The following is a 133,587-nucleotide window of genomic DNA, read 5'->3' as shown; positions in this document are numbered from 1 at the left end:
TCCATCCGTCCATCTACGCATCCATCCGTCCATCCATTCATCCATCCATCCACCAACCTATTCATCCATCCATCCATTTTTCCACCCATCCATCCATCCATCCATCCATCCATATGTACATACATATGTACGTACGTCCATCCATCCATCCATCCATCCATCCACCCAGCCAGCCCCAATACATTCATCCGCCCATTAGTTATTTACAACATACAACATGCCAAGTCCCGTGCTTGGTGGGTAGGAGATAAAGACAATACAGTCCTGGTCCTTCCCTTCATGGAGATAACTGTCAGGTGGAAGAGAAATGCCGGCAGAATGTACGTACAGCATCTGAGCTTTGACAGATCGTGTGCAGAGCACATGGTTCAGACACATGGCTTGCAGAAACGGGGCATCTAAGTTGACACCCAAAAGTTACAGGCAGGTGAACATGGGGCAGGGAGGGAAGAGGACCTTCCCATGAAGGGTAGAAGGTGAGAAGGTAGGGGGAGAGGAGTGCGGGCCTGGAGAGGTAATAAAGGACCTTGTGGGCCATTTTAAGAAATTTGAACTTTGTCCCGAGAGCAGGCTTAGAGGGCTTCAAGCAAGGAAGGGCATGACAGGCTCTGGTTTTGGAGAGGTCGGTGTGGCTGCAGTGTGGACAGTGGGTTGGAGTGGATGGGAGGTGGGGGTGAGCGGGAATCATCCGAGGAGTCAGCTGGAAAGCTGGAGCAGCGACGGCCCTGCCAGCAGCAGGTGGCAGGAGTCTGGAGCAGGGCACGGGCAGTGGGGTCAGGAGAGTGGACCGAGCTCCCCGCTCCGCTTCTGACCTAGATTTCACTCCGCGGCACGATGAAGGGGCCACAGACAAACGGCGTCTCCACTTAGCTTCTGCAATCATTGACGTGTTTCCTGTTCTTTTGCTTTCTCTGTAGGCAAATAGCAAGACAGGCAGATTTCCCTTTTCTGAACATTTGAAATAAGTTGTGGTGTGATGATGCTCTGTCCCCAGGCCCTTTGGCTACAGCTCCCAGAGTAAGGGCACCTTCCTCCTTAACCACAGAGTAGTGCCACCGTGGAAATTCAACACCAGCAGCGTCTACTGTCCCGTCCGTGTTCAGACTTTCCCAGTGACTTCAGGGGCGTCGTTCACAGTTGGGTTTTGTTTTGAAAGCTGAGGATCATCAAGTTGCCCGGGTTGCATTTGGTCACGTCTCTCTGGTCTCCAAGAAAGACACGGGAGAGGGATGCACGGGCTTGAGGAGTCACTGCGGGTCAGGTGGAGGGCAGGGCGGGATCCGGTGACGGCTGGGCTCTGGCCTGGGCTGCCAGGGTGCAGTCCCCCAGGTGAGGTGTTCCAGAGAGGGAGAAGATCTCGAGAGAGAGGAATTGTCGGGCCGGTGGAAATGCAGGTGTGATGGTCAGGAGACCGGTCTCGGCGGAATACAGACCGCAGGCTGCCTTGGTGTCCCGGGGCGGCCGTAACGAGTGACCATAAACGATGTGCCTTAAGACAACGTCTGGAGACCAGAAGTCCTAAATCAGAGTGAAGGCAGGGCCAAGCTCCCCACAAAGGCTCCAGGGAGGAATCCTTCCCTGCGTCTTCCGGCTCCCGGTGGCTTTCAACAACTGTGGGTGTCCTGGCTTGCCGCCGCGTCCCTCCGGTCTGCCTCTGCAGGGACACGTGGCCTTCCTCCCTGCGTGTCTTCACAGGGTCCTCTTATGAGGATATCAGTCGCCGGATTTAAGGCATGCCCAACTTCAGTGTGACCTCATCTTAACTAATTACATCTGTAAACACCTAACTCTAAATAAGCTCATATCCTGAGTTTCCAGGTAGCTGTGAACTTGGCGGCGCCAGGGACCACCAGGATCTACATGATAATCGGAGCCCCGAATGCCTGAGGTGGAGAGGAAGGAGAGGCGGCTTGGGACACGGAGCAGATACGGAGTGCGAGCGTGTGAACAGGCAGGTGACTCGGGCCTGGTCTCCCGGCGGGTGCTAAACCATCATCTGTCCCAGGTCCCCCTCGTGGGAGAGGGCACCCCTGCTCACCGCTCACCCCATTACCCAACACCATCCCTCTCCGTCCCGGGGACAGGGCCACACGTGCGGAGCACGGAATAAGGAGTCCTAACGACAGTGGACCTGCCCCTCGGGATCACTTGTATGCAAGGACACGGCCGCGTGATGCCGCCCCAGGGAGTGCTGCCTACTCCCATCCGCTCCTGTCCCCAAGGCCTCCCTTTGACTTCTGCAGCTCCCAGGCTGGGCCTGCGGGCCGCCCAGCCTCCTGAGAGTGTCTGCACTCTGGGCCCCGTCACCCTGGGAGCCCCAGCCACCCCTTGCTGCAGGGGGGTGGGCAGGGTGCCCTGGGCGCACTTCCCTTGCGTGGACCGGCTCATCGGATCCCACGGGGGCCTGTGGGAGTGTCAGTGCCGTGGGAACGTTGTCGCGAGTCCTGCACAGTGGCTGAACCGAAGCACAGAGTCGCCCACCCACGGTCACACAGGAAGGCAGACGAGCTGCCACCCACATGCAGACCCAGGGCTTCACGGAGCCCCAGAGAGCGCGGCTGTGGACGGACCCCAGCCCCTCGTCCTCATCTAACGGGCCGGAATGTCATTGGCCTATTTCAGGGGGACCGTGGAAGCCGTCTTGCCCCAGCCCAAGGATCTGCTCTGATGCTCCCAGGGGCTGTCTGGGGTCTGGCCTGACCTGGGGCTCTGCCCTGTGCCCCTGCACCCGACGGGGCAAGACAGGGGCCTGGGTGCTGGGGTCCGAAGGGCAGGTGCGACCCTGAAGCCAGGGGCCTCCAGGCCTCCGTGGGGCTGTGGTCCCTCGGAGCTGGGGCTTCAGCCCTGCCGCTCCACCAGCTTTTCTCTTCCATTCTCCACCTGCGGCCCCAGATGGGCTTCGTCCAGGGAATGCCCTGCAGAAACCGCTCCTGGCTTCTCCCGGTTCTCACCCGTGCCGTAGCGGGGAGGGTTTCTGGTCTGGTCTGGTTTTCTCAGTCTTTATTAGAGGCCTTCGGGATCTTTCCCACGAGGGACGGGAGCCTGTTATCCCTGGCAAGCTGCTGCACGGCCAGTGGGAGGGAGCCCTCCCACACCCCCCGGGGCCGAGCTGGCAGCTGGGGTGGGGTGGAGCCTGCTGTGGGCCGTGGGAAAGGGGGCCCCAGAGAGGGGTTGGCAGGGAGGAGCCCCTTCTCCCTCTGATGGAATTTCTCTTCACCAGATCTTTGGGGAGAGGGGATGAAGGGTGGAGTAGACTCCCCAGGCTGGAAGGACGCTCGCCTCCCAGCCTCCGGGCTGGCTTGTCTCTCTGCCCGGACCCCCTGCCCCACTCTCCTCACAGCACTAGCTCTTACTGATCCATTTTGTCCTGCCTTCAGTGCTGCTTCTTCCAGGAAGACCGCCCTGCTTCCCCTGGACCTGAGGTAGTGACTTTCCCTGTGCTCCTAGAATACCCTCTACCCCTGTCTCTGCCAATGGAATTTAGGTTCCTTGAGGGCTGAGGCCATGCCTTCTTGCCCACCTGGTGTCCTCAGCACCCGGCCTCACACATCACAGGCTTGCAACAGCTGGGACAGGAGCCAGCCTGTTATCTCTCGCTCCCCTTTCCCTCTGGGGTCGAAGCTCACCGCCTCACCGCCTGAGGCTCCCAGCTTCTCCCTCCTCCACTGGGACCACATCCAGCCAGGAATGACGCAAAGGTCTCCTGTGTCACACAGAACAGAAGCAGAGGCAAGGTGGACAAAGGGGGCTATGGGGTAGGGGAACTCCTGGAAGAGGTGACTCGGTCGTGTGGGAAATCAGAGACTGGGAGAGGTCTGTCACGTGAAGGGCCTACTCAGAGTGCTCTGGGTGGAGAGGAGGAGCGAGTGCAAAGGCCCTGGGGCAGGAACCAGCTTGGCAGGTTTGTGGGCCACACAGGTCCAGAGCAGTGGAGCTGGGTGAGCTGTGGGTCTTATTCTAAGTGTGTCGGAAGCCAGGGAAGGACGTGCCATGACTCGGCCATAGGCCGGCCTTCCTGGCGCCAGGGTGGCTCGCTGAGCCGAGGCTGAGCGGCAAGGCTCGGGGGATTCCCAGGGGTCCTACGGCCTCCCCGGCCCCAGATGCCCGGGCAGTCCTGCACGTGCTGGCCGTGATCTGGAAATGTTGGTGGAAGGCACGGCAAGGAGCAACGCGTCCCGTGGGGGCGGCGGGGGGCCGCGGGAGCACACTCACCTTCCGGTTCCCAGAGTTGATATGACCTGGCGAGAAGTAGGCTAGGGGCAGAGAGAACCTGTTTTTCAGCCACCCACAGGGATGCAGACATGGCTCAGTGAGCATTTTCGCCTTTGAGCAAAAACAGCAAGGCCCGCCTCTGTCTGAGTTCCCGGTACTTACACAAAGGTATGAGTTATATGGTAAAAAGGCATTAAGTTCTATGACAAAAAGGGGCCATTCTTGTTCCCTCCCATTAGAAAGGGCCTGACCTGCTGTAAGGGTGCCGCCCTCTGCATGGGGTCTCACCCCATCCCTGGGGGACCCACAAGGCACACCTACCTCTCCACTTCCTCCCACATGACTGGTGAGGAAGGAAACTGAGGCTCGGAGGGCCCTAAACACCTCCCCAAGGCCCAGGCCACAACGAGCAGGAGAGGAGCTTCGCACCCGCTCCTCGTCCTGCGCTGCTGAAAATGATCCCTTCTCGCGAAGTAGTTCATTCGCACAAGAGGACAGAGGGGGACGCTAAGGTGACACGGACACCACATGCCGCCTCCGGCCTAAGACAGAGAAGCAAGACATGCCAGGACCCAGCAGCCCGGCCCCCGCGCTGGCCGGCGACCCTCTGCCCCCCAGGTAACCACCCCGACTTCCCGTCAGTCTCCCCCGCTCCCGGGCCCCTCCCGCTGCGCGCCGCTGCTCTCCGGGTCCACCGTGCACAGGTAGTAATAAGGATTGTTTACGTTTCATGGATAAAGGCATAAATAGACCTGTGTTTGGGCGTTTTAGGTTCCTCTAATAAGCCAGCACACACAGGACAGCTTGAAACAGCAGAAATGTACTCTCAGATTTCTGTGAGGCCGGGGGCCCGCAATGCAGGTGTGGGCACGGCTCGTTCCCTGGGGAGACACTGGGAGGCAGCCCGTGTCCCCGCCTCCTCCCGGCTTCCCGGGCTGGCCAGCTGCCCCCCTACCCCCCGGGCTGTAGCCTCATGGCGCCGGCCTCTGCCTCCATCCTCACGTGGCCTTTTTCCCGGCGTGTCTGGTTTCTCTCCTTTTTTTTTTCTTTTTAAAGATTCATTTATTTATTTGAGAGAGCAGGGGGAGGGGCAGAGAGAGAGACACAGAGTCTCCTGCAGACTCTGCGCTGAGCACAGAGCCCGACGCAGGACTTGACCTGAGCGGAAATCAAGAGTCGGTTGCTCAGCCGACTCAGCCCCCAGGCGCCCCCCTTCTCTCTCTAAGGACACAGCCGTTCCACGTGGGACCCACCGTAAATCCAATATGGTCTCCCCCTGACATCCTTTTTTTTTTTTAAATTTTTTTTAAAGATTTTATTTATTTATTTGACAGACAGAGATCAGAGAGGCAGGCAGAGAGAGAGGAGGAAGCAGGGTCCCTGCTGAGCAGAGAGCCCGATGCAGGGCTCGATCCCAGGACCCTGGATCACGACCTGAGCCGAAGGCAGAGGCTTTAACCCACTGAGCCACCCAGGCGCCCCATCCCCCCGACATCCTTAACTTGATCACCTCTGCAAAGACCTGTGTTCCCAATAAGATTGTGTTCTCAGGGAGTTGGGTTTCAGATATGGACGTATCTTTCCAGGGCGTCTGTCCCCCCACCACATAGAGGAATGTGCTCCAAAATTTACTTAGTTGTAGGGGTGTTTGATCAAACAGTTTAGGTCCCCGCGGGAGTGAGGATGTCCCTGATACCTCCTGTCCTGGTGGGGGGGGGGGGGTCACGCCTTGTGCCTTTCGGCGCCCTAGCTGCTCAGCGGGGTGCGGGAGGAGACCAGCCATCCAGGCTGCTGGAGGTTCCCCGGGAGCTGGCGTGGGTGTAGGGTGTGGACAGCCGTGGAGAGGGGCGGCCAGTGCTTCCCGTCTGCGCCTGCCAGACACAGCTCCCTGCTCTTGCCCACCACCCTCCTCCCTCAGACTAGCCTGGACAATCCAGGGCCATCTGCCACGGCCATCGGTCCTCCTTGCATCCTGTCCCGTCCTCTGGGGCGTGTCTCCCCTTGTCATTTAGAGAAACGAGTTGGGTAATGACTTGTTCAGGGCTTGTCTCCCCTGGGATCTTGCCTCTTCCATTCCTTCCTGCCTTGCAGGCCCTCCAGAGGTCACTGTGGACCGAATGTATGAGATTGAGCCTGGGTGACCCACACCCTTCTTAGCCTGGTCCACAGGAGACTGCGTGGTGGGCAGGGTCACCGTGGGGCGCCCGAGCACCCGGGAGGAAGGGATTCCTGCAGACTGTCTTGCTGGGACCCCTCCTACGGCAGCTGCGAGCACCAGGCAAGCCACGGTCGCGGTCACTGGCCCTGCCCCCTTGACTGGGTGGCTGGGAGGCTTCCCCGGGCAGGGACAGTTCCCCAGATGAGCCCTGCTTCATACTGGAGATCAAGACGGAGGGACAGACTGCCGCCCGGCCCAGCCCGGCCCATAGGTGGGGTTGAGGACCCTGCTCCTCGGGCCCCTGGCCTGCCAGCTCTAACCTCCTCTTTGCTCAGACTTGGGGAAGGGCTCCTCCTCCTCCACTCGGCGACCTCCCACCTTGGGAAAACTCTTGCAAATCCTCGGAGAGATCCCACACATTCTCCTGCCTAATGCAGAAAAGCCAAGCCTCACAGCAAAAAGCTATGAATTCTCGTGAACAGGACCTCGGCAGTGAAGCTGCTGTACCCGTGGGGACCCTCACTTCTCCCAGGCGCTCGGAAGCCCCTTTGCTCAGCCCTGCCTCCCACAGCTGCTGCTTGTGCCTGGCCTGGGGCCTCGGGCCTCTGGGGCTTCATCAGGAGCCAGGGACGCGGCCACCTTCTCTGGCGCAGGAGAGGAACTCCCCACAGGTGGAGATTTCCATCCTAATAATAATAATAATAATAATAAATTCCCACCCCATTGTCCCCCACTGTGCAAGGATCAGGCCTCTTGCCCTTCCTGTGTTCTAAATCCCACACGCAGGTTCTGAGAATGTCCTCCCTCAGTCTCGGCCAAGCTGGAAGCCCTCGTTCCCTCCCCTTGGGGCCAGAAGGTGCACAGGCCTCGGGCACCAGGCAAGGCTGGAACGGAAGGCAGGGGCGGGGGAGGAGGGCGGCCTGGGGGCAGGTGCCCGCCAGGGGGGCTGCAGCCAGCTGTCCAGGCTCCATTGGTGGGAAACACGTTTGCTTCACACGCGGGGACACGTTTCTCCTCCCGTCGGATCCGACCCACGCAGCCGTTAGGATCTCAAGTCGTCGCGCGCTACCTAAGCAGGCAGCCTGGAGCAAGCCTCGGTGTGAGAAAGCAGAGGCAGCCCCCGGAAATCACAGGATTGCCCTGGAGACGCTGGGAAGGCCCGGTCACAGGAAGGCGACAGCCTGTGGGGACACCGGCGCGAGCTTCACGGGCCGGGCCGGCAAGTCGTCCCTAACTCATCCCTCCGCAGTGTTATGTGAAGAGCATGGGGGGCGCTGCCCACCGGCTGGTCCTGATCTCAGAGTCACGGGATTGAGCCCCGCATTGGCCTCCGTGCTCGGCATGGAGACTGCTGGGGGTTCCCCTCGCCCTTGCCGGCTGCCCCTCCACTGCTCACTCTCTCTCTCTCTCACTAGAATAAATAAATTAATTCATTTTTTTCTGAAGATTTTATTGATTTGTTAGAGACAGCACACAGAGCAAGAAAGAGAGCATGGTGGGGGGAGGGGGAGGGAGAGGCAGACGCCCCGCTGAGCAGGGAGCCCGACACCGGGCTCCATCCTGGGACCCTGGGATCATGACCAGAGCCGAAGGCAGATGTGTCACCGACTGAGCCCCGCAGGTGCCCCCTTAAATCTAACTTAAAATAGAAATGACTAGATCCTCTTCGGGTGTGAGAGTGAAAAACAGAATTTACTAATGTGGATTGGAGAACCTGCTCGCAGCTGGAGTGTTTCCAGATCCTTGATACCAGTCTCTTGAGGTGGCAGAGAGCATCCCGCCGCCCTCGAACGCCACCCTGCCCGGTTGGGTCCACACCAGTCGGCCGTCACCCTGCGACACTGGGCGTGTGGGGGAGGGGCAAGAAGGCAACACTGCAGGCAGGGGAGGGACTGTCGATGGCTGAGGGTCCTATGGAAGCAGGCCGTCGGGGGCTGCTCTGTGTCCCCCAAGTTCCAGGGTTGGAGTCCTATCCTCCAGCACCTCCGAGTGTGACTGTATTTAGAGTGGGGTCTTTAAAGAGATAATTTAAGGTAAGATGATCTAAGGTCACCAGGGCAGACCCTATCCAACATGACCTGGGTCCTTACGAGAAGAGGGGATCAGGACACAGATGCAAGGAGGGACCACTCCATAAGGACACAGGCTGTCCACACAGGAGGAGCGAGGCCTCGGGGGACCCCGCCCTGCCCGTGCCTGCATCTCAGGCTTTGGCCCCCAAGCCTGGGGGACGGTACGTGTCTGTTGTTTAAAGTGCCCAGACTAAGGGACTTGGCGAGAGCAGCCCTAGCAAACTAATACACAGGTGCCAATCACAAGCAAAAAGTGTTTTCAGCTTTTCCCATTTGTTGTTACATAAAATGCTAAGGTTTTGGTTCTAAATTAACTTGGTATTAGCCGTGAAGAGTGACCGCTGGGCTCTCCAAGACAAAGATCCAAAACGCACGTAGGAGCTCTTCGCTTGACAGATGGACTCATCGGTAACCGACCCTGAGCTCACATCCGTCTGCCACTCTGGCTTCTCCCAGAAAACTCATTTCCTCCTCCACGTCACGGGAGTCGCAGAAGGCTGGGGAGGGGCCTGGGGACCCACAGCCACCTCCCCTCCTCTTCTTGACTCCGGGAATCGGCTGATGCGAGTCCGTCTCAAAGTCAGTCACCGGCCCCAACACACACTATTTTCAAAGCAGAGGCAAGTTTTTTGCTCTTTCATCTCTTTCTCCACCTAGACCCTGAGCCCTGACGTCTTGACTCATTGACGTACTTCCAGTGCGTGGCCCACTACCGGCCTAACGTAGCTCCACACGAGCGTGTCTGCCGGACAAATAAGCGAAATGTCTAAAAACGGCACCGCCTAATGCTTGTCGTGGCAGCTATAAAAGTTAACGTGATTTTCTAAAAAGATTTTATTTTTAAGGACTCTCTGCGCCCAATGTGGGGCTTGAACTCACAACCCTCACATCGAGAATCATGCACTCCACCGGCCAAGCCGGCCAGGCTCCCCGAAAGTTAAAAGCGAGCTTAAGGAAGTGTCAGGAAGGAGGAGAAGAGCTTTCCCGGTTGGACAGCCGCTGCCTGCAGGCACCAGATGGAGCACCGAAGGTGCTCGAAGGTGATGCTGGGTCAGTGCTCCTCTTCCCCGGTGTGGCAGCAATCATGGTCTCCCAGTTCCCAACACATACTCAACTTTAAGGCTCAGGAATCTTAATTATTCTGCAGCTTTCAGAACACTGTATTTATGTGCTTTTAAATGATGAGTGACCGGAATGCACAGGTTCACAGGTTTTCTGTAAAAAAAAAAAAAAAAAAAAATCACAAACACGTGGCTTCTTTACCTTTTTTTTTTTCCCCCTTAAAATTTTATTTATTTATTTGGTGGAGAGCAAGAGTGCACAAGCAGTGGGAGGGTCAGAGGGCGAGAGAGAGAATCAGGCTTCCCACTGAGCAGGGAGCCCAATGCAGGACTCCATCCCAAGACCCTGAGATCATGACCCAAGCCGAAGGCAGAGGCTTAACTCGCTGAGCCACCCAGGCGCCCCCCACATGGCTTCTTCTCATTATAAACTATCATTCTGACAATACACATATTTTAATAACATGAAAAGGACCTCCATCTGTTACAGACGTTGGATAATAGCAAACATTTAAAGAAGGAATTAACAAAAAATAATTGCCAAATACAAACCATTAAAAACACTTAAAGATAATTCCACAAATGTCTACCATTAAAGGTTCGTTGTCCTGTCTGATAATCTTGATCCTTTGTTTCATGATAAATATTTAAATCGTGGAAAAATTTCTTTCAGGGCATTGATACTGGCAAATCTTTAGGCATCTGTACAAAGCATCATCAAGTTGGGCAAGAGGAGGAGTACGGGCTGCTTTTTTTTTTATTGTGGTAAAAACATATGACACGAAGTTTACCATCTCAGCTATTTTTAACTGCGGAGCTCAGTGGTTTGAAGCACAATCACATTGCACAGCCATCCCCGCCATCTGCCTCCAGGACTTTCCATCTTCCCAAACTGGACCTTTGCCGCCCTCCCCCGGCCCCGGCGCCCACCGTCCACCCTCTGTCCCCCTGAGACACCGACCCCCTTCCTTCCCCATCCCCCCGCCACTCTCCGTCCCCATGAAGCTAACCACTGCAGGGACCTCTTCCAGGTGAAATGTGTCCTTTGGTGACAGGTGTATTTCACTCAACATAATGTCCTCAAGTCTCACCCATGAGGCAACTTTTGGGTGGTGAAACTCTTTCATGGGCTTGACGGGAAACTGTAGCGCACGGTGACTACTCGAACTCGGGGAAACGCCCGCCAGCGCTATTGGGGGTGCAGCTCCCACACCCTTCGGATCCCTCAGGAGGCTCCGTAGTCCCCGCAGGGAAGCAGCCGCCACTGCCAGCCTAAGTACTTGATCTACTTACCCCTTAAAACACCACTCATCGGCTCTGTCTGAAGTAGGCTGTGTGTATAAACTCATTAATATTTATTTTCCTTGCAAGAATGAGTCACCCCTGGCAGAGGCTGGCTGGGTACAGGCACCCCCCACCCCCATCATGCAGCAGCCCCGAGCCAGCAAGGCTGCCGCCGTCTCACGCCCCACGTGCCAGAAACGCCACTTGTCTGTGGCTCCCAGCTGTCAACCTCGCCCTCCTAGGTGACTCCACGTGACAGCATTTCCTGTCCTTGCTCTGACTGGACCAACCAGTAGCAGCCCTTCCTGGTGATCAAGTTTAACTTTACAAAGACAGTTGACGACACTTTTTCCTTTTTCCAGCTTCCTTTTCCCTTATCTCTTTTCTTTTTTCTTTTTCTTTTTTTTTCTTCCTTTCCTTCCCTTTTCCTTTTCTCTCTCCTTCCTTCCTTCCTTCCTTCCTTCCTTCCTTCCTTCCTTCCTTTTTCTTGTAGGCTCTGGCCTGATGCAGGGCTTGAACTCACGACCCTGAGGTCCAGACCTGAGCTGAGTTGAAGAGCCCAATGCCCAGCTGACTGAGCCAGCCAGACGCCCCCTTCTTTCCGGATTCCTGGACGGATCTTTCTGACTATTTGAAGTTGGGAAACATATAACATGCCTGAGAGATGGTGGGAAGAAATTCCTGTCTGGAAGCCTGCTGGGTAGTGTGTCAGGACGTCCCGTGGCTGTCACAGATGCCAGCCACACATCTCCCGGGGCAGGCTGCAAACGGGAGAGGGCAGTGGCCTCGGGACTTTCTCGGTTTGAAGAAAGACCCTGCAGGCTATCCCTTATGTGGCACTGATGAGAACAGGGGCCCAGGCCTTCTCTCAGCCTATCAGGGACAAAGGGGAATGAGACGCCAGTGGACTGGGACCATCCCTGCTTCCCTCCAGGGGGGTGGGCAAGGCCCAGATACAAGGGACTTCTGCTGTGTGACGATCCCCCATATGGCCTTTCCCGACTCCCTGAGCCCTCACAGCCCCCCTCCGAGGTGGCACAATCATCTTCACTTCAGGAATGAGGAAACTGAGCCCAGAGAGGTCAAGCAACTTGCCTACGAGTACACAGCCATGGCCAAAAGAAGCAGAGCCAAGGTTGGAACCAGAGCTCCTGGCTCCAGAGTCTATGATGATGGTCTGAAAGCACCACTCACAGAGGGAAAAGGTAACCAGCCAGGGAGGTCACCCCTGATGGGGGCCCAGGGCCCTCGGTCACCTCTTATTTCCAGCCTTGAGTCTCCCAAAGTCCCATCGTGGTGTTTCATGTGGCTGTTAATATCCCTGATAGGTGACAATAATGAGGCTTTAGTGCAGGTTGCAGCATACCTTGCCCGAGGTCAAGGTAAAGGTAAGGGCCGGGGCTCCAGCCTAGCCTTGGGAGAGCTTGAACTACCTCTCTGGGCCCTTCTCCCTACCATAGCTGGGCATTGTTAAGAATGTGATGAACACAATGAAGTTGTCAACACACAAATTGCAAGCAGTTTATGACTTGCTTTTAAAATATAATTATATAGAAGAAAGGGACCGAAGTCTTCATGCCCATGTGGGAAGCCTGGGCTGCTCCAGGAGCTGGGGACTCCCTGTGCCTGGCACTGTGCTGGGACCAGATGGCCGAGAGGCCCACAGACCCTTGGTGAGCATCGGGGTCAGTATCTTTGTGGTCCAGCACTGGTCCAGGGGGTTTGTCCCCAGCTTTGGGGGCCTAGGGATGTCTTTGGATGCTTTCAAAACCATCAAGAAAACTGTCTTTGGAGCCAGGCTTCAGTGCAAGCCCAACTTCCACGGAATCATCAACTGGGCGGGTGAGTTCATCTGTGGGGTCTCAGTGTCCTCATTGTACACCCGGGAGGGTTGAGTGAGGTTATATGGGGGAAGGGATCTCCATAAATGTTTTGCAAATGTGATGTTTCCGTCTGTGGCCTCGGGGATGGACACACACTCAACCAACCTCCCAACTGGCCCACGTGAGATCAGAATTCCAGGCCCGGTTAACAATGGGCAGTAGAACTTCCGCGGCAACTAGAACACTGTGGCTGGTGATCTCCCCAGCTTGCTGGCCACTTGGATTATTGTTTCCTCCTCCGTGGAGTAGGAAAGATACAGGACAGATTGTGAATTACTTCGAGAATGGCAGAAAAAAAGCAAGTACGAGTGTTCTCTTTCTCTCCCTCTCTCCTCCTTTACTGCCTCCCACCTCAGCGGGGACACACAGGAAACCCAAGCAGGGCTGACACTAGCAGCTGAAGTCACCAAGCCCAGGCCCCCCACCTCTTCTGCAGGGGACTGGACTACTTGGGCAGCACTGGAGACCCACTGATAGAAAGCTCTTCGGGGGTCCCTTAAAGAGACCACTCCTTGGTCACAATAGCATAGCGGCTGGACCAGGAATCCAAAGTCCCCTGTTCACTTGCGGCTCTGGTTCCAGGTCTGCTGTGAACTAAGCAGGTGCCCGAGGGCGAATCCTTTCTGGGATTCAAAAGGAAACAGGACAGCAGTTTCCTCCTCTAGAACAGAGGGCCACATCGAACACCTCCCCCCAGCTTGACACTTCACCGAATTGTATCGTCACCCACCCCCCCACCCCCTGCCTGTCGTTAGGTTCTTTTCCATACTTTATTTATCTTTTTAAGATTTTATTTATTTATTTGACAGAGAGAGATCACAAGTAGGCAGAGAGGCAGACAGAGAGAGGGGGAAGCGGGCTCCCTGCTGAGCAAAGATCCTGATGTGGGGCTCGATCCCAGGACCCTGAGATCATGACCCAAGCCAAAAGCAGAGGCTTAACCCACTGAGCCACCCAGGCGCCCCTTTTCCATACTTCAGATAGATTTGGAACACACCCAGACCTCTAGGACACAGGCTAGGCTATACACTCTGATCTTACAGTAACACTTCTGAGCTGCTTAAGTCTCTAGAGAGGAGAGGTGGCCCAGGTCAGGTTCAAGGCTGACAACTACATCATCCAGAGAGCTGAGCTGGTGGGCACGTTTGTAAAAAACACAACTGTGGGCGTAATACTGAACTATCTATCCCCTCCCCTCCCGTGTTACTGGGTTTTCTTTTTCTTTTTCTTTCTTCTTCTTCTTTTTTTTTTTTTTTTTTAGATTTTATTTATTTGAGAGAGAGAGAGAGCACAAGCAAGGGGAGTGGCAGGCAGAGGGAGAGGGAGAATCAGGCTTCCCACAGGGCGGAGGGAGTCCGACACAGGACTCGATCCCAGGACCCAGGACCTATGACCCAAGCCAAAGGCAGTCGCTTAACCAACTGAGCCACCCAGGTGCCCAGGTTTTCTTTATCAAACCTTCAACAGGAGTGTTAGAAATAATGTGCAAAATATTTCCCTTGCTCATTGTTTTCCTGATTGAACCTTACAAGGATACCACCCATTCTCCAAAGTATTTTTGGATAGTTACTTTGGGGAAAGAGTTTAGTTGGGTGGTATAGACGGATACATAGAAAAGGCATTTTTGCTTCCCAAAAGCCAGTTTTCATGATTCATGCTTGGCTAGGTTTTACTAAAAGAACATTTCGCGGCAGGGGGAGGTCTTGCCTAATGATAGAACTAATGCACATTTATGATGAAGCATCTGGAAAGCACAAACTAGCACAAAGAAGGAAATGAGAAATGCCCACAGTTCCCCGCAAAGACCACTGCCCACATTCTGACAGATCTCTTTCCGGGAATATATAAGCGTACGTGTACACATAGAAATGTGGAGGACTGATTGACTACGGTCAAATAGAAACATAGATGTTTGTCTCTTGTAACTCTGAGACTTAAAATTTACTTTTGCTTTTCAGAAATATTTTATTTCATGTAAAACTCGTTTTTGTAAAGTTTTATCACTTTGGTTAATAACGTTCTAGAGTTTTTCAGATACAAGGTAAGAAATTTTACATGATATGTTCTTCATCTAAAGACAGACGTTTTCTTCTTTGAACTTGGACTCACAGTTTGTAACTTGCTTTTATTTAAAAAGTTTTTTTCCTCCATTTTAAATATGAGAGCATACTTCCCATACTAATGGACAGTTCTGTGAGTTCTGACAAAAGTACACGGTTCCATGACTGCTGCCACCATTGAGATGTGGAATTATGCCGGTTATGAGCTAGTTACTGAAAACACGACAGAGTGAATGCCACCAGGCTTTCTGTCATTTGAAAGTGCAAAGATTTAATCAATCTTTTCTTCAGGCCATTTCGGTTTACAATCTTCCTCTTAAGGATTTTTGCAGTCTGGGAGGGAATGGAATGAATGAAGGAAAATGAGTGAAATCTGGGATTTCATTTTCCTGGAGTTGTACCAAACGGGCTTCTCCCTTCTCTGCTTGGGGAACTGCTCATCCTTCGAGATCCAGCTGAGATGTTATGTCCTCTGTGGTCCCACAGCGCTAAGCTACACACTTGTTAACTTGACATTGTAATAGTCTTTCTCCTCTCCCCTCCAGGCTGTGAACTGGGCCAAGGGATATCTTAGACAGCTCTGTGTTCCCGAAACCTAGGCCATGCCTGGCTCATAATGCTCTCTACACATGTTCATGAAATGAATGAACATTCCACACCGTTGAACTAAATGTTGGCACTGGGCTGATTTCTTAGGAGACAAATACTTTATGGGTGTGGTGTGAATCTGGGCTGGTTGGATTAAGCTGGTACACTTGAGGAGAGTTGGAAATTTTCCTCTGTTCCAGTCCCTGGGCCAGGGGCACAAATTCTTACTTTTGTGCATCATTATTTATTGGATGAACTGACCCATGAATGAAAGAGGTCCTGGGCCCTAGGAGAGAAAGCCAGTTAGACCAGCGCCTGTTGCTGGGGAGCTCTCAGTGGGAATCAGGAATCCACCCACTCCCCACACGACCTTCACTTAGGCTTGGGTGACTTCGGGGACTCCTGGCTCCCTCACCACCAACACAGGAGCCAGTGGCCCTGGCAGCAAGGCCCTGGCCCTTTGGCCTGTGGAGAGTTTGTGCTGCAGGTGTGAAACCGTGAGGGGCCAGCATCTGCTTTAATTTATTAAAGGCGTGTTTATCATCTCTGGTCTGCAAGAGCCAGCCCGGAACTTGGCCCAGAACAGGCGTTTTTAAAAGTTAAGTGCAAAATATAAGTATGAATAAGGACGAAGACCCTAACCACGGTAGGATCCCTCCCGTTATAACATCCCCGGGGTAGGTCTTTGTCACTTCCGCATCCTGCAGATGGGGCACAGGGGCCCGCGGGCTCCCCGAGTTGCCCAGCCCCACACTCGGCGACAAGCATGTGCTGGGAGTCGAACCAGCCGTTCCTGGTTCCCAAGCCTGCTCTCCCCACACAGCGCCCACGGGCCTCCACAGCAAACGCTGCCCACCTGGGCCTCCGCAGGTACGGCAGGTAAGCCTCGGTGAGCGGGCCCCGCGCAGAACCGCGTCCTTCGGAGTCCTGTAAGGTTTGGTCCCGAGGAAGCTCCGGTCCCCGAGGAGGCAGCCCGCAGGTGACCCGCAGGTGACCCGTAGGTGACCCGCACCTGGGCGCGCCCTCCTGTAAGGTGTGCGGACGTGCGTCTGGTAAGGGTCTGGCTCAGAACCTGATGCACAGTAGACGTTCGATAACGGCCTTTGGCTTGCCCGGCGGCTGGAAGGGGAGATCCGGGGTCAGATGCCTTCGGGAAGCTGCGGCAACACCGAGACGACCCCCACCTGGGCGGGGCGGGGCCGGGGGCGGGGCCGGGGGCGCGGGAGTGGGCGTGGCTCCTCTCGCACCTAGCCAATCGTCGCCCGAGAGGCCCGGCCCGCCCACCTGAGAGGGCGGCGCTTGCGCACTCGGCCTCCGCGGCCCTCCTCCCAGGGGGGCGGGGCCGGTTGGCGGCGCTCGGCGCTGACGCTACGCCGACGCGCCCGACGTCGGGCACGTTGACGCCGGCGACGCGCAGCCGGGCCCGCTCCTGCTGCGCTCAGCCAGTGTCCGGCCGCGGGCCGGCCTTAGTGACTAGGGGGCTGCGGGCCCGGGGCCGGCGGGCGCGGGCGCGGGCTGCCTTCGTCGGGCCCCGAGCTCGCCCGGAGCGAGCAGCCGCCCGCGAGCCGCCGCGGAGCCTCCTCGCCCGCTCCCGCCGGCGAGCAAGGTAAAGGAGCGGGAGACCGAGGCAGGCTCGGGGCGGAGCGGGGCCGAGGTCGCCCCGGGCGCCGGCCCCCTCCCCGCGGCGGGTGCACGGCGCTCGCTGTCAGCCCCCGGGCGCGGGGGCGGGAGCCCGGCGGGACCCCTGGCCGACGCGCCCCGAGGGACTGGCTCCTGGGGCCGCGCGCCGCCCCCTCCGCTGACCGCGGCGTCCCGGTCACCCGGGTGGCCGGGTCAGCCCCGGTCAGCCCGGCGCCGGGCGCGGGGGCCGAGGACCTGTGCCCGAGAGAAGCCGCGACCTGGGCTGCGCTCCAGTTGTCAGCGGTCCTCCCCGCCTCGGGGTCCGGGGACTGTGCGGCACTCGGCGCGGGTGCCCGAGGTCGTTGTGTCGCCGCCCGGCGCGCAGCCCTCGGCATCGGCTCCTCGGGGGTCCAGCCTCCGGGTCCGGCCCTCCTTCCCCTCATGCCGGCCTTATGTGGGGGACACTTCACAGCGTCTCCGTTCTCCCCTTTCACTTTTCCTTCCTTCCTGGCCGTCCGCAGCGGTAGCGACCAGCTCCGTGTCCGTTGTGAAAGTTTCCTTTTCTTTCCTTTTTTTGGGCTGCAAACTTACGTAAGTTCGGGTGCGGGACCGCCGCACCTTGCAGCCATTGGAAGACACCTTTCCCGGCGCTGAACGAGTCCAGTTCCTTTTAGCGCTCAGCAGATGCAGCCCCAGAGTTGAGGGAGCCGTCAGTCCTCCTCGGGAGCTGACTGCACACATTCCTGTAAGATGCCTGGTGGATTTTGTACTGGTCAGTTTCACAGGCTGTATGCTCCTTCTGTGCTTTTCCCGAAAAAGGATTGGGTGGCATGTGTTTTGCCTTTCTCTCTCCCCCACCGGGAAATAGGGGGGAAAAAAAAGGGTTACAGAAGCACACTCGGTTGCAACAACTAGAAAGTAGGGCTTCGCAAACAGCATGCCCCAGGGTTTGTTCTTCATGGGAGGGGTAGTCTCTGGGGTCTTTACTCCTCCCCCGGATTATTGCGCGCCTGATGTGTTCCTCTTGTGGGTTGCGGACTTGGCACTCCTGTGTGTATTTTCCCGCACTTACTTATATTCAGAGTAAAGTCAGAGCTGGGAATAATGAGGTTTGGTGTGTTAGTCACACACAGCAATAACGTTGCAGGTTTGCGGGAGCCCCTGTTTGCCCTTAATGACTCGAGTCTGGGTCTTCTATTTCAAGATGATGTGCGAGGTGATGCCGACCATCAGTGAAGCCGAAGGCCCCCCGGGAGGAAGTGGGAGTCATGGGTCCGGCTCTCCATCGCAGCCAGACGCAGATTCACACTTCGAACAGCTGATGGTGTCCATGCTGGAAGAGCGGGACCGTCTTCTGGACACGCTGAGAGAGACTCAGGAAACGCTGGCCTTGACCCAGGGGAAGTTACACGAGGTTGGTCACGAGCGAGACTCCTTGCAGAGGCAGCTCAGCACGGCGCTCCCACAGGTATGGATGCTTTGCACCTGGAACTCTACAGACTCTGCTTTTCGTCTCTCGGTGTGTTTTTACGGTATCTCTCACGGTGTTCACGTTTTAGGCGAGTTTGTGAAACGGTTCTGGTTTTTGTAAGTCATGTGCAGAGAGTTTCTGGCGGTTAAACGTACCGAGCAAGGATGAACTCCATGGTGTGCTTCGCTGTAAACACCTCGTAACTCTTGTTCCCTTCCTCGGGCAGCAGAAGGAGCTGTCTGGATCTGGGACAGTGCTCTGAAGATTTTGGACGGGGGCCACGAGGCGTCCCAAGCTTGTGGTGCCTTCCGTTCTGTTGTCTCGGGCCTTTCCTGCTGAACGTGTGCTTCTCGTGGATTTTATCACATAGCTCCCATTTTCTAAAGAAATCTAATGGGCAGATAGGATTGATCTCACGGGAAGGATGTTTTCACAGCCCACCTTTAGAAGAACGCCTGTGCTTTGTGAGTGCAGTTTGTCTGGGGGGACATGAGACGGAGATTAATTCCTTCGGAACTGTCTCTTCGCTGATGAGAACCGTCAGCTTGAAGTGACACCAGATCGTTCGTCTGAGCCTGTGACGTTTCACTGCTGTTTCAAAGCCGCTTCTCCTTGGGGAGCCGAGCCAGGACGTAATGATAGGTGAGGGGAGAACGTCACCCACGAAAGTGTAAGGCGGGTGGCACCTGGTGCTTGGGTGCTCGCAGCTGCCTGGGTGCCCCTTGACTCAGCCGTAGTAGGCGCCTTTGTGGTCCTTTCAGGTGGGCCTGCCTAAGCACACGTTTGTGCTCCCGCCATCGGGCTCCCGTGCTCCATTAGCGAATGAGTAATTGCGCGCCCACATGCGTTTCTTGCCTGCACTCGGTTCTCCGGAAAGATGGAGAAGCCAAACGTTTGCATTTCCCTTTTAGCAGTAATAAGCTCGCGGTGGTGCTGTAGTGCGCCCTCTCCGTGGGCTCGGAGGGCCAGCGCGGTTCTTCTCCGGCAAGCCTCACCAGTTCTGTAGTTTGCGCGGGTCGGGTTTTATTACTGCGAGCTGGAAAGCATGGGCCCAGTGATGCGCCACCGCATTTTAGTGTCCTTGTCCATTTTTCAGTAGATTTTGCTTTCTTGTTTTGTTTTGTGGTTGTTACGTGTCTTAGTGTAATTGGAGGCCGTGCACTGAAGTGCATATCAAATACTTTGATCAGGTCGATTTTTGAAAGAAGGAGCACACACGACCTGACAGAAGGGACAGGAGTTCCGTGCAGTGGCGGGGTTGTCGCCAGGTGCCACGATTGCTCCGTGATTTGTTTTTAGCTACTGCTCAGTGTGCTGTAGCCTAGAAGCTCTCCGTTGAGTGGAGAGTGCAACACTGGCCACACCCGCTAAGCACCTCCCCGGCTGCCCACCTGCCCACCTCCCTACCTCCCTGGCCTCCCCTCCTCCCTGCCTCCCCTCCCCCCTGCCTGCCTCAAGGCCTGAGCACCTGAGAGCACCTGGGGCTGCCCATGCCCAGCAGGAAGAATAAACTGTGGTACGTTCACGCCAGGGAACCAGGTGCTGGTCACAAGCACGTGTTTGCTAAGTGAAAACAAGTTTTCTGAAACCAACACTCCCCACTGTGAATTTCTCTGAGTATGTTATAGTTGAAACCTGGTAACGTGTGTAATTACTTGCTCACAGACTGTGCCGGCAGTGCAGGTGCCTTTACTCACATACCTGCCCGCCGCACTCCGCCGCCAAACTCGCGTCAAACGCGGCAGCAAGCACAGTCCCCCAGACGCTTTACTGAATGCTGCTCTCAGGGGCTCAGGCCTTGAGGCAGGCAGCACCTGCACGAAGAGATAGACGTTTCCAAGTTTCCTGCAAACCCCTCCGACCCCTCGCAGCACTTGTGCCCCAGAGCTTACCCGTGGTCTTGACTCTCACCATCGACGGCGTTGCTGCGCTCTGATCTCGTGTAAATGAGACCGTCATTGAGCCTTATGCTTGTGCGACGTGTCTGTCTGGCCCCTCGGAGCTCTGCTCATTCTCGGGGCGGTCTAGCCCCTGGCGTGAACGAGCCACAGTTACTCTTCCTGCTGGGCGTGGGCAGCCCCAGGTGCGGCCCCGCGGTCTCTCTTGCTTCTTGGTGCCGGTGCGTGTGCGTTTCTCCTGCGCGACCGCGTGGTCGTCCCTCCACGCACGGTGTGTGCGCGCTCAGCGGCCCACCGGCCCTTGGTGCTGTCGGTTCCTGCATTTTAGCTGTCTGGGTGGGCGTGAAGGGGCGGGAGGCTGAGGGCGCTGTGGGCTGTGCGCCGGCTGCTGCCCGACGTGGGGGGACTAAGCAGGGCAGGTCTCTGTGTGCGTGTGTTGGCCCCTTGGGTATCTTCTGTGAAATGATTCCCTCTTGCCCATTTGTCGATGGGGTTGTCTGCTTTGTTCTTTGCTGATTTGAAGGAGTTCTTTGTATTATTTTGAATATATATATGAATGGCAGATTTTTTTTTTTTTAAAGATTTTATTTATTCATTTGACAGAGAGATCACAAGTAGGCAGGGAGGCAGGCAGAGAGAGAGGAGGAAGCAGGCCCTCCGCGGAGCAGAGAGCCCGATGCGGGGCTCGATCCCAGGACCCTGGGATCATGACCCGAGCCGAAGGCAGCGGCTTTAACCCACTGAGCCACCCAGGCGCCCCATGAATGGCAGATTTTTTTAATAGTCTTGTGGGTTTGCCTTTCATTCCCTCAGAGGTGTCCTTTGATAAGTTTTTTTCCCTTTCCAGTGCAACAACCGTTTCTCTTTTTCTGGCTTCTTGCACTGGCTCGGGTCTGCAGTGCAGTGTTCGATAGAAGCGATGAGAATAGGTGTCCTTGTGTCACTCCCAGTACCAGAGAGAGCTTTCAGGAGTTGACCATCGCATGTGATACCGGCTGTGGCTTTACTGGGATGTTTGTTATCAAAATATGAAAGTTCTCCTCTATTTTTAGTTTGCTAAGGTTTTCTTTTAAATCATGAATTAAATTACATTAAGTTTTCTTAAATGTGTTTTCTGCATCTTTGGGATAAGTGATTTTTTTTGTTGTTGTTGTTAGTGTGGTGACTTAATTTAATTTTTTTTTTTGCCACACAACGATAATCCCGACTTGATCTCTGTGTATTCTCTCTTGCTGGATTTTATTTGTTAATATTTTGCTTAGGATTTATTCATGAGGGAGGTTGGTCTGTAGTTGTACTTTCTTGTACTGTCCTTGTTAGGTTTCGGTGTTGAGGTTCCTGCTGGTCTCATAAAACAAGGCAGGAAGTGTTCCTTGTGTGTTCCCAGAAGGGTTTGTGTGGGCCTGATGTTTTCTTCCTTCAGTATTTGGAAGAATTGTTTGGCAAAACCAGCTGGTATAGGGCTTTCCTTGTGAGAAGGTTTTCAATCTCAGATTCATTTTTTTATGCGGAAATAGGATTTTTCTGACTTTATATTCCTTCTTGTGTCTATTTAGAGAAGGCCTTTTTTTCCCTAAGAACGCTCAGGTCAGGACGCCTGGGTGGCTCACTGGGTTAAGCCTCTGCCTTCGGCTCAGGTCATGATCTCAGGGTCCTGGTTTCGAGCCCCGCATCAGGCTCTCTGCTCAGCAGGGAGCCTGCTTCCCCCTCTCTCTCTGTCTGCCTCTCTGCCTACTTATGATCTCTGCCTGTCAAATAAATAAAATTAAAAAAAAAAAAAAAAAAAGAATTTGCTCAGGTCACCCAAACTTTCCAAGTAATGATGTAAAATGCTTCATAACACCCTTATCATCTGCAGAATCTGTTGTGATTATTTCCTTTTAAAAATTCTTAATACTGGGGCGCCTGGGTGGCTCAGTTGTTAAGCGTCTGCCTTCGGCTCAGGTCATGATCCCAGTGTCCTGGGATCAAGCCCCGCATCAGGCTCCCTGCTCAGCAGGAGTCTGCTTCAAAAGGAAAAAAAAAGAAAAAAGAAAAAAAAATTCTCAATACTGGTAATTTGTGCTTTGTCTCTTTTTCTTAAATTATTTTTTTAAGAAAAATTTTTTTTGTTCATCTTTTGCAGCCCCTAAATACGCCCTGCGTTGTTTCAGTCCTTTGAAACGAGTCAAGCTTTTCTGACGGCTCAGCGCGCGCTCGTTTTCATCGAGTGTTCCTTGGGCGCTTGAAAATTATGCGTGTCGGTGGGAATGCAGTGTTCTGTGTTTACTGCTGAGAAGACGTTTGTTACGTAATTCAGATTCTAGTAGCCACGTTCAATAAGATAAGAAAGAGGTGAAACTCATTTTAAGAATATGGTTTATCTAACACCCCTATCCAGAATATCATTTCAATGGATAATCAACAGGAAGAAAACCTAATGGAATATTTTACATTGTTTTATCATATGAAGCCTTTAAAAGCTGGTGTGTGTTTTACATTTGAGAGCACGTCTCCGTGGAGTAGCCCCGTGTGACAACAGACCGGACAGCCCAGCCCTGCATCCACAGCTTCATTGCCGCTGTCGTGGCTTCTGTCAGTGACTGAGGGCACATCCGAGGTCGCCCTCCATGCTCGTGGGTTTGGCTCGTTCTCCTTTTCTGTTTTCATCAATTTTTATGTATCTTGAGATTGTGTTATTAGGTCTGTTCAAATTTGAACTCTTGTTTTCTTGGTCGATGGAACTGTAATCATGAAACGTTCCTGCTCGTCTCCAGTGATGGCTTTGGCTCTGGAGGTCACTTTACTTGGGAGTCGTATCTGCCCTGTCAGTTCTCTGTGGTTTCGGCTCACCTGCGGGTCATTTGCTGTCACCTCTCTGCGAGCTCACGTTTTACAGTGTACCTGTGTGAAAAGGACACGCTTGGCTTTATTTTAATGAATTTGACAGTCTTTATCTTGTGGTTGGCGTATTTGCTCTGTTTAAATAGACTGACTGATACGTTGGTTTACAGGTACCGTATTACTGCGTGTTCTTTGTTTGTCCCAGCTGCTCTGTGTTCTTTTCTCTCTGGCTTTCGTTTCGAAGTAGGAAGTGTTTTTTAATTGTATACTTCTCTGTTAGGTTGTTGGAATATACGTATTCCTAGGTGCGGGGTGCAGTTTAAACTTGGGCCTAATTTAGTACTTTTACTACTTCCCTGATACTACTGTTGCCTTTGACACTTGAAGGCATTGAACTCCCCTCCACCATTTTTGTCATCATAATATTTTTAAATTTTAGGTCGATTTTGGCCCTGTCATCATTGCTTTGTGCATTTAATACTTTTTAAGATTTGAGGCACCTGGGTGGCTCAGTCGGTTAAGCAGCTGCTTTCAGCTTGGTCGTGATCTCAGGGCGCTGGGACTGAGTCTCCCATCGGGCTCTGCCCAGTGGGGGGCCTGCTTTCCCTCTCTCTGCCTGCTCGTGATCTCTGTCAAATAAATACATAAAAACTTTTTAAAAATACTGATGAAGATTTATTTTCCTAGTTAAACTTTTTGTCATGAAGTTGTTCTTTACTCCTTGTTTTTTTTTCATATTTCTGTCAAAGACTACTTTTCTTTTCCCCAAAGAGCTGCTTTAATATTTCTTTTAGTTCATGTCCGTCGTTGAGGAGTTGTCTTTTTTTTTTTTTTTTTTTTTGTCTGAAACATCTTTACTTTGCCTTTAGTTTTGAAGAATGTTTCTGTTGGACATAGATTTCCAGGTTGGTGGTTATTTCTGTTCAACATTTTATAGATGCCATTCCATGGTCTTCTGGCTTCCTTTTTTTTTTTTCCTTGAAAAGTCAGCTCGCAGTGTTACTGTTATCCCATTGAACGCAGTATCTTTTTTCTTCTTGTTACTTTTAACATTTCTTTCTGCCTCAGACATTCTTTGTTGAGTCAGTGGCTTGGTTCTTTAATCAGTTTTGGAAAAGTTTTGACTGTTATTTCTGTAGATATTCAAAATTCCCCATTCTGTCTTTCCTCTACTTTGAGGGTCCCCATTGGACCCTTTTACCATATCCCATGTGTCTTTTGAGCTCTTCTGTTTTCTAGACTTTTTCCTCTGACTTCTGTCTAAATATATTTTTTTACAGACCTGTCTTCCAGTTCACTAATTCTCTCTTCACCTATGTCTATTCTGATGTTAAGCCCACAGATTGAGTTCTTAATTTTAACTGCTATATTTTTCAGTTTAGAATTTGTTTTGATTCTCTGAAAATTTCCCCTCTGCCAAGTATGTATTTGAAAAGTTGATGTGTGCATCCAGTAATTCTGGTATATGGGTCATATCTTTTGATCTGTTTCTGTTCTTTTTTCTTTTGGTCTATATACTGTTATATCCATTCGTTCGTTCATTCTTTCTCTCTTTCTTTCCCTCTTTTTCTTTCTTTTTAATTGAATGTTGGATATTGTGTATGAAGAGCTGTAGAGGCTCTGGGTGAAGCTGTCTTCCTTTAGCATCTCCCTTCACACACCCCAGGTGGGGAACTGGGGACCCCCAGACACTGGGGTTCAAGCTTTGTAAGCTGCCATCTTCCCTGTCTCCCCTCCTTCCCACCACGTAGCCCTCCAGGGCGTCCATCTGGAGGCCTGGAGTGTTTCCCAGGGCCCCTCCTTCTTGGCAGGTCCTGAAGCCCAGTTCTTGTCTCCTGAGCACAGGAGATCGTTGAAGGCTCAGCTCCTGGAGTGCTTGCAGAGTGCTGGGCTCGCTGTCTGTGTGTCCTGCTCTCAGGCATCTTGGCTTTTAGCCCCGGCGGACTTGTCAGGCCCGCACTTCAGTCTGGTCTTCCCGTACCCGTGGCGCTGTGCAGGCTCCATTAGCCAAGGCTTTCTTCTTGGCTTTCTACTGTGTTTTCTTTCCGGCTTATTGGAATATTGCCCCCCCCCCCAATCCCTGAGTAAAATCAGAATCATCAAATGCCTTGAGGGAGAGAGCGGCACGCTATAAATATTAGAGTTGCCTCAGAGGGCTCCCTTTTGTCTGGAATCTCCCTCCGTTGTGGTTGCCTCAATATCTTTGATATCTTCAAATAGACTTAAAAATGTGCTCAGTTTTTCTAGTTCTTGGTGGGTTGACTTAGAGACTATCTGTGCGTATAACTGGAAGTGGGAGACTGGCATGCTCTGTGTATCTGACATGTCAAAGTCATGGTAAATATGTCAGTTGTCGTTATTTGGTACAGGGGGAAAAAAAAACCACTAGTCCTTGTGTAGTGCCCATTGTCCTTTTCCTAATTTGAGTCTCTGGTTTGCCCATGCTCAGCCACTGTGCATGGAAGGGCGATTGGGGCGGCAGCCCGGCTCACCAGGTGCCCTCCTCCTCCCTTGCTGGGTATCCACCCAGGGTGGGCTCTGTGGTGACAGGCTGGCTGTGGCAGGGAAACCCCGGGGGCAGGGGTGTGGTGAGATGGCCTAAGTGACACTTATTCTGTGACTTGATCACAGTGATGAGTGTTTTTAAAAATTACTGCTCATTTAGTCTTCCCTCCAATTTTATTTAAAGTTGAAAATGCAGATTTTATTCTTCCAAGTGGAGTGCAGTGATTTCACAGTCTTTTCGTAACCAGCAAATGAGTTTCTCAAAAGACATCTCACCCAGAGGATTCCAAGAAAAGAGAATATGTTTGGCTTGAATTGTGGGTGGGACCCCAGGTTTTGTCCATGTCTCGCCCAGAGTCTGCGAAAATCCCTGGGAAAGCATCCACGTAGGACTCAGAGCGCCCTGAAGAGTGAGGTTTTAAAAGCACAACTTAGTGGCGGGTAAGGCCACCTGTGCAGGTGCGTTGTCGCCACAGAGGTATCGGCTGGCAGCCGGGCAGATCGTCAAGGGAGGAAGGTGGAAGCAGAGCCTGGCCGGGAGGATGAGGGCCAGGGGCGGATGAGTCAGGGCCAGGCTCTGTGGCTGGGGAGACCGCGGAGGATGCTAACGCTGGCCGTCATGCTGCAGGGGGTCACCCCCACATACTCAGCCCCGCAGCCTCCTATTGGGTGGAGAACTGCAGGCTTTTCTCAGGCCCTGCTGTAATGCTTGCTGGGGTGCGGCACTCCTCCGTAGTTCCATTGTTAGTGCTCTTCTCGAGGTTTGATCCCTTGCCAAGCTTGAGTTAGTGAGTACGTTAGGGAGGCTTGACCTCATAGTCCGAAGGAGGTGAGATGAGCTAAAAGGCTCCACGGCAAGGATAACGTCTAGTGATACCCTTGAGTTTTGGTAGTCCCCCCTACGGACCACCCTTCAGCGGGAGTGGTTGGCAGAGCGCCTCTTGGAGCCCGTGCTTGCTTCTGCTGTTTGGGGTTATGAAGCAGTTCTGCGGATCCTTCAGCGCACTTGACCGCTCGCCGCTGGCCAGTGGCACACACTCGTTTGCCTCTTTCCGCGAGCAGCCCTGTCTGCTCGTCCTCTGTTGCTGCGCCTGTAATCATCTGTGCAAGACAGAGCCTCCACTCCTCTTGGGCACCTACATGACTCTACCCCGCTCTGCGCTCTGGGTTCTGTGCTCCTGGGACGTAGGGTCCCTGTCCTCAGCGAGCCAGCATGCCCGACCCTTCTCAAGACAAGTACTGGCTGTGAGATGCACCCAAAACCATGAAGGTGTCGACAGGAAGGGCTGTCTGCTGGCACACTGGTCCAGGAAGGGCCCCGCGGAGGGTCACGCTTGAGCTAAGGCTGAGCGAGTACTCTTCTCGGCGCTGCGACTGCAGGGACAAAGGCCAAGGGCAGGGATGAACCTGGCCTTGATTTAAGCCGTGGGAAGCAAGGTGAGGTGCCAGGTGTCAGCTGGTGGTCGGACAGAACCCGGCCATGCTAAGAGTCGGGCTTTCTGTTTTATTTTTCAAGTCCTGCTGAGGGCCCGGGGTATTGCGGCAGTGGCGGGAGGGACCGGCATGGTTTCCTTGAATTTTTTAAGTAGGCTCCACGTCCAGCAAAGAGCCCAGTGCAGTGCTTGAACTCAAGACCCTGAGATCAAGACCTGTGCGGAGGTCAAGGGTCGGACACTTAACCCGCTGAGCCACCCAGATGCCCCCTGCTTGAATTTTTTAAAATCTCGTGCTGATGCCGCGTGGGTAACAGGCTCGGGGTGGAGACGAGTGGACACAGGGCGGACACTATGGGTTCGAGTAGTCCTTGCTAGTGCATGGGCTGAGCCGTAACATTAGTGTGTCAGGCACAATTTAAAACCGCTTAATGTCACGGGTCTCAGAAAGCTCAGAGCCGTGGTGTTTCGTGTTTGTGCAGGGATCGGGAGCGTTGAAGTGCAGCGGGGGTCTGCGTGCCGTGCGCAGCACCAGTGCGCTCAGGTGTGTGTGGGGTACGGGCCAGGCGCTGCTCTGGGCGCTGACGGTGTCGTTCACGGTGACAGTCACCAAGCCCGGGTGTGTTGTGGCTGCACAGAGAAAATAGACGAGAAGGAAGTGTGCAGCTCTGTGTGAACAGATGAAACGCGCGGACGGTGCGGCTTCTCATGCACTCGTGCGGGCCGGGCTCGGGCAGGCGACTTCCTTGGGGGTTCAGCTGTCCTCTGCTCCTCACGTTCCCCGCTTGGGGTCACAGGTGCCGCGCTTGCGCGCCTGTGGGGTTCCTCGTTTGGACAGACTTTGGGCTCCTTAAATTCAGCATCAACTGAAACCACCTCTTCCCACCTGTGCCTCTTCTGTGAATGAAGCCGTTTTCTACCCAGGCGGGTGGTCCGGAGCCAGGGGGTGGCTTTGCTCCTTTCCTGCGACTCCCTCCCCTCCCGGCCCCCAGGTCCCGTGACGTGTACCTTTCCTGTCTCAGAGGCCGTCTCTGAGGACCCTGGGGATCTGGATCCCGGTTGCCATCAGGTGGAGTCGAGGAGGGGCCAACTCCTGCGGCTTCCCTGGCTCCCGGCCCCCTGGCCCCGCGGCGGTCACGCTGTGTCGTGGGCAGCCGACACGCGCAACTCTGTCGTTCTCCTGCGCCTTCTCTGTGAATATGCTGTTCTCTCCGAGAGCAAGGCCTTTCTTCCTGGCCCTGTCTCCTGCTCGCTGGCAGTGCTGGGGACCGCTCTGTCACTGGGCGCCCGACTCTTCGGGGGAACCAGTGTCTCCGTGTGTGTGAGGACCCCCAAGAACGCTCGAATTCTGACCAAGCGGCTTTCCTTGTGCTCAGCGGAGTGTGCGCCGCGGGAGCAGCGTCTGTGACGCTTCCACGTCTGACTGGCCACGACATCGTAAGAGGGACACGTGCCAGTTACCACGTGAAGGCGCGAGCTCTGCTTACCCCCTTCCGCGGGGCTTGACGCATCTCACTCTTGCCCCAAGCCTTCCCTCATCCCCTCCGTGCTTGGCGCTGCTCAGGGCTTCCGGCGGCGCGTTCCTGCGGTCGGAGGTAGGAATGGGCTGCGGGGTGGCAGCAGACCCCTCTGACCGCGGGGAGCCACGGGGCGCCCCTGGGGGCGCACACGTGTCCCGGTTCGTGTGCTGCAGACGGAATTGGGCAGCCCTGGGTCCTTCTTCCCGGACTGACGGACCCGCTTCCGTGAAGAGCACCCCTGGCCGTCCTTCTCCCCGTGTAATCGCCGCGCACGCTAGCGTCTGTCCGCTCAGTGATCGCGCTCAGTTATCATCACCCTCAGACGCCCTGTTGTCCCCTCAGATGGGCTCCTGTGTCCTCTTGCCAAGGCCCTATTTTCTTTGAACATTTCACTGTTTTCTGGTACCAGAATTTGTCCCAGCCTCACTTCGTGTTTTTCCTGCCTCAGATCTGAAATCACTCCTCTGAGGAACCCTGGTTCCTTTTAGTGGGGAAATGATGTTCAGAATCTAAGTGAGCGAGGTGTGCTCGTTGTCGCTGGGTTTGCATCGTTTAGGTCCTTTTTGGAGACAGAGCTAGACAGAAATACTCATTGAAAGAGAAACCTGGATTTCACGTTGCTGTTCATTCGCAAATTAAAACTTAGTTTCCCCTTGAATTGTTTTCTGTTTCTGTCTGTTGTCCTATCATTTCTAACGATGTCAGCATTATTTTCCTTATCTTGTGATGTACGTAAAGTAGTTTCAGCCTTCTAATACCGTATTGGCATAATAATCCTACTGAGTGAAGTTTTAGAATGTCTTTGCAGTTCTTCTGGGTCTTAGAATAAATATGGCTTAAGACTATACAGTTAGAGGGGCGCCTCGGTGGCTCAGTTGGTTAAGTGACTGCCTTCGGCTCGGGTCATGATCCCAGGGTCCCGGGATCGGGTCCCACATTGGGCTCCTTGCTTGGCAGGGACCCTGCTTCTCTCTCTCGCTCTGCCTGCCTCTCTGCCTGCTTGTGCTCTCTCTGTCTGACAAATAAATAAATAAAATCTTAAAAAAGAAAGAAAGAAAGAAAGTTGAGGTCTCCTTGAGGCTCATCCGTATTTCTGAGGCATTGATTTCTCTTGAAATCTTAAGGTGCTGTTAAGAAGCTGGGGCACACTCTTCGCACACCTGCAAGAAGTTTATGGGGAAACATGGGTGGCAGGTCAGGTCCGGGTGTCCTGTGTGCCCTGAAGTAAACAGAGAAGCGGCGGGGAAGATGGTTTTGACGAGTCTGAGTGTTCATTTGAATGGTGCGGTATGGTGGAGGGCTCCGCCGGTGACACCCGTGGACACTAATGGTCCAGAAGTGCTGTGCGGCTTCCCGTGCTCGCTCCGTCCCCTCACCGCCACCGCCCACACGCGCTGCAGGGAGGCCGCGGGCAAGCCGGCGCTCCCGTCCTCCTGCTGTCGGGTGGCATTTTCCCAGAGCAAGTGCATCTCCCTCCTCGAGCAGACGCACAGCTGAAAGTGGGCACGCAGGTGCACACCAGCGCATCTCTTCTGCCTCCGCCCCAGTCTGCGGGCCGGTCCCACCCGCTCCCCCTCGCGCCCGAGCTCAGGGCAGCCCCACAGTCTGTTCAGCTGAGCCCAGGGCTTGCGTGCAGTCTCTCTCTCGTGACCTCATCCCTGCCGTCCATCCCTGTGCTCGTCCGTCCGAGGGGTGGGGGGCACCAGCGTCGTTTTCATTTAGCAGACGTTTGCGCGCGTCTGCCATGTGCAGGGCGCCGCCCGAGAGCCGGGGAGCCGGTGTCTGGGAGACGCCGTAAGACGATAGCTGCGCTGACGGCCTGCAGCCTCTGGGTAGGGATCGCCTCCCCGAAGCCTCGTCTCCGTCCTGTAAGGTATCCTTCAGACTGTAAACCATCCCGGAGAGCTGATGCCCTGGGTTACAGATGAAGAAACGGGGGCGCAGAGAGGTCTGGGCGCTTTAGGGCCTTTGCCCCTTGCTTTGCCCGGGCCGTGAGGTGGTCCTGCGCTGGGATGTCCGCCGGGGTCCTCCCTTCTAGCGCCGTCTGCACGTGGGGTCACGGCGTTGCTAATGCACACAGAAGGGCTTTCTCGTGCGCTGTGACCCGCAGGTCGTGCTCAGAGCCTGGGCTCTGGCCGCCCGCCATCAGAGCAGCCTCACGGGCTGTGGGGACGGTGACGTGAGCATCCCTGTGATGGTGTCGCAGCAGTGACCGCCAGCCACTGCTCTGCTGGTCACCACTGAGCCGCATCACGGAGTTTGCTCGTGGGGAAGGGTGCTTCTCTTCCTGGTTCCCTGTGGTGGCTGCAGCCAGTAGGAAGAGGGTCCCAGCGATGGGGATGCTTACGATGCACGTGGTCCTCGGCGTCCCCAGTGCCCACCGTGTGCGGCACCGCCCCAGAGGTGGTGTGCTGCGATGCGCTTGTGGGCGACACCACGCTGCAGGCGTAGACGGCGTAGCATAACGAGCGAGCCTCGCCGCGCGCTGCCCGGCTGTCGTGCGCAGGAGGGTAGAGTGGGGATGGGGCAGCGGGCAGTGTTTCTGGGAAGGCGGGGAGCCCAGCCTGCCTGTGGGAGGCTCTGGGGAAGCTTCCTGTGCACCTGGCATGTGTTCCTTCCCGTTCACAGTCAGGCTCCGAGCGTGTAACTGGGCCCAGGGCTGCCCCGCGCCGTCCCGACCTCCAGGAGAGGCTTGGGGGGCCAGCGCCGGCTGCTCTCGGCCTCCCCGGGCCACGTGCTGCTCCTGAGAGGCGGGAAGGGGGCCCAGAGGCTGGGTGGCCAAACTCGGTGACATGGCAACAGCAGGACTAAGAGGAGTGACAGTTGTGCCTGTAAAACTGAAGGGTGCAGTGTCGTTTAGAGCCGCGGCCGGTGTTGGCACTGCCTGACTGGGTGATCAGGGAGAATTGTCACGGCCGTCTGCCCTCTGCCCCGACTCCCCCTGGGCAGAAAGAAAGGACACTTAGCAAATAAGGACTGAAACGGGTGGCTTGGGGTGTTTTCCTCCCCTCACCCCCCCTGCTGCGTCACTGGCCTTTCTTACCCTTACTCGCATTCCTGATGACCTTCGCCGCGTGTCGAGGCGCAGGAACGAGAAAGGTGCGTGGACCCAAGTGCTGTCTCTGGTGTGCACCGTCGCCTGCAGCGGGGAGGCCCGGGGAGGACGGGGTGTGCGGGGCTCCGGGCGGCGCGGGCAGGTGGCAAGGAATGTGCAGTCCGAGGTGGTTTTCCTGCACCGACTACAGAAATACTTGCTCGCCCCAAGGTTCAGTGGCGGACTGAGAGACTGCTTGACGCGCGTTCCCGTGGACCGGCTCCGTGCGTGTCGCCTGAACCCTGGGCGACCAGCGCCGTCCTGTGTGTCACTGCACGGGACTGCCCCAGGGGCCAGTACTCGGAGGAAGTGAGGTTCTCTCCAGAGAAGCTGTAGTTGTTAGGAAGGCGGCCTGTTTGTGAAGCAGCCCCCGGCCGCCCCAGTCCGTGGAGCTGGCCTAGAAGCTCAGGGAGCACTCTGCTCCGACTCCTCGCTGGAACGCAGTCGCCTCTGCACCAGAACCCTCCCCGTGTTGCGTCCTTGTCCATTCCTCTTGAGGTTAGGGTTATCCTGCAAGGCCCGCAGGATACTACAGAAAGCCATAGGACACACAAAATGCGAGCTTAAAGTAACTTCGCAGACTGTCGGTCTCGGGGCGCCTGGGTGGCCCCGTCGGTCAAGTGGCCGACTCCTGGTTTGGGCTCAGGTCATGACCTCAGGGTCCCACAATCGAGCCCCACATCGGGCTCTGTGCTCAGAGCAGAGTCTGCTTGAGATTCTCTCTCCCTCTCCCCCTGCTCGTGTGCCACTCTCTCTCAAATAAATAAATAAAATCTTTAAAAAGCAAAAACCTGTCAGGCATTTAGAGGACGCTCAGGCTCCCTGGTGCTTGTGTCCGCTCTTTGTGGGGTCCCTGCGCCCGCACGGTTTTCATGTTAGGGGGCCTCTGTGGAGGGACTCGAGGGAAAGGAAGCACTTGCTGTGCAGACGCATTTGGGGAATTGTTTTCATTCGACAAGGGTGTCACACCCAGGACTAGGAACTGTATTACCCCTTCCGCTCTTTACTGTGGCCATTACCTTGAAGATGCACCTGCCTCGTGGGTCAGCCTCCGCTTTGGAAGAGGAAACTACGTCTGTGTCCTCAGCCCCGTGTTTGTGATGTTCCTTCCACGTCCCGGCCCAGCCGTTCCACACCTGAGATGCCCCACCGGGTGTTGAGTGCAGAACTGTGATCGTCCTTCCTCTCTCAACCCCCACGCCCCCAGCTTCACCCCCTGCTCCTCCTCTCCCAGCCCCTGTCCCACAGTGCAGTTTCTGTCCCTGTTTTCTCTTCCGGTGTCATTTTTAATTCCTTTTGTACTCCAGCATCCTAGGTTGGGCCCTTTGTGCCTCAGGCCAGGATGGTGAGGGCTCCGCTCACACCTCTTCCAGTCCAGCCAGCACACTTTCTGACACCCTCGACTGAACCCAGACCTCATGCGGCCAGGTTTCCTGCCATGGCCGTCCATGCTAGCCGCAGGGGCAGGATCCACACTCTCTCAGCTCGGCACTCACAGCTCCACGTTCTGCTGCAGCTCAACTTTCCCACCCCATCTCCTCTCCAGACCCCCTCGTTGTGGCCAAACCCGTCTATTGACTGTGCTCCCCTCCCTGGGCCTGCACAGCTCCCTTGTCGGGAAGGGCCTCCCCACTTTCCCTGTGTCACACCCCACCTGTCTCTCCAGGCTTGCTGTGAGCGCCTGATGCCCGCTGACATTCAGGGCCTGTCCCACGTCTCAAAGAGGATGGGGTCTGATGTCTGGGGCTGCCTTTATTTTCTATTCTTTTATCTTTTCTCCACTGTTTAAAAAGGCCATCAGGGGGTGCCTGGGTGGCTCAGTGGGTTAAGCGTCTGCCTTTGGCTCAGATCATGACCCTAGGATCGAGCCCTACATTGAACTCCCTGCTCAGTGGGGAGCCTGCTTCTCCCTCCCTCTACTGCTTGTGATCTCTCATTCTCTCTGTCAAATAAATAAAAATCTTTTAAAAAATTTTTTTTTAAAGATTTTTATTTATTATTTGACAGAGATCACAAGTAGGCAGAGAGGCAGGCAGAGAGAGAGAGGAGGAAGCAGGCTTCCTGCTGAGCAGAGAGCCTGATGCGGGGCTCAATCCCAGAACCCTGGGATCATGACCTGAGCCAAAGGCAGAGGCTTTAACCCACTGAGCCGCCCAGGCGCCCCTAAAAAAATTTTTTTTAAATAAATAATGCCATCAGTTTTAAGAAAAACAGAGATGAAATAGTATTGGATGTGGGGAGCCTGGTAGGGGGGGCTAAGTGTCTGCCTTTGGCCTGGGTCATGATCCCAGGTTCTTGGGATCGAGCCCCACGTCAGGCTTCCTGCTCAGCGGGGAGTCTGCTTCTCCCTCTCCCCCCAGCTCCTGCTCTCTCTCTTGCTCTCTCTCTCTCTCTCTCTCTCTCTCCCTCTCAAATAAATAAAATCTTCAAAAAAAATTGTATTGACTGTGTATCAAGGTCACCCTTGGTTGACAGAAAGAGCCGTGGAGAGAGCTCTCGGGGCTCCATGGGCCTGTGTGACGATGGTGGTGGGTCCTAGTGGTGGGTCACGACCAGCCCCTCTGTACCCTCACTGCTGAGCATGCTTCCCTCCTGCCCCCCACATCAAGCCTTGGGGCCCTGCAGAATGGCCTCTCGGCCAGGGGCCTTCACTCCTGAGACTGTCTGGTCGTGCATGAACTCGGGGTGCCGTTGCTGTGTCAGTAGCACGTGCTGATCTGTGAGCGCCGCGGCGGCCCCGGCCAGCGGCCCGCAGCGAGTGGGGGCTCCGGAGGCGCGAGGCATCTGTGCAAGCCGCTTTGCAGCCCGCGCACGCTTGGGGCTCGGGTGCCTCGGCCGGCGGGGGGCTTGCCCTGGGGGCTCGCTATCCTCTCGTGCCCTGAAGAGAACATCCATGCTGAGTTCTGAACGCCGGGCCACCTGGTAAGCCGGTGACCTCTGCCCACCCCTGACCTGCCTGAGCCTGTGTTCTGTTTTGTAAACTGAGGTAGTGTGTGGGCCTGGCGGGGCGGCCGAGCAGAACATGTGGGAAAAGGTAGGAAACAGTTTTGAAAACCATAAAACAGGAAGCAGATCTAACGTGACTGAAACGAGCATTCGTGTCTACCAAGCACCCAGTGTAGCGTCTCAGGCATCTTGATCTTGCTCGGGACGTTACTTGTCCACGCTCAAAGGCTGCTCCTTCTCAAGTCTGTGTATTTCTATCGACGAAGCGTAACAGAGCCACAGAGAAGTTCCCCAGTGAGGTCCCTTCGATCAGAGTCTCGTGCCGAGACCTCGGATTTATTCTCAGATACCGTCTGTGCCCGAGGCTCGCGGGACGGGAACCTCAGAGCCGTGAGAGTCTGAGCAGAGTCACGAAGCAGTACCAGCTGCTGGCGGTGGCATGTCCCTGACTCCGTGCCCGCGCGCCGGCTGGTGGGACACCCTCACTCTGCCCGCCGCTTTGCCAGGGCGTGGGGAGCAGTTCCTTCCCCCGAGCAGACGCGGGGGGGGGGCGCCGCGAGGGGCGGGGGGGTAAACCGAGTGTGCTGTGCGTGGAGGGATCGCAGGCTGGGAGAGCCCGCCGTGGAGGGAGGGTGACTGAGCTCAGGGGGAGACCTCGCGGTCAGTGTCTGGGGCCGCAGATGCGGGAGGCGTGCGGTTGTGGAGCCGCGTGGCCGACAGTCTTGGCGTTGAGGGTGGGAGCTCACCGGACGGAGGCTACCAAGGGCTGGAGTCAGTGCACCCATGACACTGGCAGAGGGCAGTCGTGGTGGGACAGGGGCACTCAGGACAGGGACAGGTGTGGAGGGGCGGGCACTGTGTAGGCGGAAGAGATGCTTCCTTGGACAGCAGATGCTTTATTTGGGTCATTTCCAGCAGCCCAGCTCTGTGGTTTTCTCAGAGGCCGGGTCGTTCCTGTTCTGAGAAGTACATGACAGAGAATCAGAAGGTGTTTTCAAGTTCCCTGTCCTTGATGCCAGCAGCCTTCGCTCCACGGCCCTGCACCGCACAGTGCTTTTGTGCTGGCCGGGCCGCCGGGCACAGGGTGCTGCTGCCTGTGTGGCCGTGGGGCTCGCCGCGGACTCGTCCTCCCACTGGCAGCTCTGCTGAGCCCCAGACGTCCCTGGTAAAGCACTGGCCATTACAGCTTGGTGTCTGGGCCTCGCCCCGTCCACAGAGGGGAGCAGGCGGCCTGCTAGCCGCCTCGGCCTCCCATGCATTGTCCTTGGGCTTTCTGCCGTCGCCTCTGGCTCCTGGGAGATGCTGGCCAACGCTCTCCATCACTGTCTCGTGGATTCTGTCCTCAGGGCCCCCGTGGTCACAGGCAGGGTGAGGGGATCCTGTTGCATGCAGCACACCTGCCTGAAGTGGGTCAGAATTTCTCATCTGTCAGTTGAGCAGCCTCGTGGCGCTGCTGACGGGGTCCTGTCTCACAGCCCTGGCCGTGCACTTGTGCCTGCTGATTGCTGTGAGGGCCTGTGTCCGAACATTGCCCCTCATCTAGAACCTAACTTAATGAAGGACCCCAAAGCATCTCAGTGCCTGATCACATGTGGAAGAGTCGATCGAAGCTTTCTTTGCACAGCTGAAGTGCTTTCAGGGAGCGAGGACATGGCTGCCTTGTGCTGGAGGCATAGCCAGCTCAGGGCACCCCGGCCCACCCTCACTCACAGCAGCACCGTGAGCCTGTGAACCACAGGGCGGTGCCTGGGTGCAGTGGGGGCCAGCGGGACAGCAGGCGACTGGAGGAGCAGGGCCATTTGTGGGGTAAGGACACTTGCTGTCACTTCCATGTTTATTTGGTCCAGGTTTTGGTGGTGTCGCTGCAGCGGGGAGGGAGACGACCAACATCCTGGGGCAGGCCCCCCAGTGGTTCTAGAGCCTGGCGGCGTGAGACAAGGGAGCTGCCATCTGCCTGGTGTCCTGCAGTGAGGGCACTCGGGAGGCACGAGGGGACACCCGCATGGTGGTTGGTGCCCTGGGGTTCCCAGATGGCTCCGCACAGGTGAGCAGCTGTCACAGCAAAGAAGGGTGGAGAACATAGTCGAAGAATCTCCTGGGGATGTTTTACATCTGTGTGATGTAACCGGACGTAGAAGAGAAGCATGTTAGAGTGTAGCCTCCAGCCGGAATAACGTTTAGTTTAATAAACAGAGCGGCCGGAGCTGGAGTCAGAGCAGCCTGTGCGATCTGTACCCCTGGTGGTTTACAAGCTGCTGAGACTCGCAGCGTTGTTCTTCTTGAGATTTATGTATCCCCTTTGCCCGGGGGTGGGGGGAGCGGGCCCCAGGAGGCCGCTTCGAGGGTCTGTCCCGCAGGTGGAGCAGCCGCAGGTCAGAACGGGCAGGTGGCGGGTAGCGTTCCCATAGCCGCGTGGTTGGCAAGAGCAGAGCGCGGGCAGCACGGACGCCGCTGGCCCACGGCGGGTGGCCTTTGCGCTCACAGGCACGCGCGTCCGAGCGGCTGCAGACAGGACGGCGTCCCCAGAACCGGCTCGGAGCCCTCTGCACTCCTGTCCTTAATCGAGGGAAGCGAGGGGCAAAGGAACGTGCGTCCGAAATCCCTGAGTAGGCGAGGAGCCCGTACCTCCGTCCCCACCAGCGAAGCCCAGGACGCAGCGCGGGCGAGAAGCGGGAGCCGGGGGTCGGCAGGTGCTCTGTGCTGCTCGGCTTTGGGGTCCCCGAGAGCCCGTGGGGTGCTGTGAGGAGAGGGGGCGCAGGCTCCAAGAACTTGTGGGCGAGATACGCAGGAAGTGCGGGTGGAGGGCGGACGCTGTTCGGTGAAAAGTCTGTCTGGGGGGTGGGGGGAGCCCAGGAGCCCAGGGCGTCCTCTAGACGGACACGCTGAGCGCCCTGTGCTCCTCTCCCGACTCACGCGTGCGGGTGCTGTCAGGACCCGGATTCACGTTTGAATGTGTCTCGGGGACTTCTTTCGGCTCTGTGGCCGATTGAGGGAGTCGGAGCCCTGAAGCCCGTCCCGCCCGTGTCTGTGGAGCAGCTGGCTTCCGCCGAGAGCGGGGCGCACCCTCAGGGACAGCACGGGGACGGGGTGCTCATTCGATCGTCTGGCCTGTGCGCTGGGGTGGGGTGCCGGTGCTGCCCCCACATCGGAGACGGAGGACACAGAGACCAGTGTGCGGTCGGAGAGGTGAGTTGCTGCCCAGCACGGAATCATGGCGACTGACCCGAGGATGCTCCTCTGAGCACGTGTCCTCGTGCGCGCTGCGGGGGGCCCTTCCCCGCAGGCCCCTTGGAGTGGCCCCGCGCCGGCGAACCGTCGCCCGGCCTCCTCACTGCTGGGCGCCGAGCACTGAAGGGGCCTGTGCAGGGGGAGAAACAAACAAAAAACAAAGTAAATATTCTTCCCCCAACCCCTGCTGGAAAGTAAACCTCCAGGGCGGACGGGTGTTCGGCCCGGCGGCGGGAGCAGGTCAGGGGGAGACTGGCTGGTTGACAGGTGTGCGGCAGGGGCGACCGTGGGTCCAGAAGCAGCACAGGAACAAAAGTGTTCAGGGAACCACGGGTGCGTTGGGACCATATGCTGTGCCTGAGGCACAGAGTGGTAAGCAAGGAGGCTGGAGAGAGAAGCCGGCGGAGCCTGCAGAGTGGGCCTCGGGAGCCGCCCCCCAGAACAAGGACACATTCCAGAAGACGCTTGTGTGGAGTAGCGTCAGAGCGGCCAGCCGTCAGTTAACATGGGGGCGAGGAAGGAGGTGATGTGCCCAGGTGTCTGGCCTGGACGGCTGGAGGGATGCAGTCCTGCACTGCGCCAGGGCGGACAGTCCGCTAGGGACAGGAGCACGGACGACACTGACGGACTCAGTTTGAGGAAGATAGTTTGAGCCTCCTGGAAGACATGGACATGCGTCGTGGGCAGGTGGACAGTTGCCCAGATAGTGGGGCGGGGGGTGGCAGCAGTGGTGGCAGCCTCGGACACCGGTCGGGCAGGCATGGTGTGTCGGATGGGCAGGGGACCTAGGATGGAGCCGTGGGAGCACCAACAAGTATGCGATGAGCAGAGAACATGGGAACAGGATGAGGCAGGAGAGTGGGAGGGAGGAGGTCGGGGCTCCCCCATCGGGCAGGTGGCAGGATTACTGAAACCTGCCTGGGACCAGCCAAGATGAGGCCATCGCTGGGGTCTCAGCCAGAGCTCTTGCTGTGAAGTGACGGGGTCGGAAGCCACGGTGCAGGTAGGAGAGCGAGAGAAAGAACCAGCGACTCCAGGGAGAGCCGTGCGTCTGCATGGGCTGTGAGCACCATGCTTGTGTCCTGTAGCTCTCCCAAGTTTAGGAAGAAGAACACGGAAGGGAGGCTTGGTATTTCTTTTTTTTAAAATACGATGAAAATGCATACTTAAAATTGAATAAAAAGGAGTCTAAGTTGAAAGTCTCATTTCCAACCCCCTTTCCCAGCCACATTGGTAACCTTCATTAGGTGGGTGTCTGTAGTTTGTCTTATGTGCGTACAGAAAATACTGATACGTGTTTGCTTTTACCCAGATCGAGATCACCGTGAAATACTGTTCTGCACCATGTTTTTTTTGATTCAAAGTATATAATCTTGATTATTTCATCGCTAAATACTCAGTATGAGCATAAGTTTTGTCAGTGTTTGTTGCTTAAAGAAACTGACAAGGAAACATAAATTATATATATTGGAATTTTTTAACTGCTTGTGAATTTTATTTTGATGCTTGCAAGTACTAGTCAGTGTTTGAAAATCCAGTGCTGCTGCACTGATAAGTGGCTCCCAGTAAGTCTAGTGAGCCCGTGAGCCCCGTTCTACAATTCTGCTTTCTCTCTCGGTGTTCCCTGCTTCCTCACACGCATGGATAGGCAACTGTATATAACCTTCCTTTAAAGGGGGGAGGGGCGTGCCTGGGTGGCTCAGTTGGTTGAGTGTCTGCCTTCAGCTTGGGTCATGATCCCAGGGTTCTGGGATTGAGCCCCATGTTGGGTTCCCTGCTCAGCAGGGAGTCTGCTTCTCCCTCTCCCACTCCCCCTGCTTGAGCGCACTCTCTCCCCCTTTCAAAAATACAAGTAAGATGTTAAAAAAAAAAAAGATTTACTTATTTTAGAGAGTGAGTGAGTGAGAGAAGGGGCAGAGGGAGAGAAGCAGACTCCCTACTGAGCGCAGAGCCTGGTGTGGGGCTCGATCTCATGACCCTGAGATCATGACCTGAGCCGAAATCAAGAGTTGGACACAACCGACAGAGCCACCCCGGCACCCCCTCTGTGACCTTTCTGAGCATACCTTTAATAAGACACTGGGGCTTCAGAACTTATGATTTGCTCATTCATTTTGGTATATAAATTTCCAGTTTTCTTTTCAAAGTTTGGCATGCTTTTAGCTTCTACAGACAGAAAATAATCCAAGCCTGCCCGGCAAGTCCGTTTTTCAGGTATTCCTTTCTGATTACTAAAAATCAGAGCCCGTTTCTGTGTGTCATGCGCTCTGCTCCCGCATGGGAAGGACATGGTGTTATCTGCCTTCCGTGAAGCTTTACTCTTGTCTCAGCAGGTTAGCAGAATAGTGAAAAGTCCGGAAGAAATAAAATGGAGCCAGTGATGGAGACTATCAAAACCAAAGGCTGGAAACGTAACTCGTAACTCGGGATGACCAGGGGACCAGGGCAGGAGAAGGGGATGGGTCAGGACCTTGGGGGGCGGGGTGAGGCTTCACAGCTGCTTTCTACCCAGAGTCCTCCTCCTGCAACCACTGGGACGACCATGTTCGTCACTTTGGGAGCTGAGTGTCGCATCTGAGCCAGGGGACTTAATTTAAAATTGGACCGAGTGTGGATTTTGATCAGTAGCGTCTGGCTTGTATGACCTGAACCTGTTACCCAGGTCTGAACCTCTTGTCCAGGAAGGACAAATACCAACATTTCCAAGCACTGTGTGAAACCAGGTTCTTAACCTGATTCTGATGGTTCAGTGTTGCTTTTCTGGTTCTCAGTCCGAGGAACGTCAAACAGAAGCACGAATCTGTTTTGCTCGGACTTCTGTTTTATGACCATGAGAGTACTCCAGGGATGGGTGTATCTGTTCCCTTCCAAGAAATACTTCAGACTTCGATCCTCGTAACTAGAATGTCACTTTCCTATGTTCGGCTTGCCGTGTTTCTTAAATAAACCTCTTTTCTAAAGAGGAGAAAGTGGTCGGTGCTGACCGGGCGGGTCACTCGTGGACTGCGTTTGGGGCCGGTTCTGCTGCCTTTGGTGCTGCCTGCAGTGGGAACACAAACACGGTCGCATATGAACATGCTTTTGGAATCTTACACTTTGGAATTTCCTGTCGAATGTTTATCCGAACTCCTCAGTTTAAATTTGGTTGATGCTTTTTCACTTGAATTCTTTTGTCCGAAGAGAAAGGTTTTTCTTTGAGTAAGCATAATTGTCAAATCTTAGAAATTGATTTTCTACCATCGCCAAGGCAGTGTATCATGGAGTGGTTTGGGCTGTTGAATTTATTGGAAGAAACACTTACATTTAACCAAAATGATGGGAAATAAATACATTCTCTTCATAGGTGAACAGAAGACAGTTTGGGATCTATGAAAAACGTCAGGGACTTCAGACTCAGACTTGCTTTGATGAAGGAGGAGTTACAGGAAAAGTGAGCCAGTGGGGGTCTGCAGTGAGGGGCTTGTAGCTGAGTGCAGGTGGGGCAAGGCGGTGATCCCTCCACTGCCAGGAGCCCACTGCCAAGATCCAGGAGGCTCTCCGGTGACCGGCTCCTCCTAACTGGGGACTCGGGAGCGACCAGCTCCTCCTAACTCGCGGGCATGGGAATGGTGGGCTCCTCTTGGCCAGGGGGTGCGGGAGTGATGGGCCCCTCCTAGCTAGGCGGGGACACAGGACTCACCCAGGAGGCTCTGCGGTGGTCAGTTCCTTGTGGCTAGAGCATGTCAGAATTTTGGAGCACCGTTTCACTCCTTCTGAGTATCCCGTGTCCGCTTGCTGTGATTTGACTAGGTATTTCATTCAAAGCCAGTGAGATTTGTTTGTAATAGAAAGGCTTTTAAAAATAAAACACTGATATTCAACTCTCCTGGACCCATAGTCCGGGACCCTACCAGGGCGTCTGCGTAGTGGCTCTCTGCCCTTCTCGTGGCTCCCCTTTCTTCCTCCCCTGCCTGAAATCCCACCACAGCCTGGCTAGGCCCTGGCTGCTTTCACTTTATTGTCCTCAGTGGGCGGGACGCCGCACCCAGTGGTGCCTTCTCTGTGCGCATTCATGGCCAGTGGTCCCGGGCCCCGCTCCTCCAGGCAGTTCTCCCGCCAGTATTCCTTGGCCGTCCTGTCTGCATTTCACTTCCAGTGAGGCTGCGACAGATCCGAGGAGGACTCCCATAAACGCCCACTGCACGTCTCCCGACTGGTCTGGGTCTCTGCTGGGCAGCCTTTCCTCTCCCCGTGGAGGAGCCGTGCACTCCCAGGATGGGCCGCCCTCTGCGCCACCCCCGTGCTCTGCTCCCAGCTGCTCAGAGTGGCCACCCGGTCAGTCCTCCTCTCCCCTGGGTTCTTACCACAGAGGGCCTTTCTCGACCCGGATCTTCCTCTTTCTCTCACCAACCCCCCCACTCCCTACTCAAGGCTTTGCTGCTCCTCCCATGCTCTGCTGACTCCTGTGCAAGTCAGGCCTCCAGCCCCGCTGCTGCTCCGGGACGGCTGTGCCCACGGCCCCCGCTGCCCTCCACCTCAGCGGGCCCGCCTCTCCGTGAGCATCAGCTGGCCTGGGTGACTGTCCTCCTGGAAGCATTTGACTCCTGACACGGTCCCTTCCTGGTTTCCTCCTGCTCGCCGGCTGCTCCCACTCTGTGCCTCATGTCCCGCATGTTCGGTGTCAGACACCTGCCTGAGCCTCACCTCTGTGTGCCCACGCTCAGTGCCACGTGGTTTGCCCGCAGTGAGACTGCCCTCCTGCCTCCGCCGCCGTCCCCAGGAACCCCAGCAGCTACACTGTCTACCTGATGCTGCCACGGCCTGTCTTTAATACCCCGCACAGGACACAACCTGGACTGGACTGTCCGAGCTCCCTTCCACACACGCCCTGCCCAGAACCCTGCCATCCTCAGGAAATGCTGCCTGCCCGTCCTTTGCTCCGGCCGGAGCTCTCGGGCCCTCCTGGGCCTTGCTCGCTCGTGGGCCCATCGGCTGTCCTGTGCGGCCTGTCCAGAACCGGCCGGCTCCTGCGCCCTGGCTGTGTTAGGGCAGTGCCTGACGCCCCCCCCCACTTCCCCCGTACAGGGAATCCTTTAAACTGATGAAGGACACGGCAAGTGGTGTGTTGGTTACTTGTGTTCCATTTTGAAAACTCTCTCTTGGCCTCAGGTTCTCTAACACGGGTCTTGATTCAGACCCTCGTGTCTCCCAGGGCCGTGGCAGCTCTCCAGCTGTGGGCCTGGAGCTGGCTTCCCACTGTTCTCCTCCTCCTCCAGCCCCGCTCCAGCGCGGCTCTCAGGGCTTTCTCCGACCCTCCTGAGCCCGCCCTCTGTGTCGAGCACCGCCTGGGCTCCCTGTTCAGGGCCCTCAAAGTCTGTAGATGGACGACTCCCAGCGCCGTCGGGGTAAAATCGGACTCCTCATGTGGTGCGCGGGGGTCTTCCGTCCCAGCTCTGCCCCCGCCCAGCCTCCCTCACCCCGTCCTGCACAGCACCCGGGTCGCAGCCCACTGACGCCCTTTTCCACTCCCAGACACCTTTGTGCTTCTGTGAAGAGGCTTTCCCCTGCCAGACAGCGGGTTCCTGTCCGGATTCAGCCATGCCACCCTCTCCTCCGGCAGACCTCTGGGGCCCCATGGCCACCTCCCGTTACAGATGACCTCGACGCCGCTCCCGTGGTAGCCGGGGCGTTTCCTGCTTGGAGCGCTGACCACACGGGGGTCACTGCTAGGAGCACCCTGAAGGGGCCGGGCACGCCCGTCCGGTGTGGAGCTGGAGCGGACGAGCGGCCAGCTCTGGAATGGACAGTGGCTGCCTGTCCGTGTGCAGCCTAAACTCACTCTTTGACTGGGCTCATCCGCAAACAGCAGCGCAAAGGTAAGATTTAAATATAGAAAGAAATCAGCCCAAATATATAGCCAGGCCCCCACGAGAGAAAAATACCCTTCAGTACAGAAACAGAAGAGAAACCCAGTGTGTGGTCAGCGTGAGTTGGCCTGGTTCCCTGGCCTGTGGTGCTCCAAGCACCAAGCTTGCAGGGACAGTGGGAAACTTGGCTCCTGCACTGGGGGGTAGCAGGGACTAATGTGTCCAGAGGAACTAGAACTAAAATCAGACTCGCTGTTTGGAGCTGGGTTCAGATGAGGCTCCCCACGGAAGGTCTCTGTCCCCGGTGCACTGGGGCTTTATAGGAAGTCGTGGGCCTTGGGAGGGTAGGAAGCACTGCCTGGGCTGGGCCACTCATGGGATTCACATCGTCTGTAAGGAACAGGCAGCAGGAACCCTCAGTCACCGTGGAAACCTAGCTCTGGCCTCAGGCCTTGGGACACTCGGAGGGGCAGCCGCTAGACACCAGGCAGGGAGGGACGCGCCAGCAAGAAAAGCTGCTCAGGCTGAGCTGGAAACCAGGCCCGACGCTCCGAGTGCGCACCTACACAAGTATGCGTTTACTCCGTCTGCAGTCCAGCAGCGGTCAGCATGAGTCTGCTTAAATGCTTAAACAGATACATGAACATCGTGAAGAGAAACAGGAAGTGGTAAAACAGGAGCAGAAGGGAAGCAAGGGAAGGAGGGCACGAGAAAGCGTCCTACAGTTCAGTTTCTGAGGACGGTATCGGCTAGCACGATAAACTTTGCACCCCACATAATCGGAGAGCAAAGCGGTGAACTGACCCAGATCGCGGCACCAGGCCCTGGCCCGGCGAGCCCCCCCCGACCCCCCCGCTGCCCCCATTGGACTTGCCCGCCACGTGAGCGATCGCAGATCTCACCAAGACTGGTTTGGATCAGGTTCTCTTTCACCTAAACACGAGCGGTATTTTCTGATAGGAGATCTCGGTGACTAGATGCAGATCTCTCGGTGTTAGGCATTGAAGGTCGCTGGTTATTTACAGCAGGAGATGAAAATCAGAGTATTTGGCCTAATTCACTTTGGCACATAGGAAAGGAGTGTCTGCAGCTCGTGAAAGAGCGGGAGCCGGTGGGAGAGCAGGGCCCCCTCGGCACCGCTTCCCGGCCGCGGCGGGCCTCCTCCCCCCGCTGCCCGCTGGCTCTCTGGGACGGCGTGGCTGTCCACGCCACCTGGGCAGGTCTGAGGACACGTTTGGATTATTCTCATTTAGTTTTACTGTCCTTTCTTTGTGGCTCTGCCTTGACACACTGAAGTAAAGAGTTGTCAGGGTTCTGGAGTGGGAGCAGCCTCGTCTGTAGAGAGCTGTGTGTGTGTGTGTGTGTGTGTGTGTGTGTGTGTGTCAGGGAATCGTGGTGAAATATATATAAAATAAAGGAAATGTTGCAACCAGTTGATTGACATCTGGATGATTTCAGTGAAGGCCCCCTCGCCCCTAGCCAGGCCCCCCTGGGTGGCCCCGCTCAGCTATGAGGACCCCCCCCCCCCATTGCCAGCCAGTTGCTCTGTTGTTTTCAGTGATGCTCTGGGGTATACATGTCTCTACAAACTAAACTGATCCAGTTCTGGCTCCTTCTTAGGAATGGTACAAAGTCGGTGTCCGTGTGTGTCCTGATCCTGGGAGGGCTCCTCCCGCGGCCGTCACAACCTCGTCGTCCTGCGCACACAGCAGCCTGCCGCCTCGGTTGCTCTCCACCCTCTTGACGTTCAGCACAGCCCCCCTGCTCTCTGGAGCACCTGGGTTTAAACCTGGCCTGTGAAGTCGTTGTCTTTGGGAGGAGAGTAGGAGTTATCTCTTGTGCTGCCCCCCGCCCCTCCCAGTCTCTGCACAGGCCTAGGGACAGCTGCAGGCTTGGAATGACACCCCTGGTCCAGGAGCTGAGCACTTGGAAGGCGGGTGGCAGCCAGGGGTCCTCTCCAGCCTTGCAACCACCGTCTCCGAGACCAGGGGCAAAGATGACCAGGACCCAGGCTTCTCAGCCTTCCTGTTCCACCAGGGTGCCAGCCTCTGTTTCCTGAGCAGGCTGAGCAGAACCTGGGAGCCTTGCTTTCTAGCACTCATGCCCCGCATGTGGCCTCTATACCTGACGGGCATCTGGGGCACGGCGAGGACACTGGTGTCCTGCTCCCACCTCCGGAAAGCCCTAGGGCTTGGGGGCTGGGGGACATGAGAACCCCATGCTCTTGCTCCTGGGGGATGGGGCAGACCCATGCTCTTGGCTACAGCCCCTGGAGGGGAATGTCCACCTCCCTGAGATGGGAGGAAGTTGCAGGGGAGGGGCGGTCAGATTGGGTTCAGATATTACAGACTCACCTTTCTTACTGAATTTTGTAGGTGTTTTCGAGTAGATGTTCCTTCCTTTGTTGTGTGCCATTGGATGGTTTTGGAGGCTTTGAGTATTTGCTCTTATGTATGATTCTCCCCAGGTTTCCGGAGAGGCAGGTGTACAGGCCTTTTCATGCTGTGATCCTGGAAGCTGATCACCCACAACTGTGGGTTTTTGAAGAAGCAGGTCTGACTTAGAAGGCAGATTAGATATAATGACCGTTAGCGTATTGTATCCATGAAAATGCTCAGGGTCTGTAAATTACCTGCCTCCCCACCCCCTTCAGTCTGTCCCCTGAAGTAACTGCATTCAAGAGAAAACACTCCAATTTTACTCTTTTCTGTCGTTGATTGTAGCAGTACTGCCTGTTCTTTTCATTCTCCCTGGACGAGTACAGTTGCCCCTTGAATATCTTGGGGTTCGGGGTGCTGATTTGCCCCCAAACATCTGAGTCTAACTCTGGGCTCCCCCAGACTGAACAGCTGATATCCTCCTGTTGACCAGCGGCCTTACTGGCGACGTGAGCACCCGGGTCACACGGACCTTCTGTGCTGTATTATATACACCATCGTCTTAAAGCAAAGTGCTCTAGAGAAGAAATTTTAGGAAAATTACAAGGAAAACGCACTGACAGCGCTGAGCCGCAGGGACGGCTGCGTGTGTCCGTCCACAAGGCGGCGTGTCAGCGCCTGCAGCTGCGCTGTCTCCTGGGACACGCGGGTGTGACGGTGTCGCCGTCAGACATCGGAAACGAGAAGGTAACGGGAAAGGTTCCTGTCTAGGTCGAGATCGTGCGTTACTGCGTGGGACTGCTTTGGCGAGGCCCGGTGTCCTTGGGACAACTGCTTCATCATAGCCTCGCCTGTCCACTACCGAGTGAATGGTTATAAAGCGTTCACAGCCTGCCGCCTTACAGACGTCCTCGTGTAGTATTGGAAACACCACCTTCTTTAAAAAAAACTGTGATAATAGGCTGATACATGTTTTCTCCAATGGGGAGAGTGGCATTCGGTGAGGTAATGTAATTCTTCGAAAGCAAAGTTCTAAAACAACCGGCACATGATTGGTTCATGGTATGATGTGTTCATTGTATAATATGTTTGTTTGTGTGCATACGCATGTTAGTATCACATAATATGATGATACGTTAAATCTCACTCACCTTGCCCGTGCACACTTTCTAGATTTGCACGCACAGCAGGTAAGAGTATGTATGCCATGGTGGTTCTCCCCTGTCCGTTAGGTGGACGTGGGTCATTGTAAAGGTCCTCATCCTTGTGGTCCTCCCGTGGAGTAGGCTGAGAAGGGGGAGGAGGCCGGGGGGGGGGGGCGGTGGTCTCGCCGTCTCAGGGGAGCAGGCGCACCTGGTGTCGCTTTCTGGAAGTACAGTCTGTCTCAGGTTTTGCCCTTTCCTTTCTCTACAAATGTCTGTATATGCGTTGCCGGTTCTTCCGCCGCGGGCTTTGGCTTTGGTGCCCGCACCACAGACGGGTCTGCGTGCTACAGGAAGCCAGGAGTGGTCTTGAGCAAGCAGAGCCCTCTCCAGGGTACGTGATGACACCATGGTTTCTGGACAGGGTCTTTGAGTCTCCTTCCTCACGCCCAGCGCTGGCTCAGAAGCTCTCGTCTCCGTCCCATCATCCCCTGTTAGCCCCTCTGGGGTGGCGTCTGTGAGCCCTTGCATTTCTCCAAGATCCACATCTCAGAACCCTTCATCCCCCAGCTTTTCTGCCATGTCCACAATCGGTTTCATGATTTGCTACACTAGCTGTGTCGTAATCCTGGGAGATCATGCCTAACATTTGGGCCGTTTTCTCCAGCAAGAATTTATTGTTTTGGGTTTGAAGGCTTTCACGACGTTAACTGTCCCATCGATGGCGTCTTCAGTGGTATAATCCTTCCAGACTTCCAAGGCGTTCTCTCTGTCATGCTTCACTTTTAGAACGTTGGTCGTCCTTTTTGTAAAGGATCCTGGTAATGAGCCTTGCAGGTCCTCATGGCCCCCGACCCACAGACTGCATTAGAGATGTGCTTCAGGGCACGTGGGCCACCAGGACACATTCCATGTCAAGCTTGCAGGGTTGGGAGTGACCAGGATATTGTCCAGTATCAGAAGAACGTTAAGAGGCAGCCCCTTCCTGTCAGGTTACCTCCCAAGTTAAGGGACAAAGCATCAGTGGACCTGACCCGGAGAAAGTGTTCTGGTTGTCCAGGCCTCCTTGTTGCACAACCGGAGGACTGGCTGCTGGTGTCAAGGGCCGGGGGTCCGCTCCGGATACGGCCGGCCTGATCACAAAACCCACTGCCTCCCCACAACGTGCTCGCTCATTCTGCCCTCCCTGCCTTCGGTCTCGGATTCAGTTCTCTTCCGCAGGAATAAATGTCCTTTGTGGCATTCCCCCCCCAAAGTAGGGCACTTAACATCTGCATGAAAAACCTGGGCAGGCAGACGCCCCGTACTCACGGATTTCCCCTCCCTCTCCTACGCTGGAGCACATTCGGCGCCGTGTCTCGCCGTTCCAGCGTCTCGTCGTTCCAGCGTCTCGGCGATTCTCATAGTGGTGTCCGGGGAGGGTCCGCTTCCTCTGGATGGCGGAAGCTACTTCTCCTGTTACCTTGACCTGTGTTAAAGCCACACCTCTTTCTAAATAAACTGCCTGCCAGCAGTTGTGAGAGGTCCGTTTCACTGGGTTGATTTTGAGCCAGTTGAGGCTAACGGACCAGCTTTGGGGCTGCCAGCCTCTTCCCGGGGCTGCCCCAAGCCCGTGGTCTTCACAGGCTCCAGGAGCTGGCTAAGGCAGGACAGGAGGCTGGAGACGAGCGGTGGCCTCCTCGGCGTTCTCCCCTCAGCCGAGGTTCTGAGCCGCGTATCTGCGAGGTGCCAGAAAACCTCCCTGGCCCCTTGGGTGTCAGGCCCCACGCTCGGAAACACACGTGGGACTCGGGTGGGTCACGAGGAGAGCCTGTGTGCCTGCGGGGCTCTGGGGTGGCGGGCGGGTGCGGAGGCTAACGACCCGCTGCCCCCCTCCGATTTTGTTGCCACCCCCCAGGAGTTCGCAGCACTTACCAAGGAGCTCAACGTCTGCAGGGAGCAGCTCCTGGAGAGAGAGGAAGAGATCGCAGAGCTGAAGGCGGAAAGGAACAACACCAGGGTCAGTAGGCACGTTCTCGCCGTTCGCAGGCTGGCGGGGATCACCTGGGAAGCACGGCTGCTGCCTGTAGACTCGGCGCTCCTGCTCAACCTGCTTTGAACACTCTGTCGACATTTCCCCGTGGAGTCGACCCTGACTGATGAGCTCAGCATGCTCAGACCATGTTTGGGTCGTGATGAGAGCTAACACTGTTTTAACTCATTCTGGGGGTTGGGGGGGGGCTCTCTCATTTTAGACTGAATTGAAGGGATTCGTGTTTGGCCTGGCTTGCGATTGAAAGGGGTTTTTGCCCCCAAGGGAAGTGTGAAATCACAAGTGCTCTTTCAACATGCTTTTTACCTTGGCCTGTCCCACCAGCTGCTGCTGGAGCACTTGGAGTGCCTCGTGTCCAGGCACGAGCGGTCCCTGCGCATGACGGTGGTGAAGCGGCAGGCGCAGTCCCCGGCGGGCGTGTCCAGCGAGGTGGAGGTGCTCAAAGCGCTCAAGTCCTTGTTCGAGCACCACAAAGCCCTGGACGAAAAGGTGCCCGAGCCCCTGCGGCTCCCGGTGTGCACGTGCCCTGCGTCAGGGACACGCTTCGTGCGTGTGTGGCTGCAGTTCACTTTTAACCTTCTCCAGCTCCTGTACACACCTTTTCTGTGAGAGGACAGACTTCTGTATGGTTAAAATGTGGCGGTTGGTATAAATGTCTTAAGACTTACCATATGCTCTATATTGATTTGTCATGAAGAGTTGGGTTATGTAACTTATTTAGGGGAAGATTTCTCTCAAATGTAAAATTTAAAGCTGTTACAAAGTAAGTTGTTTTTCTTTTTTCCCCTAAAGATCTTATTTATTAGAGAGAACAGACGAGCTGGGCGGGGTAGCGGGAGAGGGAGGAACAGGCTTCCCGCTGAGCGGAGAGCCTGATGCAGGACTCGATCCCAGGACCCAGGGATCATGACCTGAGCCGAAGGCAGACGCTTCACCGGCTGAGCCACCCAGGCGCCCCAGCAAGCCAGTTTTCTTGACATTAACATCAGTGGAAGACATTGAAGCCATTCTGTCATGTTACCTTACGCAGATGGGTCCCGAGGGTGACTTTACGTTAAGAAGCAATTAAACAAAAACACATACACACTCAACCCCTCTGTTTCCAGGTGAGGGAGCGGCTACGAGTAGCACTTGAAAGGTGTAGTTTGTTAGAAGAAGAACTAGGGGCCACACACAAAGAGGTAAGCTGCGTCAATCACCATGGAATTTGATTAGAGGGACTGTAATTTTTATCCCTTGTTTTCATAAGAAGCATGAAGCCTGCAGTGCCGGCCATCAGGCATCACTGGTCTTTCTGACCAGCGAGCAAGCCTCCCGGGCCACTGCAGTGACCAGCACTAGGCTCTTAGCGCCGGGTTGCACGGTCCCTTATGTCCCCATCGTCCAGTCGAGAGCACTGACCTAGTTGCTGACCTAGTTGTGTTCAGGCTAGACAACATCACCGTGTGTGCTCCCCAGTCCCGTGTTTAGTTTGTAGTTGCATCTTTCCGAGAGGAATTTCTCTTTATCTCCTCACCCCGTGTTTAATTCTTTGCTTTTAGCTAATGATTCTTAAAGAACAGAATAATCAGAAAAAAACGTTAACCGATGGAGTGCTTGACATGAACCACGAGCAAGAAAATACTCCGAGCACAAACGGACAGGCAAGTCCTTAGTGTCTCTGTGTCTTTCCCCGATGTCCTCTGTGTGCTCCCGAGGGCTGTGGGAGCCAACCCTGGTGTAGATCGCGGCACTTGACTCTTTCTGGGAAGGGCTCTATCCCTTAACTCACCAAACAAGGCTATTCAAGGATTTTTCCCCCCCAGAGATCTTCCGACGGTTCTTTAAGCCACGAGGAAGACCTTGCCAAAGTCATCGAGCTCCAGGAAATCATAGACAAGCAGTCAGAGGAGCAGAGCCAGATGAAGGAGCGCCTGGCCGCACTCTCCAGTCACGTGGCAGAGCTGGAGGAGGACCTGGACACCGCCAGGAAGGACCTCATCAAGTCTGAGGAGGTGAACACGAAGCTGCAGCGCGATGTCCGTGAAGTGAGTGACGGGGGCGTTGCCGTGCCGTCGTTGAGCTGAATGGGGGTGCTCGGGGGGGACCCTGGTGTGTAGACGTCTCCCCTCAGCAGAGTCCAGCCATCTGGATCTCTTCTCCGTCACGCTCGTGTTTCACTCTGGTGCACGCGTCCGTGTCTGTTGTGCTGCTAGCCCGTGCACTGATGTGCAGGGGCATGCACTGGCCGCCGTCCGAGCTTTCTGCCCTGCCGCGCCAGAGGGCTCATGTGCTCTCAGACGTCGGCGGTCAGACCCACTGGGCAGTGGACCTTGCTCACACTTGGGTCACCAGGATCATGCTGTCAGGCCCGGTAGACAGGTACTCGTTTCTGGCAGTCGTTCCGTGTGAGCAGTGATTTATGGGAATCGAGTCATGTTTACAAAACAGGTAAAGGGCAGGGGGCTTTCTCTGGCGCCCCCACCTGTCGCTCCCTGTACGCTGTCCCTGTAGACAGAGTCGTCCCCACCCCCGGGCTGCGGGAGGACCTGTCACCCCTCGAACGTGGATGCACAGGCTTCCTTTCTGCACAGCAGCGTAGCGGGCCTAATTTCACCCAAGAGTTTAAAACAAAGGAAAACATTTGTAGGGATTATTTAGCCTCCTTAGTTATATTTTTCTTCGGCAAGGGTAGGAGATTGTGTAGCTGAGTTTAGTGTGCAGAGAATTGTGAAATTCTCTTTTTAAGACTCATCACTTGAAATACTAAGACTTCGCTGACGTAAGTTCCTCAGTAAACAGGAGGGACCTAAGATGAATCTTTAGGTGGGGGACAGGAAGGCGGGGCGGAAGGTTCTGGGCCCACTTTCTGCGTCAGACTCCCCTGGGGTGGACTTCGCTGCGAGATGGGGCTGCGGACGGTGGCTTCCAGTCACAGCAGATGTGGCGTTTCGCTTCCGTTTGTCGACAGCAGTGCCCCAGTTCTGTGGTGATCGACTGCGGTTTCATCCAGCCTTTATGCAGGGAAACGACGGCTGCGCCCCCTGATCTGTCTGGGAGAGGCCACCGCCTGCTCCGTGGAAAGCCCGCCAGTGTCGGGGCCCGTAGAGGCCGTGCCTCGTTGCTCGCACCTTCAGCTCCTGGCATTCTTGCCGTGTGGGGATATTTGATTCCGCGTTTCTTTTGTAGCGTCATGTAGGAAAGAGTAAGCTTGGTACACTTAGTGGCCAGATGTAGTATTAAGACAGCTGAGTCTTCTTTGGTTGTGTAGGGGCTTGGGATGTTTGAGGTAAGTATATTTTCATTCGTATTGGAGGCATTGGCACCTCTCAATTTTGAAGACACTGGTTTTATATTTGACTTTGAAAATCAAGATTTAGTCCGGTTTTTGTGTGTGGAGTGTATTAATGTGCATACGTTAATTATTTGCCTTTTTTCCCTTTGAAATACTTGATGTAGGCCATGGCCCAGAAGGAGGACATGGAGGAGAGGATCACTACTCTTGAAAAACGCTACCTCGCGGCACAGCGCGAAGCCACCTCTGTGCACGACCTCAACGATAAACTTGAAAACGAGATCGCAAATAAAGACTCTATGCACCGGCAGGTAGTGGCTTTCGTCGAACTTCATTTGACTTTCGTCTATTACTGATGAAGTTAAAGACCTTTTTCCTGTGACTTTTGTGTTGGAAATCAAGTCTCAGTGTAAAGTTTTTATGATCTTAGAAAATTATGTTCAAGAACTTGGTTACCTCAACTTGTAAGTTTTTACTTATTTAGGATTTTGTGCAACCTCCATTCTTTGCTCTGCTTTGTTTTCATTGCACATTAATCTGGTGCATGTTAGCATTTCTACCAGAGGAGGAGGGAATGGCCGAGAGCGTGGAGGCAGTTGGCCCCTTTTGTTGGTACTTGGGATGGGGGTGAATGGCAGGTGCAGAAATGGGCCCCTCCTGTGGTTGGGAAGCCACGCCGGCTTCTCTGCCCTGCTCGTCTCAGGTCGTCCGGAGTTAGCAGGAGAGCCAAAGCCAGCCTCTTGGAAACAAAGTGAGCTTGTCTGATATATTGTAAAGTATATTGTTAGGTCCAAGATAATAATAAAAAGTAAGATACTAGGAAACCACTCAGGATTACATTGTGTGATGCTCTTCCAGAGCACGTAAGATGTTCCAAATAATGACCGTAAAAGGTAGGCGACAAAACACTGCGTATAGCGTGCTGTGTCTTCCAAGGGTGTGTACAGATAAACACGGACACAGGTGCACAGGAGAAAGAAGAAGCCCGCACGTGAGCAGGTGTTGGCCTCTCAGGAACCTCGGCTTATCCGTGATTTTTTAAAATTTTTTTAAAAGATTTTATTTATTTGACAGACGGAGAGCACAAGTAGGCAAAGAGGGAGGTAGAGAGAGGGAGGGGGAAGCAGGCTCCTCACTGAGCAGAGCGCCCGGCGCGGGGCTTGATCCCAAGACCCTGGGACCATGACCTGAGCCGAAGGCAGAGGCTTTAACCCACTGAGCCACCCAGGAGCCTCTTAAAATTTCTTTAAAGAAACAGTCTTGTTTGAATTTTCTTCATTAAAAAAATGTTTCTTAGAACGAGAGTGTTTTTAAGGAACAATTACTCAGTTACGAAAATAACGTGACTAGCATTTCACTAGGTGAACTCTTAGAAGGCCTGCACTTCCGAGGCTGTTTGAGCTGCGTGTGGCTTACACGCCCACGGTCAGTGAAAGGCGAGGCGTCTGGTCATTTTTTAAGCAGGGTTAGGACCGAACCCTTCTTTCCTTAAGTTGTCAGGAAGAATGAGCCAGCTTCTACAGATCGCGGGTTTTCCTTAACGCCTGGGAGCTTTTTTTCTACTTAGAGACTTGGTTGAAGATGCTTAGGAGGAGCAGCGCTTTGGCAGCAGGTGTTTTGCATGTTGAAATCAGGCCCAAGAAAGTGGGTGTATGTTCCTCGCAAGAAGGAACATTGTACTCGGAAGCAGCTACCAAAACAGTGGGCTCTGTCAGAGCCCGTTCAGTAGCTCCCGCGCTTAGGGCTCGTTTCATGTCATCAAACGTGGGAGTGGCCGGCCGACGGGCTGCGTTGTGACGCTTTGCCTTCCTTCCTAGACCGAGGACAGGAACCGGCAGCTGCAGGAGCGCCTGGAGCTCGCCGAGCAGAAGCTACAGCAGACGCTGCGGAAGGCCGAGACTCTCCCCGAGGTGGAGGCCGAGCTGGCGCAGAGGGTGGCCGCGCTCTCCAAGGTGGGCTGCCTGTCCCTCGGGGCCCGGGCCGGGACTTGGAGTTGGATGGTGCTGGGTTCGCGAGCCCTAGTTACCGTTGTTCCTCGTGTCGGCGCGTCCGAGCCCAAGAAGGAGCTCGGGGCTGTGTCCCGCGCGCTTCTGTCTGAGGTCCCCAGCTTTTTTAGCGTGAGGAGTCGTCCCCGTTTTCGTTCTCCCTACGTTGATTAACCCCAGTTTTGTCAGCTGTGTACTGCCCTGTTTCCGGAGGGCTTGTTCTGACGCCCACTGCTGCTCAGGGGGATTCAGGTCAACACCTCAAAGCTCGAGACACGAGCTTTGGCTAAAGCAAGGGTCGGGGCGCCTGGCGGGCTCGGCCGCTGGAGCGTGCGCCTCTCGGTCTTGCTGCTGTCAGGAGAAGCCCCACGTGGGGCGGAGAGATTACTTTAAAAGAAAGGTTCGATTTTTCCCAGAAAAATGAAAATCCTATTCTCTTTTGAAGGTGATCCAAATAAGTATGTAATACCAAAATCTTTAACTCATTCACGGGTTTGAGAGATACGGGCTAGCATGTGTGCGACACAGCCTTGCCCTCCCAGTCCTCGGCATCCACGGGGTGGTGGGGGCGGGCGCCAGCAGGCGAGGACGCAGTGTCCAGCTGTGATGTGGCTGCTGAGGTCGGGGGGGTCCGCGTGGGAAGAGGAAGCACAAATCCCAGAGAACAGTCCAGCCTTCCGGGGCGCGGGCACCCAGCAGGCAGAGCGCCCTGCGAGGGAGCCCGTAGGGAGGCGCCCGCCAGTCCTCACGCCTCACCTGGCTCCGGTTTGTGAGGGCCCCAGGGAGAAGGGGACAGGACGGTCCCAGGTGCTGTTCTCGAAGGCTGCCCTTAGCTCGGGCAGACGGTATCGGGGGCTCACAGGACTGTTCCCGAGAGCAGGCTCGTGGCTACCAGCTTGTAACAGCCTCTCCTCTCCTCTCCTCTCCTCTCCTCTCCTCTCCTCTCCTCTCCTCTCCTCTCCTCTCCTCTCCTCTGTGATCTGCGTGTAAAGTCTCCGTTTCTTTTCTCCCCCTGTCATCGCTTCTGTCCCCGGTCGGCCTTGTAGCCTGACCTCTTGTCTTCGGGAAGCTGTGCTGCTAAGGAAGCTAGGCTGTTCGAACTCACTTCCCAGCTTAGGAAGGTAGCGCACGCGCGGCTCCTTGCTCCTTGCCGCTTCCTGCTGTCTGTGCTGAGCGAGCCCGGGAGACAGCCCCCGGCCGGGCCGGGTAGAGGCCTGCGGGGAGGCCCCTCTGCGCGGGCAGAGGCCGGCACCGGCCCGGCTGGGCCTCGGTGGCCTGGTGCTTGGCGCTGCGGCGCGTGTGGCTGCACGGGGTGCGATCCGGGCAGGAGGAGAGGCTGCCCCGCCCGGCGGTATGTGAGCCCCGCACAGAGCATGTTGCGCTTGTGGCTGTCCCGCGCTGGCGCACAGCATGCTGGCACGGACGGGGCCGCCTGTGGGGTGACAGTGTCTTTGCCGACAGGCCGAGGAGAGGCACGGCAACATCGAGGAGAGGCTCCGGCAGATGGAGGCACAGTTGGAAGAGAAGAACCAGGAGCTGCAGCGGGTACGTGTCCGGGCACACAGGCTGCGCACCGGGCGCTGCTGGGGGAGGCGGTGCCTCGTTTCCCGCTTCTCCCCACCCAGGCACTGGTCCCCTTCTTGACTCCGTCGGGTGTAGAGTTAGTGGCCTCCTCTGCCAGCTGTGTGCTGGTGGGTGCAGCCACCACACAGATCATGTCAGGTCAGCACTGGTGGCGTGGGACGAGAGCGGTGCCCCGGGGCAGTGCTGCTGGGATACAGAGAGCCCATGTCCCGTCGCTCTGACTGGCTCATCAGCAGAGCTGCTCCGCGTGCAGGTGGGATCTCACAGGTGCCCTCAGCCAAACTGCTGGTGCTGGCTGGGGTCCGAGAGGATTAGTCCGCTCGCCTAGGCCATGACATTGAGGTCCCGAAGTCAGGTCACGGGCTGACCTTGATCCTCAAGTCCTGAAGTCTCGCTCAAGATGTAAAGGCACCAGCCAGGATAGCTTTTCCCGAGAAAAGCACGACCGTCCTTGAGCTGTGGAAGGGAGGGGGTGCGCGTCTGTTGAATCCCCAGTCTTCACTGGAGGAGTTGCTCACGTGTCCGTGTGGAGAAACTCAAGCCAACCGGGCCATGGCCCCAGTCAGCTGGCCCCTAGCCGTAGGCCGGCAGCTCACGGCCATCAGATTGTGTTTTCACCAGAAGCATATGTGCCTGGCCAGGGGCTGCGGAGGATCACACACGGGAAGGGAGGGGTCTTTTTTTTTTTTTTTTTAAGATTTTGTTTATTTATTTGACAGAGATCACAAGTTGGCACAGAAACAGGCAGAGAGAGAGGAGGAAGCAGGCTCCCTGTTGAGCAGAGAGCCTGATGTGGGGCTCGATCTAGGACCCTGAGATCATGACCTGAGCCGAAGGCAGAGGCTTAACCCGCTGTGCCCCCCAGGTGCCCCCGGAAGTGAGAATTCTGTCCCTGGCCACAGGACTGCAGCTTAGGTAGCCCTGGCCCCCATGTCACACGCACACGCGTGCACACGGGCAGACGCTCTCCTGTTAGAGGATTAGACTTAAGCTGTTCGGGGATGGACTCACTGCTTCTCGGGGCTGGCCTGTCGTCGGGAAGGACAGGTGTGGAGATGGGGGTTCTTTCCTAACTCAGGCAATTCAAAGCCAACTTTTCATCTGTTTTGCTTTAAAAATCCTCAACCACCGCTTCCTTTCTGTGGGGTGTGGTGGGTCATTTCGTAGTTGCTGTGCACGGCGGGCTTCTCTGTGCTCTGTTTCATCCTGGCAAGAGGAGAGGTGCCAGCACCCATGTTTTAGAGACGAGGAGGCCGGCACAGAGGACTTGACCCTGTTGTCCAGTCTGTGGTGCGTCTTTGTGGGCTCACTCCTCCTACATGGGTGGCACGCCTGGACAGCCCCTCTCCACCCTGTCCCCTCTGCCCAGGAGAACCCGCTGAGCCCTGTCCCCAACTCAGGTGATGCTCTTGGTCACCGTCCCGACTGCTGCCCTGGGCACTTCCTGTTCCCACGCCTGAGGTCTTGTCTTCCTTCCGGATCAGGGCCAGCACAAGCTCTGTAAACCGGGAAATGGGTGATGGTTAGGCAAACACAGACTATCAGCTTTGTTACTACGTTCTTAAATTCCTTGAGGTAGTTAGTTATAATCTTTGAACATAAATTTTCATTATAGAACATTCAGGCGAAGTATGAACACGCAGAAAAACAGCTGCAAGTCTCTGTTGCCGCTGAAGTTTTCTCCAAAATGCGTTTTTTTTACCTTTTGCTTTGTAAATTGGTTCAACCTCCCCCCCCACCCCGAATCCAGACCCAAGCTTCTGTTTACACACAGGAAAGTTCCTCCCCCCGTGTGTAGATAAGCTGATCCCCTTAAAAATACGCCCATTCCTGCCTGTAAATCTGCCTCCCGAGTCGTCTGTTAGTAACTCGTGACATGCCTGCAGCCCTGTGAGTGCTTTAACAGAAACAGTGGGACCTTCTAATTAATGCTCTCGGGGACTTGTCCCTGCGTTTCTCTGCACCGATATGTCGGTGCTGGTGCATGAGTGCCCCAAGGGTGGCAGTGGGATGGACCAGCCCAGGGCAGCACGCGAGTGAATCATGCCATTAGTCCTTGGCATTTTGGAAACACTGATCACACCCTTTATTCTTTTTAAAAAATTTTTAAATTTAAATTCAGTTTAGTTAACACTATAGTGTATTATTAGTGTCAGAGGTGGAGGTCAGTGACTCATCAGTTGCATGTAACACCCAGTGCTCTCTCCATCTCCCGTCCTCTGTAATGCCTGTCCCCCAGTCACCCCAGCACTCCCTACCTCCCCCCCAGCAGCCATCAGTTTATTCCCTAGAGTTAAGAGTCTCTTGTGATTTGTCTCCCTCTCTGATTTCGTCTTATGTTTCCCTTCCTTCCCCTATGTTTATCTGTTTTGTTTCTTAAATTCCACGTGAGTAACATCATATGGTGTTTGTCTTTCTCTGATTGACTTACTTCCTTCAGCATACTATTCTCTGTCTAGTTCGTCCACGTCATTGCAAGGGACAAGATTTCGTTCTTTTTGGTGGCTGAGTAACATTCCGTTGTCTACACACACAGCACATCTTCTCTATCCGTCTGTCCATGTTGGGAATGCAAACTGGCACTGCCACTCTGGAAAACAGTAAATTAAAAGGAAGTTTAAAACAGAGCTACCCTGCGACCCAGCAGTTGCACTACTGGGTGTTCATCCAAAGGCTACAAACATAGTGCCTCGAAGGGGCACCTGCACCCCAGTATTTAGAGCAGCCGTGTCTGCCGTGGCCTAACTCTGGGTGCTACCTTTCCTGGGAGTTTGTAATCTTTTGTTTCTTCGGTCTTAGGCGAGACAGAGAGAAAAAATGAACGAGGAGCATAACAAGCGCCTGTCAGACACCGTGGACAGGCTTCTTTCGGAATCCAACGAGAGGCTTCAGCTCCATCTTAAGGAGAGAATGGCTGCTCTGGAGGACAAGGTGGGACATCACGAGCATGCCTGAGGGCTCCTGCCCTCCATGGGAGAGCGCTCACGCTCTGCTCCTGGGGACTAGTGCGGAACGGCGGGTGACAGCTGGTAGCGGAGGCAGGAGTTGTTCTCTGACGTGGAACAGGACAGACTTTACCCACTCACTGAACTGACTTGCCAGCGTCCTGTCCTCGCCTGCCACATGTATTACTCTCCGTCTAGAGCAGGAGTCTAAACTGGGTCTGTAAAGGGCCAGAATTGTAGGGATCGGAGGCTTTTACTAATTGCGAATACTGTGTAGACTTGTGTAAAAGAACCTCCTGCTGTCAGTAATTAGCACAAAAGCAGCCACACACTGTAGGGGACAAGTGGGTGCGGCTGTGTGCCAGGGACCCTTGATTTCTAGCACCGGGCAGTGGCCAGATGTGGCCTCGTCCGCCAGCCCTGCACGGAACTTTGTGTTCTGCCCTCAGCCGTGGTGCTCTTGCTCGGGGACGAATTTCTGTCCCGCTTGGGAAGATGACACTGTAGGAGCCCAGTGTTACGTAAGGGCTTTAATCGACCAAAGACAGACATTCTCCTTTTTCATCTCCTGCCTTCTCTCTTTTCATCTGGTTTGGAAAAAGTCTGAGCCTGGGCTCTTACTGTCATCATGGAAATACTCGAGCTGTAACTGGAGTGCAGGCGCGTCCTGGAACCTATGTCAGAGAAGCTCCGGTGGGGACACTTGGATTCCGGCTTGATAAAACCTATTCTGGCTACAGCCGCCTCCCTCAGGTTGGGCCCAGAATCTTTCCTAAGGTCGGCACTTGGAGTCACGCTCATCTCGGAGACAGCCGTGGTCGCGACTGACGACGTGACTCATTTGTTTTACGTAGAACCCGTAATGAAACTCACTGTTACTGCGTAGGGCGGTTGCCGCACCTACGGCCAGCCCTCGTGTAGGAGTATCTTTATCTGAGACTTGAATTCTGCGTTTGACGTCTACGTCAGGATTCCCCAGTGACTGCTGAATTGCAAGGCCTAAGAGCTAGTACAAACCACTTTAACTGACCAAAGTAAGCTTACTCCACGAACTCGTCATACTCACGTTTAGAGAACCGATCGGTGTAGAGATTTTCCGCGAACATGTTATATTGGTACGTGCTGACGCGTGATGTCACTGCCCGCATTCGCTCTGTGGCACGTGGCCTGCGGTTGGCGTGCTCCTGTGGTCCGTTCCTTTTCTGTGGTACCGTATTATTTTTCACAAAAGCGTGGCCATACTGTATCGCATGGGACATTTTCAAGAACCAACACCAAAGCTCCGTCTGCATCTTTTTCAGAATTCTCTGTTGCGAGAAGTTGAAACTGCGAAGAAGCAGTTAGAAGAGGCACAACACGATAAGGTACTTTCCTCTCTGACTTCTTCGGTGGGGGGTCTGCCGAGCCAGGAGCGGAGCCGATCTGGGGGCTGCTCCTGGGGCCGCTGCCCTGAGCTTTACAGTGGCCCTCCACAGGCGTGGTTCAGGCCCTCCGCAGTCCTTTCTGGTTCATTCAAAAGTGTAAATGTTCCCGTAAACCTCTCATGTGGTGCAGTGCTGGCCAGCAGGAGATCATTGTGAGGCACCGGGGTCACCTAACGTGTGCTTGCAGCCACGTTTACAGCCGTAAGGAGAAGCGGTGAAGTTCAGTTCACCCAACCTGACACACGGGCGGTGCGGCCGCTGCGGGGGACAGCGTGGCTAGTGAGCTGTTGGGTGCCCTAAGACTTCTGTCGGCTTCCCACGCTGTTCTGCGTGGACAGAGGCGAGGCTGGGCTCCAGATGCCCCGAGCAAGACGAGAACAGGAGACTCTGCGCAGTAGAGCGCGGGCCCGGCTCTCCGCACCACCCAGAAAGTTCCGCTTCTTGCTACAAAGTTAGTCATTGCTCACGGTCTGGTGTTTCTCCTCTAAAGGCTGGCTGTGACTGAGAGCTCACAGCTCTGTCTGCCGGGGTTGATGAAGGTAATTTGGTGACCCGAGTGTTCATGTTTGCCGTAGGACTCTTGGAGAACACTTGCTTGAAATTAAACGTTGGGCGATCGTGACCGCTACAGACACCCTGCTGTGGTCGCGAGCCCGTGTGACCACGCGTGACGCAAGTCACTTTTCCGTACTTTTAATTGGTGCATCATTAATCTGCGGGGTTCGGACAGTTGCGGGTATACAGCACACGGACTCTCGAGTCTGTATGTCACTCGGTGCTCACCACCGCTGCAGTCACATCCCATCCCCATGAGTGTCTGTGGGATCACTGGCTGTGTGTCCTGGGCCACACTTTCCACCACCGTGAATTATGGATCGTGAACCAGAAGCTCCTACGTGTTCATCTCCTCACCCCGTTCTTCGGTGCCACACCTGCCCGGCTGCCTCCCCTCTGGCGACCAGCAGCGTGGGCTTTGGGTTAAGAGTCTGTTGTCACAGAGTCTGTTGTCTTTTGAGTCCTGCAAGAGGTGGCCGCAGTTGATATCCTCTACTCTCTTGTAGGACCAGCTTGTCCTAAACGTGGAGGCGCTGAGAGCGGAGTTAGACCAGACACGGCTGAGAGGCGCGTCCCTTCATCACGGGTACGACACGGACCAGTTCACGGGGATGTTCCGGGTGAGGCGAGGGTCGCTTCTCCTCGCCTCATGTCCGACCCAAACCAGCCCGCAAATACGGGCTGGAGGAGCCACGGGCCTCGTGTGAACCGGTTCACACATCCCTGTTTTAGCACCCGATGTGCGTCCACAAGAGTGTTCCTAGGGTCATGCAGAGCTGGAAGCTCGCTTAGTGGCAGACGGGAGCGAAGGGTTGGGTTTAGGCACCTGAGGGACTGGGAGTCCTGTCCTTGGCCAAGCTCCCAGCTGTGGGAGGGGGTGCGGAAGGTAGGGAATGATCAGTCTGTGTGTGGGTGGGTGAATTTGCGGGCCCCCAGAGTGTAGCACTGACGGTGTGGGTCCCGGAGGACAGAGCCTAGTGTGTCAGAGGAGGGCCCTGTGCCGCTGGGAGCAGTGGGCCCCCCGCAAGGCCAGTGGGGTTGCTGGGGAGCGGCCGCACGACCAGAATTGTGAGGGGCGCCTTGAGTTCATGGGCTTGGCTTAGTGCTTGTAGCTTTTTACGTTCTTTAAGGGATGGAAGGAGAATGATGTGTGGTCGCCTTAAGTCTCCTGGGACAGCTTGGAGTCAGCGGCTGTGGGAGGGGGTCAGCTGGCCCGGGAGCCTAGCAGGTCACCCCGTGTCCCGCAGGCTGTCAGTCCCACAAAGGTGTTGGGGGTTTGTTTGCCCCATTGTGGCAAAGAGTCATCACGTGAAAGTCGCACTTGACCGAGAGCTGCCGGGTAGCTGAGTGAGCCTCCTCAGTCTGCAGGAAGCGGGCACACGCAGGCCGCGCCAGTGTTTCTTCAGTCACAGGCGTGGGCTCTCGGGAAGGCCGGGGGTATCTTGTGACTGTCCCTTGGGGGCCTGCGTGTAGGAAGGAGGGGGACGCTTCGGGGAAGGCGGAGTCACAGAGAGGCAGAGCCGGAAGCTGTCCCTGTGTGGGGAACCCCCAGAGGGAGAGCTTCAAGAAGGAGCGGGATAGTGTGCAGATGGGGCAGAGCGTGGGAGGATCGGGGCGCAGAGCAGGCTCTTGGTTTGCTGACTGAGAGCCTCGCCGATGGGAGGCCAGGGTCACGAGTGGCGCTGCTTCCGGCTTGAAGGCGTGTGTGTGAGGCGGACACGGCGCCCGCCGCACTGGCAGAAGCTGGAGTATGAAGGGAAGGGGCCGTGTGGAAACCTGAGGGGTGGCACTGTGGGACAGTGTGATGACAGAAGTCCGTGTGTGTCTGCCTATTCTGGGTGTGCTAGCAAATGTGAAGGATGGAGAGGGGCGGAAGGAGTGGCCAGGGTCACAGGAGGCTGTGTGGTCCGAAGATGGGTGCAGAGGAGGGGTGTGTTTCAAGCAGTCTCGTGTAGAGCCCCACCCCGCCCCCCCGGTGGCCGACGAGAGGCTGGTAGGAGCTGTGGGACAGACGTGTTGCGATAAGCACAGGCGGGCCATGGAGGGTGGGATTGGAAAGATGGCTGGTGGCCAGCAGGTGCAGCCCCTCCAGTCTTGTCCACGTGACCTTTTCCAGCAGAAGGAGACGGTCTAGGTTGCAGAGCAGGAGAGAGGTGACAGGCTCCCACACGTGGGACCAATGGGACACAGTTTAGGGATGCACCCTGATGTAGGTGGCGGGCTCAGGAGGAAGTGAGCCCCAGAAGGGGATCAGAATTAGGGGACACTCATGACCCCTGGAGGGTCTGTGTACCACCCCACATCACACGCAGGGTTTCGTGCGTGTGGCTCTCACCAATCTCGTGACGCGCCGTGGCCCAGAGCAGCCGTCCTCCAACTGCCGAGTGTGAGCAGGCGGCTTCGGGACGCGGGGACTAGGGGACCTCTAGTCCTCCGGCGGCCCTGAAGGAAGGCGTTCCTTTAAAAACCAGAGGGAGGTGCGTGGAGCGCAAGTGGAGGGGGCAGCCCGTCCGAGTGGCCCCGTCTGCAGATGGTGGGGAGGTGCCAGCGGCGCCCTCCTGAGGTGACCCTAATCACATGAGTGGGTTCCGTCTCCCAGGATCTTAAGGATTTCTGAAAACACAGGCAGCCACTCCTCTCCCAGAGGACAAGGAGCCACTGGACTCCGTGCCAGAATCGGGGCACAGGGGTGAACCCGTGGCTGAGGCCAGGCGTGTGGGCTCTCGGCCGCCGCACTCCTTCATCTCTGCTCGCCAGTTTCTCTCCGGAGCCTTTGCTGAGGGGAGCCGCTGACGGCCCACTGCAGCTCTGCTCTCTGGTGCCCCGGGCTCCATCTGCCTCTCCTCGGGACTGCTCATCCCCGGGCGCTGGCTGTCTGTCGGCCTGACCGCACACACGCCCGTGCTTCTGACCGGAAACACCGGGTGTGCCGCCAGACCCCGTGCACATAAGCCGCGAGTGGGGGCTCGGAAGGCTTCTGCCACCGGTGCCCTAAGACGGCTGCTGGTAGCAGCTGGGGGAGTCCCTGTGGTCGCTAGGCCTCACACCGTGGGCCTTGGCACAAGTGGGACGGTGGCAGTTGAAGGCCAGCGTGGTGGGTCGGTGCGCTTCCTGATCATTCGGGGGGACGGGGCCGCGGAAATGCAGGACGGCGGGCCTGGGGGCGGGCTCCGAGCTGGAGAGCACACCCGTCCGCCGGCTCTCAGACCGCCGGGCCGTGGCGCGCTCACCTGCCCGTGCTTTCCTGGGCGTGCAGTGCTGAGCCTGCTGGGGCGCCCTCTGCGGGCGTGGGCAGCGGGCTGTTAGGGGAGACGGGGCAAGACGGGGCCCTTGGAGAGGCCTTTTTTGGTGAAATCATTTTCCGACTGACCGGTTCTGGCTTGGCTGGCAGAGCTCACAGTTTACTTTTCTTCCAGTGACGACCTTTTCTTTTTTCCCCATGTTTCAGCCGACCGCACTTGGGCAGTGTCCCTGATTTCCGGTTCCCTGTGGCAGACGGCCCCACGGACTCCTACAGCAGCGGCGCCGTGTTGCGGCGCCCCCAGAAGGGCCGTCTGGCTGCTCTGCGAGATGAGCCTTCCAAGGCAAGGACCTCCGTCCCCAGTGGGCTCTCCGCACCCCCGCACTTCCCTGAGTGTCACCTGCCGTGGCCTCTGACTTACACGCCCTTCCAGAGTGACAGTGCTGATAGGTCACTGTCTGGCCCCCCACCCCCGGCCCCCGTTCTTCTTTTGCCGGCTCAGAGTCTACTCTTAGGGCTTCTTTTCTTTTTAAAGAGTGGGAATGCGGGTAAAGTGTGACTTACGGTTAAGCACAGCACAGCGCCCGTTAGTACGGGCCCGAACTGTTCAGAGTAAACACATGCGTTCATCCTTAAGCACAAAGAGTTCACGTTCGGAAGCTTACAGTGCTCGCGCCCGCGCTCGGGACTGTGTGCACTTGGTCCCGTGTGCAGCATGTGTCTTTGTAGACGGGTCTGTGTTCTGAGTCTGCGTCCTCCCTGAGCGGGTTTGCAGCCGGCGTCCCCGGAGCCCGGGGCTACAGCAGTGCGGAAGGACGGACGAGAGGCGGAATCCTCTGCACGCGCAGTGTGGCGAGGGGCGGCCAGCGGTGGTCAGATGCGGCACATGTGTCCGTCATCTGCCACTGTTGAACGCACTGCTGTGGTGCCTAGTGGCTTGGAATGAACATTCAGTAGTTCACAATGTCCTTGAAATTGGGGGAGTTGAGCGGGGTGCTTCTGGCTTCAGGTCTCTGGAGGTTGGGCCACTAGAACACCCACCCGGGGTTGGTGTCCTTGCCTGGCTCTGGTGGAGGCCTCAGTTCCTCGCCACGTGACCTCTCGACAGAAAGTCTGTCTCCTGAGGTGGGGAGGACCACAGGGTCGTGGAGGCTAGCGTGGGGCCTCAGCCTGGCTCATGGGTCGGCAGGCCCATGGACACCCAAGGGGACAGGTCTGCTGAGCAGTTGGATATGCCAGTCTGGGCCTGAGGAGGCCTTAACTGGAGAGAAGGATTGAGACCAGGACCCACTTGTGGCATCTAGAGGCACAGGCAAGGTAAAGTCACCAAGTGGGCACCTGTGGATAGACCCGAGGTCCAAGAGTAGAGCTCCAGGCGCTCCCAGTGCACAGGCTGGGGGGACAGAGACAGAACAGATGGCGACAGAGCAATGACATCGAGGCGGGAGAAACCCCCAAGTGCTCAGGGAGGGGACAGGTCAAAGGCAGCTGACGAGCTGAGACCAGTTCTGGGGGAGCCTGCTCGCGACAAGCTCCACTGGGAGGTGAGGATGTGTAGACGGAACAGGCCCACGTTCTGGAGAGCCTGTACTCTGGCTGGGAGCAAAGTCGCAGTGGCAGCTGGAAGGACCCTTGGGGTAGAAGTTCTGTGGTTTCTGTCCCGTTAGTTTGGAGGGAGAAGGGAGAACACATTTTTAGCCTGATGTGAATAAACCAGTAGAAAGTTGATTATCCAGAGAGAGGGCAGAATGATGTCCTTGAGTACGCTGAGGGCCAGGCCTTGTGCCTACAGGTGGGGCTATCCCCAGGGGTGGAGGGGCAGCACCCCCTGAGACTGAAGAGGGGGAACGGGTGTTGGTATGGAGGGAGGAGGGCAGGAAGAGCCTCTGCTCGCGCCCGCACTCGGGACTGTGTGCGGTTGGTCCCGTGTGCGGTGCCTGTAAGCGCCCACTCAAACAGGAGGGTGTGGGCCTCTGCTGCCTGGGGCAGGTGCCGTGTCCTCTCACCTCTCAGCCTCAGGAAGTGGGGCGGGAAACTCCAGCCATTCCTGGTCCCCTGCATGGGGACACAGGTGAGACGTCAGGGCCACTGAGGCGCACCCAGCCTCCGTGGATCTCATGGGTTTTTACTTCCTGTGAGGCTGGCTGACTGGCCACGAGATGCTGCTTTAATTTTCAGATTTTGTATCTGAGCCGGTCGTCCCACCACGTAAATGATACCACAGAAACGTGTCCACCTCGGGTGCGCCTGTGGGTCCTCCTGGCGGTAGGCTGCCACCTCGCCCGGTGCCTGAAATCCTGCTTCTTGCCCTGCAGATGTCAGCAGCTTGGAAGCACGGCCTGTTCCCTGATCCTTTGGGGCTCCTGTGTGGAAACGTGTAGTTTCTGATGAGTTCTCTGAAGTTCCTGTAACTGCTGCTGTTACATTCCGTCTTCGGTGAGATTCCGTTTTCCTCTTTGTAGGTACAGACTCTGAATGAGCAGGACTGGGAACGTGCCCAGCAAGCCAGCGTGCTAGCAAACGTGGCCCAGGCATTCGAGAGTGACGTTGATGTGTCTGATGGCGAAGACGACAGGGACACTCTCTTCAGTTCGGCCGCTCTGCTGTCGCCCAGTGGGCAGGCCGACGCCCAGACGTTGGCCATGATGCTTCAGGAGCAGCTGGACGCCATCAACAAAGAGATCAGGTACCCGGCCCCGGAGACGGGAGTGTCTCTCAGGAGTGCTGTCGCGCTCAGAAGGTCGGGGACACATCCCGTGAGGGCTTGCTACGTGTCCCACGATGATGAAACTACTCCAATTTACTCTAGGAATTGAGTTCTGAGACTGCCCTTGATTGTGACATCGGTTAGCCAGGGCGTTCTCTCCAGGGTCGCGGTCCTGGCGTGTCGGTGTGACATCTGGGGGAGGAGCAGAAGGTGTTCGGTCCCTTCCCCCAGAAGCCGACAGCACAGCCAGAGAGAACCGCAGGGGTGCCCGGTGTGTGCCCACGATGCTGCTCTGTGCCACACGGGGCCGCAGACTCGGCCAAGGTGCCCTCCCTGTCCCGCAACGCAGAGGGAAGATGTGTGCGGCGGGGCGCTGTCACGAGCGGGACGAGGGGGCCGGCCTGGTGCACTTGTGGAGAAGCAGCTGGGGTCCTTCACGGGGCAGGAGGCCGGGCTGCCTCGGAACGTCCTAGCCCAGTGCGCGGGCGAGGGGAGGGTGAGGCGCGCAGCCGCAGGTGAGGGGGGCTGCTTCTCTACCCGCTTCGAGCTGCAGGGTCCCCTAACTCTGCACCCTGTGTGGACGGGGTGCGGGGTGGTGTCCGCCCGCCACTCTCACATCCCCCGCCCGGAGATGGCCAGCTTGTGTCACTCAGCCCTGAACAGAGCAGAAAAGCCCAGGTTTGCAGGCCCGCGGGTTCCCATTCAAGCTTGCAGTTTGCTACGTTAAACGAACAGGACAGGTCAGAAGTGGTGCTTCGTAGAACGGTGAGAGGCCGGAGGATATAGGTCTTCCAGTCTCTTCGCTATTTCAAGGGTCTTTTCCTTAGAAATGCTCTTAGCAGTGATAGTAGTGACTTGACAGAGCACTGGGCCCCCGGGGAAGGGACCCAGAGACTGGCCCCCACGGTGATGGAGGCTGGGGCGTGGGGGGCTGCCACTGTGCCCAGGGGCCCCGATAGCTCCTGTGTCTGTGTGTCCTGCAGCAGCCCCGGGTCACGTTCCTGCCCGTGGAGAGCGGAGCTGGACAGAAACGTTAGTGGGAGAGACAGGGAAGAGCGGCCGGCTCCGAAGCGGGAAGGACGAGTGCCGGCTCCGTGCCGACTGGCTCAGCGCCAAAGCCTTTCCCCGTCCGCCTGGGAAGGGAGAAGTGGGGGTAGCCCGGGCCCAGGTGCAAGGGGTCTTCCACCGATGCCAGTGGTCAGGTCTGTCCACCGACTTGTTACCCATAATAAAACACGTTTTCAAGGTACATAAGTGGAGCTGTCATTGGAAAGGTTCCTGCGGGGACACTGCGTGTTAATGTTAGACTAGTAATTCACGCGGTCACGTACGGACACTGCTGTTCACCGACGAGTCGTACTTGAGGGGAGAGGAGTGCTCAGCCTGAGTTCCAAATCAGCAGAGCATGGTTGACGGGAATCCAGAAACTCAGGAGGCTGGTCCAAAACTCCATTAAATAAGACTTTTGTTTGAATTCAGCCTTAAAAAAAAAAACCAGCTCCACCTTTCCATCCAATCTAGACACCTGAGTGGGAACTCCCGATTGCCTCGTGAGTTGGTCCCTCAGGTACGTCAGTTCCCGATTTCCAGTTGAGGACTCTGAGCTGTAAATACACTAAGAATAAGGTTCACGTAGCCCTCGTGCGGGAGGAGAGCTGCCAGCGGGCCCCATCGGAGTGTCCGGGTGCGCGAGTAGAATGAGACACGCGTGGCGGGAAGCAGCCCTGTGGGACTCCGTGAAGGTTGACTTGGTCGTGCCCCGAAACAGCGTGTACTAAGACGTTACTGTTAGAGTAGCTGTTCCTGGAATCTTCTGATGGGCATACGCTCGACGCGGGCCTAGATCTGTGGGACCGACGCGCTCGCTGGCACGGGGGGCTGACCACGCGCTCTCGTTCCAGGCTGATCCAAGAAGAGAAGGAGAGTGCGGAGCAGCGCGCCGAGGAGATTGAGAGCCGCGTGGGCAGTGGCACTTTAGACAGCCCGGGCCGGTTCCGCTCTGGGGGCACCGCCCCCCCACACCCCACGTCCACGCTCACAGGCCCGTCCCCTCCGCACAGCGGGCGCTCCACTCCACGAAGGGGTCCACACAGCCCCGCCAGGGAGGTGGACAGACTGGGGGTCATGACACTGGTGAGTATTTGCTGGCCCTTCTGCCGGCGGCGCCCCCGCCCCAGCCCCCAAGTTCAGCCTCAGACTCGGCAGAGGTGCCTTGGTTTGGTTTCTTGTCCCAGAGGGAAACCAGGTTCACTTGTTGCGTTCAGAGGCTCGAGACATTTTAGACTGGCTAGTATGTAATCACTCAGCACAGGGACGTGTTAATTGTGGCGTTTGGATGACCGGCTTAGTCTGTCGTCGTGAGCCCATCAGAGCTTTTACTGGTGCACCTTTGGACAACGTGGGCCTGTGCCTGGCGCAGCAGCTCCAAGGGGAGTATTGTTATTTTCTAGGAATAGACAGTTTCACAGAAGTAATGAGGACGGTCTCCGCAGCATGTAACACACTTACAGAGAAGTCACTGCTGTCCTTTGCGTTAGAGGTGCCGAAGTGGAGAGTACAGGACATTCAGTCAAAAAAGAAAGCCTAAATTGGTTCTTTCAATGATGCACTGGACCGCGTGCTTGATGCCGGGTCTCCACGAGGCAGGGACGGCCGCACCACAAGCCACACACCGCGGCACCCTGGGGAGGTCCCGGGGCGTCTCTGCTCATCAGGGTCTGGAAACCCAGTGACCCTCCAGTTTTCGGTGACAAGTGTGCAGCTCCGAAGTACCTTTGATAACTTTCCTGTGTGGCTCAGGTTTCATGAGCTCGTGCCTCTTTCCCACATAAAATCACGTTCACAGCATTCTGCTTTTCGATCGCACTTCTGTCTGTCAGACGCGCTCCTGTCCGTTTCTATTTTTAGCTGCATCGTTAGCCAGCATGTAATTGAAGGAGCCGTGAATCCCTGTGGTGGCGTCTGCCGTGGTAACGAGTCCACTTCGTGGTGTCTGACCTACTGTCTTTATCATTCACATTGTTAGCTAATTAACTCATATTTTAAACTCTTTGAGGGTTTTAATTGTGGTTTCATGCTTCCTTCCTTCCAGGGGATTTGTAAGAGTGGTTATAGAAAATAGTTATGCTTCTTTTTTCTCCGTTTTTGTGCTTTTGTATGCTGGCTGACAGTCCGTGGCTGCTTTGATGTCCTGTCCCATCCTTTGGTTTGGTTTATCACTGTGAGTGCAGACCTCGGCCTCCCGCCTCAGCCGGTGTTCTGTCCACCCAGCCCTGTGCCGTAACGCCCTCCCCAGCATGCTCGGGTGGCAGTGACCCTGCGGTCCACAATTGTGTGTGTGTGTGTGGTCAGTCATGGCTCATGAGTGTGGTTTCTGCTTTGTCTTCATTTCTCATTAGATAGTGGGGTTTTTCTTTCCCCCGACAGGGATGCGTTTTCATTAGCATGTCACTGTATAGTAGATGTGGGAAAGGGCACGATGCAGGTGAATCTGGAGTGTTTTACTCAGAGCTGCCTCGTCAACGTGAACACTCGTAAACGAAGTGTTTCTTATATGAAGAACTAAGGCAGTAAGCAGGGGTGATGGGAAGCCTGACCCGAACGGCACGCGGTCCGGTTTCGGTGCCCACATGGGACTACAAGTCTCGTCAGCTTCCCGAGCGAGTGTACGTTCTGCCTTCGTAGGCTGTTTTCCACATGGGATGCGGAATCACAGAAGGCAGCGGGCCCTGCTGTTACGCCCGTGTTTATCCTCACACATAGCACAGGGTACCCTGCTTTAAACCACGCTCTTACTTTCCAGAAGCTTGAAATCAGTGCTGGTGAGGATTCTGCGTGAACGTCCGGCAGGAGCTTCCGGAGAGTGGGTTCGCCGGGCGCTGGGGGAGGTGGGCAGGAGCTGCGTCGTGGGGTTCACACTGTAAAAGTGCAGCGCGCTTTTCAGTAAGGAAAACAGACTCAAGACGAGTTTAGAACAGACGGCTGTGCGGTCCCTGTGCTACACAAGGTGCCACACTTTAATCAGGGGTGTGTGTTACGATGCAATTCTTCTCCCTGAGTAATAATTTATAGCGTTTCTCTAGTAAATCTTGAATAACCTATTATGTTTAAATTTATGGTGAAAAGAAGTTCAATTTCCAGTTGCGTTGTTTCTAAACAAGTCTCATCTCGCTTATATCTGATCTGTTATTTTTTTAATATGTTTGCCTGTTCTGGTCCTTGAATTTTTAGCTTCAGCGTGTGCAGTAAATCTGATTTCTCTTCATTTCTTTGCATGCCTCTGTCAGCCTAGTGATTTAAGGAAACATCGTAGAAAGGTAAAATTTTTAGTAGTTGAACGTTCCTCTGTTTGTCTGTGACCCGTGAAACAGCGACCCGCCCTGCCCAGGAGCGCGTCCCAGGGAGCGCGGGGCCCACGGTGCTCCAGCCTGCTGTGGGTGGCCCTCGGGGGCCCAGCTGGTTCTCACAGGGCACCGCCACAGACCGGGGTGCTCGCTGTGCTGCATGGGTGTCTCCTGCTCGCAGCGTACTTAGCTCCACCAGACATGATGGTTTGATTTGTGAAGATTTTACTTACTTATCCGTCAGAGAGAGAGTGAGCTCGCGCACAGGGGGAGCGGCAGGCTCCCCGCTGAGCAAGGAGCCCCATGTGGGACTCGATCCGGGACTCCGAGATTATGACCTGGGGCAGAGGCACACGCTTCACCGACGGAGCCCCCAGGCGCCCCGGACATGATAGTTTTCAGAAGGAAATTAGTGAAGCAGGGCCGTGGGCTTTAGACTGGGCGCCACTGGCGTCAACGACTGTGGCTGCAGCGCTCCGAGCCCCCGCCTTGTGCCAGGCTGCGCCGAGAGCTCCATGAGCCTGCTGCCGTCGCACAAAGCCCCGCGAGGCATAGGTTGTGTCATGACCCCACTTCCCGGGTGCGGAGCCCCGGGCTGGGGCCGCGGGGCCGTGCGGGTTGGCTGCCACCCAGCCCGCACGGGGCTTGGGGCTTCTATGTACTGGGGACCGCAGGTTGTGTCTTCCCAGTCTCAGAGAAAGAACAGCGCATCAGGGGACAGATCCCTTGACCAGAGTGGCTTCCTTGTAACTGTTGTGCTTTGCTCCCTGGACTGTGTGCGCCCCGACCCCAAACCCGCCGGGCCGTGCACTGCCAGGGCCACGCTTCTGCAGGGTTGGGGGCTCAGTGTTGGGAGCTGGGCGGCAGCCAGGGGAGCCTCTCTGCTGGGCGGACAGGTGTGGCCATTTAGTGACACTCCGACCGTGGCACGGCGTGGGCTTGCACTCGGAACTGTGTCTCCACTGACCACATTGTCAGCACAGCCCCGAATGTCTCTCTCCCGATCCTGTTCTTTTTTGTTGTTGTGGTTGTTTTGTTTTTTATTTTTGTTTTTTTACAAATCACTGCTTTAACCTGAATTTGAAATCCTTCCTTGTTATTGTAATCTGTCCCTGCTAAATTTTATGTTGTTAATATCTAACCAGTTAAGATAGCCTTTTGTTGTCTGAGGATTGTGATGGGGACTCAGGAGCGGGCGCAGGGCTTATCTAGTTGTTCATTATGGTTGTGTCTTACCTGAGCTCAGCTCTGCTCGTCGCCGATGCCTGTGGGTGTCCCTGAGCCCCTGCGGCTGCAGAGGTCCTGTTACAAGGCACCTCCTGCTGCCCCAGTCTCACACGGGGTTTGCCACGCGTGTCTCATGAGACCCAGCCGTGCCTTAGCCAGTCCCAAAGCCCAGATCTGTGCGAGCCCTGCCAGGACCCTGGGTGGGGCTAGAGCGCTGGCCACACCGCGGCCGGCTGCACAGATGCAGCTCAGAGGGACACATGGGGAGTCTGAAGGGGTTCATCTTGTCGTGACAGCAGCCTAGCGTCCCCACTGGGTGGAACAGGCTGTCTCTAAGCTGCGCATATGTTCAGGTTACAACCTAGTCCCCGAAAGACAGGCGCCAGGCCCATGTTGGGGGGAGGGTGGGTGCCTGTTCACCTTGAACTTGACCTTAGGAACTCCGCGGTTTGCATCATTACTAGAAATGATGGATTATGGTACAGGCTATTTCCTTTTCCCCCACAACGAGAAGCTCCAGGCAGTGCTGCGTGGCGGCGTTCTTGGTTTGACTGGCACTGGGATGAATGTGTTGCTCCTCAGCACTCCGTCAGGGAGAGCTCCCGCCGGCTGGCCACGGTTTATACGGACCCGGTTTGGGGCGTGGCTCCGGTCTCTGCCATCCCTGTCGGTGACCGTCCTTGTGGCAGCGCAGGGTTCCAGGGAGGGAGGGCCGCGAGCTGCAGGGTGCTCAGGGATAGGAGGGCCCAGCCCGTGCCGCGCGCTGCACTCACAGGCAGGTTGGGGGGGTGTCCTGGGGCTGCTCTTAAGCAGGACCACTCCACAGCACAGCCCCGGACTACACGAGGCTTTCGTGCGCCCCTAGGTTTGCACGTAAGGTTATGGCCTCGCGCGCAGCCTACACGATGGCTGTGCGGCGGGCTCTCACTCACTGGTCTCCCGTCTCCCCCGCAGTTGCCGGCTTCCCGGGAAGAGGTACGAGATGACAAGGCAACGATAAAATGTGAAACATCCCCCCCCTCCTCCCCGAGATCCCTCCGCTTAGACAGGCTGCACAAAGGAGCACTGCACACGGCCAGCCACGAGGACATCAGGGACGTTAGAAAGTAAGACACATGTGGGCGCTGCTCTTCCTGCGGGAAGCACTCTCGGGCGTTAGTTTGCAGTTTTAAGAAATCTTTGACCTTTTCCTGGGGGAGAAAAAAAGGTCAGAACGATGATTTTAAAGAAATATCAGTGAATCGAATGGAGTTTGCGTAAACGATGTCCTTGGGACCCCTGTGGGAGCTTGGAGAGCCATGTGGAAATCGGGCCGGGGACACGTGGATGTTTGTGCCCAAGTCTGTTTAGAAAGAAAGGGGCTACACTTGGAGGACAACTTCATTTCTTCAGAGTCCGCACACCGGCTCTGGAGAACCTTCTGCTTCTGATGGGGCCTGTGCCAGCACACGGCACGCTCCTGACGGGTCCTTTTGTCGGCGGTGCTCTGGGCCCTTCTGGGCCATTGAGAGCCCCGCACTGTCCTCGCCCCTGGGCTACTCTGGTAGCTGCTCTGCTGCTCGTGCTCCCCGTCCCCGATGAGCCTGGGTGCATTTCTGTTCCATGCCAGGTGGTGCTCGGCGCGTTGTGCACACCTCTGTGCAGTGCCCCCCGCCCCAGCCCGCTCTCCCACTTTGTCACCGCCGGGAAGGGCCTGCTCGGGGAGGTACTCGGGGCTCCCAAGGGGTGGCGGGGCCGGCATCTGCAGGAAGCGCCTTCTCAAGCCCCCGTGGCTTGGTCCGTGGCTTGGGGCCGTCGCCTCCCGGGGAATCGAGTGTCAGCCTCCTGGGGAGCGTTCGCGGGAGCTCGTGCTTCTCACACTTGTGAACGCGGCGCCGCAGGTGCTGGCCGTGACGCTTGAAGGAGTGTTGAAAATGCGGGGTGTTGTAGGTCGTGTGCATGCAATGGTGTGCTGTGCTGAGCGCTTGTCACAGACCCTTTCCTGTCCCCAGCTCCACGGGCTCGCAGGACGGGCCCGTGAGCAACCCCAGCAGCAGCAGCAGCAGCCAGGACTCGCTGCACAAGGCCCCCAGGAAGAAGGGCATCAAGTCCTCCATCGGCCGGCTGTTTGGCAAGAAGGAGAAGGGCCGTCCCGGCCACGCCGGCAAGGAGCCCACGGGACCAGGTGGGTGGCCGGGGTGCTCCTTGTGGTACCTGTCGTGGGAGCCGGTTGCTCGTGGCATGTGCTTGTGGGTTTGGGCCCCGACTGCTCTGGCGTCCGCGCGCCGGCCGGCCCGTCGGAGGTGCCCTCGGAGCCGCCCGTATGCCCGTACGTGGCCACGTCGGTTCCCCTCGGTGTTTCAGTCCCTCCGCTTCCCCACAGCTGCTGCTTCGGAGATGGAAAACTCCTCTCAGGACGCCCTGGGACTCAGCAAACTGGGAGGACAGGCTGAAAAAAATCGTAAACTTCAAAAAAAGTAAGTAGTTTTTAGTCTGTTGTCTCTCTTTTCTTAAAGATCTTATTTACTTGACAGACACAGTGAGAGCCGGAACACAAGTAGGGGGAGTGGGAGAGGGAGAACCAGGCCCCCACCCCCACCCCGCCCAGCAGGGAGCCCGATGCGGGGCTTGATCCTAAGACCCTGGGATCATGACCTGAGCTGAAGGCAGACATTTGACGACTGAGCCACCCAGGTGCCTCCAGTCCGCCGTCTCACTGAGCTGCTCGCACCTGCGCCCGCTTTTTAACCACTGGCTGTTTGTTAGATGGACCGGCCAGCTGTGCGTCTTCTGTCCCAGAAGGTGCCCTGAAGGCCTCTCTCAGACAGTCCTTCCTGGAGGTGGTAGAGCTCGGACGAAGTTGGGGAAGGACCCGCGTGGACTCCCAGGCCACCTCGGGAACCCTCTGGCCAGGGCGTGTCGTGCTGTGCACCCGGGGCTCGGCCTCGCAGCCCTTGACTGTGAACCGCGGCTCTGGCTCACGTCGGTCGGGGGCTCTGGGAGAGCCTTGGGGCAGCTGTCCTGCGCCTCTGCGTCATCGTCCTCCGTGTGAGCGAGGGGAGCGCTCACCTCCTGTGCTCCCAGGGCGCGCCGTCTGCGTGACTCTCCGTGGGGCGCTCTCAACCAAGACACACAGGACCGTGCAAACGGCTTTGGCCCCTGGCGCTCAGAATTCGTTGTTTGTACTCGTCATCTGTCGGGAGGTCCTCACTGTGCTATCCCTCTTCCTTCCCCAGGAGAGTCTGAATTTTTATCCTAAATAGACTCTCGGTTTTGTAGTCTGTTGTCGCATGTCAGTTCTAAATTGTCTTGATTCTGGAAATAGGTGATAAGAGCGGGGACAGTATCCTGCCAGGGAGCCGCGGCATCGTGATGCCGCAGAAGGGGGTGTGGAGGCATGGCGTGGGCAGGGTGCTCTGGGACTTTCCCATCCAGAGCAGGTTGTGTCGGGCTCACCATGTCCCAGACCGGAGCTGAGTGGATGAACCACACAGGGCGGGAGCACGTCGCGCCTGAAAACCGGCGTCGGCGCTCTTCACGGCAGAGGGAGAGTGGAGTGTAGCCGGGAGGAGAGGACGGGAGCCCAGGGAGGAAGACAGAACCGACGGTGAGAGGCAGGACTCGGCAGGCTCTGCGGTGAGCCTGACAGAAGGAGAGGCGTCTGGCCGCCCTCGGGCACCCTCAGAGCAAGCGCTGGTCTGGAGCCTGCGGCCGGCCGCACGGTCCCACCAGAGCCCGCGGGACCCCCCCCCCCAGCACAGCCGGCTCCCCTCCAGTCCTGGGGCTGCCAGGCGGCTTCTCATTGGTGAAGTGCGCCTCATTTAGTTTTCCTTTCAGAAATCGTGACGACGACCTTGACTAACACCCTGCGGCTTGTATTTCAGATGAAATGCTGTGTTTCCATTACCGCTCATCGTACCATAGGAATGCTCAGTCTTGGTTCTCTGGGAATGGAAATCTGTAGAAACCACTCAGCAGTGGTCTGATCTGAATGTTGCTACGTTTGAACTGTATAAAAATGTTTTAAAATAACTTGGGTCGTTGCCACTTGGCGCTGTGAAATTTAATATTGAAACAAGGCCTTGTGCTCCTGGAACATGCTAGGAAAATTCTGTCCCTTAGATTTTGCTGATGTGTTTTATTTCACTTCCTTACACTTTCTATAATGAAAACAGTAAGATTTGTGGCAGTGCCCTCTGGCTGTCCCACCCCACTGCTCCCAGAAATGTGTATTTCACATAGATCAGAAGGAGCCTGAGCTGGCCAGTTCCTCTGTTTCCTGCAATTATTTTGTCGCTGTCAGGAGGTGTGCTCAAGTACGTGGCCAAGTACATGGCACGCACTGTGTGTGCGTGTGTGCGTGTGTGCGCGGGCTTCTCTGGAGTCGAGATGTTGAGGTTGATGGATTTGGTTCTGTCCTGTCATAGCTGCAACTGAGTATCGAAAAGTGGGTCATTGTCCGTACTCTGCTGTCACGCATGGCAAGTTCTAGAATGTACAGTAGACGCTTGAACAACACGGTTTTGAATTGTGCAGGTCCACTTATATACAGACTTTTTTAAAAATACAGTGTAGCACTGTACGTGTATTTTCTTTTCTTTTTTTTTTTGAAGATACTATTTATTTGACAGAGAGCGTGAGAGGGAACACAAGCAGGGGAGGTGGGAGAGGGAGAAGCAGGCTTCCTGCCAAGCAGGGAGCCCTATGGGGGGCTCAGTCCCAGGACCCTGGGATCATGACCTGAGTCAAAGACAGAGGCCTAATGACTGAGCCACCCTGGCACCCCTGTGGATATATTTTCTTCATTGATTCTTAACCTTTTCTTTAGCTTAGTTTATCAGAGGATGCTACCTACAGTGCACATAACACGTAAAATATGTGTTAACTGTTTTGTCGTTGGCAAGGCTTCCGGGCAGCTGTAGGCTGGGAGTCGTTTTTAGGGAGAAGTTACCGCGGATTTTCGAGAGTGGTGCTCTGCGGGCTGGCGGAGCCGTGGCGGGGGGGCAGGGCCCCCTGGGCCTGCATCCGAGATGCCAGAGTGGCGAGGGCGCGGGCTCTGAAAGATGAGGCACGACGCCTGTTGTCATGCGGTGTCTGCTGAGCAAAGGCTCACACACGTCTTGGTAGGGAAGGTGACTTTACTGTTGTGTTTATGTCTAAAAACGTGTGTCCTCTGCCCAAGGTTACGTGACTTCTCTCATACTTGCGCCTGCTCCCTGTAGAAGTGAGCAAATTTCTAAATGTCTTCCTCTTGCAACTGTCGTTGTAGGGTTGGGCTACATTCCGCCTCAGTTTACTGTGAGAGCAGGCGTTTGGAAAAGCAGTGTGGGTCTAGAGTTTGGTCCCTCGGGGAGGTGCGGTCACAACTAAGTCCCCCTGCACCACGCGGCCTGACGGATCAGTGGTGGGCACGGGGCGCCTCCCGTCTTCCTCCACGGAGGGGGCAGGCTCCCCTTCCCCCCCTGGCTGGGCTCCCAGGCTATACACGGAGGAGGACACAGCGGCAGCGGGGAAGGAGGCGTCGGAAAGCTTAGGAAGGAACTGACAGCAGAAGCCAGACGAGCCTTCTCCCTGCTCCAGGAGACTGGCTCGTAAGCCGGTGTCTTTAGCAGAGTCCAGTGCAGAGAAGCACCGGTCACTCCGGAGTCCCACCGCCTCCAGTGTTGTGTTTGAGGCTCCGGAACTCAGGGCAGAAGAGTTTCATGTTCTGGGAAATTGACCTGTATAAGAGTCCCTCGTTTCCTTCCAGTCGAATCTTACCGATCGTGCTTATCCTTGTAGTTGCAGTAAAGGAGAACACCAGCTGGTTCTGCTGCTTAGCAGAGTGGCCGTCTGGGTAAACGGGCAAGGCCGTAGGGTCCACACGGCCACAAAGGACGGAGATGGGCAGTGTGCACAGTGGGCGGTAGGCCATTCTCGGTGGCCCGTGAGAGAAGCGCAGCTCCTAGGGCTGGCAGGGCAGGGGTGCGCCTGCTCACCGAGGTGTGTGGCAGGTGGTGGTGGAGCTGGCCCAGGCGTCCTGGCGTGCACTTCCTGGCAGCGCAGCGTCTGGGGGCTCCGTGTCCTCCTCGTGCAGGCGGGAGGCCTGCTTCATGTGGTGGGGGAGCAGTCACCCCTGCAAGAAGGACAGGATGCAAGTGTTCCCCCCTGGGTCTTGTTGGAGTTTAGTCTTCTGGGCTGTGCTGTGATGGGGAGGCCTGGCCCAGCCACCCGGCAGGAGCCCCACCTTCCTGCTGACCTCTGCGTCCCTTTGCTGCAGGGTCCTATCTGCCCTGCCTCGTCGCAGTCTCAGCAAGACCATGGGGCTGAGCTGGAAGCACGTCCGTGCTGGAAAGGGCTTTCCCTGCACAAATGGCCGCTGTTAGGACGAAGGTGCTGGCAAAGTCAGAGTCATGTGTGCCATCCTCCAGCTCATGGGATTCACAGACCGTTTTTAACCCTATAGTCCTTGTTGACAACGAATATCTATTTCTGATATTTTTTCCGAAAGAGACTCCTTGTCCGGTGTGGGGCTTGAAGTCACCACCCTGAGATCCGGAGTCGCATGCTCCACCAACTGACCTATCCGGGTGCTCCGAGTATCTGTTTCGTATTAAAAGACAAAGTGTGGCCAAGTACCCTGGTGCGGTCACTGTCCCATGGGTTTCATGAGTGTGCGGGCATCTGAAAGCCCGCCGGTCGGCCAAGGACCTGCCCGTGTTGCCTGTAGGGCTTGCTCGGCTTCTGTAAGAGTTCATGTAAAATACAGCCGCAGTCTGTGAGGATTTGTCCTTAGGACACGGAAATCAGCATTTAACTGAGCACATTGCTGACTGGCCCACCCCGACCTCTTTAGAGAGACTCTGTGTGGCAGGGTAACCCCAGCCCCGGGGGCCTGCGTTTCTTCTTCTTTGATGAATAGCTTTGCTCATTCTAATGAGAAAAGTTTGCCGTTCCCCACCCCCCACACCCCCCCATGCTATTAAGATTTGTTGCCTTCTGGGGACCCTGGCTGGCTCAGCCCGTGGAGCATGTGACTCTTGATCGGGTGGTGAGTTTGAGCGAGCCCCACGCTGGGCACGGAGCTTACTTTAAAGAAAGAAAAAAAAGATCTGTTGCGTTGTGTGGTGTGATCATTCCTGCAGAATTATAGTACCTGTTACTCCAAGGAGACGCGCGGTTGACTGCGGGTTGAACATGTACTTGAGATTTCATGTGAAACGTTTTGAGCTTTAATTTTACATGGATTTCACAGTCTCAGGGAAAGTTTAATACTACTAAATATATCGAAGAACCCGTCTGTATCTTTAGAAATAAATGATTCACTGATGTGGAATGCAGAAATTATTGAAGAAAAATAATTCTGAAAGTGAGCTAGGGACTGAAAATGCCTCCGGCTGAGCAGGCACATGGGGTAAACTGCCCCAGGCCAGCCCTACCTCCTCTGCAAGGCTTTTCATTTTTAGGAAGAATCTGTGTCTTTCAGAAAGCCTTGGAAGTACACAACACAAAAAAAGTAAGATAAGATTGGTAAAGATTGCTGTGTTGCCTCTTACATAACTAGGTTATCAGTAGACAGCCCTTAGTAAAGATGCTAGGAAAGGCAGGGCACGATTGGGGGCTGTAGAACTGGTGCTGCAGGGACACCAGGGCGTGGCTCCTGACGCTCCCGGAGTCTCACAGTCTGCGCTGTGTGTGCCCGTACACGTGCTCGGGGTTTCAGCTTTCTGGGTGCGAAGCCTGAGGGTGAAACGCCAGGGTTACCCAGCGCCTTAACCTACAGCACCCGGTGAGCCTAAACAGCAGGCTAGACCGGAAGAAGTGACTTAGGGCCACATGCGACCGTTCCCGCGTGAGACAGTGATGCTGTCCCTGCCGAGCCCTTGGGCCCTCCCAGGGGATCCTGGGCTCCGACCCGGCTCTAGCTTCCTCTCCTACCCAGTTTTCCTCGTTATTCAGGTATTCCCTTGACTGTCCTCCCTTGGACCCGAGGACTGCTGGCATTGCTAGCGCTGGCGGGAAGTCTTCGTTCCGCAGGAGGTGGCCGGGGGATACTTGCGGACGCGTCAGCGCAGCTGGTGCGTGTGCGCCGAGGCTCTCATGCCGGGTCTCTTGTCATTCGCAGGCACGAATTGCTCGAGGAAGCCCGGAGACAGGGTTTGCCTTTCGCACAGTGGGATGGACCGACCGTCGTGGTTTGGCTGGAGGTACGGCTTCCCTTTATCCGGGGTGGAGCCCTTTCCCTGCGCGACCGTGCGCCCTGCCTGACGTTGTGGCCCGAACGCGTCTCGCCTCCAGCTGTGGGTCGGGATGCCGGCCTGGTACGTGGCCGCCTGCCGAGCCAACGTGAAGAGCGGCGCCATCATGTCCGCGCTGTCGGACACGGAGATCCAGCGGGAGATCGGCATCAGCAACCCGCTGCACCGGCTCAAGCTGCGGCTGGCCATCCAGGAGATCATGTCCCTGACCAGTCCGTCAGCCCCTCCCACCTCGAGAACGGTACGTGTCTGTAGACGGGGCAGCCCCGCTGTTTCTGTGGCCTCCAGCTCCGACAGACGGACCCCGTGTTCCGACTTAAAGGCTTAGCATTCCCCAAACACGGCAATTTCTAACGGGTGACGGGTGGGTGGCTCACGGGTCCTTCACGGAACGTTCTCACCGCACTTGGCTGCTGTGCTTTCCCATACAGAAATAGGAATTTTTTTAAAAGCGTAGGAGAGTAACTATCTCTAATTCAATATAAATTGACCAAAAGTGAAGGGGAGAGATCTTCGATTCCCCATGTGCCCTGTGACCCCTTTTTTACCGGCCCGCTCAGGGAGCCGTAGGCGCGGGGGCTCTGGGCTCACGGCAACCCGTGAATGTGCAGGTGCACGCCGAGCCTTGTCTGCTCGCGTGCTTCTGCTCCCCGTGGGAAGCCCGCGAGCGTCCTACTGGAGGGTCTTCCTCATGGCGTGGGCAGCACTCCTCTAACGAAAACCCGGACGGCTGCTGGGGCACAGAGCAGCCACCCCCGTCTGTGAAGTGCGGGTTCTCCACGTCCGCTCGGCTCTTGGTCGGCTCTGCGGGGAAACCCGACGGGAGACAGAAGAGCCTCGCGGACGGACTTCCCCGCGCAGCAGCTAAGCGCCCAATTCGGGGCTGGCGCTCGCCTTGCACCAGAAGGGGCTGCAGCTGGCAGGTTTTCTCTTGTCTCTTAGGGGTCGAGTCAGAATGAACTGTCAGTCTGTGCCCCTCCGTGAGGCCCCGAGAGCTTTGTGCCAGGGATGCTCTGTCACAGCATCTGACCGGGTCCCCGTGGCCACTTGTTTCCAGTTAGAGTGCCCTTTCTAGAAACGAAGGTGTAGGGAGGTTTTCCCAGAGTCTGTGAATTGCCCAGTGAAGGCCGCTGCTCACGGACGGAGGCAGTGCACAGGGATGACGAGCCCCCTCGGGCAGGGACCGCACCGTGAGACGGGCTATGGCCCGCTCCGGAGGGGCCTGGCGGCCGGCACGGCGCTTTGACGGGCATCGGGTCTGCTGTGGCGCTTCAGGGGGGCCAGTATTTTGGCTCCTTGAAGTCCTGGGACATGCCGTTTGATGCATTCAGCCCTGGGCCCTGTCTCCCAGGTTCCCCAGACGAGTTGTCCCGTCCATGTGGCCCAGTCACTGCGGAGCACGTGCTGGGGACCGTTGTCCCACAGTCCAAAGCTAGACCTGGAGACTGGGCTCTCAGTTGTGCTTTGGGCGAGACGGTGGATGTATCGAGTGAGACTTAGTTGAGATGCACAATTTTCAGAAGTGCAGAATGTACCGTTGTCATAGTTGACGCGCCTCAGGCGGGAGGCATGGCAGACGAAGCTCGGGGAACGGTAGGCTGTGCTCGGTCGCTGACAACTCAGTGTTGCTACAGCCCAGTGTGGCCAGTCTTCACGGACGGGGCGGGCGTGTTGTTCCGCTCTGTCGTGTTCCACGCGGGCACCTAAGAGGAGAAGGCGAGGGGAATGGCCTTGGCCTCTGCATGCTCCTCTTACCTGCCCGAGGCTTACGTGTCTGCCACCTTTCCTCTTTGTCACTGCTCCCTTGCCCTGGATGTGGTTGGTCACTGGGGTCACCCTAGACCACGGGAAATGTCTGGTTAACGCATGAAGAGATGGAAACGCTCACAGCCACGCCACAAACGGTCAGTCACAGCCCCGAGCTTGCCCTCCCCTCAGTGCTCCCCACCTAAGAACGGCGCGGTTCTTGGCTTTTCCTTGGGAAACAAAACTGTCATTTCACATTAAATTGTTCCGTTAAGTATTTCCACTAGGTATTAGTTAAATGTGTGAAATGGAATTCTATTTTAGATTTTTTTTCAGGAACTTAAAATTAGTAGACTCGCTGTCTTTAGATGTAATTCCTGCCTCCTTTAAGGAGAGACCTCAGTTTGGCGCTCGGTCTTCATGTTCTGGCCCTAGTTTTCTCCTTATATGGAGGTGCTTGCCGTGGGAAATTGGCTCTTTGCATGAGAAATCGGAATTGTTGGTTTTGCATGAGTTTTGCATGATGCTTTGATTTTTTTTTAACTTTTCCTCTCACGTCACCCGCACCTTTCCTACAGCGTCGATGCGCCTGCGTCACCAAGCTCACCAATACTAATAGTTCTGTTCTTTTGCATTCCTAACCTCGTAACACCAGGAGGATGAGGAGGGAAGCTGGGCTCAGGTTGGAGACTCTCTATAATATCCTCTTCACTATATGTACCGCAGCAAAAGAGCTGGAGTGTGAAAGCTTGTAATTGACTCTTCTTGACATTTTTAACATCGTAATTTGTGCGGAATATTGTTGATGACTTAGAAGCGTTAGTCAGAGCGAAGCATAGGTTTAAAGAGTACGTCTCATGGACAAATTTGAACCTTTCCCGTGTGGCACCGTGGTGGTTCACTCTGTAACCTAGATGACTTCGTTTAGCACGCGGCTCGCGGATGGGGTGCCGCGGCTTCGCCAGCCCCTGGGGTGCGTGCCCAGCATGAGACTTGGTACGGGGACCGTCCCCGCCTGTCTGTGTCTCAGGGTGCTGCTCTGGGCTGTCCTGCTGCTGTGCTGGTCAAGAGGCTGTCTCACTTGTAGGATTCTCAGAAATCAAGCCTCTCCCTGTAAAACGTGCATTCGGATTTTCAGCTTTCTGGTTCTTCGGCTCACGTAAATCTCTGTCGCGATTGTCCGGCGGCCCTGATCTGAGACAGCTTGAGTAAAAGCAGTGGTTCCCCACCTGGGATTCTAGCACTGTTGCCGCCCGACTTGCTGTTCCGTCGTGGCGCCACATCGGAGGCTGCGAGGATGCGGCCGGGCGGTTCTTCCCAGGGCTCTTACTAATGGTGTCATGTTCGAGGATCTCAAAAGGATGCTGGTATATCTGAAAAAAATCAAACTAATCCTAAATCTGAATTTTCCTCATTTCCAGTTGGTGGTTGAAACACCTGTTTTTCTCTAGCTGTGCTCCTAAAATCAAGCCGATGTTACCTTTTTAAAAAGCAGAAGAGGAGAGTGGCTATCGTACTCCGTGCGCTCCCTCTCCTGCCGTTTGAGTCGGGCGCTCTGTGCCGCTACCCCGATGAGTATCCCCATTAATCATTTAGCCCGCGCAGACGTCCCTTCACAGGGCCAGCAGTGGCCATGAGTGAATTAAAAAGGGTGCATTTCGTAATTGCTTAAACGTCAGTGTTTTTCGTTAGAAGGACTTTGACAGCACCTCGGTATGCGATTCTCTGTACTGGGGCGTGACTTGTGAGTTAAACCAGCTGAACGTTTGCTCTTTGCAGTGGAAACATAAGCAAGGATGGGCCATGCCAGTGACGCCAGAATTAGCCAGCGTCAGTCTTCACGTAAACAAGGACGGTTTCCGCTCCATCCCTCATCTAGCTGGGAGGAGGACGAAGAGGCGTCCTGGGCGCACCTGCCACCTGCCACCAAGGGCAGAGGTCGTACAGTGCGCCCTCCGCAGGCCGTTACATAGTCACCAGCTCCAAAGCCCAGGGCCAGTCTGAGATGCCCTTGGCGCCCAGGGCAGGAAAACACCCAAGGTGTGGTCACGTCCTCGATGCCTTCACTTAGCAAGTAGCATCAATGTGCTGTCTGCGCGAAACCGAGCTGCTTGCTGGTGACAGCGGCCATCGTCCCTCACGTTTTACAGAGGTTACAAAGCTGAACCGTATTTGGGTCATGTCAGGGCTGGAAAACACAGAGCCTGTGCCGGGACAGTCTCTTGAGCCCAGGTGGTCCCTGACCACGAGAGAGATCCCTGTCACCTGCTTCTTCAGCACACGTGACGGCAGCCCGGGAGGTGTGGGTCGCCCTGGCTTTGAGCCCGGTTCCCCCGGGAGCTCATGTCATGGACCACTGAAGAAGTGGAGCTAGAGGAATGAGTGAACAACGTTAAGGAGGGCTCTGCTCCCATGGAATTGTCTGTTTAGAAATTTCTTTGCATTTTGTGTCCAATTAGGAATATGTAAACAGAGGCAAGAAAGCAGTGAGGAGTATTCACACTCTAAAACTCAGGCTGAAAAAGCATGACGCTCTGACAACTTTCCAAAAATGTTTACTGGTTTTCTCACTCATGGTTATTTAGAGACAGTAGTGAAACAGGTTTTTTTCTACTGAATTTGAGCATTCCTGTTGTAACTTGACTAGTTTCTTTTAGCTTGTTTGGTGTAAATAATAGATTGGAGGCTGTATTTTCAAGCCGGGACACCGCGGTAGTTGAGAGTTACCATTTCCAAGGATTCCGTAGGCACTACAGAATTGTGATAGTCACTCAGTCTTCTAGGACTGAAGAACACCCAGTACCTTCGTCTGATGTATGCGGATACTTACGATGTATCAGGTTCTTTTTCGTGGCACAAATCCTGCACATAGCCTGTTACATTTATTCCAAAGGATTTTGTGAGTTTTGATCACATTATAGTTTTTTTAAATCTCCATTTCTAGCTCATTTCTAGTATTTAGAAATACAGTTCACTTTCATATATTGACCTTGTATTCTGCAACTTGGTTAAACTCACTTTAGTTCAGATAGCTGCTCTGTATTTTTCTTTCTTTTTTTTTTTTTTAAGATTTTATTTATTTATCTGACAGATCACAAGTAGGCAGAGGGGCAGGCAGAGAGAGAGGAGGAAGCAAGCACCCTGCTAAGCAGAGAGCCCAATGCGGGGCTCGATCCCAGGACCCTGAGATCATGACCCGAGCTGAAGGCAGAGGCTTAACCCACTGAGCCACCCAGGCGCCCCTGCTCTGTATTTTTCTAATACTGCTCATCAAGTCATCTACAAATAAGACAGTTTTATTTATTTTCCAACCCATATGCTTTTGATTTCTCTTTCTTGCCTTATCACAGTGGCTGAGAGTTCCAGTACAGTGTTGAGTGAAAGTGGTGGGAATAGACATCCTTAACTTTGTTCCTGAATGTAGGGAAGATGCATTCATTCTTTCACCACTGAGTGTACTGACCGCTCTGTATTTTTTTAGAAGCCTTTGTCAAGTTGAGGCAGTTGTCGTCCAAACCTGGGTTGCAGAGGTTTCCGTGAATGAGTGATGATTTGATCACACACCTTTCTCACATTTCTGTGGTTCTTCATGTTAGTCCTTTGATACAGTGAATTTCTCTGATTTTTTCAAATATTGGTCCAACTTATGTTCCTGGGATAAACCCCACTTGTCATGGTATCTTGTTCTTTTAATTTATTACTGATTTGTTTTGCTAACATTTTGTTAACAAACATTTGCATCTGTGTCTGTGAGGGATATTTATTGGTCTGTAGTTTTCTTGAAATGTGTCTGGTGTATTTTAGTGTCAGGATAATGCCGCTCTTGTAGAATGAGTTAGATATTCCTTCTTCACATTTTTATAATAGTTTGTGTAGAATTGGTACTTTTTTCATAAATGTTTGGTAGAGTTCACTAGTGAAGGCATTTAGAGTAGAGATCGAGTGTATGGGCATAGTGTGTGTGTGTGTGTGTGTGTGTGTGTGTGTGTGTGTGTGTGGTCTATAGCTACAAGTTCACGTTCAGGTACAGGTCACCTGTTTCTTACTGAGTGGCTCTCATAGATATGTCTTTCATGAAATTTGCCTGTTTTATCCAGGTTTCTTATAGCTGTCCACAGTTTTCCCATATTACCATTTCAGTGTCTGTAGGGTCTATACTGATGCCCCCTCTTTCATTCTTGATGTTGGTGATTTATATCTTTCTTCTCAATCACTCTCAGTGATGTTTATGAAGATCCCGGTTTTACCTTCTTCATTTTATGTATACCCAGTGTGGGGCTTGAACTCACAACCCCAACATCAGGTCACACACTCCACTGACCAAGGCCAACCAGGTGTTCCTTGCACGTTCACTTTCATTTAGTTCAAAATATTTTCCCGTTTCCCTTGTGATTTCTTCTTTTGACACATGGGTTATTTGGAAGTCTACTAATTCCAAATATTTGGGACTTTTCTAGATGTCTTTTTATTATGGATTCCTAATGTAATTCACTTGAGGTCAGAGGAAATATACTTGGTATGATTGCAGTCTCTCCGAACACGTGGCGATTGTTCTGTGTTGGAGAATGTTCCGTGTGTGCTGCTGTTTGGAACGGCCTCTCATGTTGGTTGGGTTAGGTGACACTGCTGCTTCCAAGCTTCTCTGTCCGCGTGAGCCAGTCGTTTGGCTCAGGGTCTCAGTTACCAATTTAGGTGGCGAGGTGAGGGGGTGTCTCCTGACTGTCTCTCCTTCAGCCTTACCATGTTCCTCTCTTCTTTCAATCTGTGTTTTAGTTCATTTTTTTAAAGTTGATTTTGAAATTAACCTATTTTTTTAAAGAAATATAGAAAGCAAAGTGTTAAAAATAAAATGAAAGCCAGCCAGAGAGATTTTTACTGAGTAGACTTGGATTGATCCTTCAAACTTGTTCATGAGCCGTGATCGTTCTTTGTCGTTGTATCATTATACATGAAGACTAGCTCAGAGAGACAGCATGCAACTGTCACCATTTTATTGTACTTTGGTAAATATGTTAAATTCATTAGCACAAGTCATAGACTTTTCAGGGTATAATGTCTTTTGTACAAAATGTTACTAGCAATTTAAGAGTAAATAGGAGATCAAGTTATTCTGAAATTATAAAAAACAATGTTATCAGTTTAGCCTTTGAGAATCTTTAACAGATTGAAAATCCAATTTAAAGATTATTTGAATGACCCTTATGACCTCTTCCGGGACTTTTCTTCTGAACTGATGTGCTTAATTATTGCAACCAGACCCTGGCCTATGGGGACATGAACCACGAGTGGATCGGCAACGAGTGGTTGCCCAGCCTGGGCCTGGCGCAGTACCGCAGCTACTTCATGGAGTGCCTGGTGGACGCGCGCATGCTGGACCACCTGACCAAGAAGGACCTGCGGGGGCAGCTGAAGATGGTGGACAGCCTCCACAGGTGGGCCCGCGGGGAGTCCTGCCCCTTAGCTCCGGGAGCTTGCGCCGCGGCCACGGCTCACTTTTTTTTTTTTTCCCCAATAGAAACAGTTTTCAGTGTGGAATCATGTGCCTGCGGAGATTAAATTATGACCGGAAAGAACTGGAGAAGAAAAGAGAAGAAAGCCAGAGTGAAATAAAAGGCTAGTATATCGTGTGTTGTGCATGTGGGGTACTGCTGCTTCCCACGGTGCTAACAGCCTGGTGACTGCCTATTTAAAAACAAAAACAGGAAGAAAAAAAAAAATGAAAAATAAGTTAAAAAATTACAAGGGGCACCCAGCCGGCTCCGTCAGCGGAGTGTGCGACTCTTGATCTCGGGGTTGTGTGTTCAAGCCCCACAGTGGGTGTAGAGATTACTCAAAAACAAAACTTTAAAAAGAGATTAAAAATAAATAAAATAAGCAATTAAAAAAAGTAAGGAAAGGCTTTAAGTGGAGAAGGCTAGTCCGGCATCATTACAGAGAAAGGAGGGGTGACTGGGCACCTCTAAGACCCTCCTCTGTGCCTGTTGCCTTGTGCTCACATCAGTCTGTAAGGTCGGGGTCTCAAGGTGAGCATTTTTCCTGTGACCTCAGACCTCTCCCATTGTGAGGACACATGTCCTCCTTAGTCCAGAAATGCTGCTACGTGAGGCCAGATAGCAACAGAGGCGAACAGGCCCGTGCTGCGTGCTGCTTGGTGGAAGCGTGACGAGCACTGCTGTCTAGCCAGGGCCTGATCGGCCCGGAAGAGAAGAACAGTGTGGCTCTGCTCCCGTGGCTGAGGGAGCAGTGTGGGGTTTCCATGGTAGTCAGCCCTAAAGACGGGATGGAGAGCCTCTTCTTGGGGCCGGGCCGTGGGCAGAGGCATTTCAAGTAGAAAATAGGCCAAGGGGTGTTACGGGGACAAGAGTGCCCGGCTGGGAGGCGGCAGGTGCTCTCCTCTGCTGGGGAGCTGCCCACCCAGGGCACCTCTCGGTGAGCAGTGTAGTAGTTTGCTTGGAAATAAGGTGGTAACGATTAAGCTCCCAAATAAAGGCTCCGCCAATCTTCAGTATAAAGGAATCACTAAGAATGGTAATAGCAGGTGAGCCGTGTTGACCAGCTCTAAGCATGGAGTTGATTTACGTGATCCTTACTACCGCAGTCCCCGGAAGTGTGGTTTTCGTCCGGTGTCTTTAGTAAGACAGAAGTTAAAGACAATGATATGGTTGGGGAGGTGGCCCATTTGAAGGCTAGTCTGGCCATGATTGAGTTACTGCGAATCACAGGAAAAACCTTTAGCTAACATTTGTAATCTCTCTTCGAAACACACGCAATGCAATACAATGCATTTAACATATAAATACAGTTATGATCTCTAAATATTTTACCCGCTGTGCCTGTGTGTGTATATCTGTCCTTTTATCTAGAAAAGGAGGTGGGAGATGAGATATGTAAATCTGTTTCATTTGTTTTGTATTTCCATCTTAAATCTTTTCACAGTTGACGGAAGCAGTCTTTGAAAGGAACTGGTGATCTTCTGGGTGTATTTTTTTACAGGGTGGCTATTTTTAGATCTCTGCTAGAGCAAAAGTGATAGTTTATTACTTTGCATAAATAGAAGATCTTCCCCCACAGCTTCTAATATGCTGGAGAATATCCTCCAGGTTTTCTGTTCTTAAAATGCAACAATTAAAAAGTGTTTGAGATTATGAGGGGTTTGTGTCGAATTCACAAGCTGCCCAGCCACAGTACCAGCGGCCCCCGCCTCTGATGGGGTGACAGTATTTCAGAAGATCCGGGGTCTGTAGGGCAAGCACGTGTCTACCTAGTGGGTGTTCGGATTCTTGGTGTGTCCTTTTGGTTTCTGAAGCCTGGGCCCCCGTCGCTTTCTATTCCCTAGAAACTCAGTGTGTGTAGTAAGTTCCTTGCCCCAGGTCGAGTCAGAGTGAGTTTCAGTAGGACGGTCTCCACCAGACAAGCCACAGGCCAGGACAGCAGCGTGCGAGTGCGGCAGAAGCCCTCCCTGCGCCCACCCGGCCGTGCCCCCGGGCCCGTTTGGCTCACATCTCGTGTCAGGCGCTGGAGGCTCGGGGCCTGCAGGGGTGTCTTGATCATGTTGCGGGGCGGACGCGGGAAAAGAGCTTCCTGCGGCGCCCGGAGCCTAGTTTTCACTTGTCTGCAGATGTGCTGGTTTGGAGCAACGACCGAGTGATTCGCTGGATCCTGTCAATCGGCCTTAAAGAATACGCCAACAACCTCATCGAGAGCGGCGTCCACGGCGCGCTGATGGCCTTGGACGAGACCTTTGATGCCAACGCCCTGGCGCTCCTGCTGCAGATCCCCACACAGAACACGCAGGTGACGCGGCGGCGCCCACACCCTCCCCTCCAGCCACCGCTGCACTCCACCTTCGAGCCAACACCCCCCCACCCCCACCCCGGCCAGCCCTTCCTCTCTCCCCCTGCCTTGTCTGCCACGTGCTGGCTCAGAGCGCACAGTGCTCCCTAGCTGCTCCTCGAGTCTGCCTCCCCTTCCCGGGCCTGGGGCACGCAGGAGTCCTGGAGTAGATGGTGTCCGGGAGACCCGTGTCCACACTGGCTACTCGTAGAGCGGCCGAGGAGAGGGACACTCTCACTCAAGTACGCCACCGGACGGAGGTCTCGAGAACTTTCTCATTTCCCTGTGTCCTCCTTTTTGACCCATGGGCTCATTGGAGAATCGGGAATGGTTTTGTTTGTCTACACAATGTTGTACTTGCCCAGTCCCTCAACCTCCCCTCCAGCAGCCGCCCGCACGGCACACTTGTTACCCGGTGTCCCGGGAGCCCGCGGATGCCCACCTCCCAGGGCCTGTAAATGACTCCCCGTTAAAACCGCTGACTTAAAGTACACTGGGTGGTTCCAGGCCTTCAGCCCTTGAGTTATTGTTGGTTTCTTTTTTAAATTCTCCGTTTAAAAGCAGCCGTGGTACGCGGACATCCTCCAGATGAGGCTGATGGGAGTTTGGGGGCGTTGTTCTGTTATGATTTCAGGCTCGCGCTGTCTTGGAGAGAGAGTTTAACAACCTTCTGGTCATGGGGACTGACAGAAGGTTTGATGAAGTAAGTTTTCACCCTCATGATTTTTAAATTTGCATTAAATGTAAATTTCATGTTTGGGGGGGGGGCCCTTCTGGCTCAGCTCGGTGGCGTGCGGGCCTCTTGGTCTCAGGGTTGCGGGCTTGTGCCCCACATTAGGTACAGAGATAACCTGAAAGTAAAATCTGTAAATATAAAGAAACCAACATAAATTTGCGTATTTGTAGGTGCTGAGTAGTCTGTTGACTCTTCCAAATGTGGAGATGGTTTTACTTTACGAGCTAAGCTTTGCTCTTAATTTATTAACAAATGAACTAATACGAAAGCAGTATTTTCACTAAGATGGGGAGGTGTTTAATTTTTGCTATTTAACTTTTGATACTCTTCAGAAATGTTTTTTGCATCAGAAAGCATTGGTTGCAGTCTAGGAAGAGAGTCTGAGCTGTGTTTTGGGACAGCTGGATACCTACCCCAGCCAGGGCCCCTTGCGCTCTGGTGGAAGGTTTTAGAAGTTTATTTGGAAACACAGGACACGTTCATGTTTCATCATACGAGACCATGACTCGTGTGCTCCCACACCATGACGTGTTACTGTCTTCATCGCTGTGCGAGCGCTTGAGTGTGGTGGGAACAGAACACCTGACCCGCTGGCCTGTCCCAGCCTGAAGACTGTTTTGAAGACAAAGACGTAGTATCTTACCGAGCTAGAAGGTGATCTTTGCTGGAGAAGGAGCAACACGTGGCAGATAGGCACACCCCCGGGAGGCCCAGGACTGTCCTGATTTGTGCCCACCTGGGGTCCCAGCATGAGGGCGGCCCTGCTCCCTTTTGCTCCCTGAAGTTCCCAGTCTGGGCACAAAGTCCAATGGTTATCAAGAATGGGGTTAGATACACGTGAACAAAAATGCGGTGACAAGGACATTTTAAAGGGATGGTGACTTTACTGCGTATTTAGTCCTTTATTTTAAAAGCAGTCCTGCTTTCTGCCTTTTAATTTACCAGGATGACGATAAAAGCTTTAGGAGGGCACCTTCCTGGAGGAAAAAGTTTAGACCAAAGGACGTTCGTGGCTTAGCTGCTGGGTCAGCAGAGACTCTCCCCGCAAACTTCCGGGTCACTTCTCTGTCCTCGCCCTCTGTGCAGCCAAAGAAGATGCAGCTGGACGGTACGTGGCGCCCCACGCTCCCCCGGCCGCAGCCGGCAGCACGAGCCGCTTTCTGGCGGGGGCACTAACAGCGGTCCGAGCTGGGAGTTTGGGGACGTGTGGCTGCGGTTGCGTGCAAGCTCAGGGAAGGCTTTCTGGAAGGTGCTTTCCCCGGGGCTGTATGTGGGCCGCGAGAGCAGAACTCGCAGGCTTCTGCACAGGCAGAGCGTACACGTGCTCTAAAATTGACCCTCACGGCTGTGTAGAAAGTTCATACACAGACGCATTTTCCGATCACACCTGGTCGAACAGTAGCACGTTCTCCCGACTGAGGAAGCTGAGCGGCGCGTGTGTCCTCAGAGCGTGGGACCAACGTCCTCGCGTGCAGAGACTTGTCCGTGCGGCCTGGGGGCTCTGCCCTGAGCGGCAGGAGCTTTCCCACCGCGTCCTTCACCCCTGGGACTTGTCTCTGCGGGGAGGAGTGACTAGTCCGTTGTCATCAGCGCAGTCTCTGCCTCCGTCCCTGCTCGCACTTGCCAGGGTCGTGACATGTTGTAAGAGGAGGCGGCACAGGGAGCAGGGGACCCCGGGAGGTCCTCACAGAGCACGGCCGGTCCTGTCGGTACTCTGGCTGGACGGTCGTCGTGTCACCTGGTGATGGTCCCCGGACGGTCCCTCTGCTAGTGAGGACGTGGCTGTGGCCTGCGGAGGGACGGCTCCGCTCTGACCCTGTCCCACTAAGTGACAGGAGGGAGGCCCAGACTCCCCGGCCTGGGCTAGAATCGGGCTCTGCCCCGTGTGAGGCACATACCTTGAGCCCTGTGCCTCAGCGTCCCCATCTGCAGAGTGGTTGTTGCTGGCGTCTTCCTCACTGATGGCTTGTGGCAGCGAGTCCTTCACGGGAAGCGGTTGGCGAGTGTCTGGCGTGCCCCGACCCGTCGGCCCGTGTGATGCTTGGTGGACGGGCTGGGCAATGCAGGGAAGGGCGCGGGTGTAGACGCACAGCGCGGTATTCCGGTTCCCCTACCCCTCGCTCTGCCTGTGCCGAGGGCTGCGAGTTCTGCTCTCACTGCCCACGTACAGCCCCGAGGAAAGCACTTTCCAGAAAGCCTTCGCTGAGCTTTGAGTGAGGGAGGCTTGCCGGGCGGTGTTTTCATTTAAAACACCGCATCTCTTCACCAGACTTCAGCGGCATGCTTAACGAGGGAAAAACCCAGCCTTTTGAAAAAAATAGCATTTTTCTTCGAGAAGCCTGTAGATGATTTCTCTAGGTTGTAGTGGTCACTTAGCCTTCGGCCTCTGGGGCAGGCAGCTGCTCTTCTGCTTTCCTCGCAGCTTCGCTTCCCGAATCGCATCCGGCTTGTTAGAAACGTTAGCGACGTTTGGATCGCAGCTCGGGTGAACGAACCATGAGCCTGGAGAAAGGCGCAGGGAGCGCAGCCCTGGGAGGGGACCCTTGCCCACGTAGCCACGGAGGCGTAACTCGGGTCCCGTGGGCGTCCTGGCTTCTGAAATGTGGGGTGCTGGGGGCCCGGCGCCCCAGCTCCTTGCATGTGCTTCCCGGCCCCAGGGCAGACGTCAGTAACAGGGCTCCTGGGCCACCTGTGGGAGACGGGGCTGGGGCTGGGGACTGCCCGCGGCCCGCAGCCCAGCCACGCAGGGGCTCTTGATAGCACAGAGCACCTGAGGCGCGCCCGCGGCTCCCGCAGGAAGGGGCGCTGGGCTTGGGTTTCCTGAGCGCGGTCCCGCACCTGCTGCTGGGAGGGCAAGGCCGTCCTTCTTGGCCAGACGGCCAGAGCGGGCCTCGGGACGGGCCCTGGGACCCTGCAGCGGCCTGGGGACGCTCAGCTTGCTGCCGGGCTGTTCGCCTCCCACTCTCCCTTGACAGATGGGTACTTAGGGCTGAAAGAACAGTCCAGAAAAGTCTATAAATCTGGAGGCTTTAAGGAGAGATGAAGTCACCGTGTTCATGATTGTCACTAATGCAGAGGAGTGTGGCAGAATTGCTCTCCTGTCACCTGCTGCCCCAGGGCCCCCTGGGCTGCTCAGGGGGTGCGGGGACAAGGCCACTTGGTGACTCAGTTCCCCTCCTCCGGCTCCTCCAGTCCTGCTCGGAGGTCCCCTGGGAGCCCCACCATAGGCGCTGCTATGGCCGTGAATGTGTGTGTGCGTGCATGTGTGTGCGCGCCGCTCTGAGACTAACAGCATGCTGTGTTTGCACGCCTCCCCTCGTGGCCGTCGGAGCAGGCGGCGTGTCAGGACCGCAGAGGCTGGACTCCGCCACGGTCAGGACTTACTCCTGCTGACGCCTCCTGCGGGTGAGTAGCCGGGAGAGGCGGCCCCAGGAGCTCAGGCCCTGCTCAGGAGTGTGCGCACGAGCCCCTGTGCCCACCGTGCGTGCCGCACACGCAGGCCGCCGTGTCCTGGGTCCGCGAGCGAGACGGGGTATGTCATTTCTGTCCTTGCTGGCTCCGGTGTCAGCTCCTGTCTTCCTGGGGGTGCAGGGCGGGGAGAGGCAGGACAGCACAGGAGAGGGAACCCGGCCCTTGGCGGGCTGTCCCCAGCAAGTCTCTGGCGCCTGGGTGGCTGCCTGCACCTGCCGTCACCCCCCAGGCTGCCGCCTCCAGCCCCTGGAGACACGGTCCTGAGTGAAACAGGCCCCAAGCTTGAAGCTTCGTGAGGCAGCCCCACCGTGCGGCGCTGAGAGCCTCTCCACTGAGAGACTGGGGTTTGCTTTAAAGACCGGTTTGAGAGAGCGCGGGGAGCACGTGTGCACACGCGTGTGAGCGGTGGGGGCAGGGCCGCGTGCACGAACCTCTCCCGGCCTCAGCGCTGCGTGTGGCGCCTGATGCGGAGCTCGATCTCACGACCCCGAGGGCCCAATCTGAGCCCAAACCAGGAGTCAGACGCCCCACCGACTGAGCCCCCCGGGCGCCCTAAGAGGCTGGTCTAAAAAATACCACAAAGAAACAAAAAGCCAAGTGTGTTGCCCCAAGAGGGGCTGAGTTTGTGGATTGAAATTTCTGGTGCAGGCCCAGGAGCCCGGACTCCTGCCCCTGCTCTGGGGGCCCTTGGGTTGGGGGTGGCTTTGTTTGCTCTTACTTGGGTTTGCTCCCTCAGCCAGGAGGTATGGTTGCTGGGGCTCCTGCTGGCTCAGTCTGAGGGGCGTGCGGCTCTGGGTCTCAGGCTCGAGTTCGAGCCCCACATTGGGTGTAGAGTTACTTAAAAATAAAACCTTTTCAAAATTCTGTTTTTTCATCCTTTTTTAAAATTGGTAACTTTTAGACGTAGGCCAAAATGAATTCTCATTGACAAGCAAAAAGCTCGATGTTTTCTCTAACTTCTCAGAGGGGCTGAAGCCCCAGTGGCAGGAGGGGAGGCGCGCTGGGACCTGCCGGCCCGGAAGCCGCTGCTCACGTGGCTTGTCTTAAGGCTGATTCTTCCCTTGAAACAAATAACACGTTACACGTTAATAATAATAATGATGAAAAGGCTGATTCTTTTGTCTGTTTCTGTTTTCCAGTTTACCCGCACTACTTCTACAGATGATTATGCAGCATTTTGAATCCAACAAAGACTACATTTTAAAGTTCAATGGAATCTTTAATCTGTTAATACTTGTTATATGGACCGTGAGATATTTTATTACAGAGTTTTTAATTAGCGAAAAATTCATGAATACCATAGAGAAAATATTTTAGAATTTAATGTTTCTTATATTTATGTAAACTTATGACTTCATTTACATAGTTACTGACTTTTTCATGTATATCCAGGCTATAAATATCCTTTCAAATCAATTCATGTTCTTTTATCTAATTTTAGTCTTCCAGATGAATGTACTGTACTGCTTGTATGTATAAATCGTAAGGACAAATCTAGGGCTTTTGTAAATTGTGCATTTATTGTAATTACCATTGCTTCATTTGTTATTAGTAAACCCTGACAGAGAGGATTTTTCCACGCTTGTAAAGTCATCATGACACAACGTGTGCTATCACACGGAACCCAGCTCCACAACAATCATTTTGGAAAGAAGCAGACTCGATTTCAAGCAACTGTTGTATTTTAATGACTGACCTTAACTCTACTTTTTCTAGCAAGAAATGCTTTATTCCACAGCCTGAACAGATTTAAACTATCTGGTGTTAAATATCAGCTTCTGAAAATTTGGACTGGAAAGATTATCGGAACACTATGGGAATCTCTTAGGACCCCTGGACTCTTTAGAGCCTCGCCCCCCAGGGGGGCTCGGAGCGGGCTGAGGACCCTGAGGGCCTGGGGGGGGGGGGCCCGGGCGCCCTCCTGGTGTGGAGCTCGCTGGCGAGGACTCTCAGAGGACCAGTCAGGAAGCACTGCCCCCCCCCCAGCTGGGTGCCCGCAGGGGAGGAGGGGCGCCGTCCTGGAAATAATGTTGTGCAACTCTAACAAGGCCTTACTGTTCTTATGTAAATCATCTTTTTACATTTGTTTGTAAACATGTTTAAAGAATGGACCTAGTCGTACATTTTTAGACTTTGATGAGATAGCCCTTTTGGATTGTATAAGGAGCAAATGTAACTCTTCCTTTCTCCTCGGCATATTAAAAAGCCAGCAAGAAATGTGTCTGACCACGGTGCGTTATTTATTATGCCGCTGATAGCGCTGGAAACGGCATGTCTTTCTACATTTGGTTTCTGCTTTTCATTTACGCGTACAATTCACCGTTACCACTCTGTTTTTCTATTAATCTTTTGTGAACTTCTGACTATGTAACAAAGTCTGTACAGTCTACTTTGGAGCTATTTTTATCACAGTATTATTTATTGCTGTCTTTCAACACAGTACTGAAGCGTTTCCACTGCCAATAAAGAACACTGACAACCAGCCACCGGGCGTCGCCGACTCACTGTGCGCGTCCCCTGGGGGCCCGCGGTGGTGCGGGGGGTCTAGTGTGCAGAGCAGCTCGGAGACCCGAACAGTCCAAGGGTGCATGTGCAGGCCCGGGGTGTCACCCAGAGGGGGACCCAGTGTTTGTGCCCTGGGTCCCGGAGGCACAGAGACTCACATCTCCCTGGCCCCCCTCCAGGGCCCCAACGAGGCCAGGGAGCGTGTGCGTGTGCAAGCGTGCGTGCTCACCACTGTTTTCTCATCTCCGGGCCGTCGTCTGCCTGGGCTTTCCTCTCCCGCTGCTGTCCTCATGTGACCAGAGACGGTACCCAGGGCTGCGTCCTTACACTTCTCGTGGCCCCTGGGAACCTGCGCGCTGCAGGGCAGAGGGGAGGGGGCGGTTAGGGCTAGCCGACTCTGATGGTCCCCCCTCCCCATGCCGGAGACCGGATCCCCATTGGGGTGGGGAGGCGGGCACACTACCCACCGTGCGCCCTGCGAAGGCGGCTTGGTTCTCACCGTCCTGCTCTGCCTGCTCCCCGCAGAGCGGACGGGCTGCTGCTCTGAGCGAGCCGTGACTCCCTTCTGTGAGTGAATCCAGCTGTTCTCGGTTCCGTCAGGGCACAGCCGGGTTCTCCTGTGTCGTCCTGTTAGAACCGGGCCGGCTGATCTTAATGGAATTCAGGGGAAGCCTCGTTCTCTGCATTTCCTAGTTCGCAGCGTTAAGTGTGAGACCTGGAACGGTGCCGCACCTCCTTGTGCCTTTAATCTCACATTCCCGGGGCACCTGGGCGGCTCAGTGGGTTAAAGCCTCTGCCTTCAGCTCAGGTCATGGTCTCAAGGTCCTGGGATCGGACCCCGCATCGGGCTCTCTGCTTAGCGGGGAGCCTGCTTCCTCCTCTCTCTCTGCCTGCCTCTCTGCCTGCTTGTGATCTCTCTCTCTGTCAAATAAATAAAATTAAAAAAAAAAAAAAATCTCACATTGCCTTGTCGATGACCACAGCCAGGCAAGCCTTGGGCATCTGAAAGTTTCTGGAAACAAACCCAACTCATCACAGATTCATTAAGGTGCTGCCGTTTTGTTAAGATTCCACTGGCCGGGCGCCTGGGTGGCTCAGTGGGTTAAAGCCTCTGCTTTCGGCTCAGGTCATGATCCCAGGGTCCTGGGATCCAGCCCCCCATCAGGCGCTCTGCTCAGCAGGGAGCCTGCTTCCTCCTCTCTCTGCCTGCCTCTCTGCCTACTTGTGATCTCTGTCTGTCAAACAAGTGAAATTTAAAAAAAAAAAGATTTCACTTGCCGATTCCATTTATGCCTAAAAAGCAAACGTCCGTTTGAGAGCTGTAAGCAGGCGTCTGGGACGTTCCGTGGCTCCGAGAAGGCCCACTGGCTGCCTGTCTACAGTCTGCGCTTCCCACACGGATGTCCCAGGGCTCGTCTGTCATCCCTTGGCCCCACGTGCTCCCACGGAGGAGCTCCTGCTGCTGCCCTCCCCGCTGCTGGGCCTAAGCCCTCCTTCTTGTTTTGCATCGTGTGTTCTGAAGCACCGTGGGTTTGGGTTCTAGTCCTCACAGCGTGCTAACTCTGTCCTGTGTGCAGGTGGACGGGGCTCTCCAGCTCCGCACCGTCTTCCCGGCCTCTCGTACCTTCTGCCTCCCGTAAGAACACCTGTCAGGGGCCCTCCCTAGGGGTCCAGGACGGGCTCAAGCTCCCTCACGTAGCTGCATCGACAAAGACCCCTTTTCCAGGTGAAGCCCCACTCACAGGTTCCGGAGGCCTGGACAGAGGAGGTCTGCTGGGGGGCCCCCTGGTCAGCCCGCCTCACTGAGGGACATTTCTAATGGCGACGACAGGGTAGGGAGGACAGGCCCCACCCTCCCAGCGAACAGAACTGTCTCCGGGTATGGAAAGCCGAGAGCAGGGAGCAGGGAGCTGCTGAGCCGAGATTCGGGGAGGGAGCAGCCCAGGGTCTGGCCAGGGGAGAGCAGAGGACACAAAATCATGCAGGGGCACCTCTGGCACAAAGACAGATTTACTTGTGGTTGACCTTTGAACTTGAGTGTGCCGAGTATCGCCTGACCACAGACTGGTGACGGCCGGGCTGGGGGCCTGGGGGGGACTCTGCTCTATTAAAAAGCTATTCCAATAACCCCCTGGAGGTTATCGTGGAGGGCCTGCCCTGGGCAGCCACTTGGAGGTGCCGGGGAGACCGTGACCACAGCTAACAGTCCCGCCTGCTGGTGGGAGGAGGCAGCGCCCGCCTGGGCACCGGGGTCCTGCAGTGGAGGCTGCGGGTTGCAGCCACATGGTTGAGGGGGCACCCCTGGACGGATTTCGGGGTGCACCAGTGCAGATGGAGCTGTGCAGGGGTGTCCTGATTTCCCCCACGGGCCCACTGTCCCGCGGCCGGGCCCGAGGGGGGCCCATCTTGCATTATTTTCAATGGGTCTTGCCGGCCCTCTTCCGAGGAAGGCAACAGAACACAGTTCCCTGCCCGCCATGAGGGGCGGCCGCCAGCCCGCGGCTTCCGGGCTTCAGCTCCACAGTCAGCATGCTCTCCTAAAATTAAACAAAAACAATTTTTAAATTTTTAAATTAAAAGTAAAGAAAATTGAATTTTTTTTAATTGAACAAAAGCAGTGTCGCCGAGGACTTGTGACATCACACAAGCTACGGGGCTGAAGAGCTCTGAGTCATCCGTTCGCCATCACCCCCTTTTCTGTTCAATGTTTAATTTTATTCTTTCACGATTTTAAGCAATCTCTACACCCCACGTGGGGCTCGAACTCATGACCCTGAGATCGGCGAGTCACACGCTCCACCAATGGACCAGCAAGATGCCCCTCTTTGTTTTGTTTTTTTTAAGAAAAAAAAAATTTTTTTAAAGGTTATTTTTTTTTTAAGATTTTATTTATTTATTTGTCAGAGAGAGAGAGGGAGAGAGAGCAAGCACAGGCAGACAGAATGGCAGGCAGAGGCAGAGGGAGAAGCAGGCTCCCTGATGAGCAAGGAGCCCGATGTGGGACTCGATCCCAGGATGCTGGGACCATGACCTGAGCCGAAGGCAGCTGCTTAACCCACTGAGCCACCCAGGCGTCCCTTTTTTTTTTTTTTTTTTTTTTTTGACAGAGAGCACAAGCAGAGGGAAGGGCCGAGGCAGAAGCAGGCTCCCCGCCGAGTCGGGAGCCCGACACAGGATGTTGGGATCATGCCCCGAGCCCAAGGCAGATGCTTAACCCACTGAGCCACCCAGGCGCCCCTTCAATTCCAAGGAAAACAGCAGCGGCCGCCGTCCTTGCTCCCCCTCCCTGCCCACGTGCGGCCGCCCCTGCTTCTCTCCTCCCGCCTTTCCCCTAAGAAACACGTGCTTAGTGTGGGCTCCCGGCTCACCAGTCAGGATTCACCTGCTACTGGCATCTCTTTGAGGGGGATGGGGATTTAGCATCATTTACTGCCAGCCACGTGGACTGCTGGCCTTACAGCACGGCGGGCATGGGGTACCACTGTGCTCCCCAGGGTTTATGGACGAAATGGCGCCTGGGACTGGCTGTGAGATCACACCGGCGAAGGGGCATCTGGGTTGATGCGGGCGAAGGCGGGATGCGTCCTGGGAGCGGCGACACATCAGACTTGGAGAAGTGTGTCCCAGTTGCGATGGGCCACAGGTCCTTTGCGACAACTCCCATCTGGGGTGGAGTCTAATCCCCCCCGCCTTAAGCCTGGGCCACTGGTTGACCATGGGAATGTGCAGAGGGGACACTCGGGGACCACTGCAGTGAGGCCATCAGAAGCCTTCTAGAAACCAGCTCCCAAGTAGACGTCCAACTGCCCAGAGACCAACCCCCACGCTGTAAGGGAGCCCAAGCGAGCCCCATGTTGGCGCCGTGGACGTTGAGACCCCAGAGGTTCCTCCCATCCCCCGGTATGTGCCCGGCTCCTAAGTGAGGGAGCCACACTGGACAGCCCGGTCCCTGACGACAGGCGAGAGAAAAGGCATGACAATCTTCCCCAACAGGGAGAACCAAGTTCCCAGACATTCGGCGGAGCGTCTGAGCCAGCCCAGCCCTGGCTCCACCGGAAAGGACATGAGCCATTGCCCTGCACCCTGTCCAAACTCACGATCCCCGACATGCCAGCATGGTACGAGGGTTGCTTTTTCTCGTGAACTTGTGGGGTGCCGCCTTACATGGCAGCAGATGACTGGAACCTTGTGTCCCACATAGACTGTCACATGTTCTGCGACCTCCTGTTTGTCTGTATGCGGTCTTCGTCCAACCCTCCCGGAGACCTCCATCTGCCGTGGATTCTTCCCTGCTGCCTTGTAAAAGCCCCCCCCCCCCCCCCGCCCAGAGCTTCATGGTAAAGAAACGATTTACTGTTTCTCTTGATTTGCTGGATTGCCAACCCGGGTGGCCCCTTGGCTGGTCTCTCCCGGATGCCCCCATGTGCCGGGGGCCATGGGCTCGTGTGGCCCGCAGGTCTGGGGGGACCCGTGTTCCTGCTCACGTGGCCCGCTCACCCCCCACTGGGGTGCGTCATTGCAGGGCTTCCTCCAGCTCCTGAAATGCAAGATCCGAAACGAAGGGGGCCCCAGGGCTAGACCCCTTGAACGCTGTCCACAGGACTCATACCACGTTGTTTCCTGCCCTTATGCTGACAAGAACAAGTCCCAGGCCCAGGCGGGATGCAAGAGGCTAGAGACACAGACTCCATCCGTCTCTGGACGGGAGACACAGCTAGGTCGCCCTTGCGGATGGCACGCTTGTGTCCCCCTGAAACTCATATACTGAACCTAATGCACGATGTGATGGTGTTTGGTGGCGGCAACTTTGGGAGGTGCTCAGGTCCTGTGGGCGGGGGGGACCTCATGCCACTGCTCTTGTAAAGGGGCCCGAGAGGGCTCCCTTGCCCCTGTGTCATGAGAGGGCCCACCGGGAAGGTGGCCATCTGTGAATGAGGAAGCCGGCTCTCCCCTGACACCACTTCTGCGGGTGCCCTGACCTCAGTCTTCCAGCCTCTAGAGCTCTGGGAAGGGAAGTTTCTAGTTTGTAAGCCACTCCCTCCACACTTTTCTGGGACAGAGACCCAGACACCAGGCCAGTCCCCTTGCAAAGAGGCACAGAGCGTGGTCCCTGGAGATCTCAACGGTCAGCTTCAGCTGCAAACCGCCCCCCACAACCCCCGTATGACCCACCTGGGTCCTCCATGCGATCTCTATTGTCCCTGGAACAGAGAGAATAAGAGATTAATTATTTTGTGGATAACCTGGTGTTTTTGTTGTTGTTGTTGTTTTTTAAGATTTTTATTTATTTGACAAGCAGAGATCACAAGTAGTCAGAGAGGCAGGCAGAGAGGGGGGCGGGGAAGCAGGCTCCCTGCTGAGCAGAGAGCCCGATGTGGGGCTCGATCCCAGGACCCTGAGATCATAACCTGAGCGGAAGACAGAGGCTTTAACCCACTGAGCCACCCAGGCGCCCCTGGGTAACCTGTTCTTAATTTAGCAAAAACAATTTCTTGGCCATGAGCCTTTAGCATGAAGATAATACTCAAGTGTACAGATTTGGTAATAATAACTTGTGCGCTAAGAGTCGAACCCAGCCAGGCCAGCAGACGGCTGCTCCTGGGCTCTCCAGGATGCACAGAACAACGGAGGGATTAACGGTTAGGGTGAGGTCTCACTTCACTATGGGACTTGGGCTCCTTGTGAGCTGGTCAGAATTCTCATTTTCAGGGGCTCTGTACACTTTGTAGGCTCCTTACTCTGGGGGAAAATTATATTTTTACAAATGTATTGGTATCAAAATGAATACAGCAACTACAAATACGTTCTTCAACCTAAAATTTCCATCTTTTTCCTTCTGATTTCAAAACATTTTTCAGGGCCCCTGGGTGGCTCAGTGGGCTAAGCGTCTGACTCTTGATTTCAGCTCAGGTCACGATCTTGGGGGTCCTGAGATGGGAGCCCGGCTAGGGGTCTGGCAGAGCGGGGTCTGCTTCTCTCCTTTTGCCCCTCCCCCCACTCTAACTCGCTCACGAATAAGTAAATCTTTCAAATAAAACATTTTTAGGGGCCTTTGTGGTGGGCTGGATGGTGGCCTCCAAAAGGTAAATCCAGGGGCGCCTGGCTGCCTCAGTCCCTGAAGGAAGCGACTCCCCACCTCCGGGTTGTGAGTTCCAGCGCCACCTTGGGCAGCGAGATTTTACAAAGTCTTTAGGGGAAAAACCAGTAAGTCCCTGCCCTAATCCCTTGCACGTGGATCTTCCCTCCTGCCGCAAAGATGGGACTCGGTGAGGGCTGGAGAGCTTATCCCGGGTTACTCCGCTGGGCCTGAAATGCAGTCCCACCTCTCCTCGTGCGGGGCAGCGGGGGCTCGGGGACCGCGGTCCGGGGCAGGGGTCAGAGGCCAGCGGCGCGACGCAGCCACGAGCTGGAGGGCGCAGGGAGGGCCGCTCCTGCAGCGCAGCCCGAAGGGGTGCGGACGGGGTCACAGCTCGCCTTCCCCGGTGGCCGAGACGGACGGCGAGTCTCTGGAGCCCGGCCCCGGCCCGCCGCGAGGGCGCAGCAGCCCCAGCAGGTGCGCGCTGGCTCGGGGCGCCCCGCGCCTTCCAGGGAGGGCCCCCGGCCCCCGCCCGCACTCTGGCGGTTACCGCCACTGGCGGCCAGGGGCGTGCGGGCTCGGAGCGCTTCGGGAGAAGAGCGCCCCGGCCGCCGCCCGACCGCGGCCGCGCAGACCCGGACCCGAGGCCCAGGCGCCCCGCGGCCGGTGCCGGGACCTCACGTCCGCAGGGGCGGCCCTTCCGGGGGGACGCGCCCGGCTTCCCTGGTGAAGCCCCATTGGGCCAGGTTGAAGCCCAGGCGCGAGCCAATCGGCGCCGGAGGGTTGCGGTGTGCGGCGTGCTGACTGGCTGAGGCCGAGGTCGTGGGCGGCTCCCTGGCGAGGCTCGCGGGCGAGGTGCGCGCGCGGCCCGGAGCTGGAACCGCGGGTGCGGAGCTGAGCACCTGCGCGCTCCCGAGCGAACGGGGGTGCGCGGGACGGTCGCCCCAGGCCCGCAGGCGCCCCCGCTGTGAGGCCTCGGGGGGCGGGGTGTCGGCCAGCCTCTAGGATCTCCGTCTCTGCCTTCTTAAAAAGATTTTACTTATTCATTTGAGACCGAGCATGAGCACGGGGTGGGGGCGGGGCGGGGCGGGGAAGCAGGCTCCCCGCTGAGCAGGGAGCCCCACGGGGGGCTCATCCCAGGACCTGGAGATCATGACCTGAGCCCAAGGCAGACGCTTACCCATCCGAGCCTCCCAGGCGGCCTCCATCTCTGCTTAAGACTCTGTTCCCGGGCCTCACCGACTCCCTCCGCCTGTGGCTATCACCTGCGGGCCCACGCACGAGGCACCCGCATGCCGGGTCTGGGGCTCATAAAACGACACTCGGTCCTCATATTACAAGTTCGGGACGCGGGTGCTGGCTGCACGGCTGGGGAGACCGAGGCATGGAAACGCACTGCGGCTGTCCACAGCGGGGGAGCTAGTCGGTGGGGGAGCTAGGGTTGTCGTCGGGGCCTCGACCTCCGCAGTCTTTGCGTGAAAGGACCCGTTCTTGTCCTCAGTGAGTGCAAGCTGCAGTAATGATGGAAGGGGAAACCCTTGAGTTCTTTCTCTCTGACCCCCTCTGTTCCCCGTGCATGTCTGGTTCTCTCCCGTCTCTGCACCTCTCCTTGACTCTCTCCCTGATCCTAGGACCCCTTTCCCACCATTTTTTACATCCTTCTCCTACTCACTTTTAACCCCCGGCTGAAGACGCATCTTCCCCTCTTGAGCCTCAACTTGATGGTGCCTCCGATGTACCAAGTCCAAATCCGTATTCCAGCTCTGACCCCTCCCATCTGGGTGCTTCTCTCTTCCCCCACCCCACCTCCCTCCCTTTTCCGTGTCTGATCATGTGCGCAGAGGCTAAGGGCCATCCTTTTGTAAGGAAGGATTTCAGACTTTAGAATGACAAAAGTGATTATGGGATATTTTTCAGCAGAACTCAGGGGCCTCTGGTAATCATTTGATTCCATGGGCTAGAGTTTTTGCCCACACTCTCTCATACTTCTGAAGAAATCAGACGGCAATGCAAGTAATTCTTGTCCGTAGGTATACAAATTAGCTGAATGGAGTGAAATACAGTTGACTCTTGCCCTGTGGATAGACTGGTTTTGCATATTCATTTCAGCGGTCCCTTGGCTTCTCCTAGAAAAGCTGGAACACCTTATTGCTTCATTCATTATTAAGTTACATAACATCTTTGACATGTGTTCATTTTACAGGTATATGTGTAGGAAAGTCACTTTATGTTTTAAAATTATCCTTTGACACCTGACATCTCCTTTGCCATCCCTAATCCATCCAAATCTGACAATTTAACTTTCTCAATGTCTCTTGTATCTACTCTCAGTCTCTCCATCTTACCTGCTACCACAAGTTTGCCTTAACTGGTTGTCCCAGGCTCCTACCTGTCTTCCCATGGATTCCCCACAGAGAAGCTAGAGGGATCTCATTGTAATCGAAACTTTATGATGTCTCTTCTCTGCTTAACTTCCTCTAAGGACTTCCCATTTATTTTAGAATAAAGACCAAGGTCCTTGCTGTGCCCCGCCTATCTCTACATAACCTGGCCCGGTCTTATCCCACTGCCACGCTTCATCACTGTACTTTTTCTACCCAACTTTTTTTGGTTCCTCTGCCTCAGGGCCTTTGTACACGTTGTTTTCTCCGCCTGGAAAATTCTTCCCTCCTGACCTCCTTACTTCTACTGACCTTCACATCTTGGTGCAAATGTTAATTGCCCAAAAGAATCCTTCTCTGATCTCCTGGGTGAGTTAAGGTCCCAAATTCTCCCCAGTACAATTTCTTTTCTTTTTCTTTTTAAAATATTTTATTTATTTATTTGACACAGACAGACACAGAGAGAAAGGGAACACAAGCAGAGGGAGTGGGAGAGGGAGACGCAGACTCCCCGCCGAGCAGGGACTCCCTATGTGGGGCTCCATCCCAGGACCCTAGGATCATGATCTGAGCTGAAGGCAGGCGCTTAAGGACTGAGCCACCCAGGCGCCCCGCCAGTACAATTTCACAACACTTTTGACTTTCTCATAGCATTTATCTTGTTTCCTAATTATGCGTCCGTGTGATGATACCTGACTTCCCTTCTAGGCTGGAAGGGCCCTGAGGACAAGGTCCATGTTTATCCTGCTGACTCTCTATTCTTGCTACATATGTGGCCTTCTCCGGGTGGACAGATGGTGGACGGGTGGGTGAATGGAGAGCGGAAGGAGGGACGGAGGCGACGGATGATGCTCCGGTGGGTGGGTGGATGGAAGATGCGGGTCATGGATGAAGGCGGGCAGATGGGTGGGCGGGTGGAGAGGATGCATGATGCGTGGCTGGGCGGGCGGAAGAAAGGACGGTGGGTGGACGGGTGGACGAGGATGCGTCCCCTCGCTGACTGACCCCTGCAGCCCCCTCCTGGGAGTCCACCTGGCCTGGCGCGTTTCCCCTTCTCACCCCGGGCAGTGCTAGGGATCCCAGCGCACGCCCTGGGAGCTTCCGCCCCGGCGCAGGCCGAGCGGGCGCCCCGCACTCATTCCGCGGGGAGTCGCCTGCATCCTCCGGCCGAGCTCGCGCGGCCGCCGGCGGAGGGCGCGGCCGGTGCCACGTGGGCGCGGGAGGCGGCTCCGGCCAGACGAGACTCACCGCCCCGCTCCCAGGGCGCCCGCAACCCGCCGCCCCCCATCTCCGGAGGGCGCGGGGCGGGGCCTCGCCGGGACCCGGATGCGGCCCCGCCCCCGCCGCGGAACCGGAAGTGGAGCCGGGCGCCCGGGAACAGCGGGCGCGGCGGGTCCAGGGCCGGGCCGGGACCGACGGACGCCAGGCCGCGGTGAGCGAGCGCGGCTTCCTCGGCCGTGCTGCAGGGCGGGAGGCCCGGCTCCTCTGCCGGCTGCCCTGGGCGCCGCCAGCCCCGGAACGGGAAGGAAGCGGCGGTCGCTGCGGTCTCGCCGCGCTTCCGCTCGCGGTTTCGGGCGGGGGCGGGGGCGGGGGGGCGCGGGCCGGTCGCTGGGCTGCGAGAGGAGGGCTGCGGGCCCTGAGCGGGAGCGGCTGGGGCTGCGGGGAGAAAGGGGGCCGGAGGGTCGTCGGTCTGAGTGCGGCGTGCTTGGGCCCCGGTGGGGAGTGGGTGAGAGCCGAGGGACGGAGACCGGGGGTCTGCCCGGGGTCGGGTCGGCCGAGGTCCGTTCGGCCCGCGTCGGAGGGGCCGGGAAGGGCCAGGGTCAGGCGGGGCGGGGCCGGGGTCCGAGGGGCGGGGTCTGGCGGGGAGAGGCCGAGGAAGGGCCGGGGTCGGGCGGGGGAGGGAGGCCTGGAGCCCGAGGAGGGCCGGGGTCGGGCGGGGAGGGGCCGGGAGTCGGGGGCACCTACCGGGAAGTTCTGCAATCAGGTCAGTGGGAATGCAGCGACACGCGCAGCTGCGGCTGGTCGAGAGGCTCTAAATTTGGAGCAGCCCCTCCTCTGGGGGTGTTGGAAGTCACCAGAAGGGTTCTTTTGGGCTGGTTGTTTCCGTGTCTTGAATATTATGGGAGCTCGATCGCCCTGCTGGAGGGTCGGGAGAAGAGGGGACAGGGCTTCCTGAGACTGGAATCTGTGGGGGAGTGGGGCCTCTGAGGGAGGAATCCCATTTTCCGCTGACCGCAGCTCCGGAGGCATCCTGAGTGGGCGTCCCCTCCCAGAGACCGCCCTGCCAGCGCCCCATTTGGGCTGCGTGGACTTGGCCCCGCTGTGCTTTGTCAGGGGTTAACCCCCTGCGTTCTGGCGTCTGGTCTGGCCCAGCGGGCCCAGGGCTGGGAAGGGCTGTGCCTTGGACAGGCGCCCGTTGTCCCTGCCTCCCTCTGACCGTGGGGTGAGTCACTGCCCCAGTGCTTGGAGGCAGCCCGGTCTTAGAAAACCAATCCCAGATTTCCCCCGGAGCAGGAAGAGTCCTAAAGGACGCTTTCCAGTGCTCCGGAATAAGAATAAAGAGGGAGGGGGCTGCAGGATTGTTTCTGATCCTTTGTCTCCCAGTGGCTGCCCCTGACTTTTGGGCGGGTCATTTTGAGGGGCTTCTCTTTAAAGCCCGTCTGAGTGGTTCCGATGGGTGATTCAGACCTCCTTGGGTGCCGGGCAGCCCAGGGAGGTGCTCAAAAAGGGCGTGGTGGAGGGCCTGAGTCCTCGGGAGCACCAGGACTGGCTGGGGAGCACCGAGACTGGCTAGGGAGCACCGAGACTGCCTGGTGGTGCGGGATGCCAGGCATCCCCAGCGGCTGCAGGGTGTGGGCTCCAGCCCTGGCCTAGTCTTTCAGGTTTGTGGGGGTGCAGGCCGGTGGGGAAGCAAGCCCAGGCGCCAGGGGCTTTTCTCTGGGGAGTGCGGTGTGAGGAGTGGCCGGCCGTGCACAGCTAGGGCCTTCTGGTTCAGTCTGCTGCTCTGCTGCTCTGCTGCGCTGGCCATAGTGACCTTAATGGGAAGCCAACTCTGTCCTGTCATCTAGAACTTTGTCCCATAGAATGTTCCCCTCGGTTTATATGGTGGCGCATGGTGATGTCACCCTTGTGCGGTCTTGATGAGTACGTGTGACGTGTGACGTTTGCAGGGAAGGTCCGTTGATGGTGAGGGGTGTATTTTGGTAACAGTTTTATTGAGGTGCAGTTCATACACCGTATAATTCACCCGGTTACAGCGAACAATTCAGTCGTTTTGTAATACATTCAGACTTGTGCAACCATCAGCACAATCGACTCGAGAGTAATTTTATCCCCTCAAAAGGATCCCTGTTCCGTCCTTCCAGTATAGGTAGCCGCAAATCTGCGGTTGTCTCCCTAGACTTGCCAGTTCTGGACATTTCATGTGAAGGAGATTGGCTGATATGTGGGGTTTTGTGTCTGGCTTCTTTCCCTTCGCATGTTCTCAAGACTCGCTCGTGCTGTAGCGGGTGGTCAGGTCCCTCTGTGTTGCCAGATAACATTCCAGCACGAGTGGGTCACGTGGACCTGCTGCATCACGTGGGCGCTGGCCTTGTTTGTGCTTTTTGGCCCTAAAGAAGAATCCTGCCGGACCGTTCCCGCACGAGGTTTTGTGCGGCCGTAAATTTTCCTTTCTCTTGGGCCTGCCTCTTGGAGTGGGGACTGCTGGGCCAGTGGTGACTGTGTGTCACCTTTCGCCGACCTGTGGCTCTGTTACTCGTTTTCCCTCGCACCAGCACTCTGGGGCGGCTCTGGGGCCCGCACCCCGTCTCACTCGATACTGTCTGGTGTTTCGTTTCAGCCTCAGAGCTCACTTGGGGGTTTGATTTGCATTTCCTTCACGGCTGATGCTCCCTCCTATCTTGTTGTGAGCTCAGCAGCCGTTTACGCCTCTTTGAAGAAACGTCTGTTCAGATCTTCCCACCTGGTTTTACAACGTGGTTAATTGTCCTGTTTGCTGTTGAGTGTCTGAGTTCTTTATTTCGGGTATATGATCTGGAAACATTGTTTTCTCCTGTTCTGGGAATGGTCCTGAGTCTCTTGCCGCTGTCTCTTGAAGCAAAACCTTTCAGTTTTGTCCAATTTCTCTGTTCTTTCCTCTTCTCCCCTGTGCTTCTGGTGTCACATCTAAGAGCTGTCGCCAAATTGAAGGTGATGAAAATCTACACTGATGTTTTCTTGCGACAGTTTAATAATGGAAGCTTAGATTTGTGTGATCTCTGACCTGTTTTGGGGTTAGTGTTTGTATATGGTGTGAGGTAGGGCACCAGAAGGATTATCTTTGGGTCCAAAAAAAGACCCAGGCTTTTACATTCTCAGTTATTGTTGTGATTTTTTTTTTTTAATTGAAAAATTTGAGGGGGTGGTAAGTGTGGACTTGGGTCTGTCCCCGGCTGCCCTTGGGTGGATTTTTACAGGTGCTCGCCGATTACGGTAATAACCTCAGCCCCTAGCACGTACTAAGCAGCCTACAGAAGTTAGGGTCTCCAGAGGGGACTGAGAAGAGAGGAGGAGTGAATAGTAGCATCAGGAACACAATAGGGAGTGTAGGGAAGGCTGGCAAAGCATCATCCGTCCAGTTCCTGACGTGGGACAAGGCTGGGTGCCGACACAGGCAGCTGGTGCTTCGGAATGGCTTGTTCCTAGGCGCAAGGGGACCAGGTTCCTCGGCTCTGGGATGTCTGGCAGTACAGTGCCAGTGGGAGTTGTCTCGGGAGAGGGTGGTGGAGAAGGTGGTGCGGTGGTGGCCCGAGGCGCTGGAGTCTTGATCCCCGTGCTACCGGTAACCGTACCCACGCATCGCAAGCGCCGCCCCCTTCTCATACCGGTGACCGTCACCATGTGGCTTTTGTCTCCAGCCACACACGATCCCTTCAGAGTTTTCCTTATGTTATTATTTTCTTAAACTCACAGTAATAGGATTTAGGGTTTTGAGCAAAGGCATAATTTAGAAGGAGCAGAAAACGGAGACATGTCAGGGTGGTAGCCAGCAGGAGACGTCTGCGAGCGATTGCCGCGGTCACCGTTCGCACGGGGAAGCAGCTCCACGCGGCTGTGAGTCCTGTGAAGCTTGCTGTTTTCTGTGTTTTCTCTGTGTGTCTGAAAGTCGAGCTTTTACGTTGGTCAGCTGCGAATCTTGCCGCCCTCCTTTCAGGCTTCCTTACAGAGCCTCGCGCAGCGGGGGAGGACGGCAGAGGTTCCCGGAAGGACCCGTGCGCGGGGCTCTGCCCAGACTGGCTGCTTCTGAGCTTTCTGCCCTTCGTCTTTTCGCAGACAGAATCACTCCCAAATGCTGGAAATTCCTCGCAGGAGCACTGGCTTTCCACAGGGACCCCTGAGCAGCCTTTTGTCGCCAGCCGGAAAGAAAGGTTTGTACCCCGTGAGCGTTCTCACCTCGTCTCCCCTCGGACGGTCGGGGTGGCTCCCCGGGCAGGGAGGGGAGTGTTCTCCCTTTGGGTCTGCGGAGGTGGGGACCATCATTTTCTGGAGGAAATGTTGCTTAAAAAGTAAAGTCAAGGGGCGCCTGGCCGGTTCCGTCAGAATAACATGTGACCCTTGATCTTGGGGTCTGGGGTCGTGAGTTCGGACCCCCATGTTGGGTGTGGAGATTACTTAGAAATAAGTAACGTGAGTCGGCCTAGTTTCCAGTGTTGCCTATGGTTGAAAGAGAAGGGGGTTCCAGACGTCTCTGGAAGCCTCTCTGTTCTGGGAGGAGCCATCTGGCCTCTTGGATCTGTGCGGTGGAAGGTGGGAGGAGCTGCCAGGCAGGGTGTCAGGAAGCAGGTGCCAGCGCTCACCCTGCCCCCAGGAGGCTGGCTTCCAGAAGGACCTGTGAAGGTTGGCTCTGCCGTGTTCTCCGCGTGAGTCCACGACAGCAGCAGCGATGACCCCTTTCACCTTTGCCTGAGGAGGAAAGGTAGCCTCACTGACCCTCCCCGGAGACCCTGTCCTTCTGTGTGAACATGTCCTCAGTGGCTGTACCCCTGGGCAGCTGACGCCCCACAGTTGTGGCCCCTTCTACTGTGGTGACATACGGGGCACGTTTGACTGGGAGAGGCAGACTGGGGCAAATGAATTTTCAGGTGGCTGTCCTTGCGTTTGTAAGTGGGCGCATGGGGACGGGGCGTATCTGGTTGCTCCTCCCAGGGCTGAGCGTTTAGTCTGTTTTTTTCACTAAACTCGTGTCAAAAGCAGATTATATCTGCGAAACTCTTGCCGTACCTGGGACAGCCGGACAGAGGGGAGCAGGGTTCGTGGTGGCCTTGAAGGGACTGCGTCGGTCCTGCCTTACCCGGGAGCAGACTTGGCTCAGGCGACAGTGACAGGAGTCGCATCTGGGAACTTGAGAGTGCTGTCACGCGCCCTCATTGCCGCCTTGAGTTTGGACTTGAGGCCCAGCAGAGCTGGGGTCAGGGGTGGGTCCAGACGGGAGGTTCTTGGGCTCCTGAGGGGCTTCCGTCCTGTTTGAGTTCAAGCCACAGAAGCTTTCGGTTGATCGAGTTAAAATAATCTCCCAGGTGCTTCCTGGCTCGGGGGAATTTTATGAAATCTTCTGGGGAAGACGGGTCCGCTCTTCTCAGACCTCGTTTTCTCTTGACACCATTAAAGGTTGAAAGGTTAGAGTTTACCTTTGTGGTTAGGAAAAGCCTCTGCTGCCCCGCCGTGAAGCCGTCATCCTCTGTGCCAGGTGAAACCGTTGCTGGGGCGGAAAGGCCACCTCCCGTCCTCCGGGCTGCCCGGGGCAGGAAAGGTTGGCAGTTCGCGTCCTGGCTGCGTCCCCATGTAGATGGTGAGGGACCCTCGTAAATCACGTGGAACATTTATTCACTTGCCAGAGGCTGAGCTGAGGAAGCACTTGCATGTCCACTAAGCAATAGAAAGCAAAACGGGTAGTCTGTTTGCTTTTTTTTTCTTTTTGCGGGAGGGACGGGTTCTTCACGACGTAAGTGCACGCGTGACATTTTTATTTTCCCGAAGATGTTCTCACTTGAACTGAAGGCGGCATGTTCTGACGCCTGTTTCGGATGCCCCTTGAGAACAGGGCTAGAAACACAGTATTCTGTTCCTTTCCTTTCTCGTGTTGGGGTCCATGCGGGGCAGGTGACCCCTGAGCCGGGCTGCAGTCGGGGTGCCGGGGGCCGCCTGCTCAGCCCCGTGACCCCGCGCACTGCTCTTCCAGATGTGGAAGGCTTCGGCAGGCCACGCCGTGTCCATCACCCAGGACGACGGGGGCGCCGATGACTGGGAGACCGACCCCGACTTTGTGGTACGAGCCTCCATCCCGCCGCCGCCGTACTGCTCCCGAAAGCGGCTTTCCTCCGCGCATCCCCGGGGTCGTGGGGAGTCCGCTGATCGTGTCTTCTTCTTTTTAGAACGACGTGAGCGAGAAAGAGCAGAGATGGGGGGCCAAAACCGTGAAGGGGTCTGGGCACCAGGAGCACATCAAGTAAGAGCCTGTTGGGGTGAAAACGGTCCCCTGAAAAGCGGACAGCAGTTGGGCCGGGGGCCCTGGCCTCTGTCCCTCACGCAGTCCCTCCCTCCATTCAGTGCGGGAGACTAGGGTAGGACACGGTGATGTACTTCGTGTGTGTGTGTGTGTGTGTGTGTGTGTGTGTGTGTGTGTGTGTGAGCTCACAGATGCGGCGACTTCAAGTTCCTGCTGCGGACGAGTCCTTCATTTGCAATTCTGGTGTCCACTCTCTTGCGGGAGGACGTGGTCCCCTGCATCCCCTCTGCCAGTGGCCCGTCTCTGACACGCACAGTGTCCTTGAAATTCATGCCTTAGACCTGAAACACCGCCCCACCCCTGCCATGACTATTACAGTTTTACTCTTTTATCACGGGCCTTTGGGTCCTGGATTCTAAGCACTGTTCTCGCGAAAAGCCCAAAATAGGGGAACTGAGTGATCACTGTTGTAGGAGAACGTGGCCTTGGTCCCGACTCGACCCTGTCTTGACCTGTTCCCTCTCTGGGTGGTGTTTCCTTGTCAGGAAGTGTAGCTAAACCCGACTTTTAAAATGTGTTCAGACTTTTGCGTAGGCCGCACTGGCTTCAGAACGTCCCTCTCGCTCCCTGTCCGTGAAGGACTGTCCCTGCCCGGGTGACCCCTGGGACCCTTTGCATCATTGGTCCTGCTTGGCCCCACTGTCTCTCAGGAAGATGAGGCCCTTCTTGGCTGAGAGAGTCGGTAAATCATCCATAGAAGAGGATGCAGCCCGTGGTGTGGGCATTTTAGACACGAGTGTCCATTCCTCCCTGACTTGCTGGGCCCGCACCCTCCACAGAAGACCCAGGAGGACGTCGAGGGAGGTCCCCGGGCCTGCCAGGAGGGGAGCCAGCACTGTCGTGCGTCAGGCCGTCTCCCCAGTGCGTTAGGTCACCCGTTCTTCTCCTCGTTCTCTCTGTTCCCGTGGCTTTGAGACCTGTTGGCCATCGCCGGCATTCTCTGGTGGAGCAGCCTCCGGGATGGTTCCAGGGGCCCTGGGGTCCTTCCGGGGGTGAGGAGCAGTGTTCTTCCTCTTGCTCCTGAGGGGGGCGGGTTTGTGCCACTTGTGGTCTGATGGGGACAGCTGTAGATACTCCCTGACCTGCCAGGCTTTGACCACAGCTTGTGATCTGTTTGATGATCCCCAGTATTTTCTGGTAAAAAGTGGCTTTGGATGATAAATCTGAAAGTCTTTCATTTCACTTTTGAATATTTCCAAAGCTGGAGTATTTCAAGTAAAGGGACACTGTTGAAATGTTTTGCCTCACTGTCTTGGACCAGTGTCCTCAGTGTGTCTGGGGTAAGGGACTGCTGACTTTGTTTCCCCTTCTGCCTTGGGTGGTGTTCACAGAACTGCTTTTCCTGGTGCTGTTACCTGATGAAGCAGAACCTTTTCTCCGTTTGAGAGAAGGTCCACGTCTCGGGGTAGCTACTCGGGGGGTTTGGGATGCCTTGTAGGTGTGCACATTGGTTTCTTCTCCCCCTTAAGCTTAAGCTGCTGGAGCAGGTGGGCCGGCTGGCGGAGGAGTCAGGAAAGTGTGATGAAGTCTGGGACTTGGGGGGCCAGAGTCACGAGATCATAGGGGTACGAAGGTGACGTCTCTCGTCCTCGTGTGTCCTCCTTGAAGGCGAGGGTGTACTTCTGTTCCGTTGGTTTGCTTTCATTTCCTCTCTTCCCTTAAAGCATACACAAGCTGAGAGAGAACGTTTTTCAAGAACATCAGACCCTCAAGGAGAAGGAGCTTGAAACGGGACCGAAAGCCTCTCACGGCTATGGAGGGAAGTTCGGCGTGGAGCAGGACAGGATGGACAAGGTGAGGTGCGGCCGCTGCGTGTCTGTTCTCGGCTGGCACGTGGTCGGGCGAGAAGGGGCTCCGACCTCCTTGGGTTAAACGTTTGCAGTTGGTGTCTTGGAGCTGGGGTTTGCCCAGAAGTCATCCTCTGTTGGCTGACCTGACTCCCGCTCTTCAGAAGCTGCCGGAGGGTCTCACGGTTGCTGGGGTATGGGGACGCGTAGGGTGGCCTGCCCCGGGACCCAGACAGAGCCCAGAAGCCTCTTTACCGCCGGTGTTGCCGTGACCGCCACACGCCCTTCAGCTTGCTGCCTAACCCGGACCAGCCTGCTGACCGGGACCAAGTCTGGGGTTGCCCTGGTTTCACGCCACAGGCGAACGATGAGCCCCGTAGGTGTGCTGACATCTGTCGTGCGTGATGAACCGCACGTGGGAGTCTGGCGCTCCGTGAAACAAGGGCCAGGCAAGATCGCTCCATCTGAGAACAGTGGCCAAGCCTCTCCCGAGCTGTCACTGGTTGAGTTCAGGAACCTGGCGACATGGTGTCAGCCTTGTTGACTGAACGGATCAGGCTTTGTCAGCAGTTTGCGTCTTCTGTGTCCCGAGGGGGAGCTGGTGGTGCAGGAGAGGACAGAGCAGGGGCTGGTGTGTCGCAGGCTTCTCCCCTGAGACGGTTCTTCACATTCTCCAGACGTCCCTGTAGACGCGAGTTTCCCAGGCTCCTCAACGTGAGATTGCTGTGACCTGCTGGTGTCTGCCCACATCCTGTGTAGAGGGGAGGCCGTTGGCAGGGGGGAGGCTGTTGGCCGGGGGGAGGCCGTCGGCAGGGGCGTGTTCTGGTTCTGGTCTGTAATTCCAGACCTGCCTCCCCTCCCGTCCCCCTCCGCGCGCACGGATTGGATTCAGTTTCTGAGCGGACATGGAATGCCACCGCGGGGTCACAGTGTACCGTGCCACACCGTTTTACCACAGAGTGGGTGGGCAGGGGGGCCTATGGGCTCCCCAAACGAGGTCCGAACTTCGCCTAAGCTGGAGTTGGACCAAGTGTGAGCCGCAGGAAAGACACGGACACTTCCTGGTGTGACACTCATTCCTGGAGATGTCTGGACAGGGAAAGCGGGCAGCGGAATGATCTATGGATTTTTTTTTTAAGATTTTATTTATTTATTTGACAAAGAGACCGCAAGAGAGGGAACACAAGCAGGGGGAGTGGGAGACGGAGAAGCAGGGAGCCCGATGGGCTCGATCCCAGGACCCTGGTATCATGACCTGAGCCAAAGGCAGATGCATAACGACTGAGCCCCCCAGGCGCCTCTAATCTTCAGATTCTAAAGAAGAGCCTGGTGGCTTTTTGCAACGCAAACACACAACCACCACGTGCTCAGGCCAGTGAAAGAATCCGGTCGGTAGAAGCCTTTCCCACCCCGCACGAAGCCTGTGCGCATGGGGCTGTGGGCAGTTGGGAGAGAAATGAATGATTAGTTTGGGACCTGGGTCTGGGTTGGAAAGATGACACCCGGGGGAAAACAAGGTGTTAAGGAAGCTGGATGGCAGGAAGAACCTGGCGTTCACTTCTGGCTTCTCTGCTGCTGAGGGACTGCGCCTCCTGCCCGCTCAGCACCTTGGCCTCAGGCCTTTCTAGTTGAGAAGCTTCCCTAAGGAGTGTCCTCTTCCCCACTCTGGCCAGCCCGCAGCGCCCTTCCCCTGTGCCTTCTCCCTGTTGTCCTCTGTGCCCCAGAGGCTCTCTGGGGCCGGCGCCTGTCCTCACCTCGTGCCTGGCTGGCCGCCGTGAAGGTGCCCAGGGATGTCTTCTGAGTGCCTGGGTTGTACGTCCCTGGCCTACGTGCTAATCATCCCCAGATGGCTCAGGGCAGCCCCTTCGTGCCAGTGCAGCCTGTGGGGCCCCTTGAAGAGGAGCCGGGGGTGGGTGCTGATGGGGCTCGGGTTCCTCCGACCGTGCCTCGCCGCGCACTTCGGCGAGGTTGCTTGCGGCTCCGGGGGCACGGTTGAACCTGTTGTCAGAAAGAACGAAGATCCCCCAGCCCAGTCACTCTTACTTGTAACTTGTTCTCTCCAGACGTTGGAAAAAGCCCTAAGTCCTAAGGTCTCTGTTAACAGTTGAGGGCGATGCAGTAGAGACTTTCGGGAGTAAGACCCACCTCAGGCAGGCACGGATTGGCCAGAGGCATGTGGCCTGGGCCGTTGGGGCAGCCGCCAGCCCCTGTCTGCTCGGCTCTCGGGCCCCCGCCCTTCGCTCGGGGTCGAGCTGGCCACAGCCACACCCCGGGACCTGGAGTGTGCGTCCAGGCGGCGCCCTGCCCAGTGCTGAGCTCTAGTCACGAACATGACTTCGTCAACCGGGTAAATCTGTGTGGATAAAAAGGTTGAGAAAAATTGCCAAGCTGTCACTCTGGCTACGTTTTTAGGAAAGTCTTAAAACCTCTTTCACTTCTTCTGGTGCGATTCATGCTGGGGGACCCCTTCGGAAGGCTGCCCCTCCGGGCTGCTCTGTCAGCGCTTTCTGGCCAGGGACCCTGCAGGCCGCGGCATGTCCCGGAGCTTGTCTGTCAGTACTGAGGTTGAGCAGACTCGGGGTGCGGGCGGTGGTAGCGCAGCCCCGGAGCTTCCAGGAGGATGCTGCTCCTTCCCCTGGGATATGGCGAGAACGGACTCCTGAGTTGCCCACGGAGGGTCTGCGGTGGGGCTGACCCTGCTTTAGTTCAGCCTGAACCAGGGCATCCTGTGGAGCCCCACAGATGAGCGGCAGGTGATTGTGGGGTGCTTCCTGGGTGGTGTGACGGTCGGAGCTAGAAGGAGGGCTCAGATGTGCTGTCCCTGTGCTGTGTCCCGTGACCCCGCTGTCCATGGTCCTGTCCATTCTGGGGGCGGTGCTGGCGGTGCTCGGGGCTTGGTAGTAAATGTGTTCAGCTTTGCAGGCCGTGGGGTCTCGGGCAGTTTCCAGAACTTGGTGGCTGAGTCTCGGAAGTGGCCTCAGGATATAAGTGAGCAGATGTGGCCGTGTTCCAGAAGCTTTGTTTACAGAGCGCTGGCTGGTCGGTGTGGCCCAGAAGCCCAACTGATAGGGTCTGTAGCAAACGGCACGGTGGGCAGAGGGTGGCTGAGTCTGCCTCCTTCCCCGAGGGCCATGAAGGGACACGGTGGCAACTGCTCCTTGCCTGGACAGGGCGCTCGCTCGGTACTAGTGGCTGGACATGTGTCCTAACAGAAGCATGCTGTCTGCGGCTCTGTCCCTTAGAGTATTTTTGGTTCCTGGTCTCATGTCACACTTTAGTGGAGCAAGTGACTGTCGCCAGCAGTCTCCGTGGGCAGGCTGGATGTCGCAGGCCGGGTTTGGGGAGGAATTGACAGCAGGGTCCTTGCCTTGTCCCCGCTGCGTCCAGAGGTCCCACCTGGCAGGGTCTCAGGCAGCTCTGGGCACCCCCTCCGCCGGCGTTTGTGTGCGTTTTGGGGAGGAGCCCAGCCCGGGCTGTGAGGGCTGGCACAGCCAGCAGTCACTGCCCCCTCCGCGCCCCGTTGCAGTCGGCCGTCGGCCACGAGTACCAGTCGAAGCTCTCCAAGCACTGCTCCCAGGTGGACTCCGTTCGCGGCTTTGGAGGCAAGTTTGGTGTCCAGGTGGACAGAGTTGACCAGGTGAGTGGGGGACGTGGGAGCCAGCACGCGGCGATCGGGCCACTCTGTCCAGACCGTGGCGTCCACGGGACTGTCACCGTAGCACCAGGTGGCTCCGACTCCGCATTGCCAGGTGGGCGTCCTGAGGGCAGGATTCCTGGAAGAACCCCCAGCGCCCCCCACACCCCGGGCCTCGGAAATGGTTGGCTCGCTGGGCTGAGGACATGAGGACAGGAACCGTTCAGGATTGTTTTTGCTCTTGTGGGGGCAGTCCTCTGTGTTGCTGTCGCGTCATCAGATGGACCAGGAACAGCCTCACATTTGCCTGAGAATGTCCTGGGACCCTGTCATAGCCACCCACGCTGCATGGACGTCCCTGTGACACGGGAGAGCCCCGCCCCCAACCCCCGCACCCATTTCCAGAACTAAGGCCTGGCGTCCAGGTGTCACCCAGGCCTCGGCCTGTCCCCGATTCTCTGACTGAGCCCTGCCAGCATCTTTGCTCTCTGTCATAGCCCGGAGAGCCTGGGCTGTGGGCCCGCACCTCAGTCTGCATTCAGGCTTTGCTCCGTGAGCCGTGGGTCTGTGTTAACTGTAAAATGGGGTGATGGTGCCTGCCTGTCCCAGGGCTGTGGGTGCAGATCCCCCCCGCCCCCATTCTCACGCCTGATGTCCGTGTTACTCTCAGAAGAGCTCACGTGGAAAGCGAGGTCACGGCGGCAGTGGGAGTTGTCCCAGGCTGGCATCGGGCAGAAATCCACGAGCGGAACTTGCCCACGTGACCCAGTGCACGTTTCGTGGCCCGACACACGTCAGACACCTGAGCTTTAGGCTTTGGTTAGACCTGCACCTGGGTTAAGTAATCAGAGGTCAAAAAATAACATGGTTCATGTTTTTAAAAATGTCGTATGTGTTGTGGGTTCAGATGAACTGATTCGGAGGCATCTAAAAATCTGTGTCCCTTTCTTTGGTATCTGCAGTCTGCTGTCGGCTTCGAATACCAGGGCAAGACCGAGAAACACGCCTCGCAGAGAGGTAAGCCGCGCTGTGGACGGCCGGGCAGGAGGGAGCGGGGGAGGGCACTGTCACTGGAGGAGGTTTCCTGGGGACGGCCGTGATCCCTGAGTGTCCATGTCGTCATGGTGCCTCCCAGGCTGCGACAGAGGCTGCCTTCTCCCTTCTGAGCGGCGTTGTCCTGGGAGAGTTGGTCTCCGGCGTGGCTGGTGACGAGCTCACTGCCCCTAGCAGTGGGAACCGGAGCCCTCCGATCCCTAATGCTTTACTCCCCGCGTGGTCCTCACACGGCGCCCATGACCTTCGAGTCGTGCCGCCTCCTAAAGCCTCTTTCTGAAAGCGGAAGCACGTCCCTTTCTGCAAGTGCTTGATGCGGTCTTCACGCACGCGCGGGCTTACACCTGTGTCTTGCATGTCACCGGGCGGCCCGGGAGCGGGCGCGCTGTCCGTTTGGCCTGGCCTGGCCCGGACCGGACCTCCGCAGCCCCTTTGGGAAGGGGTGAGCCATGCGGCTCTCCGTGCTCCGGCGGCTCGTTTCCCAGCTGGGACCGCAGCTCTCGTGTGCTGTTCACGGGTGCCGGGGCAGCACTGGAGACGGAGTTGGGGTCACTCGTGGGTGATCCTGGGTGGGGAGTGTTTTAAGCTGTGCGCTTGATCTCTTGCCGAGTCCTGACTCTGACACATGTTTGTCTTGCTGGGTCGAAGAGCCAAAGTGACAGTTGAGGCTGTTACTGGGCTCCTCGACCGACCGCTGCGGTATCTCCGCAGACTACTCGAGCGGCTTCGGCGGCAAGTACGGCGTGCAGGCCGACCGCGTGGACAAGAGCGCCGTGGGCTTCGACTACCAGGGCAAGACGGAGAAGCACGAGTCGCAGAAAGGTAAGGCCAGCGCGGGGCCTGCCTCCCTCCCCCTCCGTCCCGCGCGCGCAGTGTCTGTCCGCCCCGGGGAATTTCCTCCTCCGTGCCGGCAGCTCGCGTGACCCTTGCACAGCCTTGTTTGCTGCACGCATGGGGACGCTCTTGTCCCACTCAGGTCAGCGTAGGGATTTGTCTGTGTCGACTGCTCTGTCCCCGTCGCGCGGAGAAGCTACAAGCATGGAACCATGCCTCCTTAGAACGTGAAATTGAGCTCATTTGCAATTTTTGAAGCCAAAAATCGACCACAGTGAATGTTCTTGTCCATTTGTCTCATCCCTAAGTGATCATTTAACACAAAGTTTCGAGAAATGGAACTGCCGGGTCAGAGGACGTTGACTTCAAAGTTCAGGAGGCAACCTCACATTGGCCTCACCCGCCGGCTGGTTTTTCCCTCCGTTGTTGGGGATCCTGCCCGGCGAGGGGTCTCCCCATGCGGCATTTACGGGTGCAGCCCCTCCCACGAAGGCCCTGGGAGCTCCCTTCTTCGCTTGGTTTTGTCTGGCTTGCATATTTAAATTTTTTTAAGGTTTTTTACTTTATTTATTTATTTATTTATAAAATATTTTATTTATTTGACAGACAGAGATCACAATTAGGCAGAGAGGCAGTCAGAGAGAGAGGAAGGGAAGCAGGCTTCCTGCTGAGCAGAGAGCCCGATGCGGGGCTCGATCCCAGGACCCTGGGATCATGACCTGAGCCGAAGGCAGAGGCTTTAACCCACTGAGCCACCCAGGCGCCCCAGGGTTTTTTTTTTTTTTTTTTTTTTTTAAAGTAATCTGTGTACCCAGTGTGGGGCTCGAGCTCACAACCCCAAGATCAGGAGCCCCATGCTCCACCAGCTGGGCACCCTTATACACTGAAATTGATAAACACAGTTTCCAACATGTAAAAACAGAGCTCACGTCTAATTTAAAAATTCTGATTTCTTTTTTCTAAGATTGATTGATTTATTTGAGAGAGTGACTGAGAGAGAGCATGAGTGGAGGGGGGACAGAGGGAGAGGGAGAAGCAGACTCCCCACTGAGCAGGGAGCCCAGCGTGGGGCTCCATCCCAGGAGCCTGAGATCATGACCTGAGCTGAGGCAGACAGTTAACTGACTGAGCCCCCCAGGCGCCCCTAAAAACCCAGATTCCTCTAAGAGACAGAAGTCCACACTGGAAGTGCTGCTGGCTGGGCATTCCCCAGGGAAGCAGCCGCAAGCCTGGGGGCAGCTGGGCCTCTGCCTTGCCATGGGCATCGCCGAGCACGCCCCGCAGGGTCACGTGCAGCTCAGCCTTCTCTGTCCGCTTGTCGCAGACCTGTGCTCTGCTGCTCAGTATGGCGCGCGGCCTGCGCATCGGGGCCCGCCCTGGGGTCCACTCGGTGCTCTTCAGACTTTCTCTGCCACAAACCCTTGAAGAAGAACAAAAACTGCTTCTGGGCAGTCGGGGAGCGGAGGCCAGAGCACGTGGGGGCAGACAGGCCTCTGCAGCCCAGGCCTTCCCCCGAGGGGCCAATTGCCGTGGTCTGCTCCGAGAGGGGTCCTGGGAGAGCCCTGCTTAAGTGTCGAGATGGGTGTGTCAGTGGCCTCGCTGTGGCGTAGAAGGGATGCTTCTGGGAGACGCTCTGTGTGTGTCCTCATCTTGCTGGCTCTTGTTGAGGCAGCGGAGCGACCCCATGAGAGCTGCTGGCTTGGTGGCTCCTCTCATGCCTAGGAGATTTTTATAGCACGTGTCTGTCTGCCTGTTTTTTTTTTTGTTTTTTGTTTTTTTTTTTTTAACTTAAATTCAGTCAGTTGACACACGGTGTTTTGCCGGTTTCAGAGGCAGAGCTCAGGGATTTATCGATCGCCTGTCACGCCAGTGCTCATTCCGTCTCCTGCCCTCCCCAGTGCCCCTCAGCAGTCACTCCAGCCCTCCACCCGCCTCCCCTCCAGCAGCCCTTGGTTTGTTTCCGAGTTAAGAGTCCGTTATGATTCGTCTCCCTCTGTGATCTTGTCTTTATTTTTCCCTCCCTTCCCTGGTGCTTCTCTGTTTCGTTTCTTAAAATCCACATATGAGTGAGATCACATAATTGTCTTTCTCTGATCTAACTTCACTGAGCACGATACCCTCTAGTTCCACGCACATCATTGCAGACGGCAAGATCGCGTTCCTTTCGATGGCTGCGTAGTATTCCATTGTGTATATTGACCACATCTTTACCGTTCATTAGTCGATGGGCCTCTGGGCTCTTTCTTTTTCTTTCTTTTTTTTTTTTTTTAAAGATTTTATTTATTTGACAGACAGAGATCACAAGTAGGCAGAGAGGCAGGCAGAGAGAGAGGAGGAAGCAGGCTCCCCGCTGAGCAGAGAACCCGATATGGGGCTCGATCCCAGGACCCCGGGACCATGACCCGAGCCGAAGGCAGAGGCTTTAACCCACTGAGCCACCCAGGCTCCCCTGGGCTCTTTCCACAGTTCGGCGATTGTGGACATTGCTGCTGTGAACGTTGGGGTGCACGTGCCCCTTTTTCTCACTATCTCTTAATCTTTGCACTAAGTACCCAGTAGTGTGATTGCTGGGTCATAGGGCAGCTCTATTTTTAGCTTCTCGGGGAGCCTCCGTACTGTTTTCCAGAGTGACTGCGCCAGCTCGCATTCCCGCCAGCAGCACAAGAGGGCTCCCCCTTCTCCACTTCCTCGCCCACATCTAACACGCTCATTTTGTGATCTCCTTCGGAATGGAGGAGAGATACGACTGTTGTTACAGTCTGTTGTCCTTGCTACTGTTCACGTTTCTGTTACGTACACAAGTAATGCTCTCCAGCGTCTCCCGTGTTAGTGACCTTACAGTGCGCCTGAAAGACTTTCGGCTTGTGTTGTGTTGTTTTAAACTGGGTGAAAGGAGTACTTTCTCAGATCGGCTCGCTGATTGTGTTGCTGGCTTGTGAACAGTACCTTTCTCGTGTGCAGATTACTCCAAGGGCTTCGGCGGCAAGTATGGTATCGACAAGGACAAGGTGGACAAGAGCGCCGTGGGCTTCGAGTACCAGGGCAAGACGGAGAAGCACGAGTCGCAGAAAGGTGCGTCCCATTTTCTCTTCTCTCGCCGGCAGCTGGTGGCCTGATGAGGGTGGCCAGAACAGAGGGGGACAGCGTCACGGGGAGGGAACCCCTGAAGTTAGATGCCTCTTTGTAATTCAGTCCTGCACCTGGAAATAGCGGGTCCCCAGCACAGCTGTTAAATGAGGAAACCATATCCTGACACATCTTCAGCCCTGGCACCCCAGTCGCTGCCTGTGATAACGGCTGCGTGTCGCGCGTCTGGGTTGTAAACGGGGAGGCGTGGCGGCTCGCTGGGGCTGCTTTGGGTCGCGTGTCTTGGAACTTGGTATGCGGGGTCCTCTGTGTGCTCCCAGTGCCGAGAGTACAGGTCAGGCTGCTTTCCAGACGCTCTCGAGGAGGCTCTCTTCCTGCGGGAGGAGCGAGCATGGGTGTAGCAGGTTGTGTGTGTCTGCCTGTACCGGGAACTCGCTGCCCGTGCTCCCTGCTGACACCAGACCGTGGTCTTTTCTTGTGTGTGTAGACTATGTGAAAGGGTTTGGAGGAAAATTCGGTGTACAGACAGACAGACAAGACAAATGTGCTCTTGGCTGGGATCACCAGGAGAAATTGCAGCTGCACGAATCCCAAAAAGGTAACGTTTATTATGCTGGCTCCTACTTGAGAACATTCCAGAAGTTAGTTTGTTTCCGTCCACAGGTCCGCCATTGTGCTGTGTTCTTGCTACATTTCTGTCGTGTGTCCTTTTCTCTCCACTGTTTGGGGTTGTCCTCTGCCTGCCACGTTTTTGAAAACCTCCCCAGCTAGTGTAGTGATGAGCCCTCCTCCCCTGGGAGCTGCTATGATAAGGGGGCGCCGTGCCCACCTGTGCTCCTGGAGCATCCTGGGAATGCTGTTTCCTGCCCGTGTGCGCAGTCCCACTGACCAGGTGTGCCGCGGCCGCTGCCTGCGCCCAACAGCGCGTTCCCGTCAGGACAAGCACCGTCCCTGGGACTCAGGCTGTGGGCTGGGGTGTAGCCCTGCCATGTGTGCCCCGGCCTTGCACCCGCCCTTGCAGCCAGCACACGTGAAAGGGGGGCCGACCTGCGGGGCCCTGTGGTACTTGTGCACAGTGTGTCTCTGCCTTACACGCACAGAGATGCACTCTCGGGTCCGCAGCGCAGGTAGGACCCCAGAAGGAGACCTCAGAGCATGGAGTGCTTTTCTGGAATGATTTCATTTGCAGTTCCTAACCTCTCTTCAGACCCGGGCTGAGGTGTCACGACTTTCAGTGTGTCCTGTGGCCTCAACGCTGACTCGGGCCTGTGTGTGAGCCCGGGAGCTGGCTCCGGCCCCAGGCTCCATGGAGCTCTGCCTTTAGTACCTGTGCTGCCAAAGCGAGCACAAGCTCTGCGTTCTCCAGAGGACGTGTGTGATGCCTGCACTTGCTGATACGATCCTAACCAGACTGTGTTTCCTCTCTCGGTTTTCCCCACTGTTGCTTGTGGATTTTCAGATTATAAGGCTGGTTTCGGAGGCAGATTTGGTGTTCAGTCCGAGAGGCAGGACTCCTGTGCTGTGGGGTTTGATTACAAGGAGAGACTGGCCAAGCACGAGTCCCAGCAAGGCATAGTCGCTCACCAGCCCCACCCCCCCTCCCCCCCTCCAGTGCAGCCGCCTCTAGCACGGACTTCAGGGGCTCAGCCTTCCGAGTTAGCCGCTGGCAGGGGCACATGGCTGTTTTCAGCCCGGTTTGGGGCTGGGGTGATTCCGACTTGCAGCCCTTTCTGCCCCTGCCCTTTAGAACTTGCGTCTGGTAAGAGGAGTTGTTCTTAGGGTAACGTCCTCCTAACCCTGTAACATGACGAGGGGTGGGGTGGGCTGTCTTTGATCTCCCAGGAGATCCTGCCGCTGACCGTGACCTCTTGGAGTCACCCAAGTAGCTGTTTGGTTCGCCTGGCCCCGAGCCTTCGTGTTCTGTGTGGTCTCTGTGTTTCCCTTGTGGTGGTGTCCTTGGCTGGGGTGGGGATATTGTCTTTTTGTTTTTGCGTTTTGGTGACACCATCTACGCGTGACTTTTTGCACAGAACCACTGATACGTGCTCAAAACGGGGAAGAAACGAAATTTCTAGATGTAGGTATTAGGACTCTGGCCAGCGTGTTTTCTTTAATGACCGTTCAGTCTTTTTTTTTTTTAAAGATTTTATTTATTTATTTGACAGAGATCACAAGTAGGCAGAGGCAGGCAGAGAGTGGGGGGAGGCAGGCACCCCACCCAGCAGAGAACCCGATGCGGGGCTCAATCCCAGGACTCTGAGATCATGACCTGAACCGAAGTCAGAGGCTTTAACCCACTGAGCCACCCAGGTGCCGCTAATGACCGTTCAATCTTTAACCGAGTTGTTAGAACGGGGAGTGCGGCTGGGAAAGGAGTGATGGCCTGAGATCTGGGGGCGAAGCTCAGGTGTCCGGTGCCAGGGTCCCGGCGGGGTGGGAGCACGCACTTGGGTTCATCCTGGAGATGGCATGGGGACAGCCTCAGGTCTCCATGGCAGCGCTGCGTGATGCCATGACTGCCCTGTAGACCTGTGTCGCTGGGACATAAGTCTTTGACCAGTAGAATTCCCCCATGGAGTTATTTTTGCTTTTGAAAAAGCGAGAGAAGCCCACGGTTGAGCTTCCTTTTAGCGCTCACAGAGCAGGATACAGGAAGGGCCGCGGCTGGTCAGCCGTTGCTGGGCGGAAGACTGTGCTCTTGAAGCGGTGCCCCCTACCCCCCCGGCCCGCGCTGTGGCCTCCTCGCCCTCACTGCCTGCCCGCCCGCCCGCACCTGGCACCCTTTCCGTCCCTCGGGAGAATGCGGGAAAGCATGCACACGCCTCTTCTCTGCCTCCCACCTGCCTGCCTCCCGAACACCAGTGGTAGAATCCAGACTCGCCTTGCAAGTAAAGGCACATCGTTGGTGGCTCTTTCTTTCTGCGCTGGGTGCATTTTCCTGGGCTGTTTCTGGGTCTGCATGGCTCTGGTGGTGTCGCCGTGCTGCTCCTCGACCCGCAAGTAAGCCTTGTGTTGCGCCTCCTTTCAGACTACTCCAAAGGATTCGGCGGAAAATACGGGGTGCAGAAGGACCGCATGGATAAGGTGAGTGTTTCCGACCCAGGGCTGTCTTCTGCGGACAGTTCGGGAATTGACGGAGGTCCTGCTGGGTGTTGCTCTGGGGATGGTCTCTGGTGGGTGGGGGTTCCCACGTTCGGAAGGACAGACCCTTGAGTGCTGCTGCCCATGTTTCAGGCCTCACCTCGCTTGTTGGGGGTGTCCTGTCCAGGGCCGCGCATGGCCGCGCTGTGAGGCAGATACCGTCCCTGCCCGTTTGGTAGTCGGTGTGTGGCTGGGCCACTGTCAGAACCTGGACACGAGATTCTAGGCCAACGAGACTGACAGCCCAAGAGCGTGTCGCTCTCTGAATTCATCTTAGTAGGAAACCACTTTGGGAACCAGGTTCCTTGGTCGCACGGGCCATGGTAGAAGAGCCCGTTGGCCACGTGTGGGTGCTGGCTGCCACGTTGGGGCCTCCAGATCTGGAACGTCTATGTTGCTGTGGAAGGCCTGTGGCCCAGTGTTCGTCTACAGCCAGAGCCTAAGTGCTGGGCCACCTCTTACAGCGGCCTCCCTGGGATACCCCTGTTCCTCTAGCCAGGGTTTTTGTCCCTTCTGCTGGCTTCAGAGTCTCGGTGGGTCAGTCTTAAGCATGTTTCGGGTGGCTGTTCTCGTTTACGGCCCGACTACATCAGCAGGGTGAACTTAGGAGCTGCCCGCTGGGGACGGGGAGCAGCTGTGTCCTCTCAGGTCCACTGAACAAAGGCAGGCCTTTCTGCCCAGTCCTGTGCCTGGCCCCTGGTCACCAGTGGCAGGGCTGGTCCTCCTTCAGTCTTGCTCCATCAGGCTCAGAGCTGGCCACTTGGATGTTATCACCCTGGGGGACCCTTCACGTGACTGTGTGGGACCTGGCAGCAAGTGGCAGGGGCACAGCCTTGGAAAGAAGGTGTAGGAACTACCCATTTTCCAGTAAACGTGTGCAAGGGGTTCAGAACCAGGCGGTGACATGAGGCTGTCGCCGAGAGAGGTGGGCCCCATGGGACTTGGGTCTGCAGCGGTCCCTGGGGTAGTGGAAGCGGTGAGAGCTGTCCCGCGTCCTGGGCCAGGGGACAGGGAGCTGTGTCCATGTGGGGGAGTAGCAGCAGAGGGAGAGGGTTCTGGTCCGGAAGGAGGAGGGGGGCGCGGTGTTGGGGAGACAGCACAGCTGGGACAAAAGCCCCCAGGGAGGTGGCAGAGACAATCCCGAGCGGCGCTGGAGAACCGGCTGGACGAGGCTGTCACCCTGGGAGCTGCAGGGTAGGGTGAGGGACGGGCATTGGAGACCTTTCTAGAAAGAGGTGTGGCAGACGTGGGCAGTTTTTGGGGGGGCACCTGGAAGGGGCAGAGAGTTTGGCCAGGGCAGCCCAGCAGCTGCACCTGGAGGAGAGGTGGGCATGGCTCGGTGACCCCTGGGTGCGCAGGTGCCTGACTGGATGCCGCTGGGTTGAAAGGGCAGGTGGTGACGGGGGAGGGGAGCTGGGTTGTGTCCCTGTGCCGCCGGCGTTGCACCCCGCAGAGCAGCCACTCTCCCTCAGCCTCGCGTGGCCGTGACCTTCAGCTGCTCACTTCCTGCGGGCCCCTGTCCTCGCTCGTGTGTCAGAAGCAGCTATGTCCTGAGCCCCAGAAGTGTTCCTCCAGGAGGTGTTTATGGGGAAACCGAGGACAGCCGGGGTGCCGGGGGCCTGTCCGTATGCGTCTGAGTCCGGCTCTGGCTGGGCGGTCATCACTGTCACTGCGCTGTGACGGAGTGGGGGCCTCTGCAGTCGGAAGGCTGGGACCTCGCGCATTGGGGACTGGATGACGAGGCCCCGCGAGGCTCCGGTGTGGCCCAGGGCGCCGTCCCTGGCAGAGCAGAGGCTCGGGGTCCCCGCCAATATGCAGGCCTCCCTCGGGGGCCCGGGAGGGTGGGGGGCTTGAGAAGAGCCCATAGTCAGGTTATTGGCACTGACGCCGATGTGTTTGCGGGGTTGGGGGGTGCTTGTTGACTGTTTTCAGAGCGGTTTCAGCAAACACGGGCAGAGCGACAGGCTCTGGTACACCCCTGCTTTCCCTCATGCACAGCCCCTCCCACTGCCAGTTACTAGCTCTCCCGATCCCCCACCGCTGCCGCTCCCCGGGGACACGCGCTCGTACTGCCCACGAGCCTGCACGCACACGTGCTCGTTGCCCAGAGTCCTTGGCTGACATTGGGGTTTGCCCCGGCCTTGCATATCGCATGGGTTTGGGCAGATGCAGGACGCCACGTCCGGTCCCGTGTGGTGTCACACAGGGTCATCTTCCCGCCTGGACACCATCGTGTCCTCCAGGAGGTGGGCGTGAGACCGCTGGGCGCCCCCGGTGGTGCTTTCAGGAGCTGCAGGGCTGGCCCCGACCTTGGGGCGAGGTAGAAGCCCTGGCGGGCTGGAGGGGGCAGGAGAGTGCTCCCCTGATTTTCCCACTTCTGTCTCCATAGAACGCTTCCACGTTCGACGACGTTGCCCAGGTGGCCCCAGCGTATCAGAAGACCGTCCCCGTCGAGGCGGGTAAGTCGTGGCTGGCCCCGGTGCCGCGGTGTTCCCGTCGTGGGCACCGTGTAGGCTAGGAGCGCTGGCGAGCGCCCTGGTCCTACTCACGGCGGGGAAGGGGTTCCTGCATGTCCCCGCAGCCTGTGGCCGCGCTCTGCCACTGGGGGTTTTCTGTGGGGGGGGGCACCTTCCAGAGCAGAGCTGGGCCAGCCACCCATCTGCAAGGGCCCCCCTCACAGCCAGGGACCAGGTTCTGGGAGGTTGTAGTGCCTGCAGGGCCCCCTCCCACCCCGGCTGGCCAGTGAGGCCGGCGAGCCGCGGCTGTGAGGAGCGTGGTGCTTGCTTGCGCAGAAGCTGAAGTAGACGCTCTCGCCCTTTCCCTCTGTGGGTCGTGCACCCGGCTGCCGCCGCCGGCCCTCAGAGCTGGCCGCCGCCAGGGAAGGTGCCATCTACCTGCTCTGGCCACGTGGGCCACACCCTGAGGAGGATCACTGAGTTGGAGAAAACGTGTAGAAAGTGCTAAGTGGAGGAGAGGCAGAGCGTCCCCGTTGTTTCCTGTGGACACCCTGGGTCAGCAGTTCCCAGACCTGGGGGTCTCGGGACTCTCTACCCCTCTACGCTCACAGGGACTGTTGGTGGGCCTTGTGTCTCTTGATCTTGGCTGTAGTGGGATTGAGACACAGGAATTTCAGATTTCGCTTATTCACTTAAAAACGAAACATCCCATGTTGACATCGGAATACTTTTTTTTTTTTAAAGATTTTATTTATTTATTTGACAGACCACAAGTAGGCAGAGAGGTGGGCGGCGAGATGGGGGGAACAGGCCCCCTGTTGAGCAGAGAGCCCGATGCGGGGCTCGATCCCAGGAGCCTGGGATCATGACCTGAGCCAAAAGCAGAGGCTTTAACCCACTGAACCACCCAGGCGCCCCGACATCATAATACTTTTTATGGAAAAAATAACCAAATTTTTGAAGCAAAACCTGTGCCAAAGTGTGGCATTGCTTTGTGTCTTACCAGAGTCCTTACATGAACCTGGGGGGTGTCATGCTCAGAGTAGATACAGGGTTTCCACAATTCTGAATTTTTCTTGGAAGCTTGAGTTTTCCTATTGACGAGAGATAGACTGAGTTGATTTATCTTAGAGAGAAAGCCTGCCAGGTGCACAAGACACACTCCCGTACCTCGTCCGTTATGTCAGAGCGAAACGATGCTCCGTGAAGGGTCCATAAGCTCAGCAAACGAATGGTTTTGCCTGAGACCCTGCCAAGACGTGGTCTGCAGCCCTTCCCCCGCCAAGGAGATGCGCTCGGGGCTTGAGATTTACAGAACAGCAGTGGTCTGCGGAGTCGTCAGGCCCCGTCCTCAGGGAAAACGTTTTGGTCCCCTCCTGAGTGTGTGCTGCCAAAGAACCCAGCGCCGTTTGAAATAGGAAATACTCCCGACGCCAGGCTTGCACCCTCCGGCAGGCCCCTAGAACGTCCGGGAGACGGCGCGGAGGCTGGCCTGGGACGGGTGGGCTGAGCCGGCCACTGGGGGACACCTGCGTGTGATGCCAGGTCCCGCGTGGCGGGCCACCCTGGCTCGGGGCTGGGGTCGGGGGTCACGCTGCCGCTCTGACGCCCAGCATGCATCTCTCCTCCCCTCTGTAGTGAACAGCAGAACAAGCAACATCAGAGCAAATTTCGAAAACCTGGCGAAGGAGAAGGAGCAGGAGGACCGGCGGAAGGCGGAAGCCGAGAGGGCCCAGAGGATGGCAAAGGAGAGACAGGAGCAGGAGGAGGCCCGGAGGCAGCTGCACGTGAGTGTGCCTTCCTGGGCCCCGTGGTCCGGAAGCTTCTCTATGGAAAACGTTCAGAACCCTCGTTTGAGGCTCTGCTCTTCGGAGCTGTGCCCTCAGCCACACACAAGGCGGGCGGAGCCTTTGATGGCCAGGTCCTAGCCGGTCAGCCATGCTGCTCCCGTGCCCGCCGCCCCTGCAGAGCCCCGGACCCCACGTGGTCCTGGCAGTCTCTGTTCTGACCCATGGCCCTCTGGAAGCCCCTTCCTCCTGGGGAGGAGGCTAAGAATACAGAGGGACTCCTTGTGAAGGAGCAGAGCCGCTCTCTGCTTTCTCTCTCAACTCTCTTCTATTTGTACCTGCGTCTGCTGTGTGTGCGCGTCTTTGTTCTGCTGTCGGAGCCGGGAGGAGATTGGGAGCGTTTCTGGGCCTGTTTCTTCCTCCGCCTTCTCCACATGGCCTGCATGTCGGTGGCTATGGTCCCCATGTTAGCAGCGGCCAGCCTGGCAGCCTGAGCCCAGCCGCTCCCTGTGCTGTGGCCTTGCGCTCTCCTGTGGAGCGGAGACGGGGAGCTCACCACCTCTCTCTCTCAGGTAGTTATGAGGCGGAGTCCTAGATAAAGCCTGTGATGTTCTTTCATAAACCGGAAAGCTTTGTTGCACTCTGTAGATGTCTCCTCCCCAAAATCAGTAGTTGGGGCTCAGAGAACCCCCATCGAGAGGGAACAGAGGGTTGAGGAAATGAACGTGCTGTGAGCACCAGAGAGACGAATTAAATAGAATCTGAGGGTTGTTCCATCGCAGGCAGAATAAGAACAAGATTGTGTAATTGCTTCTTGTTTCTGTTCCAGGATTGCTAGAAACGTTTGCAGTCAAATGCTCTACCACTGAGCTGTACCCCCAGTCGCTAGAACTTCTGAATTAGGGGGGTTGCAGGTTAGGTTTTCATGGTTGTCCAGCTCATGGATACACACGCTGTAGGGCTGTTGGTAGTGGTTTCATCGAGTAATGACTGCTTTCCTCATTTTAAGCCTGCACGTTGGGACCGCTGAGCCTCATCGGCATCTGGACGGCTCAGCACGAGCGGGTGGCTTGCGGACGGCTGTCGCCGTGGTTCTGTGTGGCATCTTTGTTTTGCCTTGTCTTGCTGTCCCTTCTGCCGTCCTGTCCTCTGCTTCGAGCCACTGCCCCTCGCCTCTGCTGGTCCTGGGGAGCCGCTCGGACTCCAGAATCCTCTGGGCCATAGGACATTCCCATCGGCAGGCGGGCAAGACTTCACGAATCCACACGCACTGGACTCTCGGGTTGTGCTGGCTCGCGGTGACAAGTTATTGTCTGCGGCCAGTGGCTGTGAGAGGGGCCGTCACAGACCCTCCCCATGGCAGCTCAGGTGTGAAGGGCAGCTCTGTGTCTGGCCGGGCCTGCAGAGCCCACCCAGACACGCCCCCTCCACGGGAACACCCACCCCCAGCCCGGGCGGCTCCAGGCAGCGTGGGAACCTGACTGTCCGGCTGGCGGCAGGGCGGAGGCCAGGGAGGGTTCTGTTCCTGCTTCTGCTGCTTCCTGGCACCGGCCCTCTTGGTCCTCTGTCTCTTCTGCTGTGATATCAGGCTGTCCGCATAGGTTTCCTGGGGCTGCCATCCCACACGATCCCAGACTCTGCCTCGGAGCAGCACACGTGGACCCTCTCTCAGCTCTGGAGGCTGCGAGGAGACCCATTTCCTGGCCTTTTCCAGCTTCTAGAGACACCCGCGTTCTTGGCCCGGGGCCCCTTCCCGGCCTCTGCTTCCGTGGTGACCCTTTCTGATGGGTCTCCCACATGTCTGCGTCCCTCTTGGTGGGAAGGACCCTGTGGTTACATCGGGCCCGCCCCGGGATCCCGGCATTGTCTCCCACCTCCGTCCCCAACTGCTTCCATCCTCTGTCCCTTTGGCCTGCGAGGTCGCCTCTTCCCAGGATCTGGGGACTGGGGTGCCTGCGTCTCTGAGATGCCGGCCCCCACTCTGGCCCCCAAAGATTCCCGTCTGTCCCGCGTGCTTGTAGGTCTGTAGAATCTAAGTTCTGGAGCGACAGCCCAGAGGCTCGAGGCCCTCTTCTGGTCACCTGTGTGAGGTCTGGGCCAGGCACGGGGCGGCCGCCTGCCTGCACCCTGTGCTTTACATGGTGACAGCAGGAGGACTGGGGGCCCCTTAGGTCCTGTGTGTTGATGATGTGAGATCTTCAGTGCACCTTGTGCTAGAGTCTCCGTGCTTAGTCCTCCCCGTGTTCCGCTCTGGTGGTGAGCACGCGGTGGCGTGACCCTGGGTGGACCTTTCTCTGGTCGCCTGACCGCCCCTTGCCTTTCGATTCCAGGAGCAGGCCCGGGCCCAGAAGCCGACGCCCCCAGCCTCCCCGACTCCTCAGCCGGCTCAGGAGAGGCCGCCCCCAAGCCCCGTCTACGAGGTTGGTGTTCTCGCTCAGCGTGCAGATGAGTCTGACCCCCCAAAGACACCCTTCCCGGGTCGATGGGACTGTGCATGGGGTCCCCTACCCCGCTCTGCTTGATGCCCCATCCAAGGGGACGGCCCTTGTGAGTGCTGGGGGGCCCGTGCTGGCACATCCAGCCTCTCCCCATGTGTGTGGCCGCCCCCGCTGGCCTTCCTGGCCCAGCCTGCTCCGTCCCGGGCAGCTGTCCTGATGCCGCGTAGACGATTTCTAGTCTTCGTCTCGCTCGATGCCGCGTAGACGATTTCTAGTCTTCGTCTCGCTCGATGCCGCGTAGACGATTTCTAGTCTTCGTCT

General features: G+C 56.1%; 2 protein-coding genes across 6 annotated transcripts in view; both read left to right on the top strand.

Annotated features, from left to right (window-relative positions):
* The first annotated feature begins 16,867 nt into the window (after positions 1 to 16,867).
* LOC111149476 (PTPRF interacting protein alpha 1) lies at positions 16,868 to 97,025 on the top strand. 3 transcript variants are annotated; one of them, XM_022506568.1, is made up of 28 exons: positions 16,868 to 16,924; positions 18,143 to 18,406; positions 49,120 to 49,221; positions 49,579 to 49,743; positions 50,361 to 50,435; positions 50,796 to 50,897; positions 51,060 to 51,281; positions 52,693 to 52,839; positions 54,346 to 54,480; positions 55,975 to 56,058; positions 58,897 to 59,028; positions 60,344 to 60,406; positions 61,528 to 61,607; positions 64,470 to 64,605; positions 66,725 to 66,948; positions 68,871 to 69,102; positions 73,494 to 73,645; positions 74,531 to 74,703; positions 74,902 to 74,995; positions 80,623 to 80,704; positions 80,796 to 80,996; positions 87,758 to 87,933; positions 88,017 to 88,114; positions 90,120 to 90,295; positions 90,969 to 91,037; positions 92,016 to 92,178; positions 94,405 to 94,475; positions 95,681 to 97,025. In XM_022506568.1, exons 2-27 carry the CDS (start codon positions 18,143 to 18,145, stop codon positions 94,461 to 94,463), a joined length of 3,606 nt encoding a protein of 1,201 aa, XP_022362276.1. In that variant the 5' UTR covers positions 16,868 to 16,924; the 3' UTR covers positions 94,464 to 94,475; positions 95,681 to 97,025. The 3 variants fall into 3 exon arrangements, with proteins under 3 accessions (XP_022362276.1, XP_022362277.1, XP_022362275.1); XM_022506569.1 differs by lacking the exon at positions 94,405 to 94,475 and having other exon boundaries at positions 95,681 to 97,023; XM_022506567.1 differs by lacking the exon at positions 95,681 to 97,025 and having other exon boundaries at positions 92,016 to 94,469.
* Positions 97,026 to 106,808: 9,783 nt separating this feature from the next.
* The window catches only part of LOC111149641 (cortactin), a 31,441-nt gene continuing 4,662 nt past the window's right edge, over positions 106,809 to 133,587 (top strand). Inside the window, exons 1-15 of one of the 3 annotated variants that reach the window (XM_022506834.1) lie at positions 106,809 to 106,935; positions 110,817 to 110,911; positions 112,723 to 112,809; positions 112,916 to 112,989; positions 114,714 to 114,843; positions 118,363 to 118,473; positions 119,433 to 119,487; positions 120,235 to 120,345; positions 123,319 to 123,429; positions 123,932 to 124,042; positions 124,904 to 125,014; positions 126,473 to 126,528; positions 128,975 to 129,044; positions 130,680 to 130,828; positions 133,159 to 133,248. In XM_022506834.1, coding sequence (XP_022362542.1) covers positions 112,723 to 112,809; positions 112,916 to 112,989; positions 114,714 to 114,843; positions 118,363 to 118,473; positions 119,433 to 119,487; positions 120,235 to 120,345; positions 123,319 to 123,429; positions 123,932 to 124,042; positions 124,904 to 125,014; positions 126,473 to 126,528; positions 128,975 to 129,044; positions 130,680 to 130,828; positions 133,159 to 133,248 — 1,266 coding nt within the window. In that variant the 5' untranslated portion in view covers positions 106,809 to 106,935; positions 110,817 to 110,911. The remainder of the gene's footprint in view (positions 106,936 to 110,816; positions 110,912 to 112,722; positions 112,810 to 112,915; positions 112,990 to 114,713; positions 114,844 to 118,362; positions 118,474 to 119,432; positions 119,488 to 120,234; positions 120,346 to 123,318; positions 123,430 to 123,931; positions 124,043 to 124,903; positions 125,015 to 126,472; positions 126,529 to 128,974; positions 129,045 to 130,679; positions 130,829 to 133,158; positions 133,249 to 133,587) is intronic. The other 2 variants (XM_022506835.1, XM_022506837.1) reach the window with 2 other exon arrangements.

The sequence above is a fragment of the Enhydra lutris genome, unplaced genomic scaffold, assembly GCF_002288905.1.
Source record: "Enhydra lutris kenyoni isolate GAN:26980312 unplaced genomic scaffold, ASM228890v2 scaffoldscaffold22, whole genome shotgun sequence".
Classification (NCBI taxonomy): domain Eukaryota; kingdom Metazoa; phylum Chordata; class Mammalia; order Carnivora; family Mustelidae; genus Enhydra; species Enhydra lutris.
The sequence above is the reverse complement of the archived record's forward strand: the minus strand, read 5'-3'. Positions and strand labels throughout refer to the sequence as shown.

Excerpts from the sequence above, each read along its gene's own strand:
- LOC111149476 (XM_022506567.1), top strand. The coding sequence starts at position 18,143 with ATGATGTGCGAGGTGATGCCGACCATCAGTGAAGCCGAAGGCCCCCCG. Across the intron at positions 50,898-51,059 it reads CTCCGAGCACAAACGGACAG|AGATCTTCCGACGGTTCTTT; the intron begins GCAAGTCCTTAG and ends TTTCCCCCCCAG. Across the intron at positions 80,997-87,757 it reads CCCCTCCCACCTCGAGAACG|ACCCTGGCCTATGGGGACAT; the intron begins GTACGTGTCTGT and ends TATTGCAACCAG.